A 144179-nucleotide genomic window follows, 5' to 3' on the forward strand; every position below is an offset into this window, starting at 1 on the left:
TCTAGTATAGCATGAACCCTCTGACACACATCTTTGCACCACTACCATGCGACCATTCCCTAGTGTGCCGCTCTTCGACCCTTCCACCTGTACACCTTCATCTCTTCCCTCACATCTTCCTCTCTAGCACCATCTCAACCCCTTGCAACCCAACAACCACAAAGACAGGAAATAGCACTGCCGCTTGCCAAGCAGGCCAAAAAACACATAACTACTCAATTAAAGCCCAAACTCAAACCTATCAAAGCCCCCCTTGCACACACTGAAAGAGCATGTTTTTCATGAACTTTTTAATACATTTGAACTAATTTTGGACATCGTTTACAAGGCCAATCATTGCACAAATTTAAGGCTCATTTTGAAGGAAAAATCATCATGACCTCAACAAAACATATTAGAATTGTTTACACTCTTCACTAAAAGGTTTGGCCATTAAAAGGCAACATTTTTATAGAAATTTTGAATATTATTGGGCAACTTTTTCAAAGTATTACTCAAAAGGGTAACACTTCATTAACAGATGGGCATTGTTTTTTTTTCCCAACAAAGAAAAGGAACTTCTATTAATGTTGGAAAACCCCCCCAGTGCTTTCAGCCTCCATGAGGAACTGAAATAACCAGTAAATACAATAAATAGGGTGTTAAAAGAAAAACCCCAACCTATTCCTAAGGCATCAGTTCACTGCCTAGGTTGCCTTTGGAACATGGGCTAACAACCATAGAGGTGGTCTATACATCCAACGGATATCTCCCACGAAAAATCCCTTTAAAACTCTCCTACAAGGCATAGACCTGACTAGAGTAATAGCATACAATGGAACCTATATGCAATCAGGTTCCAAAAGAATACCCCCAATACATCAATATGTATACCGACAATACCATGGACCAATTGGAGGAATCCCACATGAACTTTGCACCCAACATGATCCACTTGTACACATGCCTATGCTCTCAGGCAGAGGTAATCCTAAAGAACTCATTGCTTTATTTGAGCACAAAAGGTTAGGAGACACCTCAAGGTAGGAGGAAGATTATTTAGATAGATTCTCACAAGCTCTCATAGGAGAACCATTTCATTGGTACCTCAAAGTGGATGTCGAAATACAAAACTCATGGCCCATGCTATGGCAATACTTTATAATACAATTTGCATTAATAAATGGAACAATGATGGATCTCAATTAGAATTTGTCATCCACAAATTTTGGCAATCATGAAAGATCAGACAAAGGAATTCAAAAATTGAAATTACCAAGGGTAGTTCAAAAGAATCGGGATACTATGACAGGTTATTTCAATAGGCTAAAAAGTGCCATCATAGACGAAAATTTGTCACTAAAAGAGCACCCGTTAATTTTGCATGAAAAAATTAGAGAGAAATTTGATCATTATAGGTGTAAAACAATAACAAAGATACATGATGTTGTAATGATGATTGAAGAATCAATTGACAAGGATCAAGAAATGAAGCAAGATCAAAATAACAAACTTACTTTATATCATGTAGAGTAAAACAGGGACATAAAGACTTAAAAGAGGAGCTCATTAAATTCAAACAAATACTAGCAATTGACACTGACCCCTGCCAAAGATCTACAAACTCTGTATTAGGGAATTTTCAAATTTTAAATAGTTTTGGAATCCCAATATGATTGACATGTGGCCACATGTCAAATCTAAGAAACCCGTTACTTGAAAGTGGAATCCATCCTAAACACCATATTAGGGAATCGTCCCAAGTCCCACTTTCAAACAACAGTTCAAGTTTGGGCCACATGGTCAATAGCCCCTTACTTGAAAGTGGGACTTGGGAGATTCCCAAATTCTCTAATACACACACACAATCTCTCTCTCTCTCTCTCTCTCTCACACACACACACACACACACACACACACACAAACTTCTGATGTCTTATACATGCACACTCTTGATGCCCACAAAAATTGCCCCCTCCTAAACTCCTACTCTAACACACACACACACACAGATCCACTTTTTCCAATTTACTAAGTCTTACAAACCCCAACCCCCCCTCCCCTTCTCATATTTCTTTACCTACTAAACCAGTTTTGTAATGTTTAAGTGTTAACCTAAACCCCCCAGTCCCCTTTTATAAATTTATTAAATGACTCTAATTAAGAGAGATATATATGTATAGTAACCTTTTTTATTTTAAAGCCTCTTTTGCCCCCCTTGACTTTCTACCCCCTTACTTCCCCCAAATAATCCCCCCTAACTAATCCCTCTTTAATGTTCCATTTTATAAACCCCCCCTCTTCCTCTCATTTTTCTTTACCTACTAACCTTTTTTTTGCATAAATGTTACCCTAAACCCCCTAGTCCCCATTTATAATTTTATTATTTGACTCTAATTAAGATATAGGTATGTATATTAAACTTTTTTATTTACATTTCAAACCCCCTCTTTTTTATTTTAAATATTTTTTATTATCCAAATGATTGAATTAATTGTATGGTTCATTTATTGATGGGATTATTAAATCTAAACGCACACACTTAATTATATTAGATGTTTATTCTTCTATTTTTTGCTAACATTTAAGGATTTTGCCCTAATTTTCATTTATTTATTCCTTATTAAATTGTCTCAAATCTTTCCTTCTTATTTCCATCTTTCTTCTTTATTTCCTTTAAATTATAATTAATGATTTTTTTGAAAACTCTAATCTATGTATTTGATTGCCTTTTTTAATTTATAAACACTTAATTGCTTGTGGACTACAAGTGGACGTAATGTTTTTTCCTTCTCTTTAGATGGGGATAACAAAGAGATTTTCCACCTTCTACCAAAATTGCTAATCATGGGTGCGGAATACCCCCCAGGGTTCTATTCACTATGGGTGCGGACTACCCCCCATTGTACAATAATTTCAATTCTTTCATTTTTAAGGGTGTGGAATAACCTCCCTTTTATCTTTTTTAAAGAAAAGAATCTAACTATCTCTTGTATGGATGTGGGATCCCCCCTTGTTAATTGTATTCGGATGCCCCATCTTTTCTAATCATTTAAGAATCTTGATAGGTGTCTTGTTCAGTGGTATAAGTGATAACAAGCTGGGGTTTACAGGCATTACCTGTCTTCCCTTACAAAACTCTGATGTTCTAACACATTGTTTTGTATGGATGGTGGTAGGTAAGCGGACCTTGACCTGATGGATTCGACACATTTGTACTATTTCTTTGCTTAAATTTGCAACCTTAATATAAAGAAAAATTCTATTGCCAATCCTGTTACTCAGGTCTAAATTATGTCAATTTTGGTTTTCTTAAACATTTCAATCCATTTATTATATGCAACTTTTTATTATCCAAATGATTGAATTGATTGTATGGTTCATTTATTGATGGAATTATTAAATCTAAACACATGCACTGATCTCCCACCAACTAGCCTTTGGTGGGCTCGTACCATACAATTAATTCATAATCATACGATAATTTTAAGCTTGGCTAAATCTTTTTCTTTGCAAGTATTTTGAGTCCCTTTCCTTTGTGTACTAATTTGTTTTGTGCAGTAACATTGTTACCAAAAACTGGATTATGCATATACTCATGGCATTGTGCTCTTAAAACACTTTTACACTTATAATAGAAATCCATTTTTCTAGCAATTACTATTTGGTTGGGAGTAAATTCCACATGGTGGGCTTACTCCTTACCATGTGGTCTTACCTCTGGGTTGGGGGTGGGCCACACACACACACACACACAGAGAAACTTCCCATGTCTTATACATGCGCACTCTTGAAGCCCACAATAATTGCCCCCTCCTGAACTCCCAACACACACATACACACATCCATTTTTTCCAATTTATTGAGCCTTACAAACCCCAACCCCCCCTCCCCTTCTCATATTTCTTTACCTCTACTAAACTCGTTTTGTAATGTTTAAGTATTAACCTAAACCCCCTAGTCCCCTTTTATAAATCTAATAAATAACTCTAATTAAGATATATGTATATATACATATATGTATGTATAGTAACCTTTTTTATTTTAAAGCCCCTTTTCTTATTTTGTATTTTTCTTTTTGCCCCCTTGATTTTCAAACCCCTTTCTTCCCCCAATTAATCCCCCTAACTAATCCCTCTTTAATGTTTCATTTAAAAAACCCCCCCTCTTCCTCTCATTTTTCTTTACCTACTAACCTTTTTTTTGCGTTAAGTGTTACCCTAAACCCCCTAGTCCCCATTTATAATTTTATTATTTGACTCTAATTAAGATATAGGTATGTATATTAAACTTTTTTATTCACATTTCAAACCCCCTTCTTTTTTATTTTAAATCTTTTTTATTATCCAAATGATTGAATAAATTGTATGGTTCATTTATTGATGGGATTATTAAATCTAAACACACACCCTTAACTATATTAAATGTTCATTCTTTTATTTTTGGCTAACATTTAAGGAGTTTGCCCTAATTTTCATTTATTTATTCCTTATTAAATTGTTTCAAATCTTTCCTTCTTATTTCCTTATTTCTTCTTTATTTCCTTTAAATTATAATTAATGTTTTTTTTGAAAACTCTAATCTATGTACTTAATTGCCTTTTTTAATTCTTAAACACTTAATTGCTTGTGGACTACAAGTGGACATAATGTTTTTTCCGTCTCTTTAGATGGGGATAACAAGGAGATTTTCCACCTTCTACCAAAATTGCTAATCATGGGTGTGGAATACCCCCCAGGGTTCTATTCATTATGGGTGCAGACGACCCCCCATTGTACAATTATTTCAATTCTTTCATTTTTAAGGGTGTGGAATAAACCCCCTTGTATCTTTTTTAAAGAAAAGAACCTAACTATCTCTTGTATGGATGTGGGATCCCCCCTTGTTAATTGTATTCGGATGCCCCATCTTTTGTAATCATTTGAGAATCTTGATAGGTGTCTTGTTCAGTGGTATAAGCGATAACAAGCTGGGGTTTACAGGCATCCTTACAAAACTATGATGTTCTAACACATTATTTTGCATGGATGGTGGCGGGTAAGTGGACTCTGACCTCGGAGCTTGGACTACCTAATGGATTTGACACGTTTGTTCTTGCACAGTTAGTCTTCAAGGTTATGCATGAGGGCTTCAAAGATGCTAGGAAACATTGGAAGGAGCCTATCCCAATGGTGGGCATCTCTATTGAGCTTGATGAAATTATTGATCCAATTTGGGAATTAAAATGTTGTATTTTTTAAATTCCCAGACGAGATGCGTGCTTTAGCAAATGTGGGAAACTCGCTAACATAGACATTTCAGGATTGTTTTGTGCAAAAAGTGCAGAGACTTATCATGGTGGCTGATGAACAACATAAGAAAATGCTTTTGGAACCTTATATATATAGTTATTTATTTATATTTATATTTATATATGTGTTTATATGTATTTTAGGTGTCTTGATGGTGGCTGCCAATCAGTTAGGCAAAATTTATACATAAAAAGAGAATCTCAACATAAAAAGCACAAACATGTAATGGGTGAAGATGACCCTATTCATGCCTCTCATGAAGCACAATTAGTCTTCGAGGTTCATGAGGGCCTCAAAGATACCAGGAAACATTGGAAGGAGCCTATCCACAATGGTGGGCATCTTTGTTGAGCTTGATGAAATTGTTAATCTGGTTAGGGAATTAAAATGTTGTATTATTTTTTTCATAGGCCAGATGCTTGTTCTAGAAAATGTGGGAAACTCACTGCTGATACAGACACTTTGGGGTTATTTTGTGCAAAAGTGCATTATGTAGCCAAGAGAATGTTATCATGGTGGCTGATGAACAACATAAGAAAATGGTTTTGGAACATTATCCTCTTTAATACGGGCAACACATGGTTCATGTCTTGCCTTGGTCTCCCACCAAGACTATCCATAATTGGTTGGGTGTGGGTAGAGGTTGTGGGTTTTCCTCAGTGCTCAAAGCTATTTAAAAAAATCGCATCATCTTTCGATAAGGTGGTTTGCCAACCTGGGAAAAATGGAAGTTCTAATAGATTTTGCATACTGTGGGACACATATGTGCCTATGTTGGCATCCTCTTCCATTTCTGTGAATAATGGTGCAATATAAACTCAAATGGAGTCTTTTTCTAGGTGCTTGCTTTGAATGTAGAAAATTTGGGCACATGGCATCACAATGTCCTTTGGCTTTACACAAGATGCCTCCAAAAGCTATGCCTCCCTAGTGTGGAACAACAAGGATCCTCGTGGGACTTTAGGGTGCCTTCTACATCTCAAGCAAAAGCTAAGGACAAATTTTCAAATGAAGGTTGGCAAACCTCGAAGAAAATTGTATCAGCCAGGAGGGCCCTACCATCTTGTACATGGACCGGTGCATCCTCTAATGGGCATACCCCTACTAAGGGCCTTTACACACCAAGCCCCCAAGTGCCCAAGTTGCTATTTTTCCCTCCATGGTGGGCGAGGATCATTACACACTGCCATGAAGATGTGGCAAGGTATGGGAGGTTCAGGCATTACTGCTATACCAAGATAGTAAAGCCGCAAGCATTCTATCCAGTGATCTTACTCATGAATGGTCTCTTTCTTGTTCAGTATGCCCTCTTAGTGCTTTGCTATATACCATAACTACTCATTTGATGCTTCAATACATGGATCTTTCAGCAGCTGCATGTGCTTTACATGGGTTATCGATACACGGAAGAAGGTCATTGCTTGCAAGCTTATGTTGATGATTCCTTCTTCACTCAGAATACTAAGAGGAATCTTTCATGCCTTATGGGTGCTTATCTTTATATCTTCAAAGATTCTTCAATTGCACGTGAAAGATTGGAATCATATTTTACCTATGCAATTGGTGCGTCATCATGGTTACCCTCTGGGGTGGACAATGGTATGGGTGATCATAAGCTCAAAACAAAATAGGATTATTGGAAGTTGGTGGCTACCTAGCCATTACATGTTAGTTTTCAAATTGTCCAATTAATCTTGGTTGCTTATATATAGTTTTATCTACCCTTGATGATGTTTGTTAAGCAAGATATCTCCAGTTTCATGTTTACCATTATGGAGCTTTTTTAAAGATCACATCATGGTCACATCATGGTCATAAAGCTATCCGGGTACTTTTTTTAAAGATCACCTCATGGTCATAAAAATGTCCGGGTACTTTTAGTTGACCATCTTTGCTCGCTGAAGATGCATGGGAGATTGAATATCTTAAATATTCATGTGCACATTCTAGCACATTAGGGAAAATCGATGCTTCAACTTATGCAAGGTGATCAAACATGGGTGTATATGTTGTGCCAATTGTTTCTACATTTGTCCACGACTACTTTTGGTCAATGGCAGCCTACACATTGGGATTTTTTCTTTGGATATATTGATGGCAGGATCAAGGGATGTCCTTTTGTCTCTCACATGCTTTCTGATTGGAAGGACATACCGTCACATCTTAAATGGAGTGGTAGGAATACTCTTATTGGAGATTCTTTGCGTGCAGAATCCATTGGTCTTACAAGAGCCCCATTGCTCTTATTTCATTCGGTCCAAAGCCATACGCAGTGGTATGGTCTTATATTTCCCTACTACAGTCAAAGAGTTTGGCTTGAGACAGCATGATAGACCTCTCTAGCACATATTGTCCCTAATGCTTCATGATTTTCAGCCAGTATATTGGTAGATGTCACAATTGTAAGCTTGTTTAAGGTTTTGTTGTCTTTGCCTCGAGCTTCTGCTCATGCAAACCACATCTTGTCTCTGACTCGTACTTCTAGGTGGTGGAGCAAAAGATTGCATTAAATTTGGGCTTGCAAACTCCCTCTTCGTCAATAGATTTTCTTTCGGCGAGTTGTACTTCAAGTTCTTCCTTTCGGACAAATCTAGACACGTAGACATTGCCCTAGATATTTGTCGTCGATGCGTGTCTCCGTGTGAGTCAATGCCTCATCTTTGCCCTGAGGCTTGTGATTTCTTATTTTTTCAGCAGCAGTGTCTTCAAGCACCCTTCTTTGGTGCTTGTTTTGACAATCTTTTTTGGTTGATTGGGATTCATCCTATCTAGCAGGGGTATGATATTTTCTTTACTTGGGTACATTATTGGGCACTATGGACTATGGACTCTATGTAAGGATAGAAACCATAGAGTCTTTGGTGACCCACCCCATGCCAAGTATCCCTTCCTCCAAACACTTTTGCGGCAATCGTCGTTTGATGATCTGCATGCTAAAGACCATCCTGGTTATTTGTCATACAATGAGATCTTTTGATGTTGTAGCAACACACCCCTCCTTGGGAATTGCTTTTTGTAATATAAAACCAAATGGATTTCAGCCCCTATAAAAAGTGTGTGCGTGTGTGTGTTTTAGAGAGAGAGAGAGAGAGTGGCAAAAGTAGAGCGAGTAGAATGAGTGTGTAAGTGTGAGCAAAAAATATTTTTTAAAATAAAAAGTGTGATCAAAGTGTGTGTGTGAGTGAATGACAATTTTAATGTGAAAGATTGTGAGTGTGAGCGGAGAAATAGAGGTGATAGGCTAAGAGTGTGAGTGTGAGCAAAGAAGTGAAATGGGTAGGCTCAATGTGAGTGTGAATAGAGAGTGTGACTATGAATGTAAAAGAGTGGGCGAGTGCGCGTAGAAGTGGAATGGGTAGGCTGAGTGTGTGCATGTGAAAAATTGAAATGGGTGGGCTGAGTGTTGAGTGTGAGCAAAGAGTGTATGTGAGAGAGCGGAAAGGCAAAGGGATAATAGCAAAAAGGCCAATACGAGCAAAACTAGAGAAGGCGAAAGCAAAAAGGATAGTAAGAGAAGGCTATAAGCAAAAAGGGCAACATGGGCATAGCACATGTGGTAGAGGCAATAGGGAGAAGTAGGTGACAAGGAGGATCAGTAGCGTTCTTGTAGAGGTTAATCTTATTTGATTTAGGTTACATAATTGTTTAAATTATAATTAAATATAACAATAAATGCCAAAAAAATGTTTATTGCTTTTCATAGCTTTCTTTAGCATTTCTAGCTTACAAGGGACATTTGCTTGTTTCTAGTTCATTCTTGCGTGAAGCTTGCAATTCTCTTTTAATCTTGCAAGTCTCTTTGCTGCTACTAACTATTTGTGCAAAGCTTGCAATTACCTTCTACCCTTTGCTGCTGCTGCTACTGCTACCATTGCAATTTGCACAAGGGGGAGATCTCACCTTCCAGTCACAATTGGATACCTTCTGTTCGCTACATGCAATCGCAAAAGTCCTTGTATGGTCAAGCAGTCTAACATCCCTCAGTTTTCATTTTTCATGTGTAAATATAGAAGTTCTCTTTCTGGTACTTTATGTTGATGATCGTAACTACACCAATAGGTTCAATCAAAGTTTTGGTTGCTCAATCATTTGTATGCCAACATATATTTACCCCCCACTTAACAACAATGCAACAATGCTTAATTACATATAATGATTGTTAAGATGCTACACCTTTTCATGATCCAGCTACCAACCTCTCAAATGACAATTTGAAGGCATACTCTGTTATTACTCATTGCAAATGTTGTCTAAAACAAATATGATCGAAATTGTGAGACTTTGTAACCCTTCAACTAACACTTCTGCATTTCATACCAACACAATATTAAATACAAAATTTGTAATTGATCTCATGTGAGCACAAAAGTTGTTGCCTCTAAAAACATGAATCCGTCTGTCACAAATTTCCTTGACAAAATTCCAAAAATTTGCACCTAGCCACATTTTGCGCAAAATTTGTAGAATGTAGAACCATAAACTAATCCACATGCATTTGCATACTTACATCATGCAAAAGCAAGGTGAAAAGTACTTTATTGCTTGAACAAATTTAAACACTCGTGGTACAAAAGAGAACAGAGCCAGGTAAATGATATACTTAACAGATTAGGCTTAAAAGATTATCTAATAACAGAAAAACATAGCATTACTCAGATACATGGTCAGCTGAAGAGTTCTCTACCATGTATCCGAGTACCTTTGTGACTACCACCATGGGGGTCCCCGACCATGGCATAGAGGGAGCATGGCGTGTTGGGAGAGATCCCAACCGAGAGCAACCCCTAGTCATTCGCTTCAGAGATTCACATGCTCGTCTAGCGACACTCCGACGCCGAGCCTCTCTACGAGAGCATCCTACCCTGTCCATGGACGAGGACTTGACATCACTACAGATTGAGAAGCGACGAGTTCTTCTGCAGCAACGGGATGTTGCCCGCAAGGAGGGGAAATGGGCCGTGGTCCGAGATGGTAGGTTGTTGACCGGCACCCCGTCGGGCTCCCACCCGTACCCCCTAGGGGGACGGGGCCTATGAGACTCAGGTTTTCGAGACCCTAGACTGCACCATTTGGAACTGTAATGGCACCTTATGGTCAGACCCAGGAAACTTCTCGGAGTCTTATACAGGACGAGACATAGTCTTCTACACGGAGACACACCAGAGCCGAGAGCGTCCACTACTGATAGTCAGTGGCTACACATGGGAGTCAACCTTCAGGGATGAGATGAGGGATACAGGAGGAGTCCGAGGATTAGGTGGGGTTGCAATATTGTACAGGTCTTATCTCACTGGAGCCATCTCCATTGAGAGGAAGGACGCACACTCCCGATTCATGTGGATCCGGATCCGACGCACAGACACCCGTGACCTTTTCATAGCAATATGCTACTTCCCGCCAGATACATCCCACTTCGCTAAAGTGGCACGAGAAGAGGGTGAGACATCTCCATATGCACCCTTACATCAGGATATCCCAGACCTTTCAGCCCGCGGGGAAGTTCTCCTTGTTGGGGACTTCAACGCCAGGACGAGTACACGACAGGCACCACTCCTAGACTTCCGAGACGACTCTATCATGCTTCCAGACATGGACCTAGACGGAGCAGGTATGACTAGGACTTCATCGGACCGACACGGGCCTGTTACACCATATGGACACGTGCTCCTTGATTTGGGCAGGATGCATGATCTCATCATCTACAACGGGCTCGACCTATGGCCCTCCTCAGGTGGTTTTACTTGCTTCCCACACGGGGGGGCACTAGTGTAGTAGATTACATCATGGGATCCCCTACCTTCACTTCATGTATCACCGACTTCACCGTGGCACCACTCCCTCCAGGAGCTGATCACACATACCTATTCTTCACTATCGCCACCCCATGCTTAGCCACACCACACACACCACATAGGAAGCACGACACCTACCACGACATACACTTTGATCACAGCTTGTCACCGGCCTACTCTGGACGCCTAAACAGACTCCTAACCTACATCGATCACATACCACTCATAGAGGACCGTGCTGCCCTGATTAGTCGCACACTCCATGAGGCTGCCCTCCAAATCTTTTCCCACACCACACGGTCCACTAGACCATCACCTCTTGGTTCTGTACCCTGCAACAATTGGTACGATGCAGAGTGCAAGGCTTATCGCCGACAGCTCCGACTTGAAACCAGATGTCACCTCCCGAACACACCAGACACGGTATGCAAGTACCGACGTCTCGTACGTCGGAAGAAGCAGGCTTTGCTTCGTCAAAATGAGGAGCTGCTGCACATCTTGTACAGCAACAACTCTAAGGATTTTTTGCGCAGATTCCTTGAGCGTAGGTCCCCATCACCCCTCACCGACACGAGAGTCTAGCACACGTATGCACACCATCTATATGATGTCCCACACCAGCCCACTCCAGACCTCATACACACACCTCGTCCCACCACTTGCATGTTGTTCACCAGAGGGGGAGTCAAGGACGCGACATTGAAACTACACAATGGCCGAGCTAAGGATCACGAGGGGCTATGCACTGAGTTTATCGCATATGGGATCGACATGTTAGCCCCGATCCTGGCAAAGCTATTCAATGACGCTGTTTGCCTTGGCTTCCCCCGCACTTGGACACTCAACACCATCACCCCCATCCACAAGGTAGGGGATCCCATGGACCCGAGTAACTACAGGACTATCATGATTGGACATGTGATGTCCAAGATCTATGTAGCTGTATTGGATGCATCGGTCAGCCTGTTCGCAGATATGAGAGGGCTCAGAGCAGAGAGTTAGGCCAGTTTCAGGCGAGACCATGGGACTGTGGATCACATACTCACACTCAGGAGTGTCATTGAGGAGGCCAGATCACAGAAGGAGAGGGTATACTGTTGCTTTGTGGATTTTCGAAAACTTTTACACAGTACCTCGAGCTCGTCTTATCACACGCCTACAGACACTGGGATTTGATCAAGAGATCATCTGGACAGTCATGGCACTGTATGAGAGAGTCTCAGGCCGAGTTCGTACAGGTGCAGGTTGGACAGATGAGATCCTGAGTACCATAGGGGTCAAACACGGTTGTCCCTTATCACCGACCCTGTTTAGCCTCTACATCGATGAGCTTGAGACTTTCATGGGGACGTTCGGAGGGACCAGTTGCTCACTTGTTGGGATCATCATCAAGATTCTTCTTTATGCAAATGATGTGGCACTCTTGTCGTCCACACCCGAGGGGCTCCAACGACACCTGGATGCACTGCAAGCTTTTTGTTTATCCCATGATTTGGAGGTCAACCTTGGCAAGACCAAGGTCATGATCTTTAACACCTCTCGAGCAAACATGCAATGAAAACAATTTACTTTTACTTTGGGTGGGTCACCAGTTGAGATCGTATCCTCATACACTTACTTGGGGGTCATCTTCTCTGGCCCGATCTTCACGATGAGACTAGCAATGCAGACCAGACTGAGCAAGGGATACGCCTCACTGGCTCGGCTAGATAGATAGTGCTTTCACTCCCACTTCCAGGACCCTCGGACCAAGGCTCTTCTCTTCGACTCCTTGGTTCAACCAGCCGGTATGTATGGCAGCCCTTGTTGGAGCCCTTGTTGGAGGCCTGACATGTCAGAGATAGAGTGGACACCGTTGGAGCGCTTGCAGATCCTCATGCTCTCACGGATGATCCGGGGGAAATCGTCTGTACCACATCACATCATTCAGACCGTGTTTGGTGCCTCTCCACTCCAGCTAGATGCAACCTTTCAGACCATCACATATCTACACCGGGTTAGATCATATGGGAACTGCACATCATGGAGACAGAGGTTGCCATGGTTGGCTCTCGATTCCTCCATGAGGTTGACAGCAGAGGGAGATGAGCGATGCTGGTATGCACTGACTCACAGATGGTTTGTGAGACTAGGGTTCCACATCGATAGGATACCTCATTTTCAGTACAGTTTAGATGCCCCTCCGGTACTCCCACCCACCATTCCGATTGGGCCACATACCAACCAGGTCATTCGAGAGGATCTCCTACAGCTACACACCTTTAGGACCTGGTTGGAGCTGAGGGAGCTTCCAGTGAAGCTGAGTTTCTACAGAGATTACTGTCTTCGCATTTCGGAGGAGGGATTCATCATGCCACCGGGGTACACTAAGCTTCATATGCCTCACTCACTACGGATCTCCATGGGATAGTTTCGAGTATCATCACACTGCCTCCGCATAGAGAGTGGCAGAGCGAAGGGGATTCCTAGGGAGCATCGCTTATGCATATTGTGCGACTATCAGGAGATTGAGTTGGAGGAGCATTTTATTTTCAGGTGCCCAATGTACTACAAGATCCGAGGTCGCTACCACTGCCTCTTCAGAGACAGCTCCGGGCTCCTTTCCAAATTCCTCGCCTACCCAGATCAGAGATGCCTCACGGCCTTCATTCACGAGGAAATCCGACATAGAGAGTACTTACTCAGGCGACGGGGCTTGGCCACATCATTAGACACCTCTCAGAGCAGGATCACAAAGTTCTTCCCATCGAGTGACATTGATCGTCCAATCTCTAGCCACCGACGTGACAGAGACCCCGACCCAACGATTGCAGCACGACACACGAGACATCGAGGGGACACACAGATCACTCTGGGGGACCTCCCATCATTGTTTAGACCCGAGATACGTCCCATGGGGAGTCACGGTGGCTCTGGTCTTGCGTCGAGCCTCGTCCATGAGACCGAAAGGCACGGCACCCCTTGACGAGCACCAACGTCCCATCACCGGCTATGCACCAGCCAGGGGGACATGACATATGGAGGATTCCACTCCGCTCCAGTCCGAAACGCACGGCACCCCTTGATGGGCACCAATGTCCCATCACCGGTTATGCACTAGCCAAGGGGACATGGCATATGGAGGATTCCAGTCCTTTTCTTTTCATTGTTACATCCAAATGTATTTGATTATGTATGATCAGACTTAGGATTCAGCACGGGTGATGATGCTCGTTTCAGTAGCTCCACCCTTACTGTGATTTGTATCGGGTTTTCTTTCAGTCTCATTTTTTTGCCGAAAAAACAGTGCTAATTATATTACTTCGAGAGCAAGATACAAAAGGTCAGCTTGTAGCTGACGGGCTGCGTTCACAAATCGGACACAGCCCTAAGAGGTAACAAAAAATTAATCACTCTCTCACGGAGGGATAAGGCGAGTGTGAATGAACAGCCATCGGGGTGGTGAGTAGCGCCACCGAAGGCCCTGCGAAGTCTGCTCGAAGAAGAGGCCCTGTGAGTCCCAAGCCCGGAGGAAGCGTCTCCACTTCTCCCGACCGGCCCGAGAATCTCCCTGAATCTGGTCCCACTGGCCTCTGAGGGTATGAATAATCTCGCACCAAATATCCGTCATGATCTGGGCAGTCGATAAGGAGGTGCCACCGAGGATCTGCGCGCAACGCGAGGTCCAAATGTGCCACCCTGCGATGCTGCTAATAATCTCCCAGACTGGCTGCCTCTCCTGAACTCCTGTATCAGCCTCTGCTAGGTGCTGCGGGATACCCTCGAGCGGCCCCCACGTCCCCTGTGTGATAAGGAAAGTGGGATCCTGCTGGCATGCCTCGAATAAGTGATGAAGACCAGGTGCGGTGCTGCACCAACAGAATGCGCCCCAAGTGATCAAACCTAGCTCCGATGCTGTGCGAGTAAGAATCCCGAAAGTCCACCTCCATACTTCCTGGGCGCGAGTGCAGCTCCACAGGCAATGTTTTGGTGACTCCTTATCCTCATGGCAGATCTGACAGCATCCGTCCTGGCCTATCTGCCGCAACCAGCTCCCCACTGGAAGACCTTTGTGGGCGAGAAGCCACAGAAGTAGGAGATCTTCCGCGGCCGCCAGCTCTCCCACAAGGCCTTCCAGAAGGCCTGCAAAAAGAACCTGGAAATACCCTGTCCATACCAGCTAGGCCGCTGGGTGGGGGGGCGGCTCTGCATCCTCCCAAGAACTCGCCTGCCCAGAGTCGTGCTGTAGGCAAAGAAGGAGGTCGGCCCCTGTCCTGTCACAATCTCTGGCCAACTCCACTCCCCTGGGTCCCAATCAAGCTCTGACAAGGCCCACCCCTTCCAGAGCCAGAGTCGCCAAAGCTGCATCTGATCCTGCTCAATGCTAGGATCGGTACGCCAGACCTTCTTCAAAAGGCCTACGACCCGAACCCTCTGCCATGGGAGTAGGGGGTCGATGAGCGCATCCTCTCTCCTGAGTCGTCCATCCCCCATAACCGCGAAGAAGGAAATAGAGGAGTCGTCCATACGTCCTGCGACCACCAGTGGGATGCCACGGGGGGTGAACTATCCCAGCCAACGGTCGTCACCAGGCATGAGGATCTGAGGCTCAAGTGGAACCAACCAATCAGCTGGGATCGCGCCGTCGATCTCCGTACGTCTCGCCTGGGCTCCACGTGCACCTCCAGCTGCGTCTACGAGATCAGCCGTCTCCAAATGTCTGTACGTGTCCCTCCAAACTCGAAGGGACCGGGCTGGCCCCCTCATCCAGCCATCCCACCTGATATGTGATCTCTCCCCCAACTGAAGGCCCTCGGCATCTCTGACCTGACCATTCCAGATAAGCGGCTGGCGATCGATCTCCTCCCGACAGCTAGAAGGGGACTGAATGAGACTGAGGCGGAGCCGCCTCCAAATCATGAGGCTACGAACGAGTGGGGAACAGGGCTGAGTGAGCAGAGCGGAGGTAAAGATCCACCTGAGGGACGGTAGCCTCTCCACCTCGACGCGGGACACAAGAACCGACCCCCTGCTGAAGTAGCATCTTCCACGTCTGCCCCCGGGGTCAAACCGCGGATGACTAGCTTGCCTAACAAGGCCTGACTCTGAAGCTCTGGATCGATGACCCCCATGTCACCCTCAGCCTGCGGAAGAATGACTGTCTGCCAAGCAACCCTGGCTCTGGTATCTCTGAGGCCATCCTCCCCGGACCAAAGGAAGTTCCGAACCAGCCTCCTGAGCTGTGCCACGCTGGATCTCGAGAAACACCAACAGGAAGCCACATACCAAGTCGTGGCTAAGAGGACCTGGTTGACTACCAGGGCACGACCTGCAAGGGAAAGCTTAGCAGTGCTCCAGAAAGCCAGCTTCCGTCGGATGGAATCTAGCACCGAGAGAAACTGCTGAGTTGGCGTGATGTCCAGGCCGACCTGAAAACCAAGGTATCTAGCTGGGATCCACCTGAAACCCAAAAACCTCCCCCACTGAGAACACGCCCCAGGGTCTGTGAGAAAACCAACTGATTTGTTCCAGTTGATTTTCGCACCAGCAGCCGAGCAGAAGACCTCCAGGGCCATCCTCACCCTCTCCAGCATCATCTCATCGTCCTGGACATACAGGGCTGTGTCATCCGCGTACTCCGAGTCCAAGAGCTCCGTGTCCTCCCGGAGTGGAAGGCGAACACCCCTGAGCCCTGTAGACCTCGCCCGAAGGTAGTAAGTCATAGCCTTGGCGAAAAAGAGAAATAGGTAAGGGACAAGGGGGCAGCCCTGACGCACTGATCTCTCCAAGCTAAAACGCTCACCCATCCTACCTCCAATGATGACTCTGCTAGAAGCTGTCCTGTACAAAGCTGAAATACCCTGAATCCAACCTACTGGGAAACCTAGCCGATCCAGAGTCCCCTCCAGAAAGGACCAGTCCACTCGATCGTAGGCCTTCTCAAAGTCGAGAAGTAGGATGGCAAGGTGTGATCCGCTGTGCTGAGCCCACTCCGCCGCCTCTGAAAAGGTGAAGACATTATCCAGGATACTTCGATCCTGGACAAAGCCTGTCTGAGTGTCATGGATGAGGTCTGGGAGTAGAGGCCGAACTCTGGCGCTGATCATCTTGGCGAGGATTTTGTAGGCAGTGGTAAGAAGAGTGATCGGGCGCCACTGACGGATCTCCTGTCTATCTCCTCCCTTCGGGATGAGGCAAATCAGTCCCGAGGAGAGGCTCTCTGGCATATAACTGCTGCTGAAAATCCCCTGAAGAGCTGCTAGGAGGGGCTGATGGATCTGGTCCCAGAAGGAGGTGAAGAATGCCCGGGATAGCCCATCCTCACTTGGGCATTTCTGTCCATCGATGGCCATCAAGGCCTCCAGCATCTCATCCGTGGTGAACGGTGCCAACGTCGCCTGCATGCTAGGCTGGACCAGGGATGGAGTGTGCCTCCACACCTCCTCACGGGCATGTCGAGTACGAGGGGCAAGCGGCTCCTGCTGGAAAAGGGTCCTGTAGAAGTCAGTGGCCAACCCCAAGACCTCTCCCGGATCCGTAACGATGTGTCCCTCCGCTGTCCTGAGACTCCGAAGCTGATCACCTGCAGCTCTCTGGCCATGCGTCCTGAAGAACTCCCTGCACATCCGGTCACCCTTCCGGGCCCAAAAGGAGAGAGGCGTGATAGGAAAACTCTGAGCGACGCTGGAGTGTCTCCTCAAGAAGGACTCTGGCTCGAAGGGCCTGGATCCGAAGCTCCTCCGAGCCCGGGAATGCCTGCTGGAGTCGTTGAATGGAGGCGAGGTCCCTCCGAAGAGCTCTCTCTGCCCCACCAATCTTGTCGAACCTGTAGGGCTGCGAGCTGGCAGATCTGGCTGGACTCCTGCAAAGCCTGCGCCACCGAACCAACCAGATCCACGCACTCGCCCCAGTCTCGTTCCAAAGACTGCATATACTGCTGCGCACGTCCTCCCTCGAGAAAATGGAGTCGAAAATCCGACATGAGCGGGGGGAAAGGGCCTGAGCTGCCGAGTCTAATGATAAGAGCACAGGCGCATGGTCAGAAAGTGTCGTCCCTGGAACTATACCCGCCTGACCGCCTCTGCTGATGGCCCAATCACTAACATAAAATCTATCCAGCCTCTCCAGGAGTCTACCTCCTTCCCTGCGGAAGCCCCACGAGAAGTCCAAGCTCCCATGCCAACGCCGGAAGGACGGGTCTCGCCAACTGTCCCTCCTGTCGCAAAGACCCGCATCTACAGGAGTGAGCTGCAGAAAGCTTGTGCTCCTGGAGCAGAAGTACATCCAAACGACCAATCACTGCTGACTGAAGTTCCTGTCTCAAAATGAGCTTCCTAGGACCACGGGTGCCAGAAGAGTGAAACCCGTTCACATTCCAGGATACGAGGTGTAGGCTCATGGTGAGGACTGGGAGGCTGCGAACAACTGTCTGCTCGCGGTCGAAGTCGAAGAAGAAGCTGACATTTCGGAGTGGAGGCGCTGACGCTTATGGAAAGGTTTGGAAGGGGAAGCGGGGTCGTCCTGCCCGTCCTTCAACACCTTCAGCAAAGGCGAGAGACCTTTGGTACCATGAACGAAAGCTTTCTCGAGCCAGCTCGAGATCTCTGAGGTGGACATCCCGTAGAAGGCACGGAGTTTCTGAGGAGTCGAGGCTCTGACATCTTGGGAGAGGGACCAAGACAGGGGAGGCCTGAGGATCACAATCAGTCTGAAGCGTTTGGCGGCGCAACGCCACCGCAGGCACACGTCACCCTCGGACCACTGAGTCTCGAGAAGCTGCCCATCGGACGAGCCTATCCAGGAGCAAACCTGAGCATGTGTCTGCTCCCTGAGAGCCTCCCAGACCGAGTCGTCTGTCCAGGTCTCGGTGCCGTTGCTAAGGAACGTGAAAGCAAAGCTAGGGCCATCCCTAGGGGCCAAGGCGGCTATCTTCCCATCCCCCCCTTTGCGGAGCAGGAAGATACTGATGTCGAGGCAAGCAGGGAAAGTCCCGAGGTCGGCCACATCCAAGTAGTCCCAAGGGCCAGATCTGTAAAAGTCGCGGGGGAGCTCTCTCCTGAAGCTGAGGCCCGTCAGAGTCTCCCACTGAGGGGACAGAGAAGCCTGCTCCGGTGGTGGTGTAGACTCAGGGTGTCTTGCCAGCGAAGGGAGAGGGGGAGGAGGCTGGGGAATAGGCAACTCAGACTCCGCAGGGGGACTAGCGGAGGAGGGGGAGCGGGGGCTGCCCTCGGCTGAGGAACCGTCGGTGCAACTAGCTCTGCGGGAGAGCTAAAAGAGGCGGGGGAGGAGGGATGGGGATGCATCTGAAACTGGGGCTGAGAAGGAAGGGGAGAAGACTGAGGAGGACGAGAGGGCTGAAGCTGCGGGTCGGGAGATATGGGGTGCAGATGGGGGATGGGCTGGGACTGAATGGGAAGAGGCTGGGGAGAGGAGAGGGGGACCTGAGGCTGTGGAGGGCGGGCTACCGTCGAAGAAGATGCTCTCCCAGGTCCCTAGGGCGGCTGCATGTCAGGTCTCCGAGGTGCAGCTGCAGGTTGGGTAACCTCTGCCTCCTTGCCTTAATCAAAAATCTTCTTGTTCTTTCCTCTTTTCCTTCTAACCTCAGTCCAGCTGCCAGCTAACTCTGGTCCGGGCTCCGGCTACCTCTGCTCCTCCTGGCGTGGCTGCCCGGAGGGGGGGGAGGGAGCGGAGAGGGGGAGGGAGGGGGAGGCCGAGAAGAGCTGACGAAGCGTGGACAAACAGCCGCCAGGTGCCCAAAGCCGTGACACCTCAGACACTGTCCTGGCTGTCCGGTGACTACCATGCTCTGGGTGATACTGCCGGCATCTGTCACGATCTCGATCACTGCCGGGAGAGTCGCAGGATCCGCCACAGCCACACGGAGTCCAGGGGCTCCTGCCGTAGTCACCGCATCGGCGAAAGTATCGTGCATAACCCAACCAAAGTGAGAGCCCAGGTCCCTGACAATCGGCCGCAGCTCAGCAACAAGACCTGAAAAAACTAGCGTCACTGGATGGCGAGGTATACGGAACCGAGCATCAAAATCCGTTGCGCTGAATCCACGGTACCACGGGACTATCATAATAATCTTCCCATCCACTGACGTGGGGAGCCAGCAATCAGGTTGCTCGCAGCTTTCGCATTGGAGAGTTTGAGCCAGAAGATGCCCTTTCCCATGAGGGCCACCTCCTCAATATGGCCGTCCTCTAGCATGAGAGTGGACTGGAGCCAGTCCCTGATGGCTGATCTGGAGGGGGAATGTCCAATGACACTGCCATAAACAGAGGTAAGGGCAAAGTCATTGGCAACCTCCTGAACCCGAGATGATTGTTGCTCTGTCAGGATGACGCGGTAGGCATCTGGAGAGGGAGGGTCCGTCTGGGCCTCCGGTTCCGGGCAGGGAGCCGCCATACCGCCAAGACAAACTGCGAGGCTTCCGATGAAGAAGAGGCTGCCACCCCAAAAAGGGGGGGTAGATGCGGGAGGGTGGAGCCTGGGTGTGGCGGGAAGGATGGAGGGCGGAGGACGGAGGAAGCGGGATGGGCGGGCAGGAAGCGGAGGTGGCGCGGGGTGGAGTGGGGTCGGGAAGCGGGTGAGGTGGGGAGGCGGGAACGGAAGCGGGTGCGGGGGAGAGGCGGAGTGGGGCGAGAGGACGGGCGGGGGGCCGGGGGAAGGGGCGGGACGGAGGGGCGGGGTGGAGTGAAGGGGCGGGGGCAGAGGGCGAAAGGGGAAGGCGGGGGTGGAGCGGAGGGGCGGAGAGGCGAGAGGGAGCGGGGGTGGAAGGCGAGGGGTGAGGAGGCGGAACGGGAGGCGGGGGTGAGCGTAGTGGTAGCGGGGTGGGGTGGAGCGGAAGGGCAAGGGGAGAGGGGACGGAGCGGGGAGGGGTGAGCGTAGCGAGGGGGGGCGGAGCGAGGCGGGGGTGAGGCGGGGTGTGAGGGGTGAGCGGAGGGGCTGCGGTGAGGGGGGGGGGTGAGACGGGGTTGCGAGGGGGTGAGCGGAGGTGCGGGGGGGGGGGGGGGTGAGATCGGAGGGCAGGGGAGGCGGAGGTGAGGCGGGAGGGTGGCGAGGGAGGGCGCGGCGGCAGCGGCGGGTGAGGGGAGGTGAGGGCGGAGAGGTAGGGGCGGGAGAGGTCGACGCGAGGAGGAGGGCTAGGGGAGGTAGAGGTACGGAGGGGGAGGGGGAAGCTCGCAGGAGCTCACAGGGTCCCAAATAATGTTTTCTTTCAGTCTCATAGACCCATCGGTCTTCCGAAGACTCTAATAAAATCTCTCTTTCTTTCTTTCTCTCCCATAACCATTCAGAATAGAAGAAATGGAGTTTTGTACAGTCAAAGAGGCACATGACATGAGACACTGCCATGGACAATTAACTTATTTTGAAAGAGACAATTTTGCATCGACCAAAATGGACTCAACAATTTATGACTTCAAATTCAACCCTTGATCTAAGCATCGACCCCTGCAGAGTTCTCAAGCATAGCACTACTCTGATACATGGTGGGCTCAAGAGTCCTCCCTCCCATAACCATTCAGAATAGAAGAAATGGAGTAGTTATGTACAGTCACAGAGGCCCATGACATGAGACTGCTGCCATGGACAATTAACATATTTTAAAAGAGAGAATTTCGCATTGACCAAAATGGACTCCGGACAATTTATGACTTCAAATTCAACTCTTCATCATCCCCTGCAGAGTTCTCAAGCATAGCACTACTCTGATACATGGTCAGCTGAAGAGTCCCCGCTCCCATAACCATTCAGAATATAAGAAATGGAGTTATTTACAGTCACAGAGGCACGTGACATGAGACCACTGCCATGGACAATTGATTTATTTTAAAAGAGAGAATTTCACATTGACCAAAATGGACTTGACAATTTATGACTTCAAATTCAACTCTTGATCGAAGCATCGACCCCCACAGGGTCTGAGATGTATATCTTGATTTGCAAGAGTCACAGAAGTCACAGCATTAGTTAGTCATGTCAAATGGCAAACATCAACCTGTCAAAATGTGAATTGTGAACCTGAGACATTCATCTTCAGGATTGTGCATACCACTCAAACCAATCCTATTCGTAATCTTGGGCAAATTTTGACTAACACAAGTCTCTTCTTTTAATTATTCTCTTTATGACAAAACTGGGCCTGAATGTAGATACTTGAATAAGATATTCATCTCCAGGCTTGTGCTCGTCCCCACCCAAACCCACCCCTCCCACAAAAGAAATAGAAGGGACACAAATTACAATAACATGCTTATCTAGACTCTGTTGTGTGACCTGTAAAAGGCCACTAAATACACCGCAGCATCACTCAAGAGCCCAGTCTTTATGAAACATTGGAGTCCAGAACAAATAAGGAACCATCAATCTCGATGTTACATTTACTTCGGTTAAAGTCCAGAATGCTAAGACTGCAAAGGCTTTCTGTTAAACACAGATCAAGTACCCAGTTTTACTCGTGAGGCTGAGTCGTGAAAAATAGCTTGTGCATACTCGCTTCACCATAGTGGCAGATAATCCCCGAGATTGCATCCCACACAGCGGCCATGACAAGGTCATCATTCTACATTGAAGGTGTTGACTCAACAAGCCGAGCAGATTCTTCAATATTTCCCTTCTTAAAAATTGGATTTTGAATGTAATCAAAAGTCATCCCCACGTGATAAAACTTCCTTACAAGTTGGTCGAAGATAAATAGTGTGCTCAAACTGAGCAACATAGCTTCCCTTCACATCGCATAATGGAGGACATGGCTGCACAATCCATTAAGTATATGTTAATCTCTCTCTCTCTCTCTTGCCCATGCCATACACTACAAAAATATGAATATGTGAGGATTCATGCTTGCTATATACAAAGGCTACATCTGAAATATCTCTTCACTCTTTTGAACCACCTGCTGGGATCACAGGGGTCATGCACTGCAGACGAGCACTCTACCTGATATAAACCCATGAGTAAATAAACTTGTCATGCAGAACTCTCTCTCTCAAACAGACACACAAGCTTAAGGGGTACAAGAATTTGGGTATCTGAAGGTCTCACTCTGACTCAGCTTAAACAAAGACATATTGAACTCACCAAAGTGAAGGAAGCACGTAAAGAAAGCAAATGGGTTGTTTATAGGGATGGACTCGGTCCTAAACTGATGTCATTGAGGCCACTGCATGATAATACTACAATTTAGCAAGCTTAATAATCCGGGGATGAGCTGCTTTATGAGCTCCACCGAATCTCTTGGTTATCCAGATGTAGTAAGTCATTTTTTGGGGGTGTGTACTTTGTCTCATAGGCCCATGACGCCTTTTGCAGACGTACATCTCTCCCTCTCTCTCTCTTTCTCACACAAACACACACACACACAGACACACTATCACGGGGGCGTGAAATTCTAAGTACTTTAATGTACTACAAGACCGTGACAACTTTGGTTTTAAAAGTCCAAGCATGGGCTTAATAATGGGTAATTAAACGCGGCATGGTGCCTAGCACATAAGCGTAATTAATTCCTAGGCCCAAAGGCATTCCAAGGAATTAAAAGAGTGGTTGTTGGGAAATGATGATGTGGCATTTTTAATGGGCCCCCTAGAGGGCCATGTACCTTCAGTGGCCCCCCTAGAGTTCCAGGTGGCTCTAGTGCCTTCTACATGCTCCTTTACCATTCCTGGACCTTCCTGGGCCTTCTAAACTTCACATGTGTGGTTTTCTCTCTCATCTTCTCCCTTTGTTGAGATTTTGGACTGGTTTTTCAGCCTCCTTCAGCTGAATTCCGTTTTTCTTCATAACTCCTCACCCATTTGGATTCCTCGACTTCCGTTTGGCCCAATGGCTTTGCCTCTGCCTCCCCTTCGTAGTGATATGCTTTTCCCTCCGTGCGTTTGGTAGAACGGGCAGAGCTGAGCACTTCTTTTCTTGCTCGAAGTTGCAAAAGTGGCTTTTTCTGGACCTTTTTGCTTCTACCGCCTCCTGGGCCTCTCCTCTTGCAAAGCTACAGCTTTCTGTTGAATTTCGAGTGGTCCCACGCGCTGGTTGACTGGTATTTCTCAGTTTTGGAGGACTTTCCGGCGATGAAACTTCTCCAAAACCTTCTCAATGCATTTCTCTCTGAAGCACGCTTCTTTTGAGCCCAAGAACTCCCATTTCTTCGCGACAGAAGTGCTTCTTTTCGCATTTTTCAGTGGAATTCTTGCTGGTCGGCTCTTGTAAATGCTCTTTCTTCATGCCTTTGCACTCCTCTTTGGCTAAGAATGCAATTGGGCATTGGCTACTATGTCCTCTTGGCGATTGAGGACTTCGTTCAAGTTTTCAGGGCTTGGTGAGTTGTGATTTTGCTGCTGCAATTTCTTTTTGCCATAAGCTATTGGTTGGCCTCGTGTGCCGCCTCTTTCTTGGCTCACAGGTGCCCAGGCAGTGCTACATGATCATTCTTTGGTTGGGTACTTTGCTGATTTTATTTTGGAGCTTTGAAAAGCTTGGTGAATGCCATCTGGAAACCACTCAAAGAGAGTGCAACTGGGGTGCAGTGTGATTGCATCTGGACAGCCAATGGAATTGCACTCGGAAAAGAGAATGCCTTTGGGTTGAGCCTATGGGTTAAGTGCACTTATGTGATGGTGTTCTATGCTTGAAAGCCTTGCGAAGGCTTAGTGAATTGGGGCTGCGTGCTTAGTTGCAGGGAAGGTCTCCCAGATGCAACTTGTAATCATTTCACTATGAAATATAAAGAAATACCGAAAGGGGCGCCACGGTGTTTGGGGCCAATCGGGTGCACTTGTCTATGTTTGTTGAGCAGGGGCATTCTAGCCTCCATCCCTTTTTCAGTGGTTTTGTTTGTGAACAAATGGGTAAATGCCAAATGGTGATCATGCAATGGTTAATGGTTGTGATATATGCTTTGTGAGCTGTAAATAAGTGCTGAAGTGATTAAAGGTTTAGTTCCACTGCCCTCTGAGTGATTAGAGGCCGGTTTCATTGGTTCCATTGCCGGGATACCACACACTCTTTCTCAAGAGGTGGGCCTCGGTAGTTTGGTGGAAGGATATCTTTGCTGCACTTTTTGACAGCTGAATATTACAACCCTAAACATGGTGAGTACCCATAAGCAAGAGAGCTCCACAACTCCTCAAAGGAGAAGGCAAGAAATTCTTAATGATCCAGCTGCAGGGAGCACAACAATAGCCTTTTGAGCAGGCCACACATGAAGCTACAACTGAGCTCAACGGTGATACTAGTTCTAGCAGTGAGTCAGATGATGCTACTATGTTGAATACATAGCTTGCAAGTGCAGTGACTGCTTTAACTCAGCTAACTCAAAATTTGGCTCAGACTGTGCAAACAAATGCCAAGAAGAAGAAGAAATCAAGAAAGCACAAGCACGGAAAGAGTGAGTACACACATGCATCAGCTTCTCATGGTGGACCGCACACTCATGCATCAGTTTCCCATGAGGGACAGCCATCAAAAATGACTCAGAAAGTGACTTCCAAGAGAGAGGAATCACCCAAAAGAGCACTTGAGAAAGAGGTACAAAAAGTACAGCCAGTGCAACAGTAAGAGCAGCCAGCACAAGGCCTTGGTTTGGGTACTTCTACTCCTCAAAATAATAATGTGCAGTCCATAAATGTGGCTCAACCACCTCAGCCATATTTGAGGCAGCAACATTCTATCTTTGATGCTATGTTGATTTCACCGCCAATTGGGCATAGAAAGCAAGCCATGTATGACAATGTGGGAATGCAGCCAGGCATGCAAGCCACAGCACATGCTCCCATGCCTAATGTTCAGCCAAGCATGGCTCTCCCTAGTGAAGGGAATGCTGCAAATATACAGCCATCTTTGGGACAGCCAATAGCAAATGTATATAAAGAATTTAAGGATGGTGGTTCTCATGTCAAGTTTGATACATATAATGGAGTACAGGAGAGGTACAAAGCCCTCACATTCCTTCAACAGTTTGATGCTGCATTTCTTGGGGGTTTGTTTACAGAAGCATCCAAGATGAGGAAGGTTGCCACATTTTTGAACGGCAATGCACTTAAGTGGTACACCAACCTTATGCTTCATGGAGATGCACCTACTACTTGGCTGGAATTTAAGCAAGTATTCTCTTCTACTTGGCTTACTCCAACTTTTGAAGTTGAAGTACTTTCACACTGGCATGACTTGTCATACAAACTTTGCAAGAATCTTGATGATTACACCCAAAGGTTTTGGGATGTTTTGCTGCCATTGAGCTCTTATAGGCATGTTTCTTTGAAAGAGCAAATAGAGAGAAACTGTTGTGGATTGCCTAGTGAGCTACGTGATTATTGCATCAAAACCAAGGTGGATTCTATGACTCAATTAATTGAGAATGCAAGGACAGCATATGCATGGATGCAGGAGAAGAATTTGGGCTTTATGGACAGCAAGAAAGAAGACAACAAACGGGCTGCCAAACACCAGGATAAGGACATCAAATCTAAAAATAAAAATTATGGCAAACGACCGTTTCAAAAGGGAGGAAAAGCCCAATTCAAAGCTAGTCAAAGGCATGGACAGCCTAATAAACAGCCCCGTACCAAGTTATCTGATGAAGAGAAAAAGTCACTCATGGAGCAAAACAAATGTTTTATATGCAAAGGAGAGGGACACCGCTCTTATGATTGCCCATCCAAGAAAAGAGACAGGTCAGATGATGATAAGAATGGTGATAAACAGGCTGATGGGAGGGCAAAAGGCCTAAACCTTCCGCAGGACTTCTTCCACATGTGATTGGGAGTTTGCCACATGCACATGATGAAGAGGAAACGAAAAAGACTGAGATGTGCAGAGCATGGGGAAAAATCAGAAATCAGAATTGTTTGTTTTTCTTTGATTCTGGGGCAAAGGCGAATTTCATAACTCCTGATATGGCAGGAAGGCTTGGCATCAAGCCTGAGGAAATGGGGCCATCCAGCATGTGTGATATGTTAGAATTATAGATATAATTCAGCAGTGACCAATGTAATATAATAAGCTAGTTAGGGGCACTTTTCCCTCTTTAAGAGGTTTTTCCCCCTAACCGCAGTTAGTTCACTAACTATGGTTAGTGACTACTAAGGTTTTGTCACTAGGACAAAACCTGATCTTTTCCTTCAGTGTGTTGTACTCTCACTCTCTTCTATTGCAACTAAGCTTTCAGCTTCCAAGCTTCCAGCTCTCACACTCTCTCTTGCTCTCTCTCACTCACTTTATACTCACATTTGGTATCAGAGCGGGTTCAAGAGCTTCGGGCTCCCTGCTCCCTTCAAGCACCACCCCTTTGCTTCACGTTTCAGCTTGCTCCAACTCGTCCGTACAGTCCGTACGACTGTACGGAATTCGACGTACTGCTGCCGTACATTGTTCGTACTGCCTCCGTACAGCTCCCGTAAAGACTTCCGTACAGGTCCGTTGCAGCGCCGTACATCGTCCGTACATATTCCGTACAGCAACCGTACAGGTCGCCGTACCTGCGCTACAACATCCGTACAATTTGGCCGTACAGTTGGATTCCGTACCTACGCTGACAGTTTCGTACTTGCCGTACAGCCCGTACGTACTGTACCGTACCACCTGTACCCTTCCTAGATTTGCGTACATTTCTGTACTTTCAGATTTGTATTTGCAGATTTACACAGGTTGCCTTCAGCCACAGGTGTTCTTTGGCAGGCACATCTTGCAGAAAACCATAGTTTGGTTCAGTTGTTTGGTAGTACATTTGGGGCATTTGTATATTGCAGACATTGCAATCATTGTGCAGTTTTGGAGCTACATCTGGAGCAAAATTGCAGATTTTGTTTAAAATTTGGGGCTTTTACAGACAGATCTGCAGATCTAGTCTGAAATTTGGGGCTTTTGTTCAAAAATTGCAGATTTGGGGCTTTTAGTAATTTTGCCCCTTTCTGGCTGCAATTTCAAGCCACAAATTGGGGCTTTTGTGTTGAGAGAGCATTTTTTGGAGTATTCAGTACATACTGCCTTTCTTGGAGTGTTTGATGCACTTTTGGCAGATTTTGGAGAGTTTTTTATGCTTGGACAGATTTCTGACAGTGCAAGTACAGAAATCTAAGTTGCATTTACAGCCCGTGCTTGGCTGTGTTTTTTGGAAGTTGTGCATTCCATTCCCAGTAAGGGAATTCAGCTCTGTATCTGCTTCAATCTTTTTCTCAAAAATGGCCCATCAAAATCAGAATGAGTTTCCGTTTGGTGGTCTTTCACAAGAAGACAAGTTGGATGGTACCAACTACTCCCTCTGGAGTTTCATGGTACGTAATATTCTGATTTCTCGAAATCTATGGGATTATGTCAATGGGGATGAGATCCAACCAGCAGATATTGCACCTGCTACCCCTCCTCAGCAAGGAGGTGGAAGAGGTCGTGCACAGGGTGCAGCTGCAGGACAAGTTGTTGGTGCAGCTACAGTCAATACTCCATAGCAGAAGAGATGGGATTCACCGGATGCCTTAGCTTTGTCATGCATCTCTCTTTCAGTGAAAAGATCTATCATTCCGCATATCCGGTCGTGTAAGACCTCCAGGGCAGCGTGGGATATCTTGGAAAGCATGTATGCAGCACGGAATGATGCCAGGGTATCTTTCTTAAAAAGAGAGTTGAGCAATACACATATGGAGGAGGGTGACTCCATGTCAGTCCACCTCACAAAGCTACAGGATCTCAAAGAGCAATTGTTAAACATAGATGAAATTATTCCTGATTCAGAGATGATTACAACCACTCTGAATTCTCTTCCTGAGTCTTATCTCAGCTTTCACACTTCGCTGAACTTATCATTGAGGGGGGGTGCAAATCCCCTCACTTTTCATGAGTTGATAGGACTTCTGCTTCAGGAAGAGCAGACGAGGAAAATTTTGGCTTCACGTGCAGGTGAACAAGCCATGCTCTCAAAATTTAAATAAAAAACAAAAGGACAGGCAAAGACATCAGCAAATCAGCCTTCCAGTGGGTCAGGACAGCCTTCACAAAAGGCTAAAAATGATGCAAGTAAGCCCAAAAAGAAGGGTTTTTGTCACTACTGCAAAAAGCCAGGTCATCACATAGCAGAATGCAGGAAAAGGCTTGCAAAAGAAAAGAAAAACAGCTCAGGTATGGCTGTTTCAGATTCAGCCCCTCATGCATCTGACAGTGGGGATGCTGCAGCCAACTTTGTTGGTCAAGATTATGCCTTTTTATCTTGCATTTCAGATTCTAGATTGGCTGTTCCAGATGCTCGGGATAGTACAGCCTCTTGCAGTGATGATACATATGCATTTTTGACTTGCAGCTTTGACTCTTCTACAGATGCATCTGCTTTCAGTGTTAATGAAACACTGAACACATGGTATTTTGACAGCGGTGCATCCAAGCACATCACTTCTAAGAAGTGTCTTTTTACTTCCTTGCATCCACCTCCTGTTGGTAAGAAAGTCACTTGTGCCAACAACTCCTCATATTCAGTACGTGGCACAGGAGAGGTTGAGCTCACTGCCATTGATGGCTCAATTTTCAGACTTTTAGATGTCTTATATGTGCCTGGCATAACCAACAAAAATCTCCTTTCAGTGTCCACTCTTAACAGAGGGGGATTTCAGGTCATCTTTGAGGATGACAAATGTGCTGTCCGAGACAAGGAAGCTAACTATGCCTTAAGGTTATCTGGTACTCTGCTGCGTGGACTTTTTCAGCTTGATATTTTTGAGAAAAGAGCAGCCCATGCTCTGGCAGTTTCTACCCCTACAGCTGCCATGCAAAATGCAGAATTATGGCATGCCAGATATGGCCACATGCATTACAACAGCTTGATGACACTTCAGAAATTTTCAATGGTTGATGCATTGCCACCTCTTGAGATACCTCCTCCACATGCCTGTGAAGGGTGCATTTTAGGTAAGATGCATAGATTCCCCTTCAAGGATGGTTCAGTTAAAGCTGTTCGCAAATTGCAGCTTATACACAGTGATGTCTGTGGTCCCATGAGGACTCCGTCTTTGGGTGGTCATCTCTACTTTGTTACATTTATTGATGACTACTCCAATTTTACTTGGGTTTATGGGCTGAAAAAGAAATCTGAAGTGTTCACGGTGTTTAAACACTTTTCAGCCATGGTTGAAAATGAAACCGGACTCAAGATACAGACATTACGCACGGATAGAGGTGGAGAATACCTATCTGCAGAATTTGATGCTTTTCTCAAGGGCAAGGGTATTGTGCATCAGCTCACAGTCAGGCTAACCCCTCAGCAAAATGGCAAAGCTGAGAGAAAAATAGAACCCTCATGGAGATGGACAGATGTATGCTGAAAAGCAAACACATGCCTCATAAATTCTGGCTAGAGGGTTTGATGTGTGCCAATTACATTTTGAACAGGGCTCCCACTAAGGCTTTAAAAACAAAAACTCCTTTTGAGGTCTGGAATGACAGGAAGCCTTCAGTGGATCACTTCCGAGTCTTTGGATGCCTTGCTTATGCACATGTGCCAGTTGAATTTAGGCACAAATTGTCAGATAAAGCCATCAAATGCATATTTGTTGGATACAGTGCAGAAAGCAAGGGGTATCGTCTCTACAATCCTGCTACACGCAAAATCATAGTAAGTAGAGATGTGATATTTTCTGAAAATTCAGCTCACACTCAGGCTGAATTTCAAATGCCTTCGTCTTCAGAGGATGTCTTTGAGGGGTTGCTACCCATTGCTTTGGGTTCCCCTGCTGATTTTTCTGATCCAAATCAGAATTTACAGCAACCTCCTGATGCTTCAGTTCCACCACAGGATGTCTTGCCCCCTCCACAGGCAGTGGAACAGGTGGTGCAGCAAGAAATTGCAGACATACATGCAGCAAAAACAGTCCCAAACTGGCTGTTACAGACTCTCAGGGAGAGTAAACTTGATGCTCCGTTACCTGGCAGGACTCGCAGTGCAGCACGGCACATGGAAGGTGCTAATTCAGTGGAATCAGCATATGCAAGTACTCTCCTTGATGAGGAGGAGCCTGCCACATTTGAAGAGGCAAAGGATAATGTGCATTGGATGAATGCCATGCACGATGAGTTGCAGTCCATTGCAAAAAATCAGACTTGGGATGTTGTGGACTTGCCACAGGGTAAACATGCCATTGGCACACGATGGGTATTTAAAGTCAAACGGAAGCCAGATGGCTCCATTGACAGATATAAGGCTAGGCTGGTTGCTAAGGGCTATGCTCAGAAAAAGGGCATAGATTATGAGGAGACATTCGCTCCTACATCCCGGATGACCACCATCTGATCAGTAATTGCAATGGCTGCACATTTTGAGTGGAATGTTCATCAGTTGGACATAAAAACAGCCTTCTTAAATGGGGACTTGCTGGAAGAGGTGTATGTCAAACCACCTCCGGGCTTTGAAATTACAGCAAATGCACTTCAAGTATGCAAGCTCAATAAAGCTTTATATGGGCTGAAACAGGCCCCTCGTGCATGGATGCCAAGATACATGCCTTTTTTACCAGCAAGGGGCTGCACAATAGTCCTACTGAGAGCACCCTCTACATCAAGATGGATGGGGGGGAAATCTTAGTCATCCTTCTTTATGTCGATGACTTACTGCTCACAGGGTCCAATGAAGAAAAAATTGCAGATTTCAAAGCTGATTTGCAGACCAACTGTGACATGTCAGATTTGGGGCTGCTTCACTTTTATTTGGGGATCCAGTTCTCTCATGAGAGACGTGGCACTGTTATGTCTCAGTCCAAGTATGTTCAGAAACTCTTGGACAGATTTAACATGCAAGAGTGCAAGCCCATATCCACTCCTATGGAACCGGGGCTGAAACTCACAAAGCATGATGCAGGAGAATCAGTTGATGCCACACTTTACAGTCAGGCTGTTGGATGCCTCATATATCTCTGCAACACTAGACCTGATATTCAGTTTGCAGTATCTCAGGTGAGCAGGTACATGCACAGCCCAAAAACTATGCATTGGCAGGCAGTTAAGCGCATCTTCCTTTATTTGCAGGGCACAAAGTCTTTTGGCTTACTATTTCCCAGGGGGGGTGACTTGCAGATGCATGCCTACAGTGATTCAGATTGGGCTGGTGATTATGACACTAGGCAGTCCACTAGTGGCAATTGTTTCTTTTTGGGTAGATCTTGTATTTCATGGCTGAGCAAGAAACAATCTACAGTGGCTACCTCATCATGTGAAGCTGAGTACAGGGCAGCTTTCACAGCAACAGTTGAATGTGTCTGGCTGCGACGTCTATTTGCTGATCTTCATCTGTCTTTGGAGGGTCCCTCTCCACAATTCTCACTGATAGTCAGAGTGCCATTGCAGTAGCAAAGAATCCAATGTTTCATGCTCGCACGAAACACATCGAGGGTCACTATCACTACGTCAGAGAGAAGTTGCATGCAGGAGAGATCAGTATGATCTTTGTGTCCACACATGACAACGTTGCAGATATTTTCACCAAAGCACTACCACGTGAAAAGTTTGAGGCATTTCGCAGTGCCCTGAACTTATATCCGTTTGGTGATTGATCAGCCTTGTACATGACATTGGCACTGCAGGGGGGTGTTAGAATTATAGATATAATTCAGCAGTGACTAATGTAATATATAAGCTAGTTAGGGACACTTTTCCCTCTTTAAGAGGTTTTTCCCCCTAACCGCAGTTAATTCACTAACTATGGTTAGTGACTACTAAGGTTTTGTCACTAGGACAAAACCTTATCTTTTCCTTCAGTGTGTTGTACTCTCACTCTCTTCTATTGCAACTAAGCTTTCAGCTTCCAAGCTTCCAGCTCTCACACTCTCTTGCTCTCTCTCACTCACTTTATACTCACATGATATGGCCAACCCTGAACTCAACACACCTGCCACTCCTTTCATTGGCAAGTTGAGGATGCATATCCAGGGATATCAGGATGCAGAGGACATCTACATTATGCCTTTGCCAGAGTGTGATGCTTTGCTTGGGATGCCTTGGATGTACAGGGTGGGGGCTGATGTGCAGATGAGAAACAAGAAGATTTCTTTAACTCATAGAGGCAAAAATCATGTACTTCATATAAAGTTGAAAGGGGAGTCCATCCCTGTAGTTTCAGCTTCTTGTATTTCCAATGTAATAAAGCGTCATATTTCAGTGTACTTGATTTTTGTCAAAGAGGACAGCCAACTAGTTCAGGAAGGCTCTACTCTTTCTGCTTTAGATAGAGAAAGGGCTGCTTTTATTTCAGATTTTCAGGATTGTTTCTCAGATGCACTTCCTCAAGAATTACCTCCCAAGAGGCCCGAGGATCATCAAATTGATATAATTCCAGGAAGCTCACCGCCTAATATGCCTCCCTATCGTGTCAGTAAGGCACAACAGGAAGAGATAATGTCACAAGTGAAGGAACTCTTGGAAAAGGAATTAATACAGCCAAGTAATTCTCCTTACTGTTCCCCTGTGTTGCTTGTGCAAAAGAAGGATGGCAGTTGGAGAATGTGTATTGATTATAGGGCTTTGAATAAAGTCACAATTAAGAACCGTTTTCCAATTCCACGCATTGATGATATATTGGATCGGTTGGAAGGTTCCTCAATGTTCAGTCGTATTGACCTTAAAAGTGGATACCATCAGATAAGGATACGGCCTAAAGATGTCTACAAGACTGCCTTCCGCACTTCATTTGGCTTATATGAGTTCCTTGTAATGCCTTTTGATTTGACTAATGCACCTGCCACTTTCAATAGAATGATGGACAGAATTTTTAGAGCACACAGAAAGTTTGTCGGCACTTTCTTCGATGACATCATTGTGTTCTCTAAAAATGAGTAGGAGCACAGGAAACACCTCACTATTGTGTTTCAAGAGTTGAAAAGACAGAAGCTATTAGTAAACACCAAGAAAAGTGAGTTCTTTATGCATGAGATTCATTTTCTCGGTCATAGAGTGTCAAAGGATGGAGTCAAGATGGATCCTGCAAAAGTTGAGGCCATAAGGAGTTGGCCAATTTTGAAAAATCTGCATGAAGTCAGAAGCTTTCTTGAGTTGTGTTCATACTATCGGAGGTTTATAAAGTACTTTGCAGAAATTGCTTCTCCCTTGCATGCTTTACAAAAGAAAGCTGTACCGTTTCGGTGGGGACCAAAGGAAAATGCAGCTTTAGAAGAGCTGAAGCAAAAGTTGTGTTCTGAACCCGTTATTATCTTGCCAGATCTTGCAAAACCCTTTGCTGTAACTTGTGATGCATGTGGGAACAGCATAGGAGGCACTTTGATGCAAGATGGCAGAGTGGTTGCAGAGTGGTTGCATATGAGAGTAGAGTTCTCAAAGATGCTGAATTGTACTTGCAGACATACGAGAAGGAAATGTTAGCAGTGTTACATGCTTTGACCACATGGAAACATTACCTTCTTGGAGCTGATTTTTATGTGCAAACAGATCATCAGTCACTTAGATATTTTCTCACGCACAGAAAATTATCTGAAAAGCACATGAGATGGGCTAACTTCCTCTCAATGTTTCATTTTCAAATTGTACATGTGCCGGGTAACAAAAATGTCATGGCTGATGCACTTTCCAGGAAACCACAGCCTGAAGCAGTCTCCAAGAAACCCAGTGTTTCAGCAGTGAGCATTGCTTACAACAATGTGTTAGATGTGATTAAAGATCAATATGTTAATGATGCTGATTTTTCAACTATTTATGATCAGCTTTCTGATGGTCAAAGGCATGATCACTATATGTTGAAAGAGGGTTTCATTTTGATGCATGGACGACTCTGTGTCACTGATCAGATGCGACAGAAAGTCATAATGGAAAGTCATGCTCCTCCATATGTAGGACATAGGGGAATTACAGCAACAATTACAGCAGTGGAGCAATACTTTTATTGGCCATCTTTGAGGAAAGATGTGGAAGAATATGTGAGAACATGCATGGTTTGTCAGAAAGTAAAGTTTGACAGGCAGAAGGCACCTGGGTTGTTACACCCTTTGACAATTCCAGATAGACCATGGCAAAGCATAGCTATGGATTTTGTGTTTGATCTTCCACGTACTCCTACTGGACATGATGGATTGTGGACAATAATTTGCAGGTTTAGCAAACAAGCCCACTTCGTGCCAGTAAGAAAGAAAATTACAGCAGATCAAATGGCCAAATTGTTTCTGCAGCATGTCTTCAAGTATCATGGGATGCCTGAATCCATAATCAGTGATAGAGCTCCGAGGATGACCAGCCTCTTTTGGAGAGGGCTGTTTGAAAATATGGGCACTACGCTGAATTTTTCGTCATCTTTTCACCCTCAGTCTGATGGACAATCGGAGCAGGAAAACTCTACCATCTTGGATATGTTTAAATGCTATGTCTCAGACCACAAAAGCAAATGGGAGCATTATTTGCCTTTGCTGGAATATGCTTACAATAATACGGTGCACACATCCACACGTAAAGCACCTTTTGAAATAGTGGAAGGTGCCAGAAAGATGCCTCCCATTTTGCATACAAAAGAGAAAATCTTCAAAGCTGATCGTTTTGTGGGAAGCCTTGAAGAGGCTTACAAGAAGATCAAATATGCCTTGCAAAGAAGTCAGGACAAGCAGAAAAGAGCAGCAGATAAGCACCACAGGGAATTGGTATTCACAAAAGGTGATTGGGTTTTGCTGCGTTTTCAGAAGGCAAGGCTGAAAAATAAGAAAGGCAAGGAAAGCTTGTACACAAAGCTGAACATGCGTTACTATGGTCCTTTCCAGGTTTCTGAAAAGATAAACGAGGTAGCTTACAAGCTGAAGTTGCCTCCGCATTGGAAGATACATAATGCCTTTCATGTGAGCTTATTAAAGCTATATCATTGAGATATTCCCGAGGATTTACCTGATGAGGTGCAGCCTGAAGTGGAAGAACAAGATGAACTTCTGGTCCCAGAGCAGATTCTAGCACACAGAGATAGAAAGCTCAAGGGTAAAGTTATCCGTCGCTACTTGGTAAAATTTCAAAATTACCCATCACTTGATGCGAAATGAATGGAGGAAGGTGAACTGGCAAATTCACCTGGGATATTGCAGCTTTACCTTGATGCTTTCCAGTTAGAGCCGACTGCGGTCCGAGCTCCTATAGGTAGTTCAGCAGAGCGAGCGTCTGGAGCATTACCTGGTGTTTGAGAGGAGGGTAGCACCTCCACTCCCTCAGTACAGACGGGCTCACCATGATTTCATGAGGTCGCTTGATGACACTGTATGTTTCATCCGAGATACTGAGCTGACAGTATTTCTGCTGTGAGACTTCATGATATTGATGCATCTTGACTACTGATCGCCGAGGATCACATAGATTTTGAGCAGTGTATATGGATGGATGCATGCCTCTCCTAGCCATATTTTCACTGTCTCTAAATACTATAGCTGCCGCTTTCTTGTATACTCTATTATGCTATATTTCATGCTCACTCCTGTGTTTTGGGACAGCAAACTATGGTTTGCTGTTTCAAGAGAGGGGTACGTCACGGGGGCGTGAAATTCTAAGTACTTTAATGTACTACAAGACCGTGACAACTTTGGTTTTAAAAGTCCAAGCATGGGCTTAATAATGGGTAATTAAACGCGGCATGGTGCCTAGCACATAAGCGTAATTAATTCCTAGGCCCAAAGGCATTCCAAGGAATTAAAAGAGTGGTTGTTGGGAAATGATGATGTGGCATTTTTAATGGGCCCCTTAGAGGGCCATGTACCTTCAGTGGCCCCCCTAGAGTTCCAGGTGGCTCTAGTGCCTTCTACACGCTCCTTTACCATTCCTGGACCTTCCTGGGCCTTCTAAACTTCACATGTGTGGTTTTCTCTCTCATCTTCTCCCTTTGTTGAGATTTTGGACTGGTTTTTCAGCCTCCTTCAGCTGAATTCCGTTTTTCTTCATAACTCCTCACCCATTTGGATTCCTCGACTTCCGTTTGGCCCAATGGCTTCCCCTCTGCCTCCCCTTCGTAGTGATATGCTTTTCCCTCCGTGCGTTTGGTAGAACGGGCAGAGCTGAGCACTTCTTTTCTTGCTCGAATTTGCAAAAGTGGCTTTTTCTGGACCATTTTGCTTCTACCGCCTCCTGGGCCTCTCCTCTTGCAAAGCTACATCTTTCTGTTGAATTTCGAGTGGTCCCACGCGCTGGTTGACTGGTGTTTCTCAGTTTTGGAGGACTTTCCGGCGATGAAACTTCTCCAAAACCTTCTCAATGCATTTCTCTCTGAAGCACGCTTCTTTTGAGCCCAAGAACTCCCATTTCTTCGCGACAGAAGTGCTTCTTTTCGCATTTTTCAATGGAATTCTTGCTGGTCGGCTCTTGTAAATGCTCTTTCTTCATGCCTTTGCACTCCTCTTTGGCTAAGAATGCAATTGGGCATTGGCTACTATGTCCTCTTGGCGATTGAGGACTTTGTTCGAGTTTTCAGGGCTTGGTGAGTTGTGATTTTGCTGCTGCAATTTCTTTTTGCCATAAGCTATTGGTTGGCCTCGTGTGCCGCCTCTTTCTTGGCTCACAAGTGCCCAGGCAGTGCTACATGATCATTCTTTGGTTGGGTACTTTGCTGATTTTATTTTGGAGCTTTGAAAAGCTTGGTGAATGCCATCTGGAAACCACTCAAAGAGAGTGCAACTGGGGTGCAGTGTGATTGCATCTGGACAGCCAATGGAATTGCACTCGGAAAAGAGAATGCCTTTGGGTTGAGCCTATGGGTTAAGTGCACTTATGTGATGGTGTTCTATGCTTGAAAGCCTTGCGAAGGCTTAGTGAATTGGGACTGCGTGCTCAATTGCAGGGAAGGTCTCCCAGATGCAACTTGTAATCATTTCACTATGAAATATAAAGAAATACCGAAAGGGGCGCCACGGTGTTTGGGACCAATCGGGTGCACTTGTCTATGTTTGTTGAGCAGGGGCATTCTAGCCTCCATCCCTTTTTCAGTGGTTTTGTTTGTGAACAAATGGGTAAATGCCAAATGGTGATCATGCAATGGTTAATGGTTGTGATATATGCTTTGTGAGCTGTAAATAAGTGCTGAAGTGATTAAAGGTTTAGTTCCACTACCCTCTGAGTGATTAGAGGCCGGTTTCACACACACACTCTCTTTTTTTTTGGGTGAAAATTTTGATGGTTTATATTACTAGTTGGCTATCCCAAAAAGGGAGGTATGCCAAATTACGTCAACAGAAAATCTCACTATATGACAAGTATACACATGTTCTATATAATCAGTTTGCAGACAATCAAACAGAGATTGCTGCAAAGAGCGCCTAAAAAAAGAGGAAGTGAAAAATGTAGGATCACCGACTAGATTGCTTGGCCAGCTGCTAAGTATATTGAAAGTAGCTAATAATAGGCCAGTTGATCTAACGGCTTAGAATGTGCCACATGGCTCTATAGAGTCCATAGTGCCCAGTAACGAACCCAAGTGAAAACAAATCACACTCCTGTAGGGGTGGATGAATCCCAAAAAGCCAGAAGAGCTTCCCAAAGGTAGCATAGTTCTCCAACGCTGCCCAAGGAAGCTGAAGAAATCACAAGTATGGGGACAATGCCAAAGAAGATGAGGCACAAACTCCCGCAGAGCCAAACACCTACGGCAAACAGCTAGAGGAATAGTTCTGCGTGCCAAAAGTTGCCCAAATGGAAGAACCTCCAGTAGAACTCGCCACAAAAAAACCTGTTGTCGGGGGGGGATTTTCAAATTCCAAATCTGTCTCAATCTTTTCCACCACCATTTCCAGGACGATTCATTTGCCAAAGCTGATTCGCTTTTTGAGAAACCCATGGCGGAGGCAGAAGTACTTTATATAAAGAAGAGACAGTAATATGTGACAGCCTCAAAGGACAGCAAGATGACCCTGGTGAAGAAAGAGTTCAATCCTGAAGACGGTCCTCAAACTTTAATGGCGGAACAGGTTGAAAAAGCTTGAGCATACCAGTAATAGTTTGCCACATGAAACGGTAATGCATTCCAAGACCAAATTTTGCAGCAGCCAAAGGAAAAGAAAGGATGGTTCCATCGTCATGAATCACACACACACACTCACTCACTCACTCACTCAAATGCAGGATTCAAATCAACACTTCCTCCCTCATCACCAAGAAAAGGTTTTCCAGTTCAACCTGAGAATTTAAAAGCTTATTTAACCTATGCATTGAAACCTGGGTCTAGGGGCAAAATATTTTTTTCGCTCATCAACAAAATAAATGCAAAAAAATCGATTTATGGCATGGGGCTTGAGGGATTACAACTTTGGTCCAACCGGTTGTCCTTCATGGCTATCCAGCATGGGAACCAATGCTAGCTAGGGAGGGTAGAAAGAAAAGTGGATTTCAACCAAGGAACTAGAAGTAAATATTAAATATCCTCGTCAATTATTGTTGGCTGAAATAAGTTTTCGTCAATAAAAAGGAGAAGCTATGTGCCACTACATTTGTTGGGTTTTACCCAAGACTTGAGTGATCTGTTGGATATTATGGACACATGAATGTGCCAGCCATGTTTTGTTGGACCATGGTTGGCCACAACAGGCCAAACAATTCCAGCCCAGCTGGTGGCAGTCAAGCTGCCTAATAGTGTAGTGGCAAAATGGAAGGCTCTTCTTATGGTTTACTGCATCGGTCCATTCCTACTCCTTGGGGTCCCACTAGGCATATTTTATGCAGACACATAAAGCAAAACTATACGATACAGATGGGGATGCCTTGGCCTTTTATGTGCACTTTAGGGACGTGTGGGTAGAAGTTGTGCATTTCCCCAATGCTTGGAGAAACTTTTGCCAAAGATTGCAGCATTGTTGGACAAGATGGTGTGTGTCCACCACTGTAAAATGGGAATTCTAACAGATTTTGCATCTTGTGGGACACGAATGTCCCCACGCTGTAATCTTATTCCGTTACTGTGAATAACGTTGCCATTGGCAATGCTTTTATAAGCTTAAATGGGGTCTTTTTGCTGGTGTTTATTCTGAATGCCAGAAATATGGGCATATGGCCTCATAATGTCCCTTGGCTTTGCACAAGATGCCTTTGAAAGCAATGCTTGCCTCAATGCAAAAAGACGACACCAGCTATTGTTGTCCAGGACATTGGACAAAGGAAAGGCCAAGATTACTCCTGCTAGTAATGATAATGGATCTATGCCTTCTGCAGCTCAAGCAAAAGCTAAGGGAAAAAGGTTGGTAAACTGCGAGAAAAATTGTCTCAGTTAGAAGGCCCTTCCACGTCGTGCATCGACTAGTGCATCCTCTAGTGGACTACCCTGGCTGAGAATTCTGGCCTTGGCATTACAGGGGCTGCAGTGACTGCGAGTCGTACCCTTTTCCCAAACGATGAAGTTGCCATGTTATTACTTGGTCAACAAGATGTGGTGTCACATCGGGATGTCTTGGATCATGAGGTTGACATGCAGCCTTGATTTTGCTCCTTTGTGTGATAGTGTGTGTAACATATCTATAAATATGTCTACACAAATAAAATGTGACTTACAATGTACAAGGGTTAGCAGCCCGATATATTGGCCTTACATGAGCATAATCAGCATGGTTATGCAGGCCGAACAGGGCACACTCTGCAAGATATGATATTTGCCATGCAGATGACAACTCGTTGTCTGGCATGGTAGTTCTTGTAAAACATGTTCTTCAGCCTGTTATGGCCTTGAATGACTGAGAAGTTTGATGGATTGTCATGCAATGTCTTCTGCAACGAGAGAGAATTGAGTTTGCCTCTATTTATGCCCCGCAATCTTTGTACTATAGAGCATTAATCTCGCAAGCTATGTAGCGGTATCCTTAGAGGGATTTCGATAAAGCTCCGCATCCAGGAGATAATACTTCTGGTCATTCGCACATACTAGCCTTGTCACATTGATGTTAAATATGCATGGACTGCCTTTGTTACCAATACGTAATCCGTGAGTATGGCAAGAACTACACTAAAAGCACTTGTCAGGACTTGACTCAAATCAGTCACTTGCAGGAATTATATGATGCTGATTCTACTTGCCTATGTCAAGCTACACAATTTTTAAGGTTGATAAGTGGTAACCCATGGCCAGGCAGAGGGCTCTTACTAATAAGGGCGCTCCTCCAATTTTAAAAAAAGGTTTCCACTATAAGAGGCAAAGTGACAATATTTGCCGAGTTAAAAATGTGGATAGTAGCTAGACCAATTCATGGGCATAGCTGGCTCAGGCCTGTGTTAGCCATTATGTTGAGCAGTGTAGGCATGTTGTTTCACGTACACATGACATAATGTCCACATGACAGGAACTTCTTCAATATGTTAGTTCAATTCTGTCTCCTGGGCTATGGAAATTGAAGCTCCTTTCAAGGATAAAGAATTAAAGATGCCATCAAATCATGTGGCAAATGGAAATCTCCGCATTAGGATGGTCAACATATGCCAACTAGTTGGAAAAAAGGATTGATTAAATTATTCCCTAAAAAGCATTTGTGTGAATCATGCCTGTCACCTACAAGCTACTTGCTAAGATGATATAGTGAGCTGTATCAAAGGTTTCTTGCATGCGGGTTTACACCCTAAAAAGTATGGGTTCATTCCCCGTAGACATATTACAGATAATATTGCCAATGCTTATGTGGGGATTGAAAATGCGAAGTACACTAAGTAGGATGTTCTAATATTGCAGATGGATATTGCTAAAGGTTTTGATACTGTATAATGGGATTTCATCTCATAGACCATGCAATCACTGGGATTTGGGGGAAAATTGCAGCATATTATTTACTGGCTCTATCAATATAGTAAAGCTGTTGGCATTCTAGCTGGTGATTTTACAACTCTATCTTTGTTCAGTAAATCAAGGCTGCCCTCTTAGTGAGCTGTCATATGCAATAGCTACTCATCCGATGCTTCAATACATGGATCACTTGGTAGCTATAAGTGCATTGCATGGGTTACAGATGCAAGGAAGAAGATCGCTGATCGCCCCAGCTTATGCTAATGATTCCTTCTTCACTCCCCAGAAAATAGAGGGATCTTTCATGCCTCATGGGTGCTTTATTTTTATATGGTTTGGCAGCTGGCTTGCAAGTGAATTTTCAAAATTCTAAGCTCCTAGCCTGGGAAAATTGTCTTGCCTTCTCAACTTGTGCGTCATTTGGGTTACCCTTTGTGTTGGACAGTTACTCGCCGCCAGCATATGGACTCGGTGCTCAACCAGCTGAAAAAGAAACTGGAATAATAGAAGTTGGCTACCTGGCCTTCACATGTCCATTTTCGCTAGTCCAATCAATCTTGGTTGCCTACATACAGTTTTATTTGCCCTTGATGATGTTTGCATCGACGTGCTATGACATCCCCACCAATATCATTGATGCCCAATGGTGGGTGTAGACCATAGTATAAAACAAAGGCTCTCACACATACATATCCAGTGTCCACACACCCATGTGCACTTGACCATCCATTTATAAAAGTCTTAATCCTGAATTTTTATCAGCACTCCGGAGGTGAAGAGCAGACTCTGCCCTGACAAAGCCTAGATGGCTAATCAAACTGTAGTCTGCATTCTCTTCATTGAGGCCACAGCTACTTGTCGAGACTACAATATTGTATTTTAATCTCTCAAACAAGCATTTCTATGCATAAAATGCTTAGAAAAGATAGCAATGCACGCTTAGGATATAAAGAATTTATCGCAATATCAGCAGGCCACACATGGACGAATACTTTACAAGGTGAAATTTGCACGTCAGCTAATACAACAGGAACACATCATTGTTTGTAGCTCCAAACACTAACAGTATAGCATCAAACGGTACAACATTATCTATGTAGCAGAGAATGACGTGAATTGCAAAAACAGACCTGAACAATGCCAGCATCACATAGATTCTTCAAAGCCATCAAGTATTTGGTTTCTCCAAGGCGATCTAAGTAGCGACGGCAAAAGGCCAAAGTTGAGAAGTGCTTGTCTATAGTTCCTAGAAGCTGCTTAGCCCGTGGCAATCTCAAGGGTACATGGCCAACATCAAAGTTTTTCATGTAATAGCTGCACTCCAGGTCTTCCCTAACATAGCCTTTTCCTGCTCACATAACAAACCACACGTAAAGTTCAGAATTCAAATGATAAAAGAGTTGAAGGATTCCCAGCTTTTGAGTTAAAAGAGTTGAAACAAACCAGTGGATGCGAAAGTTTCAATGGCAAAGAACTCTCCCTCCTCCATCTTTGTTTGTTCACCACCTTTAACAATAGGCACAGATTTGTCCGCGTGGATTTGATATGGCCCAATACTATGTCCATTTAAATTTCTTACACTTTTAACTGCAAAGTCTCCATACACAGACTGTAAGAAAACATCTTATGGATACCCTATACCAGAGAGTTTCCAGACAGCAACATTAAATTGTCGGCAGCTCAGGAAGGAAACTATTAACCACAAAACCCTACTACCTCACACACCTTGATATGTTTTGCCATTTATCTCCACTTCATATGACTCCATCACCTCCTGAATAGCTGCACCGATATCCCCAAGCCTGACATCTATACCTGCTTCCTGGAATCACAAATCATGTCAACAATTATAAAGAGGGATTTTCCTTGTGACATTGTCCCTTTTGCAGATCTGAGCAGCTTTTATGCTTCTATAACATCGCAAGACCTGCTTGAAGCTATTGCTGCTAAAAATGGGCTTCAAGCAAACGACTTCAACAGACAGGCAAGGGTAGATCTATACTCGAATGCCTGTATTTGTGGCTTCTCTAGAAGCTTCCAAGAGAGGATCAAACATAGGATTGAAAGCTACAGTGAAAGCACAATCAATTATGCGACCTGACCAAAACAATTCATCACCATTAGCAACTCTAAACAAACCATCGAGGGAGACGAAAAAACCTGCAATTTAGAAAACAAATGGAAACTTGTCACAAGGCAGTCAAAGCTGTCCTGATACCTTCAACCTGGGTCCCAAAATCCAATTTCATAACATCATCGTATTGAAGCACAGTTTTGTCACCACCATTGGGTGTCCAGTGTGCAGCTACCCTGACAATATAACACAGACGGCAATCTTCAGCAATCCTCCCTCAAATATGGGTAAAATTCTAGCTACATATTCTATGTTCTGAAGCATGATTATTGAATTACCAATTCAGGGAGCAGCCTGTAGGAAAGGCAATGCCTGCCCGTAAACCATTTTCAGCAATAAGCTTGCGCACCATATTCTCAAGCGTTTCACATAAGTCGATCATAAGCACTCCTGGTTTTGCATACTTTCGCATGAATTTCCTCACCTTGAAGCAATAACACAACGATTAGACATTGATTACTCCTTAAGTCAGCCTACTTGCAACAAAGAGAGACAATTGTTCCTTGAACAACACATCTGAATAGTCTTCTGTTTCCATTACAAATAAGCACTTTTGCATGATCTGTCTCTTTGCACAAAGGAGGCATCCTGGAGTTGTTCCTCCATCTTATGTATGAGCAAGCAACTCATAAGTATCTCAAAGGATGAAGATTGTACCTGTCTATGCACTTCTGCACCCTGCCGTACAGCATTGTACATGGGCTTTTCTAATCTTTCTTGCTCTCTTTTCTCCTCGGACGTTGTTCTCCATACATTGCTGTGCAGATTGCAACAAAATCAGGGAAGTTTTCACAGCAGTCTCAACTAGACTCATTCTCTGAATGGTATAACCTCTTACCACATTCCACATACATGTAATAAACATGTGAAAAGCACACCCAACCTTGTGGGATCTAAGCTTTACAGAAGCAATTTTAGAATTATACTACATCAACTCTAGAAAGAATAGACCAAAGACCCTATTACAAACATTTGTCTTCTTCATGACTACGCATGATACAATAGCAAACTCTTATCACATGTCAAAAAACCTTAAATAAACTATTAAAAATCGCACTCTTAGTAAGAAAAAAGATCACCCCGGCAGCGGTTGAGGAGAAGGGGATCTAGTGCGCCTGATCAGCAGGGCGGGCCTGTGACTATCCCTATTCATCCCCTCCCCTCTCCATAACCACCCCCTCCTTCCCCCCTCGCCACTACTGCTATGGTCATCCTCATCACCCCGCCCCCCTCCCCTTGCCTCCCTCCGTCGAGCCCTCCCCCTCCATAGCAGCTTCTTCAGCCTTCCCCCCTCCTACCCCCCTATCGAACCTGCCTGGACTCCCCTGCCAATAGGCAAGGGCACGACCGCGTCCCCCTCCTCTTCCTCGTCTTAGTGCCCTATCCCTCTCCCTTCTTAGCCCTCCCATTCCGGGTAGGATTCAGAGGTAAGGGACTTGCCCTCCCAGTCAGTAGCTCCCAAACTCCAGCCTAGGCGCCTTCTCCCGAGGGACTTTTGGAGATTGGGGCCCTAGAACTACCTAGAGATCCCAGACTCTTACCCTCTGCCACTGGAGGTGACGCTCAAGATCTTGCAGCCCCAAAAAGGGGGGGTTCGATCAGTGTAGTGGGCTCCCAGACGCATCCAGTTTGGCGATTCCAGTTCGCCTCCACACAATTGGAGAAGTGGACCCCAGTGGTGTTTGATGCTATGATGGGGGATCATATCTCACGCATGATGGACGATTGGATGGGTCCACAGGGACTAGATCTTTGGCACACCCATGGTGCTGAAGTGAATTTCCAGTTGAGCTTCACAAGGGAGAAGCCGATCCAGGATTGATAGTAGGGGATATCAGATTGCCGCCTGAGGCAAGGATTGATCATGCACACTATTGGCCACTCCAAAAGTGTGATGAGATGTTCGGAGTGGACGTCTCCTTCATGTTGTAGTGGGCACGGAAGATTGGCATAGAGCCGGTGTCCACCATGGTACGTAGACGCATGGACATGGACTACTCGCCCTCCAAACCCCCGTCAAAGTCACAAAAGGCAATTTTTTTGGAACACGCACCCACTTACAGGAGAGCCTTGTTTCCTACTTCCTCGTCCTCATGAGTTGGACCATAGTGAGTTAGAATGTGTACGGGCTCCACGACCGTGCACGTAGTCAATCGCAGTACCTAATCCTTTGGCAAGAGTTGCACAGGGCAGTGGTAGGGCGAGCAGTGGACGTCCTTTTGATACAGGAGCACATGTTCTTAGCACCAGACATCCGACGGCACCATCACCTTCTTCTGGGGAGAGGCCCGGAGGTGTGTCTCCTACCGTAGGACGGAGCGGAGAGGTCTACATCTCGGTTTCCCAAGCAGAGTCTACGATTAGGGTGAGCTTATCCCAAAGCGGGTAGTTTGTATGGGAGGAGAGTCTAGGATTGGGATCCTGAATGTGTATGCCCCAGCGTGCAGACAGCACCGTCCGGCCTTTTGAAGGAGGCTGACAGAGTGTTTTCCATATGTTAACTCCTAGATCGTTGGAGGAGACTTCAACAACCTAGAGGTTGGGGAGAACAAGCAGGGGGTGCATCCTTTTCTGAGATGCCAGCAGAGCACAACGGAGCACATGGGAGAAGTTCATCTTCATGATCATTGGTAGAGACCCAAGGAGAGAGCCACAGTTCAGCAAGATCCCTAGCAGCCTTCTCTTCTCATTCGACTAGAGACGACATGATGGATTGCTTCTATGTTGCGGATTGGGCACTCCACAGAGGTGGCTCTACAGGGATTCTAGCAAGCACCACGATGTCAGACCACTCTCCAGTAATATTATACCTCAACATGGTCTTCCCAAAAGGGGGTCCGCATTTCAGAGGACCTACTGCAAGAGGATGAGATTAAGCTGGGTATTGCAGAGATTTGGCAGCAGCCAGAGTCAATCTCCTCTAAGCGCTTGGCTTCATGGGTGGCAGATGCGATTCAAAGGAGCAGTGAGGAGTTGCAATCTCACGCCCTGAGACGGAGGAGGGCTCTTCAAGAGCGTGAGCATGCACTGCGACGAGACCTCACCTCCATATAGAGGCTCAGGGAACAGGACCCAGGATCCCAGTGGCTTAGTGATAGATATGACGGTGCGCACCTTAAGCTCCAGGACACGGAGGTTCGACGGGCTGAGTTTTCCTACCACTCCACCCGGGTCCGCTAGGTTCAATAGGGGGATATGATGACGAAGCAAAATTTTCAGACCACTAAACCTCGATCAACAAGCACACAGCTACAACGATTATGGGATCCGCATGCCCTGCACAGTGATCCATAGGAGATTTTAAAGCTGATGATGGATTTCTACAGCCAGCTCTTTCAGGCGGAGAGGCTGACTCTAGCTTGCCTTGTGGCCCGTGAGTAAGTTTGGGACGATGTTCCGACAGTAGTCTCACGGGAGTTGTGCAGGAGACTGGAGGAGCCTTTCACGGATGAAGTTTGTATAACCTCTTACCACATTCTACATGCATGTAATAAACGTGTTGGAAGCACCCAACCTTGTGGGATCTCAGCTTTACAGAAGCAATTTTAGAATTATACCCCATCAATTCTAGAGGGAATAGACCAAAGACCCCATTTCAAACATTTATCTTCTTCATGATTGCGCATGGTACAATAGCAAACTCTGATCACATGTCAAAAAACCTTAAATAAACTATAAAAAATCGCACTCTTAGTAAGAAAGAAGATCATTGGACTCACAAATGACATGGCTTCTGGCAAAAGATATAATAACACCCTATCATGGTAAGTTTGTTGGTTGAATTTCAACTAAATCCATAGTGTGCAACAGAACTCAATGCATGTTTCTCCCATACTAAAATTTTACTTCCTTTTTTTCAAAATTTCCATTTTCTTTTTCTTTTTTCTTTTCCTTTTTCGGCAGCTGGGTCGCACACTGCAGTTTGCCAACCCTTACCAGTAATAAGATGCAAAGCAGTGCCCTGTCATAGAGCAGCTTTACTTTGCTGAGTCAATTAATGGTGAGAGATGCTACATGTAAGAGGTGCTCCCCATGGTATATAATAAACCCAATACGACACTAGATGTTACCGTGCATCACACACGTAACAGATATATTAGCACTCACTGCAGCATGAGGAAGGAAAAGATATTACGTACTTATCTTTGTATTCTTGAATTTCTCCTTCAGGAAAATCCCCTGACGGGAACAAATCTTTTACAGGTATAGATGGTGGCTCTGTCTGCTCCAAAGGTTCCTTCTTTTTCCTGCGTTGTTCAATACAAGTACCATCTTATTCATCTGACATGTCCATGGCATACAAGATCAATCCATAAAGACAGTAGACACTGAATCAGACAGAAAGAGATGAGTACTTACTTGCTCTTGCTCTTCTTTTTCTTCTTCTTTGCATCTGCATGCATATACACAGTACAAAAAGCATTTAATACCCTTAAAAACTGCTGTTTCATGCAGTTCTACAACATAACATGTTCTGTGAAAATGAATCCAGATTAAAAAAAGAAGCTGGCAATCTTTTTATGCCCTCTTTTTCTCTGTTCAAGATTTTTTTACTTTCCTGTGCATTTTGTCTTCCTTATCTCCACACAACCCCTTCTTGGCCAAGGGATGGCCCATTTCTCCTGTCCAAACCCTCCGGTCTACCCGTGGCCTTTTCCAGGTCTCCCTTCTCAGCTTATTCAGAGCATGCGCCAGGAGATCACTCACCTCCGTCAGGAGGTTGTCTCTCTCACTGCTACAGTCACAGCGGCCCCGCGCACTACACCAGAGGTGGAGGAGCGGATCGCTACCATCCAGACTGCTATTGCGGAGACTACCAGATGGGTGGACGTTGCGAGACAGGCACCCAAAGCAGCAGTCTCAACGGACGCGACTGCTTTCGTGACCTCTAACCTCGGCCTCGCCAAGCATGGGATCGAGCATGCATGGCGCACAGGACGGGACCCCACGCGCCCACAGCCACTCATCATCCGATTCAGGGATACTCGGGCTCGACTTGCAGCACTCAGGCAGCGTGCTACACTACGGGACCACCCTACTATCTTCATGGATGAGGATCTCACACCTATGCAGGTGGAAGAGCGGCGCACCCTGCTTCAGCAGCGAGATGTAGCCCGTCAGGAGGGGAAGTGGGCTGTCGTCCGAGATGGCCGCCTATTAGTTGGCCCCCGCCGCCGAGCCCCACCAGGTACTCCAGACACGGTAGCAGACTCCCCCCCCCCTGGACTTCCACTCAGATCCGGTCCTATTACCTCAGATGGACACAGAGGACTCGGGCTTCCCCCGCTCCTCAGCTGACAGTCGCGCTCCCGTTACTGGGTATGGGCAGGCTCTTTTGGACCTTGGACGTATACATGATCTGGTCATCTACAATGGACTAGACCGGTGGCCTGCCTCCTCTAGTTTCACATGTTTCCCACATGGTGGAGGAGCCAGTGTCGTCGACTACATTCTGGGATCTCCTGCTTTAGCCCCACAGATCACTGACTTCCGCACTGCACCCTTACCCCCAGGAGCCGATCACACTTACCTGTTCTTTCATATCCTTGAGCCCCGAGCCCCTCCCAGCCACACCCCGCACTACACTACCTATCATGATATACACTTCGATCACAACCTCTCACCTGATTACTCAGCCCACCTAGCCTCCCTCCTCAGACACATAGACACCATACCCTCTCTAGATCACCGAGCCACCCTTATCACCCACTCCCTTCACAATGCAGCCCACCACATCTTTCCTTTCACTACTCGGTCCACCCGCCCTCCACCCGCTGGCTCCACCCCTTGCAACAGCTGGTATGATGACGAGTGCAAAGCATTACGCCGCACACTCCGACTCATGACCCAGCGAAACGCTAGGGCCAACCCACATCTCACCAAGGATTATCGTCGACTAGTCCGTCGCAAGAAGCTAGCCTTCCTGCGCCAGAATGAGGATACGCTACTGAACATTCTGTTTAGTAGCAACTCCAAGGATTTCTGGAGGAAATTCCTAGAACGCCGATCCCCCTCCCCCCTCACAGACACTTCCCTCTGGCACACCTACGCACGCACACTCTATGATATCCCTGATCAGCCTCCTCCCGACCTCTCAGCCACCCCCCGCCCCACTTCTTGTATCCTCTTCACAACCCAGGGAGTCACCCACGCAGCGCATAAGCTTCATAACGGTCGAGCTAAGGATCATGAGGGCCTATGCACAGAGTTTGTTGCCTATGGCATCAAAACTCTAGCCCCCATCCTGGCAACGCTGTTCAATGAAGCTGCCTGCCACGGGTTCCCCAGAGCCTGGACCCTGAACACTATCACACCCATCCACAAAGCAGGAGATCCCATGGATCCAGGGAATTACAGGACCATCATGGTTGGACATGTTATGTCCAAGATCTATGCATCAGTGTTAGATGGCGAGGTCAGTGCTCGCGCAGAGGTACAGGGGCTCAGGGCATCCGGACAGGCCGGGCGAATCACTCGACTTACGATCACATTTTTACACTTAGAGGGATCATTGAGGAGGCCAGACACAGGAGACAGAGAGTATATTGTTGCTTTGTGGATTTCCGCAAAGCATTCGACACCGTTCCCCGCGCCCGACTCATCAGACGTCTGCAGGAGTTAGGCTACGACTCGGTGATTATCTGGGCAGTAGTAGCTCTCTATGAGCGGGTGACGGGGCAGGTCAGGATTGGCACCAGCTGGACCCCAGAGATCACAAGCACTATTGGAGTCAAACAAAAATGTCCCTTGTCACTGACTCTATTTGGCCTCTACATCGACGAGCTCGAGACCACCATCAGGACACTCGGAGGTGCAGGTTGCTCTCTTGCGGAGGCTATCATCCAGATTCTCCTATACGCAGACGATGTAGTACTACTATCCTCTTCTGCTACTGGTCTTTAGTGACACCTGGATGGACTTCAGGTCTTCTGTGATACTTATGACTTGAAGGTCAACCTTGGGAAAACCAAGGTGATGATCTTCAACACTTCCAGACCCGCTATGCACCGAGAGCAGTTCCTCTTCGCCGGCGACCCTGTTGAGATAGTTGACTCTTACACATACTTGGGCGTTGTCTTCTCAGACCCGATCTTCACGATGCGCCCGGCCATGCAAGCCAGGATCAGCCGGGGATACGCCGCTCTTGCCAGGCTGGAGCAACAGTGCTACCACTCCCACTTCCAGGACCCGTGGACCAAGTCTCTCCTTTTCGATTCTTTGGTCCGCCCAACAGGCATGTACGGTAGCCCTTGGTGGGGAGTCGACCTTTCAGACACAGAGTGGGCTCGAGTCGAGCGCCTACAGATACTGATGTTTGCTCGGATGATCCGCAGCAAACCATCAGTACCACACCAGATCATTCTAGCAGAGTTCGGCGCCTCACCCCTACAGCTTGATGCAGCTTTTCAGGCTATCACCTATCTCCACAGAGTCAGGGATTTCAGCTCCTCCGCCTACCTTGGCTAGCCCTATCCTCCTCTATGGCCTTATCCATTGATGGGAACCAGCGATGTTGGTATAGTCGTCTTTCCAGTTGGTTCACCCGACTGGGCCTCGACTTAGACCGGTTGCCTCCTTTTCAGTACAGCCTCGACGCTCCACCATCTCCCCTCTCCCCCACTGACCAGGAGGTCAACCGGCTCATTCGAGCGGATCTACTCCAGCTCCACACCTGGCGGACATGGTTTCTTCACTCCGAGCTTCCTGTGAAGCTCGACTTCTACCGCCGACACTGCCTCCAGATCTCACAGGAGGGCTTCATCACACGTCCGGGTTACACACAACTTCATCTACCACATGCGCTTCGGATCTCCCTCGGTCAGTTTAGGGTCTCGTCACACCGATTACGAATCGAGAGCGGACGCGCAGAGGGTATCCCACGAGAGGACCGCCTTTGCCCACTTTGCGACTTGCAGGAGATCGAGTTGGAGGAGCACTTTGCTTTCAGATGTCCTATCTATTATGCCATTCAAGGCCGGTACCACTGCCTCTTCCGCGACGGATTCGGCTCCCTCCCACACATGTTGCAGTTCCCGGATCAGCGATGCCTAGCCGCTTTCTTACATGAGATGACTCGCCACCGAGATACCTCTCTCCGAGCACGGCGACACGAGCAACGCGCACAGCGTGAGGACACCCAGCGGCCTATCACTGACTTCTTCCAGTCACAGGATACCTCTTCTCAGTCTAGCCGACGACGCGGACATGAGCGAGAGCCACGCAGTTGCGCCAGCGCACAGACTCACACATCCAGGTCCATGACATCTTGTCTCTGCTCTCTGCCCGCCCCACCGAGGTTACCATTGCCCTCATCCACATGGCCACCCGCCGCCCTCGACGACCGAGCTCGACTAGGCCGCGTGACGTCAGAGGCCAATCATCTATCGCAGGGTTTTTTCCGACCTCCCATTTGACGGCCCCTCTATGATTGGTCTCTGACGATCACCACCTGCACATGTATATTGTATCTCCCCCCTCTGCCCCATTTTTAGTGCCCCCCCCCTTCTTTTTTGTATCATCTGGAGGTAGACACATATTTTTTATATCAGGACTAGACACACAGTCCTTCATAACCTCTTTTTTGTTGAAACGGTTGGCTGGCCCGTTTTGAGACCGCCACCGTTATGCTCATTGTATCAGTTATCTTTAGTCTCATAGACCTTCACGGTCTCCCGAAGACTTTAATAAACTTTCTTTCTTTCTTTCTCCCTTACCATGGGCTTTTCATCCACTACTACCCTCCCTCCCTTCTCTCTACTGATGGAATGTCTAACTCATGAAAATTACTTTTTTTTAAATTGCTACTAATTTCCTTCGCAAAGGAAACAAGGCAACTTCCCTCCTAATGCTCCTTCAATACTCAACCTCCCGCTTATCTCTCTCACAGTGACACATGCACACACACACGCACGCACAGAAATGAAGTAGAAGTTAGAGAAGAAACACTCAGATTTTATTCATCCACATGCATGGGAGACTGATGACAATGTTAGAAATATTTATATTTCCTAATGCAATGGCCAATGTTATCTTTTTTATCCCTCACCTCAGTTAGAGGTTGAGTTTGTGGGTGAGTTAGTTACCACATATCTTTTGACCTGAGTTAGGGTCCATCCTAGGGTTTGTCTCTATGACTACTTCATTTTGTGTTGCTTCAATTTCATTCCAGCTTGCTTCAGCTCCATTCTCTTGCGTTTGCTCGCTCCCATTTCCAACATTTGGTATTAGAGCAGGTTTCCCCTCGCTCCCACACCACTCCCTCTCCATGGGGTGCTCTAGTGTTATTGAAGCACAAGGACGGAAGTTGAAGAGTGTGTGTGAACTATAACGAGTTGAATAAAGTTACAATCAAGAATCGATATCCCCTTATTAGAGCGGATGACTTGATTGATAACAGTTCCCTTAGAGGGCTATGTAGGACGATAGTCTTTTTCAGTCGGTATTGGCGCAGCGGGTTCAGACAAGGAGCTCCACATAAATAGACAAAGACTTAGGGATCATACCATTTGTTCCAGAGGCAGATGGTTAGTTCTATATTCAGAATGGCTTGCCATTTCGAAATGGAAAGTTTTGTGTTCCTAATGATGCAGAGGCTAGGTGAAAAAAATTATATTGACGCTCCAACCTCCCGAATTCAATGAACCTATGACTTAGTAAAACACATGTTTTATTGGCCTAAGTTGAAGTCCAAGATTATTGACTGTAATTAAATGCCAACAGTGCCAAGTAAATAAGTCAGAACCCCTTAGGACTAGAGGCAATTGCACCTCTTGACATCCCTGGAAGTACATAGGAGAGTCCATGGATTTCATTGCGAACCCAGCAAGGGCATGATGCTATTTAGGTTGTGGTAGATAGATTGACAAATATAGCTAGAGTTTTACCCACAAAGACATAAAGGCTACTAAGCTGACTGATCAGCTTATTGAGCAATTGATTAGGTTGTATGGGTTGCGTTGTGACAAGTCAGTGCCAAATTCGACGTTCTCTTGGTATTTTTAGTAGGAAGTGTTAAGAAATTAGGAACCACTTTTAGTGTGAGTTTTGCTGATCACCTTGAGCGTGATGGGCAAACATAAACAAACGGTGAATGAGGTCTTAGAAGATATGCTTCGAGCATATAGGCTATTTGATTGGCAAAAGTACATCCCAGTGGTGGAATTTGCATATAATAGTCCTAAGCATATTGCAACTGGGTTCAGCCTGTTCATGCTTATGTACAAATATCAACCCGGGTCTCTTGTAACGATTGGATTGAAGGGTATTCAGCGAGATGTAGCTAAGGATTTCTTGTAGGATGTGCAAGTAGTGCTAAGGATAGAGCACTCTTTTATGCTAATAGACTATGTTTGCTGGAGAGTTTTTTGAGGGAATCCAAGTATATTTGCAAGTACCAAAGGATTCAATGATGCTACGGATGGGGTTGGTAGAAAAGCTATCTCCTAGGTCTTGTCGACCCTTCTTAATCTTGAAAAAGATTAATGAGATTGCATATAAATTAGAATTGCCTCCACATGTAAAAGTTTGATTGGTTTTTCATGTCAATAGAAAGAAAGAGGTGCTAGGAGCTAGAGACAGGTCTTGTTTTTACCTATGTTAAACATGAACTTGAAAAAGTTATCGATTTTAGTAAAGGAAACTTAGGTTAATTCGAGAGTTTAAAGTTAAGTGGAAGGATGGGCCTAAGGAGGACTCAATCTGGGAGTCGATTGCTAGTTTGCATAAGAACTTTCCCAATTTTGTTGAAGAGTAAATGCTTAAAAGAGGGGAAGAATGTTATGTACCTAGACACTAATCATCGGATTAGTGGACTTAATCCAGCAAGGTTAGGGGGCCGTGGGATCAAGGGAAGCATGCGAACGTGGACTACATGACTTGAACATTAGCAAAGTGCCAGTTAACCACGACACTTTCCATAAATTGGAAGTGCTCTTCTATATAAGAATGGCCAAGGCTATTGTGTTGGCATTTAGTGTGCACTCACTATTGGATGGTCTAGTTTGGATCTTGAGCCTAGACTACATGGCAGATCATGAGATGTTGTGCCGATGGTTCCTTGAGAACGGGTTCTGGTGTTATGGGCATAGGGTTGTGGGAGGTTGATCTCTAGCTCGCGTGCTCAATGGGGGCTAGGAGTTGAGCTGCTTGTTGATTTCTATTGTGTTTTGCTAATTGTATTTGGACTGTATCTAGGGTTAGATCCGAGGATAACTCAAATGCCCATATGTGTGTCAACACACTATGGGTCTATCATGTCCTACTCTCTAGGTCTGGGCTACATTGTTGCCTCTACCTCTAAGTAGGCGATCTTTGCATCGTTGGGCCTCGTAGGAAAGTCGACATGTGTCTTTGCTCAAGGTGGACCAAGAAAACTGAGAGTGGTTGAAATATGTCCCTGAATAGATAGTGGTGTCATCCTTCGATCTCATAATACACATGGCATCTAAAGGCAAAGTGCTCCTCTGACTCAATCTCTTGCATGTCGCATAATATGCAAATCCATCCCTCACGGGAAATGCCCTACACATCTTGACTCAATACATAGTCGGTGTGAGGATGCCCTAAAACTTCCCAATCGAGACCCTCAAGGATGTGGTAGATGGATCCGGATAAAGCCCAAGGAAATCACGAAACTCTCCTCTAAGATCTGCAAGCAAAAACCTATGTGGAAGTTGAGCCTTACCGAAAGGTAGCAAGGCACTAACCAAGTCCTATATGTCACCAAGTTGTAAATACTCCAAAGTCCTATATGTGGAAGCTAAGTCTTACAAAGCTAGCGAGGCTACGAAGACCCTAGAGCTTTACCCTTTTTGGCATGTAACTAGTTTTAGTTAGTTATTTTGACAAGTGGCATGTTTCCAAATAAATGAGCCTTGAGCTCTTGTAAATTATGCACAATTTGGAATTTTTGTAAGACAGCTCTACACTAAACTTTGTACTCAGATTCTCTCTTCATGAATAAAGACCTTCGGGGGGGGCCAGCCCGACACTTTGTCCTAGGCCCTAGTGTGTTTACTGAGAGAGAGAGGGAGAGAGTTTTGGAGAGAATGTTTGCAGTAAATGTCTGCAAGAGAGAGAGCACATTCATCAGCGTTTTGCGTTGGTATCAGAGCATGGCTTCACAACTTCCTCAAACTGTGACAATCCAAGAAGGCTTGAGGACGTGAAGTCTCTGAGTGATCAAAAGATCATTACACCTGTCGATGTTTCGATTTGGGCGCCTGCAAGATGCACCAGTAGTAGAGGCTAACGGGGTTATGAAGCTAGCAAATTTGAGCAAGGTCTTGTGAAAACGGCTCCGTGAACATCAACCCTGGGCAAGACTCGACAAAGAAAGTAGAAGCGAGGTCATACGATTGATAGTCCCGAAGGCCTTGGTCTTTGCACGCTCTTCTTTCCTGACACGGATGGAGCGTTGTTGTTAGCTGTGGGGAAAAGAAGTGATGCCACCACGCAATGTGAAACGGAGTGACGCCTTCACGCAAGCACTAGTTAAACGTGATGCACAACTTTTATAAAGCAACGCCTCACCCGTGAGCTAATCATGGCATAAAACCTTGCGTAGGTCATGGGTTGGAATGCTCAAGGGAATGCATAGAACAATGCATGGGTGTGGGCCCGACAAGGCCATCTCACGACGCTAGCCAAGCACAGGATCCCGTCAATGCTGCACGTGATGAGTTTGGGATGACTGACTTGGTTATCGACGCTAGTAGACCTTGGTTTGTCTACCAACATTTGGGTCGACAACCAGCTGACGTGGTTGATTCTATAGGCCATCTTCTCCCGGTCGTATTGATGCCCTTTGGGCCCTGGTATGTGCCATGTAGCTTTAGTTATTGACGCTTAGGTCACCTAGTACTTTTAGTGTCTTATGACACCTAGTACTAGTGTACCATTAGGACACTAGGTCCTAGGGTTCTCTTTTATAGTACTTTGTACTCTCATTTTCATTCTACTAGTTGATGTGACAGCTTCCACTTCTTGCTCCACTCTTGTGCATCCTTTTGCTTCCGTGAGCCTACAGTGGTATCTGAGCACTTCCTTTCCGGACTTGCTCCCTACTCCTAGCTTCTTGCTTCCAGCTCCAACTCCCGCACTTCAGCTCCATCGTCAAACTCAGCTACCGGACATCCTGCACAGCTCCGACGTGACCCCGAGACTTGCTGTCCGTACGATTCCGTACAATCGTACGGATTCCCGTACAACGCGTCAACTATCCACCCTCCAAAAAAAAAAATTTGTTTTGTACGATTCCGTTCGGCCGTCCATACAGCGCATCAGAATCTATATCCGTACACTTGTACGGATTTCTGTACAGTTCCGTATATTTTCACACATTGTCAATTTCCGTACAGTTCCATACTTCGGCACCCGTATAGTTCCGTACCGACCGTACCATCCGGAGCAAACATTGCAACAGATCTGCAATTTTTTGGTGACATTTGGGCCTTTTGCATTCGGGCTATGATTTTGCAGGTAGATTGCAGATTTACAGACAATTTTGGGGCTTTCCTGAATTTGCACCATTTTTGGCTCAGTTTTGCTCTAAAAATTGGGGCTTTTGGGTCTATTGCAGGCAAATTGCACAAAACTTTCAAATTTGCAGTGAATTTGGCAAGAAATTGCAAGCCATTTGATCACATTTGCAAATTACAGCTTATTTTGGGGCTTTTTCAGATTTGGACAGCAAGTCCTATTTTTTGCAGTTGCAAGCCTTGAGGCTATCTTTTGGGTCACTTTGTCAGTGCTTTTTAATTTGTCCCATTTGCAATGGCTAGCAACAATCATGATTTATTTGGCATTCTTCGTGAAGATGATAAGTTGGATGGCACCAACTATCCGATGTGGTCTTATCTCATGAAACATATTCTTGTTGCAAGGCATTTTTGAAACATTGTTTCTGGGGTTGATCTGAGGCCAACCAATGCTACAGTGGCTGCCCCTACTGCTGGTCCCTCTGCAAAGGGTACTCCTCTTGATGCTTTATCCTCTAGCACCCCTGTTGCTGCTCCTCCAACTCAGGAACAAACAAGATGGGATGCGAGAGATGCAAATGCACATTCCTGTATTACTTTATCATGCAAGAGAATCATTATTCCACACATCCGGTCATGCAGGACAGCAAAGGATGCTTGGGACAAATTGGCTTCTCTTTATCAGATTCGCAATGAGGCACGTGTTGAATATTTAAGAAGGCAATTGCAAGAAGTCAGCATGAATGAAGGTGACTCTATTGATGCATACTTGACAAAGGTCAAGAACCTCATGGAACAACTTGCCAATATTGATGAGGTGGTGCCAAATTCTCAGCTTGTCACTACCACATTGAATGGGCTGCCAGATACATATCAAGGGTTTGCTACAACCCTTCGACTAGTGGCCATGGGTAATCCAAACCACTACTCCTTTGATCAGTTAGTCACTTTGCTTTTGCAGGAAGAGCAAAGTCATGCTAATAGGCAAGCTACTATTCCTAATCATGCATTTGCTTCACAGCAAACAAGAAAAGGTAAGGCTTCCAAGCCTATGGACAAGCCTAAATATGCGCCTAACGGTGGCAATTCCTCCAATGCATCTCTAAACACAGCAAATAAGTCAAAGAAGAAAAGATGCAACTATTGTCACAAGCCAGGGCATGAAATTTCAGAATGCAGGAAGCGCATTGCTTCGGAGAAATCAGAGAAAAAGAAAGCAGGATTGACAGTCAATGCCTCACATGCAATTCCCAATCAAGACAAATGCCATTGGAGGGTACAAATATTTCATGACTCTAATTGATGACTTCACAAGATATTGCTGGGTATATGCTTTAAAAGACAAATCTGAAGTGTTCTCATGCTTTCAGAGGTGGCTGAATATGGTTGAGAATGAATCAGGATGCAAGCTTGTCACCCTCAACACAGATGGGGGGGGGGAGTATATGTCAAAGGAGTTTGATGCATTTTTGTCTTCACAGGGCATTGTTCACTCATGCACTACTCCTTACACTCCTCAACATAATCATGTTCCTGAAAGGAAGAACAGATCCACTATGGAGATGGCCAGATGCATGCTTAAGGCCGAGTCCTTGCCCAATAAATTTTGGCTTGATGCAGTGATGTTGCCAACTATGTGCTAAATAGATCACCTACAAGGGCATTGAGGACTGTTACACCTTCTAAAGCATGGAAAGGCAGGAAGCCTTCACTTTCACACATGAGAGTTTTTGGGTCTCTTGCATATGTTCATGTACCATCTCAACTGAGACATAAGCCTGATGATAAGGCAATCAAATGCATATTTATTGGTTACAGCCAGGAGAGCAGAGGGTATCGGTTATGCCAACCAAATACTGGGAAGATTATTGTCAGTAGAGATGTAATCTTTGCTGAACATTCGGCTTCTTCTCTTGTGCACTGCAAAGCTAAGCCAGAAGTTGACATGTTTGATGCCTTTGACTCTTGGTTACCTCTGCTTCCCTCAGAGGGGGACTTTGACCAGCAACATGAGCCTCCTACAAGCCCTCCAACAAGCAATGATCAGCCAGCACCCCATGCTGATTTGCAGGTTCCTCTTCCAGCACAAAATGATCCCATTATTCATGATGCAGTGATTGAAGAAAGAGTTGTCAATAGACAGCAAAGGCAAGTTCCCAGATGGCTTCTTGACACATTGAGGGACACCAAACAAGATCAACCTCTTGCTGCCCAGACAAGATCAGGGAATAGACAGATGCATGGTCATTTTCTTGACATGGTCATTTTCTTGAGTTTGCACTCCTTGCTACAGCTTGCAATGAAGATCCTTTGTGCCATAAAGATGCTTTTGACAGCAAAGAGTGGATGGATGCAATGAGAGCTGAACTACAATCTATTGCCAAAAATGACACATGGGAATTAGTAGATCTCCCTCCCGGCAAGCATGCCATTGGTACCCGGTGGGTCTACAAATTAAAAAGGAAATCTGATGGCAGCATAGATCGACACAAGGCCCGTCTTGTTGCAAAAGGGTATGCCCAACAACAAGGCATTGACTTTGAGGAGACCTTTGCTCCCACCTCCAGGATTACTACTATTAGATGTGTCATTGCCATTGCAGCCCATCACCATTGGCAAGTGCACCAACTTGACATCAAGACTACCTTTCTTCATGGAGATCTGCAAGAAGAAGTTTATGTGACACAAAACCTCCTGGCTTTGAGGTTGTTGGCTCTAAAAACAAGGTATGCCGGATGAGAAAAGCCCTTTATGGTTTGAAGCAGGCACCCCGGGCATGGTATGCTAAAATTCATGCACACTGTCTGTCCCTTGGTTTTCAGAATAGCCCCACAGAGCCCACTCTTTATGTCCGTGGGAGTGCATCTGATTTTTTAGTGCTGACTTTATATGTGGATGACATGCTGATCACGAGACCTGATACTCAGCATATTGCAGCTTTCAAGGCTAATTTGCAGCAAGGTTTTAAAATGTCAGACATGGGACAGATGCACTATTATTTGGGCATTCGGTTTGCTCATGTTGAGAGGGATATCGTGATGTCACAGTCCAAGTATATTGGACAGCTCCTCGATCGTTTTCAGTTTGAGGATTGCAAGCCAATCTCTACTCCAGTGGACCCTGGCTTCAAATTTTCAGCTCATGATGGGAGCCCACCATGGGATATCACTCTTTACCAGCACGCTATTGGATGCCTCATTTACTTATGCCACACCAAACCTGACTTACAGTATGCAGTATCCCAACTCAGCAGGTTCATGCACATGCCCAATTCACAGCATTGATAGGCAAAGAAGAGAGTCTTTAGATATCTCAGAGGCACTCAGGATTTAGCCCTCTTCAATGGTGATCAAGGTTCACTTACCATGCATGCTTACACGGATAGCGACTGGCTAGGTTGTTCCGACACCAGAGTGTCACATACCGGCAACTGTTTTTTGCTTGGCAGTTCATGTATCTCTTGGCTCAGCAAGAAGCAACTAACAGTTGCCACATCCAACTGTGAAACTGAGTACAGGGCAGCCTTCATCGCTATAGTAGAGTGTGTCTGGCTTCGACAGTTACTTACAAATCTTGGTATTCGCCAAACATCCTCCACTATAGAGTGCTTTGGCCATTGCGCGTAATCCAGTGTTTCATGCGCGTACCAAGCACATTGAAGTTCACTATCACACTCGGAGAAAAACGGTGTTCAATATGTGATCGACCATGCAAAGAATATGCGATGGACATGATAATCTTCACATGCCTCAATGTAGGTAATATTGACATGTGTGCAAAGTGTCACACCCATTAGATACACTTGTTCGGACACGCCTAGGAGCGTATTTTTGGACAGTTGTGCATAACACTGGGGGGGAAAGCGGTTGTCAGCAGGAGACATAGAGTTGTCCTGCCTTCCCATAGAGGACCACATAGCAGATATGTTTACAAAGGCACTTCCTCGTCCCAAGTTCAAGTCTTTCGACAAGCTTTACACTTGGTTCCCTTTGTTACATGATCTGACATACCTTGTACATTAATAGGTGGCTATATCCTTTTGGATGAACATGTGCCACAATGACCAAAAAATACCAGGTATTCTGAGACGTTTCTAGAATACTTCAGCCCATACCATGGAGGGGGGTTTGTAGGCCATCTTCTCCGAGTCGTATTGATGCCCTCTGGGCCCTGGTATGTGCCATGTAGCTTTAGTTATTGGCACTTAGGTCACCTAGTACTTTTAGTGTCTTATGACACCTAGTACTAGTGGTACCACTAGGACACTAGGTCCTACGGTTCTCTTTTATAGTACTTTGTACTCTCATTTTCATTCTACTAGTTGATGTGATGGCTTCCAGTTCTTGCTCCACTCTTGTGCATCCTTTTGCTTCCATGAGCCTACACATTCGTGGCAAAAGGCATGCAAGCTACAAAGATGATGTGGCGCACTGACACCTGGCAGTCAGCAGGGCAGATGACATGGTCTTGACACATGGCACACACGCAAGCACGCGTGCTGATGTGGCAGGTGTCTGTATTAATGACATGGCGTCCACGTGTGTGATGACATAGCCTTGACACATGGCAACTGATGTGGCGATGATGTGGCAGACACACGTGCATGCTGACTTGGTAGTTAATCAGACCAACTAACCAGACTAGTTAACCAAACAACTCTGGTTAAGAATACAGTTATGCCAACCAGTCTGGTTAGTTTAACTAGTCAGCTGTAGCTAACAAGACCAGACTGGTTCAGTTAACCAGATGTTAGTTTGGTTCAATTACATACCAATTGGCATGTTCACCTAAACAGACCAGAGAAAGCCAGGCTGGTTAGTGTAACCAGTCGGCTACTCATCCAGTTACTTTTTTTAGTTTAAAAAAAGACAGTTGCAGAGACAATTTTTACCATCATTTTTCACTTATCTGCCAGTCATTTTCCTAAGCAAAAAACATCAGAAATCAGAGATTTGCAAAAGAAAAAGAGATGCATGCCTTTGTACTCAGAAAAGGAGAAACAGATGCATTCTGAGTGCTTTCTGCAGCAACCAGAAAAAGGGGTTTATGCCTTTTGGTTTATGCATTAAATTGATAACCTATTACTGACACAAGTTGTGCATGCAATACACCTCTTGTTGAGGTATTTTTCTCCTTGAAAGCAAAGGCTGAGCGCATCAGTTGAATACACTGTGTGTGTGAGTTTGCAAGTCTCAGACAAGTTGTAGTGATGGCTTCACAACAGCATGCCCAATCATCCCATTAGGAAAGGGCAGAGTCTGATCAGGTATCGCAGGCAGAGGGTATGCAGACAGATAAAGAGAATGCTTACAGACTCCAGAGAGCTGATTACTCAGCTAGCAGGGGCAAGAAGCCACCCTTTGTTTCGCAGGATGGTACAACCTCTCTTTGAGGAAGGGCTAGAAAAGCCTCCCTCTAGAGTCTGGACCAAACCAGAAGGAGATGGGCAAAAAGAGGAGAAGAGAAGATTCTCTTCCTAAGAAGCATAAGAAAACCATGAAAGATGTGAAAATGAGTAGAATCACTTTCCAAGATGTGAATCCACTCGCATATGTTGGAAAAGCAATAAAGTCTGCAGTTTCAGCTTACATGGTTTTTGTAAAAGAGAGATGTTGAAATGCATGCTGAAATAAGTGAGGCAGATCGAAATAAATTTCAGTTTCTTGAAAACTTTAAAGATTGTTTTTCTAATGCTTTACCAAGGGAGTTACCCCCTGAGAGACTTGAACATCATGGCATAGAACTCATTCCTAGTAGTGAGCCACCTAATAGACCCCCATACAGAGTTAGTGCCACTCAGCGAGAATAAATTATGGCCCAAGTGCAAGACTTGCTGTCCAAGGGGCTGATTCAGCCCAATTCTTCTCCTTTTTGCTCCCCTATACTGCTTGTACAAAAGAAAAATGGTTCATTCCATATGTGTGTCGATTACTGCACACTAAACAAAATGACCATCATGAACAGATTCCCTATTCCGCACAGTGATGATGTGCTGGATCAATTAAATGCGGCTTTACTTTTCAACGGGGTAGACTTAAAGAGTGGTTATCACCAAGTGAGGATACAGACTCAGGACGCGCATAAGTCAGCGTTCTGCACTACTTTTGGGTTGTATGAGTATCTAGTGATGCCTTTTGGATTGACTCATGTATATACCTAGATGAATTCCCAAACTCATCCTCTAAAAACACAACATAGTGCAGTTTCAATCTCATGATAGTCACTCATAAGATTAAAAACCATAAACTCCATCACGCATAGCAGGGACTAGCTACTATGACATCCCCACTGACATCATCAGCACCCAACAATGGGTGTAGACCATAGTATAAAAGTATGCTCTCACACATACAAATCCACACACCCACACATACATGAGCATCCATTTATACAAAGTCTTCGTACTGAGTTTCTGTCGACACTCCGGAGGTAAAGGGAAAACTCAGCCATGACGAAGGCTAGCACTAAAGGAGAAGGCTACTTTCAATAGAATGATGAATTGTATCTTCCGACCCTACAGATAGCTCATGGATACCTTCTTCGATGACATTATTGTCTTTTTTAAGTCCGAAGAAGAGCACGAGGAACATCTTGCTATAGTTTTCCAAGAGCTGTGAAATCACCAGTTCTATGCAAACAGCAAGAAGAGTGAATTTTCCTGGGGAAGATCTATTACTTCGGGCATATAATATCCAAAGATGGGATACAGATGGTGTTAGAATTATAGATATAATTCAGCAGTGACCAATGTAATTTAATAAGCTAGTTAGGGGCACTTTTCCCTCTTTAAGAGGTTTTTCTCCCTAACCGCAGTTAGTCCACTAACTATGGTTAGTGACTACTAAGGTTTTGTCACTAGGACAAAACCTTATCTCACTCCTTCAGTTGTATCTCTTACACTCTTCGATTGCAACTAAGCTCTCAGCTCACTCTCTTGCTCTCTCTCCACTCACACTAACATTTGGTATCAGAGCAGGTTCAAGAGCTCCGTGCTCCCTGCTCCCTTCAGCTCTTGCTCTCAGCCTCGTTGAGCGCCCACAAGCTCCTGCTCCATCGCCATCGTCGTCCGTACAAATCGTCCGTACAATCTGTACAGACTGATTCCGTACAGCCCCGCACAGTACCTGCGCTGCCTTCCGTACAGCTCGTCGCCGTATAGTTGCCCGTGAACAACTCCTGTACTGCATTCCGTATAGCTCATGCAGCTAGTCCGTACATTCACCGTACATCTGTGATAGCAACGCCGTACACATCATCTGTACCGCACGTGTGTCTCCGTACGACCGTACAGTCCAGTCACAGAAACCGTACCTGCAGATCCGTACCTGCTACCTCGGTCTGTACATTCTGCCGTACTGCAGATCCATACATACTCGCCATCCAGCCTCCTTGGTAGGCATTCTTGCAGTTCTTCTGCAACATTTGTAGATCTGGTGGTATTTGTGCAGACATTTGCAGTCTTTTACAGTCATTTGGGTATTTTCGGGTTCGTAGTTGCTTGTGAAGCAGACATTGCAAGCAGATTCAAAGGTCTAGCCCAGAAATTTGGGGCTTTCAGTTTTGCAGTACAATTTCTTGCAGAAATTTGGGGATTTTGTGATTACACTACAATTTCGCAGTGAAATTTGGGGCTTTTGCAGACAAAGCGCAATTTTTGCAACATTTGGGGCTTTTGATCAATTTGCCCCTTTCTGGTTGCAATTTCAGGCCTATTTTGGGGCTTTTGTGTTGGGAGAGCAATTTTGGAGATTTCAGTTCACACTGCCTTTCTTGAAGTGTTTTGCAGCACTTTTGGCAGATTCTGAAGAGTTTTTGATGCTTGGACAGATTTCTGACAGTGCAAGTGCAGAAATCTGAGTTGCATTTACAGCCAGTGCTTGGCTGTGTTTTTTGGGAGTTGTGCATTTCATTCCCAATAAGGGAATTCAGTTTTGTATCTGCTAAAATCTCTTTCTCAGATATGGCCCAGCAAAATCAGAATGATTTCCAGTTCGGTGGTCTTTCACAGGAAGACAAGTTGGATGGTACCAACTACTCCCTCTGGAGTTTTATGGTACGCAATATTCTGATTTCTCGCAATTTATGGGATTGTGTGAATGGGGGTGAGATCCGACCAGCAGGTATGGCACCTAATACCCCTTCCCAGCAAGGAGGTGGAAGAGGTCGTGCACAGGGTGCAGCTGCAGGACAAGTTGTTGGTGCAGCTATAGTCACTACTCCAAAGCAGAAGAGATGGGATTCACGGGATGCCTTAGCTTTGTCATGCATCTCTCTTTCAATGAAAAGATTTATCATTCCGCATATCCGGTCGTGTAAGACCTCGAAGGCAGCATGGGATATCTCAGAAAGCATGTATGCAGCCCGGAATGATGCAAGGGTATCTTTCTTGAAAAGAGAGTTAAGTAATACACATATGGAAGAGGGTGACTCCATGTCAGTCCACCTCACAAAGCTACAGGATCTCAGAGAGCAATTATTGAACATTGATGAGATTATTCCTGATTCAGAGATGATTACCACCACTCTGAATTCTCTTCCTGAGACTTATCTCAGCTTTCATACCTCGTTGAACTTATCATTGAGGGGGGGGTTCAAAATTTCTAACTTTTCATGAGTTGATAGGACTTCTGCTTCTGGAAGAGCAGACCAGGAAAAACTTGGCTTCACGTGCACGTGAACAAGCTATGCTCTCAAAGTTCAAGTCAAAAACAAAGGGACAAGCAAAGACATCAGTAAATCAACCTTCCAGTGGGTCAGGACAGCCTTCACAAAAGGCTAAGAATGATGCAAGTAAGCCCAAGAAGAAGGGTTTTTGTCATTACTGCAAAAAGCCAGGTCATCACATTGCAGAATGCAGGAAAAGGCTTGCAAAAGAGAAGAAAAACAGCTCCGGTATAGTTAACTCAGCTCCTCATGCATCTGACAGTGGGGATGCTGCAGCCAACTTTGTTGGACAGGATTATGCCTTTTTATCTTGCATTTCAGATTCTAGGCTGGCTGCTCCAGATGCTCAGGATAGTACAGCCACTTGTAATGATGATACATATGCCTTTTTGACTTGAAGTTATGATCCTTCCACGGATGCATCAGCTTTCAATGTCAATGAAACACTGAATACTTGGTATTTTGACAGCGGTGCCTCCAAGCATATCACTTCTAGGAAGTCTCTCTTCACTTCCTTGCATCCACCTCCCGTTGGTAAGAAAGTCACTTGTGCCAACAACTCGTCATATTCATTACGTGGTACAGGAGAAGTTGAGCTTACCGCCATTGATGGCTCAGTTTTCAGACTTTCAGATGTCTTGTATGTGTCTGCTATCACCAAGAATCTCCTTTCAGTATCCACTCTTAACAGGGCTGGATTTCAAGTCATCTTTGAGGATGACAAATGTGATGTCCGAGACAGGGAAGATGATTATGCCTTGAGATTATCTGGTACTCTGCTGCGTGGGCTTTTTCAGCTTGATCTTTTTGAGAAAAGAGCAGCCCATGCTCTTGCAGTTTCTACTCCTACTGCTGCCATGCAGAATGCAGAGTTATGGCATGCCAGATATGGCCACATGCATTACAACAGCTTGATGACACTTCAGAAGCACTCTATGGTTGATGCATTGCCACCTCTTGAGATACCTCCTCCACATGCCTGTGAAGGGTGCATTTTAGGCAAGATGCACAGATTCCCCTTCAAAAATGATAGTTCAGTTAAAGCTGTCCGAAAATTACAGCTTATACACAGTGATGTCTGTGGTCCCATGAGGGCTCCATCATTGGGTGGTCATCTCTACTTTGTTACTTTTATTGATGATTACTCTAATTTCACTTGGGTCTTTGGGCTGAAGCGCAAATCAGAAGTGTTCATGGTGTTTAAACACTTTTCAACCATGGTTGAAAATGAAACTGGACTCAAGATACAAACATTGCGCACAGATAGAGGTGGGGAATACTTGTCTGTAGATTTTGATGCTTTTCTAAAAGGCAAGGGTATTGTGCATCAGCTCACAGTGAGGCTGACCCCTCAGCAAAATGGCAAAGCTGAGAGGAAAAATAGAACTCTTATGGAGATGGACAGATGTATGCTGAAAAGCAAACACATGCCTCACAAATTCTGGCTTGAAGGTCTAATGTGTGCCAACTACATCTTAAATCGGTCTCCCACTAAGGCTTTGAAAACCAAAACTCCCTATGAAGTCTGGAATGGGAGAAAGCCTTCAGTGGATCATTTCCGTGTCTTTGGATGCCTTGCATATGCTCATGTGCCAGTTGAATTTCGGCATAAGTTGTTAGATAAGGCAATTAAGTGCATATTTGTTGGGTACAATGCAGAAAGCAAGGGGTACCGTCTCTACAATCTTGCTACACACAAGATCATTGTCAGTAGAGATGTGATATTTGGAGAAAATTCAGCTCACACTCAGGCTGAATTTCATATGCCTTCTTCTTCAAAGGATGTTTTTGAGGGGTTGCTACCCATTGCCTTGGGTTCCCCTGCTGATATTTATGATGCAAATCAGAATTTACAGCCACCTCCCGATGCTCCAGTTCAGCCACAGGATGTCTTGCCACCTCCACAGGCAGTGGAACAGGTGGTTCAGCAAGAAATTGCAGACATACATGCAGCAAAACAGTCCCAAACTGGCTGTTACAGACTCTCAGGGAGAGTAAGATTGATGCTCCATTACCTGGCAAGACTCGCAGTGCAGTAAGGCACATGGAAGGTGCTAATTCAGTGGAATCAGCATATGCAGGTACTCGTCTCGATGAGGAGGAGCCTGCAACATTCGAAGAAGCGAAGGACAATGTGCATTGGATGAATGCCATGCACGATGAATTGCAGTCCATTCAGAAAAATCAGACTTGGGATGTCGTAGACTTGCCACCAGGTAAACATGCCATTGGTACACGATGGGTTTTCAAGGTGAAACGGAAGCCAGATGGCTCCATTGACAAATACAAGGCAAGGCTATGCTCAGAAAAAGGGCATAGATTGTGAGAAAAGTTTTGCTCCTACATCCCGAATGACCACCATCCGATCTGTTATTGCAATGGCTGCACATTTTGAGTGGAATGTTCATCAGTTGGACATTAAAACAGCCTTCCTAAATGGAGACTTGTTGGAAGAGGTTTATGTCAAACAACATCCAGGCTTTGAAATTTCAGAAAATGCACTTCAGGTATGCAAGCTAAATAAAGCTTTGTATGGGCTGAAACAGGCCCCTCGTGCATGGTATGCAAAGATTCGTGCCTTTTTGACCAGCAAGGGGCTGCACAATAGTCCTACTGAGAGCACCCTCTACATCAAGAAGGATGGGGGGGAAATTTTAGTCATCATTCTTTATGTCGATGACTTACTGCTCACACGGTCCAATGAAGATAATATTGCAGATTTCAAAGCTGATTTGCAGACCAACTTTGAAATGACAGATTTGGGGCCGCTTCACTTTTATTTGAGGATCCAGTTCTCTCAAGAGAGACGTGGCACTGTTATGTCTCAGTCCAAGTATGTGCAGAAACTCTTGGACAGATTTAACATGCATGATTGTAAGCCCATAGCCACTCCCATGGAGCTGGGGCTGAAACTCACAATGCATGATGCAGGAGAATCAGTTGATGCCACATTTTACAGTCAGGCTGTTGGATGCCTCATTTATCTCTGCAACACTAGACCTGATATTCAGTTTGCGGTATCTCAGGTGAGCAAGTATATGCACAGCCCACAAACTATGCATTGGCAGGCAGTTAAGCGCATCTTCCGTTATTTGCAAGGTACGAAGTCTTTTGGCTTGTTATTTCCCAGGGGGGGTGACTTGCAAATGCATGCCTACAGTGATTCAGATTGGGCTGGTGATTATGACACTAGGCAGTCCACTAGTGGCAATTGTTTCTTTTTGGGTAAAGCTTGCATTTCCTGGCTGAGCAAGAAACAATCTACAGTGGCTACCTCATCATGTGAAGCTGAGTACAGGGCAGCTTTCACAGCAACAGTTGAATGTGTCTGGCTGCGTCGTCTATTTGCTGATCTTCATCTGTCATTGGAGGGTCCTTCTCCAATTCTCACTGATAGTCAGAGTGCCATTGCAGTGGCAAAGAATCCAGTGTTTCATGCTCGCAAGCACATTGAGGTTCACTATCACTACGTCAGAGAGAAGTTGCATGCAGGAGAGATCAGTATGATCTTTGTGTCCACACATGACAATGTTGCATATATTTTCACCAAAGCACTTCCACGTGAAAAGTTTGAGGCATTTCACAGTGCCCTGAACTTATATCCGTTTGGTGATTAATCGTCCTTGTACATGACATTGGCACTGCAGGGGGGTGTTAGAATTATAGATATAATTCAGCAGTGACCAATGTAATTTAATAAGCTAGTTAGGGGCACTTTTCCCTCTTTAAGAGGTTTTTTCCCCTAACCGCAGTCAGTCCACTAACTATGGTTATTGACTACTAAGGTTTTGTCACTAGGACAAAACCTTATCTCACTCCTTCAGTTGTATCTCTTACTCTCTTCTATTGCAACTAAGCTCTCAAGCTTTCAAGCTCTCAGCTCACTCTCTTGCTCTCTCTCCACTCACACTAACAGATGGATCCGACAAAGATCCAAGTCATTCAAGAATGGCCAAAGCTGAAGACTGTGCATGAAGTTTAAAGTTTCCTAGGCCTGTGTTCTTACTACAGAAGATTTATCAAGCATTTTGCGGATATAGCCACTCCACTTCACGACCCTACTATGAAAAATATACCTTTGTAAGACTAGAATAAGTCCAATCGTACAAATTTAGATTTTTTGTTGTTCTAAAGATCAAAAATCTACACAAAAAATAAAAGAGAAAATGAAAGAGAAGGTAAACAAAAGAAAGACATACTTAGCAAGCAAAGCAACACTTATGTCGTCATCAGTGCCCAAGCATAAGCAGCTATACTGGGTTTCTAAAGACCCGCGGAGTCTCTTGGGCAAACCCAGTGCTTACTAAAATATGTCAAATAAACAAAAGAGAAAGAAAACAAGAAATAAAGAAGAAAGGAAGCAGGTGACTAAGCAAAAATAAACAAGAAAGTCAAGAAACAAAATCTTCCAAAAAATTGGAATATCGCTCTCTCTCTCTCTCTCTCTCTCTCTCTCTCTCTCTCTCTCTCTCTCACTCTTTTTTAAAATAAAAAAACTAAATGGCCCTTTACACTTATGTATCGTTTCCTACAAAGAGGCAAAAATACATTTCTAACTTAGAAAGCACAAGCATACTCAAACAAACAAGCATACCCTTACTAAGAAAAATGCAGCTTTCAGATGGGAAATTCCACAGAAGAAAGCATTCCACTGAAAGAGAAGCTGACCACAGAGCCAATTTTGATAGTTCCATATTTGTATCACCCATTTGATGTGGATTGTGATGCTTGTGGGGAATGTGTTGGGGCTGCATTGCATCAGAATGGTCATGTAGTGGCCTATGAGAGCAGGACACTTTAAGATATAGAGAGAGATCTCGGAATCTATGAGAAAGAGTTGCTGGCTGTAATTCATGCCACTCATACATAGAAGCATTATCTTTTGGGAGCTGACTTTAAAATTAAAACAGATCACCAAACTCTGAGATACTTTTTGACTCAGACAAAGCTCTCCAAGAAGCACATGAAATGGGTAAACAAGCTGTCAATGTATCATTTTCAGATTGTCCATACTTCGGGAGTTCGGAACAGAGTGGCAGATGCCTTGTCTCAAAGACCCCAGGTCAACAATGTGACTATTGCTTATCATCAGGATCTGGAAGACATGAGGGAGCAATATGCTAATGATGTAGATTTTGGTGAGATTTTTCAGCAAGTGCAAGAAGGGCAGTCCACCAGTCACTATTCCCTGAAAATGGGTATCTAATGAAAGATGATTGCCTATGCATCACCCAAGAGATGAGGATTTTGGAGGAATGCCATGCACCTCCCTGTGCTGGGCATAGAGGAATTACAGCAACAACTCAAGCACTAGAGAGGTATTTCTTTTGGCCAGCGATGCGGAAAGATATACATCAGTTTGTTATAGAATGCCTTACCTGTCAGAAAGTGAAATATGATAAGACGGAAGGCACTTGGTCTATTTATGCCTCTTCCCGTGCCTCAAGCACCGTGGGAAAGTATTGCAATGGACTTCATTTTTATTTGCCAAGATCAAAGTCACGACTTGGACTATCATTGATAGATTCAGCAAGCAAGCTCATTTCATTCCGATTCACAAAACTATGAAGGCAGATCATATGGCTAAGCTTTTCATGGCATAGATCTTTAAGCACCATGGTATGCCTAAGTCCATTGTCAGAGATCAAGATCCCAAAATGACCAATCTATTCTGGAGAGCTTTATTTGATAATATGGGGACGAATCTGAATTTTTATTCTTCCTTCCATCCCCAGACAGATGGTCAAAGTGAGGCAGCAAATTCTACAGTGTTGGATATGCTGAAATGCTACGTGGGTGACTAAGGTTCAGGCTGGAAAAAGTACCTACCATTGGTGCAGTTTGCTTACAATAATACAATTCACAGCTCCACAGGGAAAGCCCCCTTTGAGGTCATCTATGGGAAGGTGATTCTACCACCTATCCTGAGGACCAAAGATGAAATATTTGCAGCTAATCAGTTTGTCGACCTCCAGACAGCTTTCAGCCAAGTCTGGACAGCAATTGAAAGGTCTCAAGAAAAGCATAAAAGAGCTGCAGATAAACATAGGAGACAGTTAGATCTCAAGGAAGGACGTTGGGTGATTTGAAGTTCAAGAAGGCTAGGCCCTTTCAAGGTGAAGACATGTTGTCTGATCATCCACAGCTTTTGGATATTTACAAGGAAGCTTTTCAATTGAGGTTAATTGAATAGAAGCCGAGGGGATGTCACCAAGCTGTAAATACTCCAAAGTCAAAGTTCAAGTTGACCATCTATTGATCATGATTATCATGCTCCACTCAGAGATCTAGAAAAGCTTGTCATTTAGTAGTAGAACCTTTTGGTATTGTAACCTGTCCTACTTTGTGGATGGATGGAAATATAAAGAGTTGCTTCTATATTTGATTCTGAGCATTGTCTATTTACTGGCTTGCACATCTATGCACATAAGTTAAGAAGTTTGTGACTCCACACCCCACACGCACACTGTGTGAGCTCTTGGGCATTACTATCAGTCTTCTGCTGTGCGTATCCTCTGTTGGGTCATTTCTAACATTTATGGTGACTGACATGGCCTCAAACTGATTAAAATTATAAAGGACACTTCAGTGCAATTAATTCCATGGGCCAAGGATCGTTTTTCTTGCTCCTCAATTGTCCACACCCCCACCAACCAAGAGCCTGTGGGGTCCGAGCTTGCAAGAGCGCCCTTCCTAGGAGCTGTTCCATCAAATCGCAATCCACCAAGAGCCTGTTTAGAGTTGTTGGCTGATTCGCAATTCTCCAAAGAGCCCTCCAAGACATGCATTTGCTGATTGCGCCCTTTTTCTAGGGCTGTTGTTGCAGCTTCCAGGATTGGGCGATTCATTGTTCTGCATGCTCCCAGGGCTGGACTAGTTGATTCGCTGTTTGCAGGAGCCTACAAGGGCTGATTTGTGAATTCGCAATTTGCCAGGAGCTCTCTTGGCTAGTCGTTTTTTAGTTTTGCACCCTCGTGGGGTCTTCCAGCAGGCCACCATCAGATTTTCATTTACAAGGGCCATCTAGGGTTTTCCAGACTTGGCGATTTTCTCCAGCAGGCTTCTAGGCTTGCTTTTGTTGTTTTATATTTGCCAGAGTGCTAGAGAACTGGACCAGGGAGATTCGTTTTTCATGCTTGCTGCTGTTCCAGGGTTTCCCGAACCTTCAGATCAGTTGATTGTTTTCCGGAAGCTCTCCTACTACCTCAGAACCTTCAGATCCTATTGCTTTGTTGCAGCTAACCATTCTGTTCGCTAGGAACAGCCATGGTTGTTTGTTTTGTTGGCCTCTGTCTTGCGAGGACTCCCTTGACGGGTATCAAAGCTGCGAGGACAGATTTGGCTGATTTCTCTATTGCTAGGACTCCCTTGATAGGTATTAGAGCTGCTAGGTTAGAACCCTCAGCCAAAATCGGAAGAAGGCTGCCATGGGATATTGCACTGGACTGGGATGCCTTTTCAGTGATTGCATACCAGGACGGAAGTGCCTGTGAACTGATTATTCAGTTAGCTGTTTTTGGGCTGATGCACGACAATGCTTTTCTTGTATTTGGATGCCTTTTGAATAAAAGACATAAATATTGAAAGGGGCGCTACATTTAGGACCAATCTGGTGTTTGGTGCAGGACGAGGGCTATCTAGCTCTTGGGTGTTGTTTTCTAAGTTGTTTGGTTTGCTGTGGAAAGTTCTAAATGGCTGGAAATCAAGTATTTGCTGGTTATCTGGTCACTGCCCTTTGGAGCTTCCGAGGGCCATTTCACACACACTGTGTGTGTGTGTGTGTCAGGCAGCAGTACACATCTCAGGCAGCAACACCCAGAGAGTATTTTGCATTCAACATGGCACCAGTGGAGGCTGCTGCGCACTATACCTACTTGGGAGTCTTCTTCCCAGGCTTGATCTTTACGATGAGACCAACTATGCAAGCTAGACTGAGCAAAGGGGTATGCCACCTTTGGTAGACTTGAGCGTAGTGGTCAGAGTCACACCAAGATCTCAGGACTAAGTCTCTTCTCGTTGATTCTCTTGTTCGTCCAGCTGGTATTTATGGTAGCCCCTAGTGATAGAGGGAGACTAGAGGAATTAGTATGCTTAGATATGCAAATGGTTTGTAGACCTTCAACTCCACATGGACAGATTCTTGCCTTTCCAATACAGCTTGGAGGTCCCATCGGTCCCCCTCACCCATCATGAGGCAAACTAGGTGATTAGGGAGGGCTCCACATATATTGCAAAACGTTGATGAACGTGCTCTCTCTCTTGTAGACATTTACTGCAAGCATTCTCTCTGAAACGCTCCCCCTCTCTCTCTTTGCAAACACACTGGGGCCTAGGACAAATTGTCGGGCTGGACCCCCCCGAAGGTCTTTATTCATGAAGAGAGAATCTGAGTACAAAGTTCAGTGTAGAGCTGTCTTACAAAAATTCCAAATCGTGCATAATTTACAAGAGCTCAAGGCTCATTCATTTGGCAACATGCCACTTGTTAAAATAACTAACTAAAAACTAGTTACGTGCCACAAAGGGCAAAGCTCTAGGGTCTTCGTAGCCCTTGGTCACATGGACACCTTCTGGCTGCGCGTAGAGCTCCATAGCACTTGGGTTTTCAATCCCGCTTGGTACCTGCAATCATTAACTAAAGCGCACAACCATGGCACCTGTTAATGATTAGCACTTTGCATGCAAATATTAATCTGTAGACTAATTCTAGTCACTGCAGGCGTCCCCACCAAACAAACATGTGCACATAACATAGAACAAATTCTTTGGTTGACCGAGGTCAATCCTCTTGGTCGTAAGGGCTTGACCATCAGTCGAAGCGCCTTAGTTATGGCCAAGTCTCTCCAACAGAGGTTGGCGCATCTTGGTTAACCAAAGTTAACCCTCTTGGCGTAAGCCAAGTCTTGTTGACCGAAGTTAGCGCTTTGGTTCTTTGGTAAACCGTGGTTAACCATCTTGGTCGTAACCAAGTCTTCCTAACCGAGGTTAGGCTTACTTAACCGGGGTTAAGTATCTTTGACCTAAGTCAATACTTTGACCAAATAAATATAGCTCTTTGAACAGGTGGGCAGCACCTTGAGCTTAGTCTGCAGCCCTATGTCAGCCTCCTTCTCCTGCTGTGTGTAGGTCCAAGGATAGGCTTGCTGCTGCTGCTGTCTGCTCCCCAACTGCTGCTCCAAGTGATGTGCTATGAGGCCAAATGCCTCACCTTTTATAGGCCCCCAAGGGGGCTGGCAAAAACTGACCAGCCTGCCCCAACCTGGCCGACCAGACTAGCCGACCAGTCTAAGGCTGGTCCAGCCCTATTAGGGCTCACAAACCGGGGCTTCTTGGGCCCACTCTTCTAGGGCCTTGGCCCTCCAACCAAGGCAAGGGCCCATCCTATATAAAGACAAGTCCCTGCCTCATGGCAGCCTCCTTTGCTGCTCCAGCAGGCCTCGTCCAGCCCCGCACAGCATCGTACCCTGCTCCATACAGTTGCGCCACCTGTCCCAGTCTGCACACCCTTGTACCTTGTTCCGTACCCTTGCTGATGTTAGCACCACCTGTGCGCCTCTTTCAAGGCCTGTTCCACCCCGTACAAACAGCCCTTGAAGCGCCTCTGACAGGCTGCTGTGCTGCCCACATGACAGCTCATTTGCTGCCCATGTGGCAGCCCCTTACGGCTGTCCTTTCCCTGTGAGGTGCTGCCCATGTGGCAACCCCCTCCCTTATCTTTTCTGCCTAGGTTCACCCCCCCCCCCCCCCATGCTCTCCTCATATGGGGGCTTACAGATGGGGAGGTGACCATTCCAACAATAAATTCGTAAAAATTAGAAATTCACGTCCCTGTGACACACACACACACACAGAGGGGGGGGGGGACCCTGATCGGACAAACCAAGGCTTAACCATGACATCTAGGATTAAAGTCATATAAACCAAGCTCTAGATTGATTAGGGCAAAGTATAATCAGGGGTTTAAATTGATCTAAGGTTCAGACTGGAGCTACCTTAGATTCTATGGATAGAGTTGACCTAAAAAGGCAAGGCTAATCTAAGCAAAGCAAGCCATTGTGGGAAGCACTTTGCTAAAAGCACTAGGCATCCAAGAGACACTTGTTTCTTAGGAATGGGGATCTATTGGGCAGGGAGTAAAGCCTAGTGGAGGACCTAACCTTTAGCCGACTAGTTGTCACAGTAGTGACTCGTCTACCTCATATTATGAAACAATAAACCTATGGCAAGGGATAGAGCTTGCTAGCTTCACCATTATGTGTAAGGGTAATAAAGCTAGAGGACTCTAACTTGATTACCCAACGGCAGGGCGGGACCTAAAATTTGTATCACAATCAACCTTGCAAATTAGAAAATCATGCTAACATTTTAGCCATAAGCATGTGTTTGCTTGCATGGAAGGCATGGCTCTTTGGATTGTGTGTTGAAGACCAAAAGCATGGAAAGCTTGAAAGGAAAAATAACTGCAAATTTAGTTGGGAACCCTAACGTATGCAGAGTCATGAATAGTTACCACGAAATCCGCAATAAAAGAAAAGGGGAAGGGCAATGCCCTAAAACCTTTTCAACTCCGACATATTGTATGTGAAGCCTGATCTTGTTTTCGGTGCTTTGGACCGAGACATGCTTATAGCCAATCCATGAAGGGGGGGAAAGGGGGGACAACGCCCCCCCTAGGATTGTCACCGGGGGGTTCCTAGAGAGGCCGGTGACATGTATTAGGGGTTCAAGGGCAACGCCCCATAAGCCAAAATAACATGAAAATTGGTTCATGAGTTGTGTGCTCAAAGTTGTAAGATAAGGGTGTGGCTCACATAACAGAAGAGCAGGACATATTGCTTGTATCTTGTATCTTCTCACTTGCAGGATAAGAAAAACACGGGATTGGCTATTTCTCCGTGGATGTAGCCCACACCAGGTGAACCATATATATCGGTATCTCTCTTTCTCATCCATTTTTGTGTGTTTCTTGTATTGTGTTTTTGACGCATTCCGCTTCACGCATTCTTGCTCCATTGTTGGGTTGCTCCTAGCACAACAAGGGTCAAGCACGGCTGGAAATTTTTCCTGAAGCTAGTATCATGAGATCGAGGAATGGATGCATGATACATAGGGTGCCAATGACAAGGCTAGCCGTAGTGGCTATGCCATTGATGATTTGCTAATTTGGATCCCTATGATGAGAAAATATAGGGTGAGAGAGCTTTTTGTGGCATGGCTTTACTAAAGTAAACATGTGAAAGACAAGCTTTTGCTTTGAAAAACATGCATGTCTAAAGTTCAGGAGCAATACTTGCAGGAAGAGCAAGCTAATCCTCAGCCAACTTTAGGTGTTGGGACAGCCTACAAGTTCAGTAATTTTGTTGTTTCACTCACATTTTGACAAGCCCAGCCCGAATTCTACTGAGGGACTGCCCCGAATCACTCTGATTGTCACACTCCTCTGCTGATCGCAATATTTTCTGTTGGTCATCATCCATCTCTTGCTGGCTGCACTCCTCTTCCAGCTGATTGCAAATCTCCTCCAGCTGGCCGTGATTCATATATTGCTGATCGTCACCTCTTCTCTGTTGTATTGATAGCTTCAGTTCGTCCTGTAGCTAGAGGAACTCGTTGATTACGTGCTTTGGGTCTTGAGGTCTCCTCTCTGAGATAACCTCAAACTCTATCTCAACATAGTCCAATTTTGGACTCTTATTGCTATTAGCTACTTCCCTGATCCCTCAGTCAGCAAGTAGTGGATATGATCAAGGGAGCTATGACAAGAGAGAGGAGCTAATTGAGGGAGATACAGCGATCACTAATCCAAGTATGCAGGATGATGAACTGAATAGTCACTGAAAGGCAGCAGACTCACTGAACTGAATTAATCTAGATAGCAAGCAATGGCTATGCCTTCAGGAGGGTTACGAGAATAATGATCCGTCGCACTGGCAGCATGTAAACAGCCACGTTAGCTAGAGAAGAGGTGGCAATCAGCAATAGATAAAGGCGGCCAGCAAACTTACTGAACTAAATCACTCTAGATAGCAAGAAATACTCCGTCAGCAGGGTCACGACCAGCAACAAGAGAATCACGATAGATCGCACATGCAGCATGTCCTCAAAGTGTTTCAAAAGATTTGCCGTCAGACCCGTAGGATGTCTTTGACCACATTCACAATTTAAAGCAGGACAAGCACATCAGGAGCTGCATGGCTGGTCAAACAATGAGACATGCAGGAACAATTCAAATGATGGTTGGAAGAATTTTGCAGCTGATCGTTCTAGTGCACAGGATGATCAGAATTAGATTCTCAGGAGCTAACAAACATCCTAACCCAGGATGGCTAGGTTTGTTGTTGGAACCTTTTTTCATTTTGTGTCTGTGGGTTGTCTATCCTCTTTGAAAAGAGACTTTCTAGTTCTGTCCACTGTGTAAACTCTTTTGTAAGTCCATCATTATCCATGAGGTATTGTGTGCTATGTTAAATTTCTCTATACATAGCACTTATAGTTTCTAAGTACTTGTGAAATAATTAGGTTTTATTTTTTGCATAGTAAATAGTTTTATTGGTCCTGAGATTGTTAAATTTCCCCACCTGTGAGTTCCCAAATGAAGATCGCAACAGGGCTTGACGTAGTCTGACCAGCCAGACTGGAAGGCTCTCTAAGCTAGAAAAGGCCCCATGTCCTTGATTCAGTTTTGCAGCAGTCCTCAGCCAGCCAGTGTACATACCTACAGGCTGTAGGGGAGTGTATGTGAGTGCAGGAGGGAGCAGCATACAGAGCTCACCCTAGAGCAAGCTTCTGAAGCCTGAGAGGAACGTGGTGATCCAAGAGGGCTTCTACTGCAGAAGATTCAGAAAACAGAGCTTGTGTCGGTGCATTCCTCACCGTATGTTTGCTGCAGGTGTAGGTACACTTTTGGACCTTGTTTGTGTGGATTTTTATATCTATAGATGAAGTTTATTTAGCTGTATGTCTGTGTATATACCTAGATGAATCCAGGAACATTCCCAAACTCATCCTCTAAAAACACAACATAGTGCAGTTTCAATCTCATGATAGTCACTCACAAGGTTGAAAACCATAAACTCCATCATGCATAGCAGGGACTAGCTACTATGACATCCCCACTGACATCATGTACGTCTGTGTATTCTCTCTCTATGATCTGAAGTGCTCTCTATATCTTCTTAATGTCCGCACCAGCCTTTGAATTCCAACAAAAATTCCAATGTCTTGCGTTCTTGGTTGGTGATTGTATTAGCACTCAAACGGGAGACATGCAAAAGCATGCACAGCAACTGTGCTTGAAAACAGAGCGTGTCAAGCAGCCAAGGCTTTTTCCCTTACTCTGCTATCATCAAATGCTTTGTCTCTATTTGTGGATGAGGATGAGCTTGCTTGCCATGGCTAGACAGCAAAAATGGACTTTCTTAATTATTTCCTTCATTTCATGTCTGCAATCTTGCTGACATATTGAGACGGTAACTCTGCCCTCCACGCATCATGGCAATGAGCAATATCACGATGAACCTTATATCCTACATGGAAACCCCAAAACAGAACAACCATCAAGCTACAAAAGCAGGTCCAAAAAAGATGGCAATACCCCATCTAGAAATGCTAATTTCTAAATAACACAAAAATTTACCTTTGAGTGACGTTAAAAAAATCGCAACTAAGGAGTAGCAAAATCTCATTCCACCGAAAGTGATTTCCACTACAAAGCAAGAAAAGATGGTGAAAAAACAATATTGTCTGCCATACAATGGATTCCCTCCACAGCACACCTGTTAAAGCATCTGTATCCTCCTGTACATCCTCCTCTTCATCTACAATCAGGGCACTACTTTCAAACACTCCATTTGGTGTGGCTTTTACTTGACCCCCTTCTTCGCTGTTATCGACTTTCTTCTTCTTCTTCTTTTTCTTTTTCGTCTCTGCTGTTTCCTACAAATCAAGAGTCCAGCTAGTAAGTTGCTGCGAAGAATCCATTTAAAACTTGACATCTTTCTGCTGTATACTAATTGAGTTGCTTGACCTCAAAGTAATTGGCATAGCATCAAGCCAGAGCGTGACGGTCGATCGTTTTCGCCTATACAACAGAAAGGACGGGTTTTTTACGCTCGTTTTCCCGGAAGGCGATCGTGAAATTCGATATAGGGACGGGATATTCTGTCTCTTCAAATATCTGATTTGGAGAGAAAGCCTAAACCTTGGCTTAGATTCTATATCATCAGATAGAAGTACGAGCTGAAGCAATTAGCAGCATCCATACAGCCGATGGGTTTTGGTGAACACGGGGTAAAATGACACGAATAGAGAGAGGCAAAAGGGGAAGGAACACGGTTGAGCTTAGCAAGGTAAGGAAGTAATCAGAGAAATGAAAACAAGGAGAGTTTACAGGAATATTGGAGCCATTCTCGTGAGCAGGTTCCTGCAATTTGAGCTCGTCGAAGCTGATCTCCTGCGAAGAATCCTCCAGAGAAGTGCCGTGGGAAGCGTGCTTATCTTCTGCCCCCGCCATCTCAAATGCAAACGATGGATGAATCTATGCAATGGGAATGGGAACGTATGCCTTTTATAGGCTGAGGGTTTACTTAGGAAACTTAGGCTCCACGTTCCACTTCCGTGTAGGACTGGTAAGAAGAGACCTCAGCCTCTCGTCGCTCACGTGCTCAAGATAGAAGAAAGTCCGCTTGTGGTCTACTTTCTGTCTCACTTGCACTGAAGCGACCCACTGATCAGGATTTGAAGCAGACCTGGAACAGGAATCACACATATGGTCCTCCACCACGTACTCCACCAACAAACCCTGCTCCAATATGGCTCCGTGCATCACCTCTCGTCGCTCGCGATTAAGCTTCATTCCGCTCAGCCTCTCCCACACTCCTCCCTACTCCCTCTCCTCTCCCCTCTCCCTCCTCTTCCTCTCTCTCCCTTCTCCCTCTCCCTCCCCTTCCTAAAAATTATGTATATACATCTATATATATATATACATGTATATACATATATATGTATATATGTATGTATATACATCTATATATATATATATATATACATGTATATACATATATATGTATATATGTATGTATTGTATATGCATGTCTAGTTAAGGCCTGAGCAATGACATGTCTTTTAATGATTGTAGTTTACATTGTATACAAATGTTGTATCAATTTGTGCGCCTTTTTCATAGACATCACATGAAGTAACATGAAATAATGCATGTCATTCATGCTATAGAATAAAATGTTGCCATCAAGTACCCAAGTGCCCCCTCCATGACCAAAACTCTCTCTCTCTCCCTAAAAGCAATTCCTCGTGAACGAGTGATCACAAGATGTCTTTTTGACCATCCTTGTAGAGCTAACAACAGAATGCCCATATTAGATGAGCAGTTTGTCATGAGCTACCTTTCTAGGCCTGTTGACGTCGAGCACAGCTTTGACTCTGTGTTCTCCTTTTATGCCTTGTCAACTTTTGAAGTTGCCAATGCAAACAGGCATCGCCTTCCTAAATAAGACTCACCATTCCAACGTGAAGATAAACTCCTTGTGCCAAACATCATTTATGCTTTTCTTCCATCTACTCCGATCCTTGAAAATTCGAAGGCTATTGTGTAACTTCACCAAGATTTCTTTTACGTCCTTCAAGGTCAAAGCACATTTTGCATTAAGAATCCAAACCCATGCACAAGTTAGCCGCACAACAAATCACTTGAAGGAGAATACTTGTCCAAAACTCTCTCTCTCTCTCTCTCTCTCTCTCTCTCTCTCTCTCTCTCTCTCTTTCTCTGTGGCTCCCCACTGTGCCCCCCCCCGCCATGCCCGCCATGCTCTCTCTCTCTCTCTCTCTCTCTCTCTCTCTCTCTCTCTCTCTCACCCCACGTTGCCCTCCCACCCCACCACGTCCTCGCTCCCTCCCTCCCTCTCCCTCTCTCTTTGCCCCCCCCCTCTCTCTCTCTCTCTCCCCCCCCTCGAACCTCGAATTTGAAATTCCAAAGATGTGCAGCAGAATGCGATTTTGGGGTTTGGGTGTTGCCCAACCCCTCGTAGCGTATTCTGTCACACAAGTGCTATTTTGCCTCAATAATTCTGTAGAGAAGGTGAAAATCCATACGGGATAGAGAAAAGAGCGAGAGGGAGGGAGGGAGGCAGGGAGAGATGGAGGCAGAGGGACTTAGATGAGGCCTCCATTCAAATTATTTTCGTCTACAGAGCAGGATTTGTTTTCGCCATGCTTCGATGGCCAAAAATTACAGAACCTTGCTCTCTCTCTCTCTCTCTCTCTCTCTCTCTCTCTCTCTCTTGCACGGAGCTGATCCCTCTCAGAGTTCTATCACGAAGTTTTTCTAGCCAGATCACATGGACACACCTCAACACGACCGTGACTTGGAGCCTATGACCCGATAGCTCAGACAGAGGGTTGACACACATATCACACTTGGGGACATCCCCTCCATGTTTAGAGTCGGCGGGTCTCACCCGACAGGGGTCACAATAGCCCTAGTTAGACACAGAGCTATGACCTAGAGACATGCCAGGGCTGCACCTTTGAGTGACCGATAGCACTCTATCGCCGACTTCATGCCCCCATTGCCACACCCACCCTGATGTCTTGATGGTGATGATGATGATGATGATGACTATGATGATGAGATAGTCGACTACCTACATGACATGACTATGTTGTATCTATGATTTGTACTGACATTCTGAATATTTTGCATTTGCATTGGCGTGGAGGCTCGTTTAGTAGCTCCACCACCACAGCTTGTTTGTACCAGGTTTTTCATAGTCTCATAGACCCATCGGTCTTCCGAAGACTTTAATAAACTTTCTCTCTCTCTCTCTCTCTCTCTCTCTCTCTCTCTCTCAGCTTCCTTTTAAAACTTCACACACCTCTTAGCTTCCTACGGCTTCCAAATTTAGTGACAAAGATCTTCATCATCACTGGGAAAGGGGAGATAAAAAAGAAACTTTCATGCAAAGAGATCACACCACACATTCTTCTCTTTCTTCCCTCTGATGAGAATGAAGATGGTAACATCCCAGTACTAGTGTAGTCTAGCATAGGGAGAAGGAAAGGATCAACTGAGGCCATAATCTCACCAAGTCGGTCTGTACCAAAGAGAAGAGCGATATGTTGTTTTGAAAGAAGATCCTTTGGCTCAATATGACATAAAATGATATGTATCAAGGGGTTTGAAGGGGCTGATTGGGTCGGATGGGTAGGTTCCAGGGAAACATTGCACCTCCATAGATGCCTCTATAGTTAGCTCAAAGCACTCAGCAAACTGTCATTAGACACAGAGGACTATAACTTCTAACAAAGACATGATATGAAATATCAAATCACATATAGATATGCTCCTTGAAATGGGCTTTGTGCTGATATAAGTTTTGTAAGAACTAGAGAAGCGGTTGAAAAGTTATGGACATTTTACTAGAAGGGGGTTAAAACTATCTTTAAAATAAATAGTCACACATAGAGAGTCATAGATTTAATACATAGGATAATGTGCCCTAAATGGAGCCATACTGATATAATTTTCATCAAAATCGTAGCATTGAGCAAAAAATTATGGGCAAAATACTTATAGGGGGTCAAACCATCATGAAAAACACCTACTCCTTTTACTGATGCCAACTTGGGAGAACACTTCCTCCATGCTCAGACTTCATCAATGATCCAAGTCCCATAGGGGTTGCATAGGAGGGAAGGAAGATCTCCCTTCGTGGCTCAGGAAATGGATAAACCATGTATGCGTAATGAGCGGCCGAATAGACAACACTTGTGAAGACTTTGGAAGAGACAGCAGTGGAAAAAAGGGAGAGACACTTAAGAGAGAGAACCTAAAGTAACCTTCAGTACCAATAGAGTGAGACTCCACTCAAATGCAACTCAAGATACTACAAACACAAGGGAGAAGAAGAGGTTTCATACATACAAGAGGGAGTGGGAGCTCCAAGACTACTCATATAAAGAGAATGAACTAGAGAGATATGGACTCAAGAGTCTACATAAGAGGATATCTACAAGAGGGAGAGAGAAGGCTCGTAGAAGAGGCTTGAGGGGACTAGTTTTAAGGGTGAAGATTCAATTACATCCTTTCATCTTATAGATGATTGTAGAAAGGCACTAAGGCATAGGGAACGAGAAGTCATAAATATGATCATTCTTGTAGGACTCTAGTTAAGTTCTTATTTTTTAATGTTGCTAAGGGTACCCAAATATTTATATATCATTCTCAATTACTCCATTGGTTTGTAGTCTAATTAAAAAAATGTTATACGATTCTATTCAAGGACTTGTACATATTGTGGACCCATCAATCTCCTTCAAATTCAAGAATCCTAGAGAACCATTGGAATAGATTGCCAAATGGTTCACCTTTTGTGATTTCAAATTAGTTTTCCTTATGATCATCCCATACCATTTAAAGTAAGTGGTTATTTAATTCATCTATGTGAAGAGATAAAGATTTCTACTAAATCTCCAAATGCTAACCGGTGTGAAAATCATCAAATGTAGTGACCATTGGAGTCTAGTATCACTTCATCTACCAATCGAAGGGTGCTGCTATTCTAACTTTGTCAAGCATATTCAGAGAGAGCTCATCATGTAAGTGGTTCTATATTGCCTAGAAGAAGTCACTTATTTTTCATACACAACAAAGGATTTTGTCTATAAAAGGCTATCCATTGCATTGCTATAACCAATTTATGGGGTTCGCAGTGCTATGAAGAGACTAGCCATTGCATTGGATCAATGTGTAGAAAAAACCAATAAGGTGGGTGTTGTTGAGCCAATGCACATGGAAGTAAGACTGAAAATCTTTTGTCCTATGAATACTATATTTTATATTAATATCTAAGTTTAAACTAAAGATCTTCTACATGATTTACAGACACCACAACAAAATGATGCACATTCTTGCAGTTTCTCATAAATGCTAAATATATTTTTGATAGCTTTTTTAGAGAAGATACATAAGCTGTAAGTACTAGTGAGCTTTCTAATTAGTTATAACTGAAATTAAAATTAAAGCTTAAATTTTGTTGTTGTTTGTGCAGATGATTGAGGGTAGCTATGATACACATTTCATATATAGCTTCAACACTAGGTTGATCTTTGACCTGCTTCAATATGAATCCTCTGAATAGAAAGTGAAAATTGCTGAGGCATAAAGGTCAATGAGAGTACAAGAGTCAAAGACGATGGGAGACGTCATGGTAGAGCACATGGTGGACCTTCAGCCCCAAACCGAGGATACTCATCCCTTGCCTAAGGGCCCTCCACAGACTGAGGACCCTCATGTCCTGCCTAAGGACCCTACACTAGATCCTCCATGTGAAGATGATCAACTTCCACCTCTAATATGATTTCAAATTATATACCCATTGAAAAAATGATTTTAGACACTAATATATGTTAACTTCTTTCAAAACTCACATATGTATAACCAATTTATTTGAAATGGTCCTTTGTTGAGAGAGAGAGAGAGAGAGAGAGAGAGAGAGATAGAGAGAGAGAGAGTTGACTCATGAATATAGGTATATATTTCAAAAGCATGTACAATGCTTAGATTACACAAGACACCAAATTTAGAATTGATTTATATAATAAAAGAGTCATTGTACATGTGCACCTAGGATCATTGCTATCCTTACTCCTCATTAGAGTTTATAAAGAATGATCAATCCACTATGTCTCGCTTCTAAGTCTTGGTAGTGTCTATTAGATAGATGATCGCAAAATAGCTTCTATCCCATGACTCCATTGAATCAATTTTCAGATAAAAGGGCTACTTGAAAAGCACTAGCTTATTAGGATAGAGAAACAAATAACCTATTTACCTTTCAAAATAGTTTAGAAGCATAGTACTTTCCTATCTTTTTAAATTTAAAGAAAAAAAAGTTATGAGTACCTATAATTATCAATTTTGATTTATCTCAATAATCGCGTGATGGATCTCTCTCCATTGAATTCTGCTTTCCTTTCTTCGAAGAAACTATTAACAAAAGGCTTTAACAAATCACTGGGGTTAATTAATAAAAAATATATATTTAACTAAATCAACTCGCCAAATATTACCTTCTTGTTGTTTAGTATGAATGCAAATCCTATTGAGACACTTCCTTCGGTCTCCATATGAATTTCGCGGTGTAACTATGCAAGTGTACATTTTTGTTTAAGCAATATGACACTCACTAAGTTTCCATTCTCATTAACTCATCCAAGAAGTTTAAAATATCCTCTGTGCCATTTAATTTAGCCTTATAATGGAGCATTCTTTTACAAACTTTTATTGGCAAATGAGTAAATAGCTCAACAAAGAATGTGATTGGCATGCAAATATTTATTCAGCATATTCTAATTGCAATTTTTTGTTGTAAGGAACACTATATTTTTGTAAAAAATTTGGCTCTATAGCTCTTCTTCACATTACCATTAGGATGGTGTTCCATGATGGGAGGTCTAGGTTTTACAACAAACCATGTGTGTTGGCCTTGTCTAGTAATTGGTAATAATGATCATAGAAAAATATATCTGATTGGGCAAGTTGCATTCCAGATGGGCCTGCATATAACCATTCCCCTATAGACCCATGAATGACATCCATAATCCTAAAAGGAATTCCGTCGGTTGCCATTGCTCATAAGATGAAGGGTATACATCTAAAGGAAAGGAAAAAATGAGTGAAACAAATAAAAGGAAAAAAATATTAGGTAAAGTTATACAAACTCTCAAAGAAGTCACTTGCAATTTGGTCTATGCTATGGAAAATACTTTGGATTATCCAGCAAGAAAAGCTTTTTATGCATGTACACATGCTGAATCAAGATTTCAAATTTTGATTTTTTCCCCTCCATCGTTCTAAAATCTCTCACTCTACCCTTCTAAGATGTCTCCATTGCCGGACTATCTTTTCCTTCTCCTATCGGGTTGCATTAGCACCCAGGTTCCTTTTGATATACTCAATGTTCGCCAATGACCTTCAACAGCAATTTTGTTGGCAATTTCTATAGAAGAAATAGAGCAAACAAGTCGCCAAGGCAAAGGGCTCACATTTATATTTTCATCCTTGCCTCGACGACCTGTTTGTTCTATGTTTTTTACTCAATGTGAGCCCTTTGCCTCAGCGACCTGTTTGTTCTATTTTTTCTATAGAAATTGAAAGCAATGGTTTTTACAAGTTCGGTAACAAGCCATTGAAAACTTAAAGGAAATTTTCTTGAAACTCCTAAACATTGAAAGCAATATATCAATCATGCAATCTTAGCCCTGACGACGTGAAAGTTCAATGGAACAAACTAACAATACAAAGAGCAAGTTATATCCTAATCATCGGCACTATGATCAACATGTAATTTTAGTTCTCTTCTCATTCATTAAAAGAAAGCCAATGTAAAGTTAGGAGACACCTGGATTTCTATAGTATAGCAAGTTGTTCTTAACAACAAGCTCCTTCTTAGTTTGTCAAAGATAATCCAACCCAAAATTGAAGCATCTTAAAAAGAGAAAGAAGGCAACCTGTCTAGAGCATTTGTAAACTCAATGAAAATGTGTTGAAAACAAACCTTCGTCCTTCATAGCTTGACTAATAGAGAATTTTGTATAAGGATATACAGGTTGTGATTTGGTATGCCACTAGAAAATACCAACTGACAATTTAATAAAGAGTTATAACATCTAAAAACAATAATGGATGAAAGCATAGAAATACAAGCGGAGTGCACATTTTAGAAATCATGACTCAACATTCCAATCAATGCAAAAGCAAGGGATAGAGAGAGAGAGAGAGAGAGAGAGAGAGAGAGAGAGAGAGAGAGAGAGAGGGGGGGGGGGATAGAGTGGGAAGACTAGTTTGGGGGGCAAACCACATTTCGGTCCATAATGTATTTTGAATAATCTGTTGTCAGACTTGGAATCACGTAAAGATCTCAATTCTTTTTTTAAATTTGTAAGCAAAAATTGTTTATGCATAAAATAATATTTCTTGTTTTGACGTTTTCAAAATTTCCTATTTTTTCTAATTTTCTCAACGTAACATTGGCCCTCTCGTCATTGGTTTTGAGAGCTATTTTTTATTTTGGCCAAAAGGCCCTAAAATGTGGATTTCATATTATCTTAGTGGAGATGTTTATAAGGTGTACCCCACCCTCCATTGCTAGCACATAGTTCGAGGTAGTCCTCGTGTCACCCCTTATAGATATGGTTGTCCAAATGTGTAGATGGTCTGACCAATATATGAACTACCTTGTCATAGTAGATTCAGCTAATGAAGTGTTGGTCCAAATATGGCCAATCATTGAGTTGGTTAGTTTGTTAGGGTGGAGATAGACTCATGGACATGTGCTTGTACCACCCTTAAGATGTATGAGTTATGACCATAGATTGTTGTTGGTGTGTTGACGAGTTGTCCAATGTTGTGATGGTCCATGAAGTTCGGTAGTCTGCCCATGTTGGGCGAGTGTTGTCTGGAGTTATTATTGAAGTCTCCCAAAATGTACATCAGAGTCAAGGGTGACAAGAGATCTAGCAAGTTCTCAACTATTGAAGCAATGTTGTTGTTATGCTTGAGGGGGACATGTACAAGTTGATAATTTCTATTTCTCTAATGCTCGGGTACTAAAACACGACTAGGAGACATTAGCAGCATGCAAAAGAAGTGTGCTAATGTTGTAGTAGTCGTATGTCTATGCTGTAGTATGTTGCAACCCCAACACCTTCATGCAGAAGTATTGGTATGAGGCTTGGTAGGGTAATGCGCACTTGCACATGTAGTTCTTGTTTCTTGCAGGCACAATATGGTTGCATTCAACATCTTTTTGGACCTATGCGCTTTTGGTACAAGATGAGCAAGTGAATGTGTGTTTAGGCTTTGCAGGGTGTTGGATTCATCATTGTCTATTACTACACCATTTGTTTCGAATGGCCACTAGAAGCTCTCAATCTGGATATTTCTTCTTGTACCACCGCGTTGACTTTGATGTGCCTTTGTTGTTGTATCTCTAACAAGAGGAACAAGTTGGACGAGTCGCGTACACGTGATAGAGCAGTGTAGACCAAGCTGTGCACTCGAATGTTCCTAGGATCGAACATGAGGGCTTCCATGGTCAACCCTTGCAATCGATGCACAGTTCTTGCTACTGCAGGTTGCAAGGGGAATTGCTTGCATTAGACTATGTTCAAGTGGTTTTTCCCAATCTAGAACTTGCAAATGACTCGGAGTATTGGTGTCCAAGTTTTGGGTGTGTCCACTTTGTAGAGATGTTGGTTCTTTGGATGTGTTTATAGGTCACTGCTGTGTTCCTCGAACCTTACCAATGCGATGCATGGTTTGGAATCCATGACACTCTCCATGAAGATACCATCTTCTCCATTAACCATGCCATCATGTATGTTCAAGTTCCTTGAGCAAATCTCCACAACCATTCCTAGTTTCATATGCAACTTGTTGTGCAAGTTGGCTATCATCCTTGAGTCCCTCGGTGTCCTAATCGATTTGCTACATGACTTGTGCCATACATCTTTCACCCTCAAATGTGGAGAGGTGCTTGCAATTGATTAAACATGCATTCATTGTGCTTGTCCTTAGAAGCATTTGTGTAAAAGAGGTGCGGCACGTTGTGTTTAAGCGGTGGATCTCTAAGGCATAGATTGTTGAGGAAACATAGGTCCTCATCCCAGCTCAATTCTTGTTTAGGAGGGCGAGAAAAGCCATGTTGCTTTGTCGCATTGGGCTTCTGTAGCTCATAATAGAGTAGTTTTGATTTCCAAAATGATCCAACTAGAGCCAAACTAGAAAATCTTTCGAGGAACACCCATGAGTCCTTCATAGGGCTTTCATCAGTTGTGTGATGAGAATAACTCCATGCTAGAGGCGGTTTGGTGCTCTGTGCAAGAGGCTTACCCGTGTACCAGCGAGAGTGTCTACCCATGAGAACACTATAAACGAGTTGCCACAGGACTTACACTAAACGGTCAAAACCAAGATGTGAGAATGTCTATATGCCAAGGATCAAGCCTGTAGTAAAGTGATGACAACTATGTCGGGAGTAGCCAAGAGGTTGTACAAGGCTGATGTGTATGTGTAGGGAACCAGTGCCAAAAATAGTCAATGAAAATGACTGTACATTGGTGGCATATGTGGGTGTAAGAAGTATGAAACAATCTTGAATCCAAGGAGGGATAACTCTACCAAGTGTCACACTAGTGTGGTGAACTATCGAATGCCAAAAGACTGAGCTGGTCAGATGTATGAGTGTGTACACCGATGATAAATTCAATGGGATTGACGCCGGTGGGAACTAATCGGGTAATGTGGCATGGCTGACTTGACTTGGTGGAGTTGGATCTCCTCTATGGCGGTGCTAGTCTACAACTATAGACTACACGTTGAATCGCAAAATGCAGTAAATGAATTTTATCTTGATTCATTTTAAGTGCTGGGTATGATGCAGTGGATCAGGAGATGGTTCCGATGATGAGATTTTGATGATGTTGGACTGTGTAAATATTAGACGTGAAATCTGATGTGCTCAGTGCATAGAGCGCAAGCTGGCGAGTAATTTTGCTTTTTGGATTACCTCCAAATTCCCTTGGATTAGAAGTTATGGCTCCCGGAAGGATGGGCCAACTTTGTCCAAGGAGGGGGTCCAAATGGATGATGTGGCCTGTGGAGGTCACATGCAACCTATGGAGGGGATTGTGCCTACAAAGCACTGATGTTGAGGTGGCACAGTCAGTTCATGTGCTCTTACAAAAAGTTTCTTGTGAGGCACAATAATGTGCTAAGGAGGCACATGATGACATGGCACTGTGCTGCCACATGTCAATGATTAGGTGGTAGTTTGTTGATTGGGTAGTGCTTACATGCTAGGATGATGTGGTTGTGAGATGAGATCGCCACGTGTTAGGTTCGTTAACCAACCCTATTAATAAGGTTGACCCAAGGTTAATGTTACCTAGGTTACCTTCACCCAACCAAGGTGCCACGTGTCAAAATCCTTGCCAACCCTTAGTGATAACATTTTGGATAGAATCTTTCTAGATTCCATCAAAATCTCAATAGATTCTGTTAAGCAAGAGTCGAGCCTGCTGGGCAGAGCTCGGTTAGAGCAGCTCGGTTAGAGCATAGGAGCAGCTTGGGACTCAAAGGAGCATTTGCATGGTTGTTTGAGTGTTGTTGAATGAGGCATTGCTGGAGCGTAGGCATTGGAGAAGAGCCTCACTTGTTGATTGGCTATGGCAAGCTAAAGCACTATTGGCTGTCAGTCGATTGGGCTAAGCAGACGTTAGCTGCAGTCAGCGTCGTTTGATGAAGACGGGTTTGTCAACTCTATGTTTGGCACCTTGTAGGTCCTCTAGTGATCCTCATGCAATCTTTGGAGCTAAAGTGAGCCGCCATGAGAACTCATAGGAGAGATTTTGTCCGTGGCAATGGCTACTAGATTGAGCGAACCCTTCAACTGTGTGATGTGCCGTCCCTGAGTTCGATGCTGCCATTTGGTCGTTGACGAGTGTGACTGAGGAGCTGCTTTGCTAGGATGCCCGATTGCATGAAGGATGGAGTCTGATGCTACAATTGTGTACACTTGAGCATTGGTCGTCCTGGAGGGCTGATGAAGGAGGCATTGGGCTAGAGCCAGGGGCCAGGTCACTGGCCGAGCCTTGAGGAAGAGGTCATTGTTGCTCGTTGTTCAGGCTGGGAGCTCGTTGAGAGCTAGGTTGAGAACACCGCTTGTTTGAGGTTTCATTGCCTCTACTGTGAAGCTTGCTGAAGGAAGGGCTGTTTGAGGTCATTGGAGCGTGGATGTAGTTGGTGAGGCCACGAGGCGCTGTCGGTGGAAGGCTCCATTAAGCAGCACTGGTAGCTTCTTATGTTAGTGACTCGTGCTTGAGTTAGATCTTGTTGGAGGCGGCTATGGATGCCTCAAGCTTCGAAAGGTTGTAGAAGCCTTAAAGCATGCATGGCTTGTTGCTTGGGGCTACTTGACTCAGAGTCGAGGCTTATAGGCATCCAGGCTGTTGTTGTATGTTGTGCCTTAGGATCCAATTTGTGCTTGCTGTTGTTCCTTAGTTTGAGCTGCGTAGGTCGTAGTAGTCTTTGCTAGCTGTAGAGTCCAAGAGGGCCGTATGTTGTATGTGCTTTTGGGTTTGCCCTGGAACCCGTAGAGACCTTAGAGTCTTGAGTCGTTCACGCAAATCTATATAGCAGAGAGCCTACAAAAAACTTAAAATCTCTCTTGAAGTTCCCAACAAAGGAAAGAGATGCAGACACCTTCACAAAATCCTTCAGAGATCAAAAGAAACCCAATGACCTTTAAAACACCATAACTTGAGCTTCGTGAAGCGAAATGGAGTGCTTTTTGAATCGAAACAGAAAGGAAGATGAGCTTTGCAAGAAGAGCTAAGTGAGGACAATGAATGTGCCTCACGAAGAGGGCTTGTGCCTTGATGGAAGCAAGTGCTTACGCCTTGATGAAGCAAGGGCTTTCACTCTCTCTGATGGAAATCTCTCTTAATGGAAGATGCCTCACGGAAGGAGGGCTTGACACTCATGAAAGGAGTGGAAGCACCATCGGCTCTTATACCATGGTAGCGGAAGTGGGAGAGGGAGAGAGAGAGGAGTGCACACGATATAGCTACCTATACACTAAGTGTATTAACAATGAACATGAAGATATACATGTGAACCCTTTAGGGTTAGGGTTAGGGTATGCCCCTATGCCCTATGTGGATAGTACAATTAACACTATCTTTAACACTACCCTTCTATGTAAGTAAATGCTAAAACATCTAATCTTAACTCCTTAAAAACATTTAAATATCTCTAGCTAATAGACGAACTTATTTCACTTCCGGCAACCATTCTCTCTCTCTCTCTCTCTCTCTCTCTCTCTCTCTTTCTTGCGTGCACGTGTGCCTCCATTATCTTTTGACTCTCTCTCTCTCTCTTGTTGAGAGTTGTGGTGCCATGAGCACATGTAGAGCAAAGGTATGGGCAAAGGATAAGCTGCCACATGGCATGGAGGAGATATCCCACATGTGAGCAAGCAAATGGATGTAAGTACCCTCACCTATAAAAGGGAGGTTCATTTGAAGGAATATCAATCAAGCACTTTGCACTATCTCAAGATTCTCTTTATGAGTCCAAGCTAATCTATCTTGGAACCTAATTGACTTGAGATACATGTCATGAGCACTCTCTTCATCATGTTTCCACATAGATTCCATCCACCTTAGAGCGCTCCATAGATCCTTAGGCACGCATGTTTTGTCATGGTATCAGAGCATAGGTTTAGCTCTCCTAGTTTAGCTCATTAGTAGTTCACTAGGATTGCTCCCATTTCTAGATTAGTTGTAGGTATGTCTTAGGAACTCATGAGTTCTCCTAGGTTAGTTTTAGTTTTAGATTGAGAACAAGTTTCAGTCCCTAGAGAGAGAAATTTTCCGTCCATCCATTTTTATGAGAGATTCATTGTGAGCTTAAGTATTCCTTATTCTGTGAGAGCAAGAGAGTCCCTTGAGTATTTTCTTTGTGAGGATTCATGTGAGAGAAATTGAGAGAGGTTTTTTTGTTCCAGAGAGACTAGTAAGAGCAAAATCTGTAGCATCTACCTTGGTCTCTCTCAACTGACAAACATCAAGCCCTATGAAACCTACAACTATGTAACTCTAACGACGCTCAAGCTTCTCTGAGCTCACAAGCAAAGTTGTACCAGCAGCAGCATCTCGTCCTTCAGAGTTAGTGCTCCAAAGGCCAAAGCTCTCTAGGCCATAGATTCGGCTTCTGCTCTAACACGATTGCTCTCCAACAGCATAGCTACACCTACAACGACTAAACGAATGGCCGAAGCTCCACACGCCTGGTAACAAATGCTTCTACGAGCAGCGTGGCCTCTCTAGCTATCTGCCTTCTACACAGTGTTGGTCGACCAACTACCTCCACTGGTGAAACCTCTGGCATCGACCTTCTGTGTCTCTGACGTGCCGACGGCTCCAACTCTCTGCACATGTAAACATCAACAGCCTGCAATAGCGGCGGCTCTCGGATCCCTCAACGCCAACGCCTTCTTCAACGAGCAGGCAGCTCAAGGAACAACAGCTCCCTACAACCAGCTGCCAATGCCTGCCTACAGTTTACTATAGAGCTTTGAATAGCCTCTACGATACCCAAATAACTGTAGAAGGATAGCGTTCCATTCTGAGAAAACTAGAGAAGATGATTGTTTCCATTGTGGTGTACTCATCAGAGCACACCTGCGATTCCCAGCCAACAAGCCTCTCCACACAGATGCGAGACTTCACATTCTGCACAACGACTCCAAGGCAGTTGTCCTGATGAACCAGTGCTCTGGCAAACGGTGACTCCAGCCCCCCACCGGTGCGCCATCTCCAATGAAGAGCAGCGACAACCGCCGAGCCACGCACAAACAGCACTAAGCCAACGGGCTCCCGGATCCAGTCTGCATTGCCTTCACAACAGACTCTCGTGTCCACGTCCGGCTCCTACGATAGCGGCCATCGCCCCCGCCTCTGTTACAGTCCACGGGCATCTTTGTCGATTTCCTCTGCAACAAATTTCCTTCAAAAACCTTCAAATCTCCAAGGTTCCATAAAAACGCCACGTGGCAGATAAGGTTGGGTGTGTTCAACTGTGACTAAGTTTATGGTTAGGTTCAGTTACTTGGACCATGGTTAAGTTTTCTTAGACTTGGGTTAACTCACTCTGGTTAGAAGACTGCCACATGGCATAGTGCCACCCAAGCACAGTCCCTTTGTAAGCACAGTTTGAATTTTGCATGTGAATCCCTGTGCCACATCATCAAAGGCCCTTCTTCTTCACAAAAGCTTCAACAAGCCATAACTTGCAATCCAGGAAGAATTTGCACACGCTCCAAAAAGGAAAAGTGATCGTCTTTTCAAGCTCTACGTGCCTGTCAGATCAGAATCATTGTATGCAATTAGACACTGCCAATATTGAAAGAAATCAATTGGTAAGACCTTTGCAACAATTGGAAAAGCAAAGCATGAATGGAAACATCGATGTAAAAAGCAAGCCGAAAGCACAAGTGCATGAGATGACCATAGCCCGAAACATGGCATCCACACACAAAGCATCAAGGCACATGGAAGAACAAAGCATCATGCAGGTAGCTACACCAAACAAAGAAGCAAAAGAGTCGTCATCAAGCCATGAGCCAAAAGGTGACATCAATGGAATGTATTGAAAAGTAAAAACCTTGCCAACCTTGCCTATGTTTTGTAATCAAGCCTGACCACCTGAGAGTAGCTATGAAAGCACCCAGGGGAGGTATTGACATGTAGAAGCCACACTTGACCACCTTAAGTAGCATGCATGCACTAAGGGGAGGTGATGGAATGTAACTCACATCTGACCACCTTGCAGTAGCCAAAGGATTATGGCACCAAGGGGAGGTGTTGAGAGTTGTGGTGCCATGAGCACATGTAGAGCAAAGGTATGGGCAAAGGATAAGCTGCCACATGGCATGGAGGAGATATCCCACATGTGAGCAAGCAAATGGATGTAAGTACCCTCACCTATAAAAGGGAGGTTCATTTGAAGGAATATCAATCAAGCACTTTGCACTATCTCAAGATTCTTTTTATGAGTCCAAGCTAATCTATCTTGGAACCTAATTGACTTGAGATACATGTCATGAGCACTCTCTTCATCATGTTTCCACATAGATTCCATCCACCTTAGAGCGCTCCATAGATCCTTAGGCACGCATGTTTTGTCATCTCTCTCTCTCTCTCTCTCTCTCTCTCTCTCTCTCTCTCTCTTTCTCTCTCTTGCGCGCGCGCCTCCATTATCTTTTGAAAAATATGGTTCTTAGTTTAGTTTTCCCGTCCCAATAGAGCAGCAGTGTCCACGAATTATAAGATTAGAATGGTTTTGATGATTTAAAAAATGTAGCTTGTCTTCAATGATGCAAACGTAGTCTCAACATATAGATAGATAAATCCATCACTACTCTCTCTGAAAATGAACCACATACCAAAAATCGCCATGGCCCCCATGCTGAGAACACCACTTGAAAATAACATTTAAGTGTTGAATATATTATTAACCTCGATGTCACATCCCTTTTTACATACAAATAGGCTTGGCCCATGCTAAGAAGAGCACACTTGCTAAGAAGAACACAATCGATTCTACCCTTTGAGGAATATCCAAAATAGAATATGCATAAAGAGTGCTCAGGTACTTTTGGAAGGATAGGACAACTCCGTAGGGATTGACTGAACATGAGGAGAGAAAGACTGCCTTCGGGCCTCGAGACACGTAGACTTGCTAGTTGGACTTGGCTGAATCTGCAAATAAGGCTAGTGCAGGGAGATGCATCCACAAAGAGCAAGTAAATGCTAAAACATCTAATCTAAACTTCTTAGAACCATTTAAATCTTCTCTAACTAATAGACTAACTTATTTGACTTCCGACCCCACCAATATCTCTCTCTCTCTCTCTCTCTCTCTCTCTCTCTCTCTCTCTCTCTCCTCCATTATCTTTTTAAAAAATGGTTCTTAGTTCAGTTTTTCCCTTGCAAGCATCTAAGTGTCCAAAGAATAAGAAAGCAATATTCAAAATTAAAAATACTATACTGAGTGAGCAGTGAGAATTCGGATTTTGGCACCGTAAGGAAATTAAAGTAGCATGGGCAAGGGAGAGAGAAATAGTAGGTGTGACTAAGAGATTCTAGGCTAGTGCAGAGGATGCATCCACAAAAAGCATGCACTATTTCTGACGTTTTCCCATGCACCATTCTTAACATGATAGTAATATTTTTCTGCTCTTTCTTCATTGCCATCGCCATTTAGCCTCCCTAGCTCCCTCCTTTCTTGCATTCTACCTCCAATCCACACACATAGACACACACACACACACACTATCTCTCTCTCTCTCTCTCCCTCTCTCTCTTTCTACACACACACACACACATGCACTAATTCTCTCTCTTCTCTCTCTCTCTCTTATTAGTATAATATATATTTTTTATTACACACACACACTAACACATTAATTGTGCTTAGTAATTTATCACACACACACACACACACATTCCTCTCTTAGAACACTATTGTAAACAACCCCCCCTAACAATACACACATAGGAGTGCATTGTCTACATTTTATGTATTTATTTACATAAAATGTAAATAAATACATTTTATTTATTTCTCTCTCTCTCTCTTTCTACACACACACACACACATAAATTTTCTTTGTAAATGTATCTCACACACACAAACACTTATTTCGTTACACACGAACACACACACACACACACGAATACTTCCCTAACTATGAATTATTATTTTATGTATCCCCTTGAGATCTTCCCTTTACATTTTCTTTTTAACCACCCCACATACCAAGCCCACTAATCGTCCCATACCTCCTCTAATCCCTTCTTAACCCGTGCACTCATTTGCTCTTTACTCCACTTGTGACTTAAACTTCACTTGTGGCTAAATTGTTTTTTTCAATTATCTAAGAATCCATATAGTTGTCTATATTCCTAGGTAAAACGATAACAAGCTGGGGAAAACAAGCATTACCACACACACATACACACACACACACACACACACACACACACACACACACACACACACACAAAATTGATTAGATATACATATAGCTAGATAAGCTTGTGTGTGAAGATTATAAACATATATGTATTTACATTTGTGTGTGAATGCGAGAGCCATGCAAGATGTGTGAATGCGAGAGAGAGAGAGAGAGAGAGAGAGAGAGAGAGAGGGGGGGGCAGAGAGTTTTTCAAATGACTCACGCCACTATCTCTTGAAATGCGCATCTCAACACACACACACACACAACACTGTAGCTAGAGAGAGAGAGAGAGAGAGAGAGAGAGAGAGAGAGAGAGAGAGAGAAGGAGGGGCGGGGGCAAATGATTAATGCCATTATCTCTCATAATGTGCATCTCAACACACACACACACTTCCTATTCATTTCCCCCTTTACATTTACTTTACCTTATTTTCCTCCCCCCCCCCCCCTTCCCCCCTTTTTTCTTTGAATACCCTCTCACAACTTTCCCCCTCTCTCTAGCTCATTTTAACCCCCCCCAACTCTTTCTTAAATTTTTTCACTTAATTTTTCCTATTTGAGAGAGAGAGAGAAGGGGGGGCGGGGGCAAGTGATTAATGCCATTATCTCTCATACGGTGCATCTCAACACACACACACACTTCCTATTCATTTCCCCCTTTACATTTACTTTACCTTATTTTCCTCCCCCCCCCCCTCCCCCCTTTTTTCCTTGAATACCCTTTCACAACTTTCCCCCTCTCTCTAGCTCATTATAACCCCCCCCAACTCTTTCTTAAAATTTTTCACTTAATTTTTCCTATTTCTTCTTTTCTTCACTCCCTAGATTATTTACGCTCCCTCTAAAAATCTTTTTCCAATTATTTCTGCCTACCTTTTCTAATTTTTATCCCTAAAATTTCTCATAATTTTTTACTTTCCCTACTTTCCTTTCTTATCCTAATTCTCCTAATTTCTTCCCTAATCCTCTCCCAATCTTTTAATTTTATCTTTTTCTTATTATCAAATCCTTGTTTTCTTATTATCAAAACCCTTTCCCCCCCCTTTTTTTCATTTCCCCACTTATCCCCCCTTTTAAATTACCTTCCTCATTAAAATCCTCATCTAAAATCTCATTTTAAAATCCTCTTTTATCTTCTCTAATTTAACTTTTTTTCTTCCTTTTATTTCTCTTCTTTATTTCCTATCCTAAATTTCTTTTTAGTCTCTCTATTGATTTTCAATTACGTTTTCCCTTCAAACATTTCTTTTTCTTTTCAAATATCTCTTTATTTTTCTTATTTTTCTTCTAACTCTACCAAACTTAACCCTTACCCTCCCCACCCCCACCCCCAACCCCCCTCACAACCCCCCAATTTTGTTCTTCCTAATTCAATTTGTCTTAAAAGCACTCTTCTAAAGCACCCTTATTTTCCCATGTGCGCTGCCTTTGTGGCTCCTCGTTTCATGCTCCCATCTGTGTGACCTATGACTCTGTTGACTTCTATGCTTCTACAACCTCGGGCTCCACAACTCTCCAGAACCTCTCACCTTTTGAATCCTGACTCTCCCATCCCCGACTAAACTAATACTAGCCTATTTAAGACCCTCTCTTTACCCACTACTCACTGCCCTCTACCCACTACTCACACCCTCTGCCCACGTCCTCTCAGGCCTCCTTGTGCTCTGCCCCGTACTCTGAGCATTGTGCTCTTCCCACTTCTCTACGCTGTCTCTGTTCCTTGTGTAGTGCTTAAGTTGTGCTAATCTCTTTCCGCGCCCCCGCTCCCACAACCAGTTCCTCTGCTTTCCGCCTCATCACTCTGGTTGTGTTTGACGACTGCCCCTTCTAGGCTCCCAAAGACTACATCTCGGTCCTTGCATGCCTCCACACTGTCAACAACAACCGTCATGAGTCGAAAGTTGCGACTCATCGTCCTCTAGGACCATGGATTCTCAGGTCCAGTCCTTCCACTTTGCATATTTATTACAAGTCTTTCTCCTCGTCTACTACATGTGGGTTTTTCGAGTTTCCCCCCCCCCCCCCCCCCCCCCTTGTTTTTTAATTACTTGATTAATTCTTAATTTACACCCCCCTCTAACCTTCCCCTCTCCCTACTTACTTTGTTATTTGCCCCTCTCTAATTTTAATTCTTTTCTCTCTTCTTTTACTATAATTTCTCCTCACCCTTTGCCCTCCCCCTCTTTACTCTATTCCCTTCCCCCACTTTTTCCCCTTAATTTCCCCCTCTATTTCTAGGTACTTTTAGCGTGTGTCTTTAGTTTTCTCTTTCCCTCCTTACCCTTAATTTTTGGCAATTTCCCACTCTATTTTTTATAATCCTAACTTATCTTTCTATGTTCTAATTTCCCCCTCTATTTCTTGATATTTTCAACATGTGTCCTTACTCCATTTTCTTTCCCTCCTTACCCTTAATTTTTTGCAACTTCCCCCCTCTAATTTCTTTATAATACCTAAACCTATCTCTCTATTTTCTTCCCAATCTTTCTATCTCCCTCAACCCACCCTCCCCCCACACTATTTCTTTATACCTTAAATCTCTCTCTCCAACTTCTTCCTCCCCCTTTCCTTTTTAAACTCCTTTTGAAATTCCCCCTCTTACTTATTGTCTTTCCCACCCATTACACATTCACCTAACCCCTCCAATTCACTATCCTTCCCCTAAATGTCTTCTAAATGGTCTCTCCTAGCATTTTCTCTCTCCCTACCTTCTATATGCTCATAACTATAATTTTGTTCATTAAACTTAATTTCTCTTTCAGTCTATAGAAATGCTTCACTTCTAGTGATCATACCATTACTCCATACAAACTTTTCACTCATAATTTTTATAACTTGCTTTGTAAGTTAGTTGTTAAGTGTTTATTTTTATTGTGACTCCGATAACAAGGGAGGGGTCTTTATGACACCTGTCTTCCCAACTAAGGTTTAACTGGTTCTCACCACGTTTTTCTTGTTGGATGGTGGCGGGTAGGCAGACTCCCCTCTTCAATAAAAGTGATGTTGCCCAACGACTTATCAAAGCTCTACTGCTCACATTTCCTCTTTCTTAAATAGGAAAAATTGTTCACCCTCTAGTGATGCTACTTCATTTTTAGTGGATGTTTATTTCAAAGTTTATCTATTAAACATTTCTCATTCCTACTCTAAATTGTCTACTCTTCACTATGGAAAGGGTGTTGTAAATGTCTTCTACACACACACACACACAAAAACACACACTCTCTCTTTCTCTCTCTCTCTCTCTCTCTCTCTCTCACACACACACACACACACATAATCTCTCTCTCTCTAAAAAATAATACGTACAAAAATTGCCTTGGCCCATGCTTAAAAAACCTCTTGAGGGATGATCCAATGCAACTTTGCATAAAATTTCAAGAAACAATGCATTGAAGCTATTATTAAAAAATAATAATAAATGTTGAATTTGCATCTAAGGAAGAGTAGGAGAGAGCCTTCAAAGAGAGCCATCAAAAAAGCAAGAGAGAGAGCCTTCAAATGCACTACATGAAGAGTGTTTTCCATTGAAAGAACGCACGCAAGAGAAATATAGAAAGATAGGGCGAAGTAGGGAGAGAGAGAGAGAGAGAGAGAGAGGCGGGCACCTGGCACTGGGCAATGGGTATGCACTTGGAGATGCGCACGGGTTGAGCATGGAGCACTGAGGTGGATCTTGGAGATGCGCACAACACGGAGCACGAAGGCAATTAGCTCAACACGAACAAAGACAAACTCACAGAGAACTAGAGCAACGCGGAGCACGGAGCACGGCGTCATGATCTACAAAGGGTTGAATTCGTCAGAAGGTCAGAGCTCATAAGTTCGCGAACTTCAAAGGTCTGCATGCGCCAGGAGCAAGCATACATACATGAGCTGGAGAGGTTGGAGGGCAATGGAGGCTGGAGCTAGAGGCGAGTCTGGGACAACAGGCTAAGGGAAGAATGGAGCGGCGGGACAGAGCACTGGAGTAGCGCATCTAGTCTAGGAGGAATGCATTGCGTGAGGAGGGAGCATTGGAGCGCAGACTGCAAGGAGGGAGAAGTGAGGGTGTAGGGTGTGCGAGGACTATGAGGAGGGAGCAGTGAGGGTGGAGGGTGCACAACCCAAGAGTTGTAATGGGGTGGTACACTGGCGGCGTTCTAACCCAATGGCTAGAGGCGTGTTGATTGCATTTCATGGCATGGATGCCACAGCATTTTCGAAATTCCCTCCTCCCTCCCCTCGCGGTAGGTGGCATTTTTGCTCTCCCTCCCCTCACGACATGTGGCAAGGTAAGCTCCTCCTCCCCTCGCAATGCGTGGCAAGGTAAGCTCCTCCTCCCTCCTTAAGATATAGTATAGACGTGTAGGAGCTAGAGAGGTTGGAGGGCAATGGAGGCTAGAGTTGGAGGCGAGTCTAGGGGGATAGCAGGCTAAGGGAAAAATGGAGGGGGACAGCGGGCAAAATGGAGTAGGACAGAGCACTAGAGTACCATGTCTAGTCTAGGAGGAATGCATCATGCGAGGAGGAAGCATTGGAGCGTAGACTGCGAAGATTGCGAAGAGGGAGCAGTGAGGGTGTGTGAGGATTGTGAGGAGGGAGCTGTGAGGGTTGAGGGTGTGCAACCCAAGAGCTATAATGGGGTGGCGCACTAGCGTCGTTCTAGCCCAACGACTGGCAACGTATTGATTGCATTTCATGGCGTGCAGACTCCATAGCATTTTTCAAAATTCCCTCCTCCCTCCCCTCGCGACAGGTGGAAGTTTTGCTCTCCCTCCCCTCGCGACACATGGCAAGGTAAGCTCCTCCTCCTCCTTAAGATATAGTATGGATGATAACCTGCAAGCTCAACAATCGTCAATGTACAAACATAGGGGCACGTGCTGTAGGCTAGTGCATGACCACACAATAGTAGATCCCTCAAGATCACTCCTGAGCTACAGGCCAAGCAACCTCTGGCCATAGTCCAGTCCACCATCCCAGGTAATATACCTAGATGAGTCCAGGAACATGCCCAAACTCGTCCTCTAAAAACACAACATAGTGCAGTTTCAATCTCATGATAGTCACTCATAAGGTTGAAAACCATAAACTCCATCATGCATAGCAGGGACTAACTATATCATCACCACTAACATCATTAGTGCCCAATAGTGGGTGTAGATCATAGTATAAACATATGCTCTCACACATACAAATCCACACATCCACACATACGTGAGCATCCATTTATACAAAGTCTTTGAACCAAGTTTCTATAGACACTCTAGAGGTGAAGGGCAAACTCAGCCCCATAACAAATGCTAGCACTAAAGGAGAAGGCTAATCAAAAGTTAGTAAAAAATCTCTTTATTCAAGCTACAACTACTTGTGAAGACTAAACCATTTCATTTTAGTCTCTCCCAGATGAGCATCTAAATCTAACTAATAGGACAACACACCACTTAAGATAGAAAGAATTATCACAAAACCAGCACGCCGCAACATGGACAAAAACTTGCATGTCTACTAATATGGCATAAGCATATACCTAGATGAGTCCAGGAACATGCCCAAACTCATCCCAGGTAAGACTACATGTCCCATATCACACAGCCTCATTTGCATGAGAGAGTTTCGTTCCTAAAGAAGCTGATGAACAAGTTCCTAGACCAAGCCTTGTGTCTAGGTCTCTCCAGGAAGGACACATGTTTGGAACTGAAGCAAGGCGAGCTTCAGACCGGGAACAACAAAGAAGACCTAGCCATGAGGCAGAGGTGGAGCAGGAATGGGACCATGATCAAGGTCAAGATTCAGATAGAGAAGCTAGCCAAGGTACACGACAAAGAGCAATACCAAGGCACAGAGCACTAAGCCCTTCTACCCCATTGCCAAGGTATTGAGTTTCCAGTCATGCACCATCACATACGTGAGGCGAAGCAAAACTAAAACTACAAGGCACAGATCGGGAGGAACGTCGAGCGCCTACGTGGTGGACCAACAAATGTGTACCCGCCTCAAGAGCCACTTGCTCCAGGACACCGTCATGAACACAAGCACATTCGTGTGTGTTGACGTGGCCATCATTTTTATTATGAATAATATCCAATGGAACCCGAACTAGTGGCTGCCAAGCCAAAGATGGCTACTCCAATCAAAGTGAAATTTCAGGATTTCAAAGGAACCGACAATAAAGACTGGTACAGTCATCTATAGAGTTTTCTATAGATTTGCCACATCAATGGTGCCAAGACCAAGGAGGAGTATATGTGTTACTTAACCTGCACTCTAGTAAAAAGTTCTCAAAGATGGTACAATCAATTCCCAATCGGCTATTTCAAAGATTGGCAGCACATGATTGAGGCCTTTTTGAAACACTTCAACCAAGAAATCAACAAGGAGGATGTTTGCAACAAGTTAAGAGATCTTAAACAAAAGGAAGGCAAGCAATTAGGATTTTGTCTTGAGGATGTGAGCTCTCAAATGATGAATCATTGCATGCTTGGCTTTTCTCAGGCTGTCCTCAGGTGGACATACGGTCACCATAAATGGTCAATCCGACTAAAACTCTTGAAGACCTGCTAAACCAAGCAGTAGCTCCGGAAAAGAGTAGTGGAGCCAAGTCTAAGATCAAGAAGCAGGAGAGTACAAGCAATGATGAGATAGCATCACCAAAGTAGGACAAATTGAAGTCCACTCTTAAGAAAGCTATGAAGGGAATGGGTTTCAGGGAGAAACCTAGCGCAAATGAGAAATGGTGCAACAAATCTTCTAAGAAAGGACATACCGAGGATGAATGCCCAACAAAGTACTGCAAAGCATGCACCAAGTATGGTCACAACAAATCCAAGTTCTAGTATGCTAAGAAGCGGACTGCAGATGTGAAGTGTTGACTGATACCAACCCTAAAGATGGAAAGCTGTCGAGGCCCGAGCAAAGTAAAGAACAAGGGGAAGAATAATTAAAACAAAGGTATAAGGGCCAAAAGACGTTTCTTCTGCGACAAAAACCACACCAAGGCCGAGTGCCCATTGTGGCAAGAGCATCTCAAAATGATAAATGACAACATAGAATGACGGGAAGTAGATCTTGGATGCCGATTCATAGCATGCTATAGCTTGATTAGCTACCCAAAAAACAAAAATATACTCCCCCTAGTGTGGGAGGATCAAGATGGAAATCTTCTCTAGCATCCTCTTCATTTCCTTGAGGCTTTGTCCTCCTTGAATTTCCACTAAAAACCATAAAGTCCAAAGCTATATAATGTGCAAGGGGACTAGGAGCTCTCAAATCCATTGAACGTTATCTGGATCAACAAAACCCCCCTCGATAACTTATGACATGCCCTAGTAGCACTCCAATTGTTGGATGACTAATGCATCGGCCCCCTTCTAGGCACTCATGAATTAGATTGTAGCCGCTTCTATTATTTTGTTACATGCTTGTTATTATAATGACATCATCGTTTATTAAAAAAGCAAACATGATCACAGTGAACATGCTAAATAGGTTCTAGAAACCTTGAGTCTACATTAGAACTGTGCTAAGAATAGGTTGAGTTGATGAACAAGTATCTTAAAGGGATCTTGACCAATATATTCATATTTTAAAAGAAAGAAAGAAAGAAATATAGTTAAAATGATAGCTATGCCGATCAAGACTTACAATTGCAAAAGATACTATGTGCCTATTGAATGGCATATAAGGTCACCATTAAAATGACTCCTCTTTGAGTCAAATAGTAGAAGATTTTGAATACTTCCCGCACATTGCAAGTAGGAATGGCATTCAATTCAACCCTTCAAAGGCAAAATATGTGAGGGGGTGGCTATAGCCACACAATCCCACCTAATTGAGAGGATGCTTGGGCCCTTCTTCCTTCTATAGGATTTTCATACATCACTTTGCCAAAAGGGTAGCCCTCATGGATTTTTGAAGAAAGATGCTCTTTGTGATTAACAAAAGTGCGAGCCAATTTTGAAAATCTAAAATTCGCATTAATTTATGTCTTGTGTTGTATGCATTGATTTTTCAAGGCCATTTATTAAAGATGTAGATGCCAGTGGCAAGCATTGAGGGTTGTTTTAAGGCAAGAGCATGGTGTGATAGCTCTTGAAAGCTAAAAGTAAGATTAAAAGAGTTTAATTACATGTAGATGACCAAGAGATGTTTGCAATCCTACATGCCTCCAAAAAGTGGCATCACTACATGTATGGTAGCAAGATCAAAGCCAAGGCTAATCATAAGAGACTTAGAAACTTTCTTATGCAACCCAACATGTCAATTAAGCAAATGAGGTGGTTTGCTTCAAACAATCATATGAATTCGACATTGAAAGGGACACTTTGACATACGGGAATTCTGTTTGAAGGGAGTGCGAGCATGTTAGATGGAGTGATAGCTACATTTGAGGGATCAATCTTGAGAATCTCTCCTACATTCCTCTCACCTCAAATTTCTACGTTACCTCTACCTTGAGGGGAAGAAATAGTTCTGGAACGAACTTTGAGTCACTCGAAGGAAGATCTACGAGGTGACGATTGTCTATAGTACACCTCACAAATGCATGAAATAGTCACATAAAGGCTCACAACAAAGTCTAGATGAGAGCTTGATCAATTCATGTACTAGTCAGCAAGACAAGGAAGGAGAGGAGGACGAATGAAAATTGCAGCTAGCAAAAGGAGCGTCTTTTTAGCACTATGTATCAATGTAGAATTGGAGTCTCTAGCTGATGACATCAATCCATGAATTTTTTTCATGTTCCTAAAATGCAATGTTTGTATTTTACATGTAGATTTATATGGCATCCTTGCAAAATATACAAGGCTATCCCAAGGTCATGAAATGAGATGAGCTCTGAGAGGATGCATTGACAACCTTTTAAAAATGCAATTCCAACCAAAATTATAGTTTTTACTTCTAAAGTACATGAAGTCAGTATGACTTTTCAGACATGGTTTTGATATTAATCTAGTATCTTACAAAAGATGGATCAATTCTTGCAAAAGGCATGAATAGTAGGAATATGATCAATTGAACGCGAAGAGGCATGTTGCTCCATATTCATATACAAATGATAATGTCGGGTTTAGTAAAAATCTATTCAAAATGCCACAAAGGTAATCAAGCAATATATGAGTTGGGCTAAAGAAATGTGTTGAAGAAAATTCAAATGGAGGGACAATAATGTATAGAGGACTAATGAAGGGAAAGCATACACGCATTTTGTGGGTATTATATGAAGGATATAGATAAAGAATGCTTCCATATGTTCTCAAATAATGTCATGAAAGACACACATGGATGTATGGAAATTTATATGCAGCGACACAAAGTAATTTTGTTTATCATACATATGTGTTCTAAAATTATCAAATGAATCATTCATTGGGTGCACTTTTGTAGACTATCATGGGTTATGTCAAATCGTAATTTTATAGCACTGGAAGTTTGCTAGGGGGTGTACGGTAGCAACTATGCCTTACGAGAACCTTTATATCAAAAGTGTGACTTGCTGAAACCTCATCATATCTTGGGAGGCACTTGAGGCATTATTGAGAGTGTCACTGGGTATATCCAATAGTACTTTGGTAGATTAAAGTGAAGAAAATCAGACCTCTATGGCATTAAATTTGCAATCCAATAGGAATCCAACTGTCGTGACTTAAAATGATGTTAGGAACATCTTGTTTGCAAATGAGGTTCGATACATAAAAATCCTCACATCAATAGATACTTCCAAAGGAATTCTAAGAATGAAACAGCTAATGTTGATGATTCCAATGGTAGTTTACAATTTAGCTTTATAATTTTGGAAGATATAGGAGCCACTCGGTCAAGCATTTTGTAAAACTCAAAGAATAATTAAAACATGCATGAAGGTCATCATCCACTTCACAATACCATAGATGGGGGTTAGGAAGGACCTACTATAGCAAGCATTGGATAAAATGAGAATGGTTACTTTTTATAATATAGATGTGTGGCAAAACAATTTGGGCACTCTTTCTTGCAAGACTCATTCTTATGTCATCATAAAACTTTGGCCATATTTGCATTTAATAGTGTGAGGTTTAGATTTCATAGTGGGCCTAAGATTGAAGATGCTTTTAAAGTGTATGTACATTTATTTATCATTTGGACTATGTTTTCAACCTTAAAGTGGGTTTTAACTTTGTTGTGGGCCGATGAATGTACCGTAAATGAGGATCATAAAAGCACCACCTTAAGTACTTTATAAAGTTTTAAGTCTTTTGTGGCTTGAATTACCCTAAGTGAGGGTCATTAAAGCACCACCTTTAAGTACCTTTTGTAGTCCTCTATTCTTTGCATCTCTTTGAAAATTCTATGGCAAGGACTAGGCAAAAACTTAGAGAAACTAAAGGGGAACTCCATGGCAAGGAGTGAGCAAATGATGAGACCTTCAAAATAACTCATACAACCTATACAAAGCCTAGACATAAGAAGAAGAAGAATACACAAGTCAAGAAGAAGACATAAGCTGAAAAGCAACAAAAACTCAAGACATTCTAATGGTTCAAATGATGAGACCTTCTGGACAACTAACACAACCTATAGAGATGGGTCAAATGAAAATAGCAATAGCAGAACCTGCAGTGGGGTACAAACCAAAACATGATGTAGGTTCAAAACCCAAAATAAATGAATGAATATGTTTTCCCCTAGAAATCAATGGATAGATGGAATGATGGAGAAAACATGAGGAAGAATGTAGAAGGGCAAGAGTGGAGATGGATCAACAAACAAAAGTGAGTTAAACGACCTCGATGGATTAACAAAGCCGTTGATTTTTTGAAATTTGCATGCAAGCACAAATAGGTGGCAAATCATTGCACCAAGGATGCTCCAAGTCATAATCAACTAAATCATTACCTATAGGATGCTCAGGGAGAGAAAGCCATAAGGTAAAGAGTCAAAGCCAAAGCCAGAGGCGAAGGTAGAGATAAAGGGAGGTGGAGGTGGAGGTGGAAGGGAGCTACACTTAGAAGATAATATATGAGGCCTATAATGAAGGATTTATAGGAAACATGCAAGTATAATAAACCTATTGAACTTTTCATTCCAAGAGCACTATTTGCTCGTAATGGAAAGGAGGTTATGGAGCAATATAAGGATTATCTTCAGAGTGAACCCCTTGCAATTGTTGCATTTACAAGAGACAACCAAAACTATGATGGTCTCACTCCTAGAATATGCTCTTTTGTGCATGATCCATTTGTGTTGTCAAGTAGCACTTCAACTTAGTCAAATAGAGAGGATGAGCAAGAACCTAAGTTGAAGTAAACAATCTATAGATATGTAAATTAGTACTCAATGTTTTTGAGTTCTTCAAGTGGGGGCTTGTGGGAGTGATTGTGATTAGTAGCAATATTTGATTATCATCACTTTCCAAATTAGACCTACTCATATATATACCTCGTTTGGAGCCAGTACTATAGGATTGGTTCATTGTACCCATGTGCTTGTTAAGTATTGCACTTATGGTATTAATGTACCATTTATGTCTCTAGATGGGTGGGAAGGGCAAGCTTGAATTGGAGTAGAACATTGCCTTAAGCTTAAAATTTACTCCACATACAAAAAGGAAGGGATTGTTTTTTATTAGAATCAATTCTTTTGATTGCCTCCAAATCTAGCTCGGATGGTAATTGCTTCAAAGTATGATAGGAATTGCCTTGATTGGCTCCAAATCTAGCTTACATGCAAGCAGTGTAATTTTGAAGGAAGATAAATAATTTTAAATATTTTCTATTTATGCATGTGCTTAAAATTTCTAATTTTCGGCCTTGATTTTGAACCTTCCTTGACCCAAAAACTACCAAAGAAAGACATCAACGGGAAAATATACAAGCCCATAAAGATGACATCAATGGGAAAATATACAAGCCCATAAAGAAAGACATCAATGGGAAAATATACAAGCCCATAAAGATGACATCAATGTACGCAAGGGCATGCAAAAAAATAAAGCAATTTCTTGTGTAAAGAACCTATTGAACACTTATAAATTTCCAATTGCAAGTATTGAATAGCTATTCTTGGTCAACTTTAACATTATAACCACTCTGATCCCCATTGTCATTATTGCCATGACTATCACCTACGTTGTAACCTTGCTCACCACTATTACTATGGGTCACATCATCCCCCAATTCACTAACCTCATCATTATATGCATTGAGATTGTTTTCTATTTTTTCATACTCATCCATTATGTACCCTTAATTTACCATGTATGTGATTTGCCATTGCTTGGGCATATCTCTATCTTCTCATTCAATCCTAGCTACTTGGAGTTCTTGAACGTCCTAAGTCCCATGCATGTTCCAGCCTTTATTCTTCAAATATGACCATACCAAAAGATGATACTTTCTTGACCATAATATAAGGGGCATCATCTTATAGCTTTTCTTTGACATGGACCAACACCAAAATGCTATAGGTGATAGGAAGTCTAGGGAGAGGGTAATCATTTTTTGAGCTCTGATGCAATGTGCTTCATTTGGAGAAGAGGACAAGAGATGGTTAATATCAAGGGGATGGACAAAAAAGGCAAGCAGAAAAGGTAAGAGGAGGGAAGGGGTGGGCACTCCATTTGGAGAGAAGAGGGAAAGGGATGGGTAAGAGCAAAAGGGGAGGGAAGGACAAGACAAGGGGCCAAGACAAGAGGAGGGAGGGGTGAGACAAGGGGTTGAGGTAAGGGGAGAAGGAAAGGGGAGGTAGGGGAGAGGCAAGGCAAGGAGAGGTCCAATGTAAACATCAAAGTGTATCTAGAGACATCATATAAAATAGACATCATATAAATGACATCATATAAAATAGACTGTGTGATTTGACATTGAAGTCCGTCTAAAGATGAATTACATATAAATAGACAAGAAGCAAGATTTGAGTTGATGACATGAGCTAATAATACATGATTTGAGTTGACAATGACTTGAAAATGGTTTGTGATGTATTTTAACAAGGAGTTCATACTAAAATGTGATGTGTTGAACAAAGAGTTGATTGAGTGCATTGGACCAAAAGTTGATTTGAGTCAAGTCAAGGTAAATTGACATTAAGTATGAGCCGAGTAATAAGTGTGACTACTTGATAGCGAGCGTGACTTGTAAAGATAGTGACTATGACTTGTGAAGATAGTGAGTGTGACTTGTCAAGATAGTGATTATGTCTTGTGTTAAACTGAGTTGAGTTGACAAGAAAAGCACAAGTTCAGTTGAAAATGATAATGAGGTTAGTTGGGTTGATAAAAAGCATGAGTTGACAATAAGAATTTTTTGAGTTGACTATAAGTGAGAGTTGAGCTGAGGATAAAAGCACAAGTTGAGTAGAGTTGACTATAAGTAAGAGTTAAGTGAATTGAGCTGATGGTAAAAGCACAAGTTGAGTTGCATTTGATAATAAGCATGAATTGAGTTCACAACAACCTCAAGTTTAGTTGAGATATGCCTTTCCATAAGGAATAATAGGATGTAAGCTTTGCAAAAAGTTTGGACAACCAACTGGGTGCTACAACTTATCACCAGGGAGCATCAAGGATGAGGGTCCCACACCCTCTTCTCCTAGCCACGTAGCCTCTGGACTACCCAAAAGAGCCAGTTGGGATAGTGTTGAGGTCTCAAACCCTCTTTATATACAAGGCGATACAACTCACATATGTATATGGGATTCCTTCCTCAAATGTCCATGTGTCATCGGCACACCAAGGGGCCTCAATATCCCTCCAGTATCCACATTACCCAATGTGCCATGAGGGGGTTAGGAGCACGACAAGGCCCCATACGCCCATATTTCCAACAAGAATCACTTCCTCATCACCATCATTTGATGATGACCATCTTGATGTCCCTTCATAATACAAAACCAATTTCCTATGCTCTTCTATTATTCTTCCCCTCCAACATGACTCGGAAGTCTCTTTGCAACATGACTTGGACAGTTTTGGGAAGGGCCCTCATGTGTCTCCTTCACTACTTCTTCAAAACTTACTTTGTCTTAACCTTTGATCAACATGACTTGGAAAATTTTGGGAAGGGCCCTCATGTGTCTCGTTCCCTACCTCTTCAAACCTTGCTTTGTTTCTTTTGATCAACCTTTGGAAACCTTCTCCATAGGAGATGTAAGAGGGATAAACAAAAGTCGATGTAAATGTGATATAAGGAGATGGAGCACCTTGGCAGGCACAAAAGGGGCTTTTATGTTGTGCTTCCATATTATTAAAAATGTGCACATTTTTCATATAGTAAATTGGTTCTTAGCTTAGTTCCATCAAATAAGATTTATTTTCACCTTGTAAGAGGGCTTGGGTGTGGGTAGGGATGGGTTTAAGTTGTTTTTTGGACTTTTGACACATTTTTAGATGGAGCTATAGTGGTTGGGAGATTGACATTTGTTGGTCATGGAGATGGAGGTCACTGAGGTGAGGAATAGGAATCAAGGCTCATTACAAAAGGCACATGTTTGTCACATGGTTGTCTTAATTTTTGTGAATAACAATTGTAAAAATTGGTTGTGACATCTAATGCAATGCGAAATTTGTTGGCACCTCAAGTTCAAGAATGGTGGGCCACAGTAAGGCCTCTAATCATGCAGATGAATTGAGAAGAGATGGGGTTCGTAAAGTAGGCCACCATTAAATGAGGGTATGCATGGCAATCTACATTAGCAAGGAGCCATTTGATAGTATGTGCTATCCCAAGCAGATTCATAAACCTTTCTGAAAGTGTTTAGGTCACAAATTTCCAATTCAATAGGTAAAAAATGGCATATTCATCTATAATGATTGTAGTAATCTTTGTAGGAGATAAGTCCTTTAGGTTAGTGTTCCAAAACAAGGCGGTCTTTGTTAGGAAAAATGTAAAGTAGCTCAAACAAATAATGAAATGTCATCTTCCAACAATTAGTAAAAGTGGAGGATGAGAGGGGTAACATGGGATGTGAGTAGAGGGAAAAATAGTAAGTGAAAGTGAATGCACATGGGGAGAGGAAGATGGAAGGTGAATGCCTATGGGGCCACGAAGATGCACGAGAGGAGAGAGGTAAAAGAGAGGGGAACCAATAAATGTAGGGTGCACGGTCCCATTAGTGGAGCCCTTTGTATCATACTTGTAATAACGTTGGGTGTCATACAATTAAGAAAGGCTCACTTAAACCATAAACCATAAACATTAAACCGTAAACTTTTCATTAACATAATAGAGGGGCACCCTTCATCCAACACTACAAATCTAGTCTAATGTATGGCTAAGGCCCAAAACCACCATCATGCCCTACTGCTTGAGACCTCTGGTTTTGCAACTACCTTGCTGAGGGGAACTCCACTTGACTGACTGTCCTTCACCTTCACAAAGGTTCCCTGACCAACAAACGCTCAGAAGAATGGACTAGAACTCCTTCCGAGAGCTATGGCTATGAAGAACTTCGCATAAAGCTTGCCAAAGTGCCGTGTAGAAAAAGTAATGCCTGCTACTTGCTTAGGAAACTCAGGACAAGAGGGGGAATACGCCTATGAGATCAGATTCCAAAAGCCCCCTCTGTGGCTAGTTGAGACTAAATTTAGCAAACCGAAACTAAACTAGCAGAACTGGCAAAATGAACTGGCCTGCCTCCAAACTTAGCGGACTGTCAACAAGAATGGGGAAGGTGCTGACGCGTCGTTTGTATCCTGCAGGTCGGGACGGGACTCGCGGGGCCTGCGCACGGGTGCTCCTACAAGGCTTACCTTGCCACTAGGGTCAAGGCCATTGCACTTGACCCTAATATGCCACCACAAGCTTATATAGCTTCCTGTTCGGTCGCGGGCGCTAACAAAAGGCCTGCACAGAACCGTAGGAGATTCCTTCCACGTACGCGAGGCGCAAACCACCAGGCCAACTCTTGGTTGATGTAACCAAGCGGTACCACTTAGTCATAAGGTGTTCTTTGTGAAGAAGCAAAAGGGGGTCAGCCCCCTCATTGACTCGCGCCCTGCCTCTGCCCCCAGAATCGAACCCCTGACCTCTGCGCACTCACCCGAACTACTTCACGGCCCGACTAACCACCGAGGCCGTGGCCTTGGTTGTGTATAGTTCCTACCCATATGCTTATATAGAAGCATTGGGGTCGTGGAGCTTTGAAGGCCTCCCCGCCACTATGCACATGTCGAAGGGCAGAGCTCTGGCGTCGCACGGCTTCTATGGGTCGGTGGGAACTCGCAGGGAAGAGGGCGCTGGCAATGAACTGCTTAATCGACCGAACGATCCAATGGAAGCTTTACTGTGAGTTTTTGTCGAGCAGTTCCGTCGACCTTTGAGAACTCTGTCGAGCTTGTGTGTCTAATCCACAGCACAGCTAATATCACGGGCCCGGCCTTGTGATCTTGTTGGCGGGGCGACGCTCTGTACCAATGGGCTCGCTGAGTGGAGCTTTAGAGCTCCTATACGAAGCTTCCAAAGCTTGGATGAGTCGGAACTGTAGGTTCCGTCGCTGGACATCTGTCGACGCGGGTTCTTAGAGACTCGGTTCTCCCTCGCCTGGGCTCCGCGGGTCTTGTAACTTGGTAGGTGAGATATTTAGGAGGGTCTCCAGACCCTCACGAGATCTTGGACCCAATGGTTCAGTACATGGGGCGCACGGCTCTCTACATCGGCCAATATACCTTCTGAGACAGCACCTCGACGAACACTGCGCCTCCCTCAAGCTATCAAACGAGTTGCGATTCGAGGGACACCTTCCTTAGTCCAAGAGGGTGCCTTGGATCAAAGGTCAGCCTTTAAGAGTCCCGGAACGTTGAATGGGAAGGGGGAGCGCTGAACGAAAACCATCTACCTCAACACTTAGAGGATCAAACACACAGAGCAGAGAGACAACGAAAGAGCCACTTGTATTTCAAAAGAAAGAGGCCTTGTGGTCAAAACGCCACAGGGTGAAGATTACATTGAAGCATCTCTCAGATGCAAAGATCCTCGCAACACTCTCTCAGGATTCTTAATGGCGCTTACAGCTCTCATTTCATCTCGTCTCCAAGCTACACTCTCCAAGCTACACTCTGGCAGTCGTCCTCTAGATTTCGAATCCTTGTGTTTGTGAAGTGTGTTGATTTTTGGAGGGAGTCTTCCCTTGGTTCAAACGACCAGCCGCCTCTCTTCAAGGCTGCCATTTCTCCTCAGTCCTTTTTCTCCAACAGCCACTTGTCAAGAGCCAATCAATTCAAACTTCCCGTTTGAATTAAGCCCTCTAGAGCCATGGTTGGGGAATCCAATCACACGAGGATTACCAGAATTCGAGCGATTGTGTTCGAGCGAGGAATTTCATAAAATTTGACATTCTAGTGTGATGTTTTATGTTCAAAAAGTAGCATGCATTGCTTACTTTTACGGTTGTTGTCCTACCCATGATATTGTGTGAGTAATCAATTGTCTTATAGACAAACAACAATTTCTGAAAATGTTTGGCAATGTTTTTCAAGGGTCAACGATGGAGGGGTGGAAGAAAGGGGTCAAAGTATGTGTTTTTCTTGTGCAATTTCCATTTTCCAGGCAAAAAAATAATGGGAGGAGGATTCTCCCTAGAGGCCGCGATATCGCGGCCTCTTGGGAGGCTCCTCTTGCCAATTTTATTTGGGCCATAACTTAGTCAATCGGACTCCAAATATGGTCATGTTTGTAGTCAAAACGATCGGAATGATATGAATGAATACATTTATCATGTTAAAGTGTCAAAATTCTAGATATTTAGAAAGTTTATACTTATCTTTGTTTCATGAGAGCTGGACCTTATCAAACTCTATATTTAATTATGACCATGGATTTTTCTCATTTAGAGTTTGGGTCCTTGGTTTCCTCCTTCCATCCTAGAGGTGTATACATGGTCAAGGACATATGAAGGTGATCCATATTTAGTTAGCATCATCATGGTCATAAGGTGATCAATAATTTATTAGTTCCATAGTTTAAACATTTTATTCATGTGATCATTTTGTGTACAAAATGGATCAAATCATGTCGGTAGCATAAAAATCGATGAGCTACAAATAGCTGTTTGTGAGGGATTTTGCTAGGAGGAGCTTCTATATCATCGGTAGGACTATTGTTGCCATGTATGTAACTCCATAAAATAAAGAAACCCCTTCAACTCACATACTACCTTACATAATTCTGAGTGATCACCTCAAGGTGTAGACATTGTAGCATTTCCCCTTTTGTATCTATTGAATGATTGCTAACTTGCATGTATTTATTATGTATCGAATAATAGGTTTTCTCTTTGTATGTTGCCAAGAATTTTCCCTTTGGTATTCATTTAATGATTATCCAATAGTAAGTTTAATCTTTGTAAGTTGCCAAGAATCATACAAAAGATAATTAAAAACAATCTGTAATAGTGTCATGTAGATTCAACCATTTTTAGTAAAAATTTATTGCTCCTACAGGTTTAGACAAAGTTCCTCATAAGCATCGCTCGAACTTTGGGCTCACTCGAACGCAGTCGCTCGATGTTTTGACTTACCTCAATCACACCATGGGCTGCTCCCCTTGGTTGGTTCCTAAGGTTATGTTAAAGGGCTGCTCCTCTTGACCCAAAAGAGGGCAAAGGATTTTCTCCTTGCTGTGGATGTCGAATCCAAAGGTGTTGATGAAAAAGGGGTGGACTGAGACTCAGTCCCTTGTCAACGGGCCACCCGTTACCGGGCGGGGGGGCATTCCCAAGCAAGGAAGAAGAGGCCTGAAGTTACGCGGGCTATAAAGCCATTAGGGCTATAAAGCCATTAAACGCGACAAATTTTTGTGTATTTTGGGTATGGCTGTGAAAGCAGCTTCCCTCCTCTGCCTTCCATGTCTGCTTCCAGCTTCCTCCTCCTTCCCTTTCCCTGCTTCTCGCCCAGCATCCCTTTGCTCCCATCGCTCTTCGCTCACACCATCCATCGCTTCTTCCAATGCTGTTTCTCCATCCACCCCCAAGAAGGTCATTTCTCACCTTCCTGCTTCTCGCTTTTCAACGCTCGCTTGCATGTAACGAGAGGTCGAGGAACATAGTCATGCCTGTTCCCTCCTCCCCTAGTGGCCATCCCCCAGCCGTGCCCATCATCCTTCGTGCAGTAATGTGTTGCAACTTTGACGTAAGTTACTTTTCGATTCTCCATCCTGGAAAAAAAATAATTCCAGCATTGGTGTTTTTGCAGGTGCTCGTGCCTATTGGTTTTGGGACCGAGGAGATTGAGGCAGTTGTAATAGTCGATATCCTGAGGAGAGCCGGGGCTGATGTCTTGGTAGCTTCTATTGAGCAGGATCTTCAGATTGAGGCCTCAAGACGCGTGAAGCTGGTTGCTGACGACCAAATTTCATCCTGTGATGGGGAAGATTTTGATTTGATCGCCTTGCCAGTACGCTAAATGCAGCTTTAACTCAACTTTCGACCTTTTAAACACTGACAAATAGGCGCATTGGATTGCTTTTAGCGGCCTTCAAGAAACACAAGCGCACAAGTAGCTCTCTTTCCTGCAATTTGGAAAGTATTTGATAAAGATACTTGCGGATGATGCCCAGGAAGTGCATAGGATCTTCTGAAGCATCATAGTTGCCTTCAGGGAGGAATGCCAGGTTCAGCTCGGCTGCGAGACTGTGAGATACTGAAAAAAATGACGATTGCCCAGGCGAAACAAGGAAAGCTTGTCGGTGCAATTTCGTCTGCTCCGGCCGTTGCTTTGCAGGAATGGGGTCTTCTGGTGGGTCAGGAGGTGCGTCAGCTGGTTGCATTTGCATGTTTCCACTAATTCACTTGGCCTTCTCATGTATGTGAACTGCTTTCTACTCACTGCAACATAAATAACTCACGGACGTTCCATTGTGATTAAGCCTAAATGTTAGTTTTCTATCATGTTTTTGATATCCACAGGCAACTTGCCATCCGGGTTTTTTAGAGAAGTTGAGTCCTACTTTTGCAGTGAAGTCACGGGTTCAGAGGACCGGTTGCATGACTACCAGTCAGGGACCGGGCACTGCTCTAGAGTTTGCTCTGGCTGTGGTAGAACAACTATACGGGACAGAGAAGTATGAAGAAGTTGTACAACCATTGGTATGCCTGTTAAAGTGATGCTTTGCTAAGCGTCCGTGATTTAGGTTTCCATATTTTTTTAGTTTGTGATTTTTTGCCCAATGATCTCGACCCGCTTTGATTTATTTATTTGGTTCTTGATCATGATGAGAAGTAGAAATTTCTGTGGTCTATTACAACGTGAGTTTTATATCAAGTATTGCAGATTCTTCTGATGGATTTGGTCAAACACGTTTATTGGACGTGCTCTTGAAAATTCAAGTGATCTGGAGATATCGAAATTAAGCAGCTTTATGCAGGTGCTCTTATCCACAAGTGGGGTTCAATCGTCAAAAAAGGAGTTTCATTCCCAAAAATGGACAGCAAACAAAATCCCTCGAGTAATGCTTCTTCTAACTTTTCCAGATAATATGTCCAATCTTTCACAAACAGCTTTTCTTGCTATTTTAGATCCCCTCCCCCCCGGCCCCCCTCCTGTGTGTGTGTGTGTGTGTGTATCCTTCTGTGTGTGTGTTTGTGTGTGCGTGCACTTGCATTGCATTGGCTTTTTGTTATTGTTGGCAGGACTGTACTTTAAATGGAAGATAGATATGCAATGATTTTTTAGACAAGTCGTAAAATGGCTCTATGCTTTCCCCTTGGACTACAGATTAAAAATCACGCTTCCTTATAACCATGACTTTGACAGGTAAGTGCTATAGATGAGGCCATAAGAGAACTGAATAAGCGTATAACAAATGTAAAGAAGAGGTGAATAGACTGCTTGTATACCATCCACATTGGCAAAAGTTTGCTGCTAGCTACCTCTTCATGGATTCCTTTGTGGGACAGACATTGGTTGGAGCAAGACGAGGTACTCACTGCAAGTGTGTGTGAGCCTTCAGCGGAGGAAGAATATTATTGTCAGATGGCCAAGTTTGATTTCCTAAAGTGTTGATGATGTTGCACCAAATGCAACATTAGGCTGTTAATATCCAATTTGTGCCACACCTCTCAACGCCTCCACAAAAGCCCTTGTGATGCCATGTGGTCTTTGCTTTCATCTAATGTGTCTCGTCAGGAGTCTTCCCTTCAGTTGCTTTTGTCTCTTTGCAATTTTGAGTTTTCAAAAGCCATGCATATAAGTTTGGGACATAAATATCCAAGTGATACATTTAGAAGTTCAGACACTAGGGAGGTGAATGTACCTTTTGATCTAAATATTGATTATATTCTTGGCTAGTGGCTCATGGAGGCCTTTGAGGCCCATAGGTCCATGTTTGGAGCAGATGAAGAGAAATGGCACATGCACTATTATAAGCCGGAGACCAAGAGACAATGACCCATAGGTCCATGGTGGGAGCAGATGAAGAGAGATGGTGGAGTCCTTCAAGGCCCGTAGGTCCATGGTTGGAGCAGATGAAGAGATATGGTACATGCCACTAGTAATAAGCCGGGGACCAAGAGACGATGGCCCATTGCTCATGGAGCCGCCCATTCAAGGATGTGGCATTGTTCACTTGAGAAACAGTGGATTCGACGAGTTTTAAGGTGTGGTATGGCAGCCTAGAGGGCAGCATGCCTTTTCCATAGAGATGATCTCCCCACCTTATTTGGTGGACATGGAGACGTTTGCCAGACAGAAGATCTAGAACTCAATGCCGCCTTCTCGACAAGGCTCCAAGTCCTCTCCAAAGGCCGATGTCTAGGAAGCGGTGGTTAGCAAGTTGTATGGGTGTACAGAAGATTTCGAAAAAGCAATACTAAGAGTCAGTGATCTATAAGGTGCTGAGATGCAAAGCTGTCCTGCAGTCTACTTCACCATGTCCTAGCTCACTATCTAGGCTACCCTCGAAGCAGGTGTGAACAACCAATGCTATGACTTTGGCCAATTCATACAACGGGAAAGTACTAGCAGATAGTTTTCTTTGTGGCGATGGTGCTGAGGTCATACACTTTGTGATGTCAATGCCGAGCTCAACATTGGCCTTCTACTAAATGTGTGCATGAGGCAAGTTTTACTGTAATTGAGACGGTGACAATGCTCACAAATTGAACCTCATAAAGCAACAAGAGGGATGAATGGAGCGGTTGTGTGTGGGCTGTTTTTGCTAGACCTTGTCCTTAGTTTTACAAACATGGATCTTTGATGTGTGTTTATGCAAAGCAATACATCATCTCTCTTTTACACTTTTCTTTTCATTTGTTTTCATTAAATGCTTGTGATATCCTCATGATGTATTAATTTTTGTATGAGGACTTGACTATGTGAGCCAAGCCACACACCTCCGGGTGATGTATCTCCTTATCTTGCCCAATAGGTGTGCAATGACTAGTGAGATCTTGTGGGCCTCTCTGCACCCCTAAATGTAGTGTTGAAGGAACTCCAATGTTGTGAAGCACTGCAGGCATTGGGATCCGCACCTAAAAGTTTGCCTCCAATTGTTGATCATGCGTGAAGAGCCAAAAAAACATGGAAATTAGTCTCTTCTAGTAGGATCTCTAGAGTTACCTCCAAAGGTGAGTTTGCATGGGAGTAATGCCAAATGTCTTCTAGTGTGCTTCGAGTCGGTATCCATTGCAGGTTCTGAATTTCACTCGTCTAGCATTCCTCACTAGGTAGTTTAGAACAGAAGTGCCTTATGAGGAGACAATGCATCAATCCATCACCACTCACATATGTAGTCAAAAATAGATTTAAAGTTTGGGTATCATCGGATTGGATTGTGGAAGTACAGATACATAACTGGCCTTGCACCTAGATAATGCACATTGCGAGCTTGTTGTGCTTTTGGGAGTCATAGGTGAGTTATACTCCTACTGTCTAGTAGGGTGCATGTTAGAGTTCCTTCTAGTAAGGTGGCACACCTGGATTGAGTCCACCTATGATGTTGCTCATCTATTTTGTTTGTAGATGGATCTAATTATGGACAAAAAGGCGCAAACGAGTTTTTTCAACTGTCTCCTGCTTTTGTTAAAATGGCTGCACTCTTCAGAAATTTTCTCTCTTTCTGAGTTTTTGAGTGATCATGCTTAGGCGAGAAGTTATGGTTGTAGCTCACATTGTATTGTATGGCCTGCCATATGCTGCATCAACATCAAGTTGTGCATCTGATCTGCATATTATCACTGTTAGAAACAGTTACGCATGTTGCTTGTTGTAGCCAACAATCTTAAGCAGAAGATTGTTTAAACATAGCCGAGAAATCAGACATTGCTCACTCAAATCTCACTCCTTTCTCTATTGTGCGCACAAGTGAATATAGATAGATGCAGACAGTCAATGAACTATGCACATGAGAGTAGTAAATATGTATTGCTCGAAATATGGACAATACCTCGTCCCGTGCATGAGTTGCTTTTCCAATGCCCGATTCCAATGCCTTGTGTTATTGGGACTATATAGGTCTCCTTCCCACCTGTGAGCCCCCCAAGTGAGGAGGACGCTGGGAAGGTAGACCAGCAGCACATAAGGGGACAGACAGATGCTATGTGGGCAGAGAGGAAGGCTGCCACGGGGGCAAATCTGACAGCAGTAGCAGGGCTGCCGCATGGGCAGCGTGCAGGCTGCCATGTGAGCAGGAGAGATGTCTGCGTGGAAGAACAGCTGCATGGTGGTAGCAAGGACAGAAAGTACAGGCCATTTATATAGGCCCTGGTACTGGTTGGCAGAAGCAGAAGCAGCTGCAGAGGACTGGAGAAGAGCAGGTTGGCAGACTGCAGAGAGTGCACATGGACTGCCAGGGCCATATAGGCCCTGGAGGTGGCCCCACAAAAGGGCCACTGGATGGGGGCGGCTCTAAATCTTTTGGTGCCATGGTTATAGGCTGCAGTTCCAGCAGCAGAGAGGTCCAGAGATAGTCTTGTGCCTCACAGCAAACAGTTAGCGAAGCGTGGTTTAGGGCAGAGGCCAATATGGCAACTGTCAACTTCTTAAGGCGGTGGACGCCTTTGAAAGCTCTGGAGGAACGTTTCACACATTCTCTTTACCTTCATATGCAATGGATAGCAAGAATTCAATGCTGTAAGGAATGCTTCTCCTGCAGCTCTGAATTGTACTATTTGAGTGCCTGGTACCAGAGGGCATGTGGTTGGTGAAATTTATGGTTTGAAGCTTTATGAGAGGAGTGTCTTTAAGTCAAACCTCACTTTTCCATGTTCTTAATGCTGGCATAGCCTCGGCAGGTGAGTCGTTCATCAAATAAGCTTATGCTGTGTTCGCAAGGTATTTGTAGTCAGATTCTGATTAAGATGGATGTCAATAAGAAAGCATTTGCTGAAATGTTGTGCTGTAAACAGCCTTTACCCACACGTTGTCCTGATTGTTGTTCTCTGTATTGTACTTCAGGTTTTGGTTCCCATTGCTAATGGATCAGAAGAAATGGAAGCTGTTATTATTATTGACGTGCTTAGAAGATCTGGCATCAGTGTTGTGGTAGCTTCAGTGGAGAATAATTTGCAAGTTGAAGCTTCCAGGAAAGTAAAGATCCTTGCAGATAAGCTGATTCAAGATGTAGAAGGTTCCTTTTTTGATCTTATAGTTTTACCGGTCAGAATCCTATTCCTCCACATTTTCTGCTTGTGCTAGTATATGTCCGATGCTGCTTGATCACATTCTTGTTCATTTTCTATTTCCTTTCATTTTCACACAGGAACCACCTGTTGTAAATTCTACTTGGTGTGCCATCGGACATTGTAACTCAGCCTGTCAAAATGACTGAAGGGTCTGCTGTCTGTCAATTTCAAATTGAATATGTAAGCATGCATTCATGGGTACAGGAAATTGCACCTCAAAATGATTGAGAGAGTGAGCAGAGGTTTCCAACTGATTGCTACTTAGGCTAGCAAAAAAGTACTAGGCCTCTCTCATTGTTTTCATGGTTAAAACTATAACAGAAGCTATCAAATGTACATGAGTTGGAAAAGGAACACGATCTTTTTAGGTGCAAGAAGTTTGTGTTCAGGGCTTCTAGAGAGATTGAACAGAGGTTCCTAACAGATTGCTAGTTAGGCTACCTAGCAAAGGGTGTGGTAACCTCTCTCATTATTTTAGTAGTTAAAATTATTCAACATTTACATGAGGTGAAAGTGCAACACGATGTTTTTAGGTGTGAGAGCTTTCTTTTTTTTTGTGTGTTTAAGGCCTTTTCAATCATTATATTTGGAAGGGACCTACTAGGAAGTGTTTGCCATCTTAAACTTGACAGACTAGTGGTGCTTCGACGCAATTATGACACAAGATTTGCTAAAAACACTGTGTATAGGGTATCTTAGTAAAGCATTAAAACAAAAAAGGATCAGGTTTAAACAATGTATTCCAATCATGTGCGTATAACTTAAACATTTTGGTCCTTAGACAGGTATGGCTAAAGCAAAACTCCCAGAAACAGAATTCTTCCATGGTAGTTTTGTTGGCCCAACTGAGATGGTTGCTTGGTGAGCATCATTGACTAGAAGCCTTGTCTTTTCCTGGTGAAACTTGTTTTGGCTTATCTTCCTGGACTAAGATCTAAAATGGTTCATTTTTGTACTCATGAACTGATTCTCTTGTCAAACTCTCTCTCTCTCTCTCTCTCAATTTACTTTGTAAGAATACATTGTTCTCATAATACGTCCCTTGTCCAAGGGCCAGAAGGGGTCCATGTTTATACTCAGTTGGATCAAAACAAATGGTTTGAATTTTGTTAGGAGCTAGCATGTGCTTGAATACGTTGTGGTGCTTGCAAAATTGTACACCCTATGGGTGGAACATGTCTTGAATGTGTAGAAACCTGCCATTCCATTTGTATGCTACGGAAAGGCTTTGTCATATATCTCTTCTTGAATGTTCTGAATGTTCTCACACGTTATTTTCTTTGTGCATGAAGTCTGACTCATCTCACTGGCACATTTTTGCTTGTACAAAGTCCACATGCTAGAGCTTTTAGCTCTATTTCCCTTGTATTTTCGAGTTCAAATGTCTTATGTTCTATAACTTTTTCAGACTGTATGATGTTTCATTTATAGGGGGGAATGCCTGGAGCTGAAAGATTACGTGACTCTGAGCCATTGACTAGGCTACTAAGAGTGCAAGCGGAAGGGAAGAGACCGCTTGGAGCAATATGTGCAGCTCCAGCAGTAGTGCTTGAAGCCAATGGGTTGTTAAAGGTTTGGTCCCTAAAGTTTTTTGCTATCTGTGGATGCTTAACGAAGACTTGCTATCAATATAATAATGTAGCAGCGGTACAATATCTTGTAGGAGAGGGGGTGGTAGTAGCGGGGCAGTAGTTATATGGGATAAACCAATAAAGGAATGACATACCGGAAGAGCAGGCATGAAACACAGATTCTGTTTCATAATGTCATGAGAGGAGATTTACTTCGCCGCTCGTTTTATTGCTCGTTTGGCAGGGAAAGAAGGCCACTTGTCATCCTGTATTTGTTAGAAAGCTTTCAGATCGGAGTGCAGTGGATTCACGGGTGGTTCTTGATGGCTCCAACATCACTAGTCGAGGCCCTGGAACTGCCATGGAGTTTGCACTCACCATTGTTGAGAAATTTGTTGGGAGGGAGAGAGCTGTAAGTGTTGCAGAGGCTATGGTTTTCAAATATCCCTGATCAAATTTTGTTACAAAAGGTATCAGCGTATGAAGTTTGTACATGTGACGGTGGCTGTTGGCGTGTTATGTGCCTGCCTATTGCTCAGCTCAAGTCCTGTGAATTTGGAAGGTGGCTGAATGGGCGAATGCAGGTCAAGTTTCCCAAATCGCAGTCAAGATGGTTAAATTTGTACTGCATGAGATAGGGTGTTGTGCAATATAGAATTTTCATTGAAAAGTCTAATTCATACATTTCTAATACCTGTTCCTAAAGAGAAGAGGGGAGGATACAGCGGTTTATTGCTGCTGACTTTTGTTCGATGGGGACCATTTTGTATATACCATTTGTAGCAAAAATGTGGCCTAAAAGATGAAATCAACATGCATGGCATCATTAATTTGTATCTAGTCCTTGAAGAACCTCCTCTATGGAAAAGAGTTAGAAGGCTTTTGCAAGTGAAAGTTAAGTCTACTGTGAAAAGACTTTCAGAATGATCAATGGAGAAAACTTTGAAAATCGGGAACTTGGCTAAACCTAAAACTACTATTGAAAGATATGATAGTCAGTTCTAAAGGCCCATAGTGTTAAATGCTGTTTTTGATTCCAATATTGCAAGATCTTAGTAGTTGGAATTTGCATTACCATTGGCCTAGGGGCAATTTTGTGATTTATTGAAATGATTTAGAAACACCCACCCACATGAAAGAGGTCAAATACCCGTAAAAAATCTCATGCACCATGCGTTGGAAGTAGCAGGAGCATTCTTCAGCCCTCCCATTGTATGACATGTTTATTTCTTCCTTATTATTGGAGCCATCTGTATATCCATTGAATCTGTCTGTGTGCGCATTAATATCATCTAGTACAGAATCAGTGTGAAAGGAAAATGACCTGGATTTGTTTTCATTTGGGCATTCAATTTTTGATAATCCATGTAGACCTCCATTCTTCTTAGGTACAATGACAATGGATGACAACTACATGACCTTTTAACAATTGGATAGATGAAGCCCACTTTCAGAAGTTAACCAATTTCTTCCTTAATTTGCAATTTGTAATGGATTAGATGAATTGGATAGGCATTATTATGTTTATCTTTGTTGGCACTAGAATTGCCTCTATAGTTTTTCGATCTAAATTGACGGTTGGGCTTACCATCACCTTTGCATGTGGTTTTTGTACCCACCTCCTTTTGGGTTGGCTTTTCTACAATCACTTGAGCAACTTGGATCAAATTTGCCACCTCCTCCCTCGTAGGCATTTTGTTCTCCTTGATTCAAGGCGCTGCCTTGGTGTTTGCTAGTAGTTAGTGATTGCTTTCTAGAAGCAAGTAATGACTAGTGCTATTGGTTTGGCCCCACCTCTTTTTGACCCGATTTTGTCTACAAAAGGTTCCAAGAGGGTCCCATATTACTCTTAGGTTCCTTGCATGAACCTTGTTGGTATTGACCAAGGACTTGCTCAACCACAAGAGACATTCATCGGGGTGATTCATGACATTTTTGCTGATGAACCATCCATCCCTTTGCTCAAGGGATAGATAGCAAGGCGATGCCCCACCTAGTACAAATTAGGGATACGGGTATGAGAAGTGGCTTGTATTTGAAGAAAGGAGGCTAAAAAATTGAAACAAAAAGAGAAGGCATGAAACTTAAAATATATGTTTTTTATAGATTGCTATACTAGTGATCTTAGAAAATTTCAAACCTTTTAGATTGGGAAGGTCATATTGAAATTCACCAAAACTACTAGCCATGTTGACCAAGAAGTAGATCATAATCCAAAAGGATTCATGCCATCCATGGCGAGTCCAAGATGTAAATTACATGACATCCATCACATACCTTATATATGTAAATTATTTCAAATTGTAATTAACTTGTGAGTACAAGTACTTGTGAGCTTTGCCTTAAGTTTTGCCAGATGCAAACGATTGCCAAGATGAATGGACAATGCAACCGCTTGCAAATGCAAAGAGATTTGCAAAGTCTATCTGTGTGTGTGTGTGTGAGAGAGAGAGAGAGAGAGAGAGAGAGAGAGAGTTCTTAAAAAAAGAAAGTGTGTGTGAGTGAGAGTGTGTGTGTGTGTGTGAGAGAGAACCAAAGCAAAAGGGGGCCACTTGGCAACAAAGCGTGTGGGACACTTTTTAACAAATTTGTTAGTAGAGCATTTCCTGGAAGGCAGTGCTAACAAAACATGATCCCATCCTTTAATTAAAAAACCAAAAGTTGTACACATGGCACAACCCAAAGGTATCTTTGATGTCATCTCCCGCCTCCATAAGATTTGTGTAGTGTTAGTTGAGGAGGTTGATAGCTTGGAAGCCATTAATGTAGCTTTGCTCAATGAAAAAACACAAGTAGACAAAGTATTGGTTGAGATAAAGAAGCCAAGCAGACGGATGCAAGATGAATGTGGAAGGAGAAGAACAAGAGGGATGAGTGGGAGAAGGAGAAAGCATGGGAATTAGAGAAGATCAGCCTTAAAGACCAGATGCAAGCCATGGGGACTGAACTACAATAGTTGAGAGATAAGCAATGGAAGAACTAAAGTGTGAGAATGAAAGACTCAAAAAAGATTTGACATCCTTGCAAGCCAACATGCAAGGTAAGCACACTAAATTTACATAGAAAATCACCAAAGGGGAAGCTGCAATACTAGAATGGAAAGATATGGTAAAAAAGGGCACAACAACCCCTAAGAAGAAGTTCATTTCAAAAGCCTTAGAAGAGGATAAAAGGAGAAACAACATTACCTTAAATGTCTTGGTTCGAGGTCTGACAGTGGGAGACACTCCAATGGCAGATGCCAAGGCTTTGTTTCACCAAGGTGGGTGTATTCTCACATGTGAGACAGCTTGGAGAATGGGCAAGGTTTAGACATTGGCAAGGCCAATAGTGATGAAATTGCAAACAGTGATGGACAGGTCCATCCTGATGAGCATGAGGGCAACTCTGAAAGGAACAAAGATATACTTAGATGATGACCTCACACTCCTACAGTAGGAGCTGTTGGAATGTCACCTCCCCATCCGTGAGCCCCCAAATGAGGAGAGCATGGGGGAGGTAGACCTAGGCATGGACAGTCTGCCACATGGACAGAGAATGGGGTTGGCACATGGGCAACACATGGGATGTCATGTGGGCAGCACAAAGCAAAGGGTAGAGGCTGCCATGTGGGCAACTGTCAAGGCAGGGCCCATGGGCTGGCATAGGAGCAGCATGGTGAGCCAAAAGGCTCCAAAAGATATGTGACAGGACAACACAAGGTACTGGCAGAGGCGCACGGATGGCGGCATGAGCAGGGCCAATAGGCGCCTGCATGGGAGACCTAAAGCAGTAGGTACATGGACAACATCAGGCCCTCAGAAAGGGCATACAGGTGGCTATGAAGGTTGAAGGTGCTACCCATTGCAGCCCCTTCCTTTCCTTGCCATTTGCTGTGCTGTTGCCATGTCGTGCTGTAGGTATTTCACCTGCCCACGGACACCCTCCTTATAGGCGCCTTCACTTCTAGTATCCCTTGCCATGTCTACTGCTTCAAATCTACCTCTGCCCGACTAGATCCAAGCTGAATAACCATAGCCAACTTTCCATCCACGATCTCCATTTGTTGTACCCACCATGACTCCTCTTGTGAGGTGCTGCCCATGTGGTGACCTTTCCAACACCCCTTGTCACCAACACATCTCGGCCCAATGCCAACACGTCGATGACAATGCTCCAGTAACTCCCTGGTCATAGTCCTTTGGAACATTTCGATGTCGAAATCTTTTCCCGGCTTTTCATCCAATGGCTACTGCTCCTCCAGGTCCGGTTCCACTTCTACACACCATCCTGGTACATAGGTCCATCTCTGGTAGCACCTCCTGGGACCATCGTCTTCAGTCACGTTCCTGCCTTCGAACTCGAGCAATCCATACACCACGATCTTCCAGTTGTCCCCCTTATAATGAGTGAACAACCTAGAGTCTTCCAAGCACCATGCTTTTAGGGTCTGTCTCCACCCGTCCTTCCTTTGGCAAGGTCCGTAACAAAATAACCATCTCAAGAAATGAAATCCCAAGAATATCTCTAGATAACTTGGACCACAAACTCTCACTGAGCTCTCAAGCAGGTACTCTTCTTGCTTCAGTACACCTTGTCCATCACCTTCCAATCTGTGTCCAAGATTTGAACAAACACCCACACTTCCCCTTCTACCTTCATGCTATAAAGGCTCAAATGAAGAACATCAAGTACATACCATATCACATACCATATCAGTTAGGGATGGTGAAAGAAAGAAATCTGGGGGAGGAGGAAGGGAGAGAAGGGGTTGAAGAGGCTTTTGAAATCAACATCTCTGCTGTTAACCACATAGCAAAGTTGAACAAACTCAACCTTCCGTAGACCAAAACTCTGTATGCACATGACTGAACTTGGCTCACCCTCCTTGCAAGGGCACTATCCTCCAGTCGTGGAAGTCGATTCCCAAGAGCTTTTGAATCAGGGTCATCCTCCAGCAAGGTCTCTGCCTTCATGCTCCCACACTTGTGAGCCTCCTACTTGGGCTCTGATACCATGTTACAAATGGACCAACAGAGGGTATGCACAATAGGGTATGCACAATGGAAGCCTGATAGTATAGCCTAGGAGATCACATAGTGTGTGTGGGGAGTGGAATCACAAACTTCTTAAACTTATGTGCAGACTCATCAATAGACAATGAACCAGCCAGATATAGAAGCTACCAAAATAATATATTTTCATCTAAATGGACACAACAAAAGAGAGAGAGATCCAAAGCCCCACCACAGCGTGGTACTTTGATCTTATCACAAGGTACTTCTACTATCTGCTGGTTATCTCTAGACTTGAGCTCGCCTGCTCCACCTCGAGCTTATGTGGACTCTTATCCTGAATGATCCTCGCCACCTTATTGCCTGTGTATCAGCCTAGATGGGTAGCACCTTGCCGAGCTAGGTTTGCAGCTCTCCAGCCTCTGTGTCCTCCTAGATGTAGGCTCATAGGTTGTTGGTTTGCTGCTCCTTCTGCTCCCTAAAGAGCTACTCTTGAGAATAATCTATGCCCCTCCAAAGGGCTCTTTATATAGGCCTTTAGGGCCCTCGTAAATACTGACTGGCCTACCTCCTTATGGTTGACTCAGTTTGGCTCATAGCCGACTGGGTCAGGCCCTTAAATTGCCTATAAATGGGGGCATAAAACCTTAGTTTGGCTCATAGTCGACCGGGCCAAGCCCTTAGACTGCCTATAAATGGGGCACAAACCCCCTTTTGATGTGTGTGCTAGCCGACTAGCTGGCCTCTCCATGCCCCCCTTTTGGGTTGTGTGCTTATGCCTGATTAGGCTGGCCAACCAGCCAGCTCCTTCGCCTTATAAAGGGCAGGGTGTTGCCAACTTCAACCCCTCCCTTCCCTTGCCATCTGTTGTGTTGTTGCCACACCCTTCTGTAGGCTTTCACCTGCCCATGGACACCCTCCTTATAGGCGCCTTCACTTGTAGTATCCCTTGCCATTTGCTATGTTGTTGCCACGCGCTTCTGTAGGCTTTCACTTGCCCATGGACACCCTCCTTATAGGCACCTTCACTTGTAGTATCCCTCGCCATGTCTGCTACTCCAAATTTGCCTGTGCCTGGCTAGATCCAAGATGAATAACCATAGCCAACTTTCCGTCCATGAGCTCCATTTGTTGCAACCACCATGACTCCTTCTCTTGTGAGGTATTTGCCCATGTGGGAGCCCCCCTCCTCTCTCTCTCTCTTCTTTGGGCATCTTCTTCCCTAGGTCTCCTTGTTCCATGCTCTCCTCAAATGGGGGCTTATAGATGGGGAGGTGACCTTTTCAACACCCTTTCCATATTTTCTGGGGCTCCTCAGCAATTAGGCCTACCTGGAAGTTTCTTTTTAAGTGGATGTCTCTAGCTAAGATCTCAGTATTGATTCGGTGGAAGCATGCCCTTGTAGGAGACTGAGGAAACCTTAATGACTCCCAGCTACAAGTTTGGTCCCTTTTATGGGCTATTTTTCTATGTAGGCTTTGATTGATCCATAATAACATCATTTTCTGTGAATTCCATCCTTGTTGTTCCCTAAGGCTTACTGAGTTTTGCCAAGAGATATTAGATTTCCTTCAAGTATAATCTAGTAGGCATTCTGATTATGCAATGGCACATTGTGCTCTCAGTTTATCTTAGTTTTGTAACTTTTCTTTTCTTTAATTCAACTTTTGTTTTATTTTCTCCCCCCCCCCCCCCCCCCCCCCAAAAAAAAAAAGTGGTGCCTCTAGAGCTCTAGTCTACGTGGGTGCTCATTGAATATTGGCCATGCATTAGGCTAAGGCAAAACTCTACGAGTTGGGCAATGTATCATGATGAAGTAGAGCTCAGTATAGAAGCTGTACTAAACTAAAAGTGGACCACTCTTGCCTATATCACTATGTTTATTTTTTGGCGCAGGTGTGTCATTTCTGTTATGTTGGTGGTCATGGTCAATACATTGACCAAGTTATCATCCTTGACAAGTTGGTTCATCCTTTTTTTGAATCCCATAAGAATCGAGCTTTTCTCTTCATGATATCAAATAACATTGTTCTAAACCCAATCTTTTATGTCCTTTCTTTGTTATGAGAACTTCATGAGAAACTCATCTGGTTATATTACTTAATGATAGGCTTCCGTCTTGTTGCATTCATTTACTGATTGAATGGGATGTGCTATAGTTTTCTTTTGCACACGATTGCTAATTTGAAACATAATCTAATTTTAGCATTTTAAAAAAGTAGGTAGAGAAAGTAGGAAGATTTTAGAGATGAGATGCAACATCAGGTCCATGGGACCTGATCTTCCCTGTAAATATCAGGGGTAGTACTTTTATTAGTTGTGGTAGACAAAAGATTAGCACTTCTTGAAATTTGAAGCCCAAGTATATGAATAATGGATCGCTTACATGAGCTTCTCTTTTTGATAATATGGAAGTAAAATAGAGGATTAGCTAGGTGAAATCATAATTTTATAGGAATATGTTATAAAAATGGAGCTAGACATATTCAACTCATGAAGAAAGATTCTACCCTTTTAAAAAGTCAAAAATAATAAAAGTTTAAAAATTAAGAAAGCGAGAAAAGTAAGAAAGTTGTAAAATAGGAAAGAAGAAAATCCAGATGTCACACACTCTGGATATTTATAAAATGAGATAGTGTGCCCCTCTCTCGTTAGCTTTTGTTTTTAGTTCTTCTTTTAGCCCAGAGCCACCAAGCTCAACAAAGAGCACAAAAATAGTTCTAAGAGGCACTCTTGGTTGCTAGAAAAATGGTTCGTGGAGTTTCATAACACCATCAATGATAAGATGTACTCGTTATAAACTTAAAGTACTTGCCGTGAGAAGGAGATCTTGATGATGCTTGTTGAGGAGACTTAATGAACCTCCACTTAATGATGTTGGAAGCCTTCAATATGAATCTCCAATTTTGGTAATGCTCATATTTTACTAGACACTTGAATGGCAATGAGAACACATCAAGTACATTTAAAATACAGACAATCCATATATGCCAAAAAAGACACACATACTCCATATATATCTATATACAAAATTACTTGGATGTGTGGGCACGTACATTTATTTGCATAGGCATATGAATATTTGTTGAGGAATCTTGTAGAACAAGACCCATGACAAATTTTGGTACTTTAAAATTACTTTTAATTGACTATGATTCCTTGCAACAATAGAATCGTCAAGGACTAACTTCTAGTTTCTTATTTGCATTACCATAGCCCACCATGAGTTGATGAGAGTTTTTGAGAATAAATTTTTGAACCAAAGGCTAGAATTCTGAGTAACTCTAGTACCAATTGAAAGCTCCACTAAAGGTCTATAGTGTTTTGCACCGGGTAGAGGTCCTTTTGTAAACATGTGGGCAAAATAATTTTGGTGTGCAATATGGGTAGAATTCTAGAGCATCGTTACTCATAACATTTAAAGTATTAAAATGTTGGCCCTTTGGTTAGGCCAACATAGGAGAACTCACCAACAGTAGAGCCAAAGGAATATTATAGTATGTCGAGTCACCGAGTATCCGAGTTACCAGGGTAGCAAGCAACTGCAAGGGGATATACCGGCTGCACAGGTCGAGCTACCTGGAATGAGAGAAGCGGTGTACGTGAGGCAGCCCATTTGTTCGAAACCAGGAAACCTCTTTGGCTAAGTTTCCAGAGCATCGAAGGTATGAAATGAACAATCAAATAATCTAGGCAGTGGGCCAGTCGTGTGTAGTGGCTTGAGCAATAATTGCACTTGCAAAATTAGAAGGCAGTTTAGGAGTAGTGAGTGAAATAGTGGAGAGATGAGATAGCAGAGAGGAGAGTGAGAGAGCTGCCCGGAGTGCTATTAATTAGCGACATGCAATTAACAAAGAGGGCCTAGAAGGAAGGTAACTCAAGAGTAGAGAGGAGGACAAGAAGATGAACGGATGATCTTTCTAGTTAAGTCAGATCATCACGAGAGCAAACCTATCGAGAGCAGAGAGGACGACAAGAAGATGAACAGGTGATCTTCCTAGTTGGGTCAAGCCATCACTAAGGGAAGAGTACATCCTTAGTCGAGTCTGTCCATATGAATGGAATGTCCTTAGTCAAGTCTGTCGAATCAAGAGGGTTCAAGCTGAGGTAGGTTCTTGTAAATGGTTTATGATTAATGGAAGTGGGTCTCTCTTTGTGTGCAACAATAGTATTTTCATGTAAGCCATTCCACTCCATCATCATATAGTTGCCCCAACTTCAATCACCCTAGTTCCCCGTGTTCAATTACTCTATTGTCATCGAGTTTGTTTGTGGTGCAAACCTTGCACAACAACCTAAGGACTGCAATAGAGGGCATCTTTGTGTTAACACCATCCACTTGGGCACCGAGCATTGAGCACTTGCACATTTCTTACTCTCAAAACCCTGGCACCTTGCAAGCAGTATTAGAACCCTTACTGTCGCAAGCAACTCTGAGCAAACTAGAGCATCAACATTTGGTGATCCTATTGGGGAGGGATTTGAAGAAAGTCAATAGTTGAGTGTATTGTGAGTTGTGGGTATTGAGTGGAATGAGCTTAATAATCCTAGGATTGAGTGCACAATCATTGAGAGATTCATGTTGTGAAGTAAGGCAATTACTCGGAATCGCAACATACTATAAGAAGTTTCTCCGAGTGACTAGGGACGACTGGAATAGCTTGCGGACGTGTTTGAGGTCTAGTAAGTGGACAGTTGATAATATTCAGGCAACAATCCAGCTAATTTGTGACTTAGCCAATGTTTGACACATGCTCAGAAAGAAGACATCGGTATGTAGCTAGATGGGAAGAGTATCTGAACCAGTTGCATATCCTACCATGCGAGCTGGAGCGGTTTCAGAACCCAAGAAGGGATTCTAAAAGAGATTGGTAGAGCATTCGACTGCCCAACAAGAGTGACCTACACAAGATGAGAGACTCACCCTCACTACCCCAGGGGTGGGAGTTGACTACTACACAGAGTCAGAAGGAAGAACTGCTAGGAATAGATTGAGATGTTCTAGAACACGAGCTACTGAAGGGCTATCACATCAATTGGACGAGGAGTTCTCATCTACTGAGAGATTGGAATTGGAGCAGATGGAGGAGTGTTCTGCAAGCCAGCTAATGAAAAGGAACTAAAGGAGAGATTATCTCGATTCTCGGTGTTTCCAGATAGGGAAATTGACTCCTTACAATTATTGCGGAGTGCCTAGATGCATCTAGCCAACTTTATTTACAAAGAGAGCACTGTGACCCTGGTCAAAATAGTCAATGATCTCAGAAAGAAATAGTAGTATCAACCTCATATCTCATAGTATACATATTCTTCTATCTTCGCCTCAAAATTCACTTCATGCATAGCACTCAAGTCTTGGAGAATATTGTGGAGCCTCAACTTGTCATCCTGCCTTGATACATAATCAGTGCATAGACTCAAGTCTCAATGATGTCGTGTAGCCTCAACCTCCCATACTACCTTGATCTAGAATTAGTGGATGCTTGCCCATGGATATTCATATTGTCTTATGTGAATCTATGGATACTATGAAGCCTTAGTTTTTCTACTTATACATTTTGGTCTCCGATGTAATATATTTCACAAGATTTCTTTGTTGACCGTATTCAAATTGGAAACATAATGGTGTTATATGCATCCCTCCAAGTGATTCTTCAACATTCCCTACATTTTTGTTATATGCAATATAACACAAGGGTGTTTTACGCATCCCTCTAGGTGATTCTTCAATGTTTCCCTACATGGGTGCTATTTTTGTTGATAGACCCAACCAAACTATGGTAGCCACTGCTAGCGTTGGAAGCAACATGGTTTTGGGCAAAAGTGCTTTACACGCTTCCATGCACATCGTTGTATCCATCATGAAGTTCGAATGAGTGGTCGGGACTTGAAAAGTTCTAACTTCTATGATTCTATCTATGCCAAAGCCAACTAGACTATAGCCCCAACACGTGATTCCTTCGATGGATCAATGAATTGCCTTTAGGGCTTTCCAATGTTTTAACAAAAACATAAAGAGTGGAGTAGCGGCCCAGTCGGCTTGCAAGTCGCTTCCATAATAGCTATGAGCTCAAACTTCTCATCCTGACTAAATTCACCAACCCTTTAACGTTAACTAGATAGATACAAGTAGCTGGCTACTTCTCGACCGAGACCGTCTTAAGCAATGCTAGTGCTTGATCGATTGCTTGCGACACCATTGGGGATTTTTTGACCGCCTCGTGATTCATCTTTCTCGCATCGTTAGCAAATCTATTATGCATAACCATGGTCTAATCAAAGGCACGGCTACTACCATGGCATAAGCATAGAAAAAGTTTGGTAAATCACATTCTTTTATCATGGGAATGGTCCTTGGGATTGCCATGTAAAACTTAGCAATGTTGATTCTTGCTTGTTTGTTGCTCGGATTGGCTCCATTAATCAAGTAGTTTGTTCTTATCCTAAATTTTGCTATCCAGCTTTCAAGCAGGACTGGAACTTCTTTTCTTAATGAACACCACTATTGGCATCTTCATAGGTAACATCATGAATTACTATCCCCAAACATCCATGGAAGTAGCTATTGTCCCAACTTTGCTTGTGCCTACTTTTAGGCTACTCCCAGTAGAGAGCAAATTATGAGCAAGAAAAAGTCCTACTATAAGTAAGAGGCTCCTTGGATATAAATATTGATTTTGATGAACTTGTAAAGGCTACTGACGTCTTGCAGTAGGTGAACAAGCCCTTTCAAAGACCTGCTAAAGTGGTTCTTGACATTTTCTTTGCCTTACTTTCAGTAGGTGCCAAGCATCGATGCGATAAGTGGCTTTGTAGTCCACTATGATCATAGGATCAGTTACGTTACGGTGGACAAAGAAGGCCACATAACAATTCCATTGACCTCTTTATATTGTGTTGCATGGTAACAATTCATCCAAGTCCACGATTTAAGCCCCCATGAAGCTTTGTCAAGTCTTGCGAAGTGTAACAATGCATGAATGCAAGCAATGCTTGTTAATTGATCTGATGCTTTAATAATGCCTACCTAGTGTGGGATAAAGTTTTGCCCAAAGAAAATCGATCACTTAGTTAATGTTACTATTGCACCCCTCCCCATTTAAAATTATTCTCATTTTGTAGCATTTAACCAAAGCTCCCCTTAATTGAGGAACCTTTTACTATCATGATCCTCTTTTTATGTTAGCTTTCTAATCGATCCCTTTGAATGAGCAAGTGCATCAAGACATTGGGAGGAAATCTGGGGCCCAAGATAAGGCCTTTGTGAACGAATTGTCATTTGAATTGTTACCTAGCAATCCAAGGGTTCACAAGTTTGCAAAAAGTGATATATATATGGTCTATTAAGATAGATTTTCTGCCTAAAGCTACTTGAGAAGGCTCAATCTTCCATAAAATAGACTACAAACTTATGCTTCAAAATAAACATTTGCTAAATCTCTAAGATTAGGCTCCAATAATGCTAGGCTAGAAGCATTCTCGATGAGATTTCTTACACATTGATTTTATTTCTATGGGTGATCAAATTGCTTACTTTGATCATGGATTTCGTTTTCAAGGTGCTAGGGTTTCGAGAAAGAAATGCTCAAGTGCTCGATGATCGATGCCCGAGTGGATGGTGTTAACACAAAGATGCCCTCTCGTGCAGTCCTTAGGTTATTGTGCAAGGTCCACAAACAAACTCAATGACAATAGAGTAATTGAACACAGGGAGCTGGGGTGATTGAAGTTGGGGGGACCGTATGATAACGAGGTGGAAAGGCTTACATGAAAACACTACTGTTGCACACAAAGAGAGACCCACTTCTATTAATTATAAAATTTTAACCATTTACAAGAAGCTGCCTTGGCTTGGCTTGAACCCTCTCGATTCAATCGACAGACTTGACTAAGAACATTCCATTCATATAGAGAGACTCGACTAAGGACATACTCTTGGCCTAACCTGACTAGGAAGATCATATGTTCATCTTCCTATCCTGCTGTCTACTCTCGAGGGGTCTACTTACCTTCCTTCTAGGCCCTCTTTGTTAAATGTATGTCCCCAGTTAACATCACTCTGGGGCTCTTTCAGCTCTCTCACTCTCCTCTCTGCTATCTAAACCTCTCCACTATTTCATCACTACTCTTAAACCGCCTTCTAAATTTGCAAGTGTGATGATTGCTCAAGCCACTACACACTACTGGACCATCGCTCGGCTTCACTGATTGTGCTGCATCAAACTCTCGATGCTCTGGAAATTTAGCCAAAGAGGTAAATTCCTGGTTTCAAAGAAATGGGCCATCTCGTGTACACTGCTTCTCTCGTTCCAGGTAGCTCGACTTGTGTAGCTGGTATATCCCCTTGCAGTTGGTTGCTACCCTAGTAACTTGAATACTCGGTGACTCGACATACTATAATATTCCTTTGGCTGCTATTGCTGAGTTCTCCAATGCTGGCCTAACCCTAAGGCCAACATCTTGCATCAACTTTAAAACACCGTGCCCTCACAATTGAGGTTCAAGAGGGCTCCGTATGAGATGCTGCTCGAATGCAGAAGCTCCAGGATTGAAACCATGAGGACTTCGAGACTTATTGGGAGGCTTGGGAGGTCGAGGCTTCCTGTTAACCTTGGAAGGGCCAGGTTCATCCATTGTTGCTGCATTATCAGATGGTAGAGGCTTAGCACTGACCAACAAATGTGTGTGAGCAGAAGGCCACGGATATATATAGGAAATATCAACAGGGGGGCTATGAGGATGGGTACGCCAGTGTAACTCCCTCATTTTAGCAAAATGATTGCGTCCATAATTTGTGATGGGGAGAGTGTTCTGCCACCGTGGTAAAGGGAGCTACATAAAGTTATCGCATAAGGCCTTCTTCTCCGAGATGTGACTGTCGATCAGTTGTTCGAGAAGTCGGAGAAGAGCACCATAATATTGTGGAAGGGTCTCCATAGTCGATCAATCGAGGCCCTTAATCTTCTCAGCAATCACTTTGTGTTTCGCCTGAAACACGCTTTGCTATCATATAGTGCAATCCCTAATGTAAAGCTCAAAATATCTCAAGGCATGATCATATAATTAGATAACAGGAGTGACCCTGGCCCAAGTTTTGCATGTAATGGAGGTTGCGCAAAAGATGTACCCGCTTCCTCAACACTGCTTCAAAATATCGAGTGCCGAATGACGAGGTCATGCTGGAATGGTACTCGATGAATTGCTACAGTAGAATCTTGATCAAGGGGAATAGCATCATACAAAATGGGCTCCACCTCCATTGTATCTGGCTCAACCTAATCAAAATGAGTTGGACTTGTTTGCACACCCTTATTAACTGGCTTGAACCCAATAAAATCAATTAGGGACATTTGAATACCCAAACTGCAACATATTGGCTCAAGGTCCGAGTCTTGATCGTATGTCTCCACTTGTACCTGTCTTGGATTGAGGGTGAGGAGGGTTTGCACCATATCCTCTGCTTTGGTTCCCCTGGTCGTCGCAGTGGTCTTCAAACTTGCTGCTACCTTCTGAACAGAAGGTCGACTTCTGGAGTGCGGAGCGGTAACTTGTGTACCTTTCCCTGCTGCAGAGTCTCCATCACCAGGTTCTCAAGGCTGCGGGGTTGCTTTGAGGGATGCTTGTCTGGAACTTGTAGCCAGTGAAGAAGCTGTTGGAGCTACTCATACTCTTGTATGCACTTTGCTAAATACTCATTTTGAGTGTGGAGATGAGTGAGTTCCTCGAGCTTGCCTCGGAGCTTGTCATTCTTGGCCCAAGGCGCTATTTCAACCATTGTTTGCTCCAATACCTACTCAATGGCTGCTCCTTGAGTTGAGCAATCTTCTTTGTTGCCATTGCCAACTCTGATCTCAGGGCCTGCTCGAACGTGATCAGTCGCAGTCCCTCAACCTCTGTAACCGCTAAGTCTCTCATTGCAAGCCCTGGTGCTCGACTATGAGGTCTGCCTTTTCCTTCTGGAGAGTGACTAACTTCGGTCACAAGATGATTACAAATCATTCTTTCATCATCGAGCACCGTCAAAAGGTCATTTCTTTTAGTAACAATAGTGGAGGAGTGGCTAGCCTTCAAAATGTCCCACTGCTCTCAGAAAAGGTGACCATTTGCTCCTGGTACTGTTTTTGCACAAAGATATTGTGTAAGTACCTATGGAGGGAGCCAATCATTTACCAACCAGTCGAGGACATGGACTACAAGTCGCATGTTCTCCTTGAGGGCCACTGAGTGGCCTCTCTTTCTTGAACCCTGTTTTGAAGAAGTAGGGGGTCGATTGGTAGCTATTCAGTAAGAGGGGGTAGGGAAAGGAATAGTTGTGGGGAATAAGGGAAGACCATGGAGGTAGAGGCCTAATTCATTGCCAAGGAAGAGGCGAGGTGCTCTATCTTTGGCTCCTCTGCTTGAGGTCCTTTAGCTGTAACTATGGATACCGGGTCTACCTGTAATGTCCCTTCCAACTCAACATTTTGACCTTGTGATGGTGTCCCCTATTCATCTTTTGTCTCGTGTGTTGAGGCCCCTAGTGTTGGTCCTTGGTCTCCTGAAACTAAGACCCCTTGTGCTTGTTTCCTTGACTCTTGTCTTCTCCTTAGGAAACACAAATGTCCTCGAGAGCTTTCACCCTATTCTTATCATCGCTTGTGTTTATAGTTCGTGGAGGGGCCTGTGGCGGTTTTCTCCTTAGTGTTAGCATTCTCAGACTTGAAACCGGGGTAAGAGCGATGGTAGATGACACAGAGATGCGGACCCCAACCTGGGTATGACTCTAACGACTAGCCACCACCTTCAATTGTTGTTCCATGGTCTTTGCAAAGGGAGTGAGCCAATCCACTATTTGCTCAAACTCCATTGCAGCTACTATGTGGGCCATGAACTTCCGAGAAACACATCCTGTCATCTCTTCAATCCGATGAACTCAGGGATGAAACAGAGATACTCATGTAGACCCTTATCACTTGCTTTACTAATCAAATAGCCTTGGGTGGTCAAGTAGGCGTCGTCCATGAAGTAGACATCGCACTGTTCGTTAGTGGTGAGGGTTGATTCCGTGTCTGACTTCTGAAGCTTGAACACATTACCCAACAAATCTGCCGTAAGGTATACTTGAACACCTTCTACTGTGATATTATTGCTTGCAGCATCATAGGAAGTCAGGAGTCCTTCCGCCAGATTTGAATTGAATGCCTCCAACCACTTGAATCTTGCAAACTTGTATAACCCATTACAGTGCAAGGTAGTGATCAACTCAGCAGAGCTGAAGTTACTAATCAGATGAGGCATAGCCACGCATGTGCGTCGTCGTCCTTGTTTCGCCATGACGCTGAAGCAGTAGAATTCGAAGGAGAAAACTAAGAGGGAGATGGAAGAGGTAAGGAGTACAGAGATATTGGTGCTCTGTAGAGGCAAAGAGCTTATAGAAGGTGAGAAGCGTAGCGATAGAAGACCAAAAGAAGCCGATAAGGAACTGAAACAACAACATGAGCAATATAGAACTATGTAAGTAGTAGACGATAGGAATTTAGAGTTGGCCGTCTATACTGTAATGATTTGCATTATGCCCCTAAGACCCCTATTCATCCTTATAATTAGCTTCCATTAATGACCTCGAAGTCTGACTCATGCCATGTGGTTGCCTATTTGCACTTGCTTTTGTCTCTGCATCCACTCCCCTCTTCATGCACAGTGCAGTATCAACTGTCACCAATCGACTGCAGGGTGTACATGACAACTTGGAAGATTCTCCTTCTAAGTGTTGATCTATCTTTGTCATGATTGGAATGCATATCACTGGCTGTGTAATAAGGCTTCACTTTCCTGCCATTGTAAAGTTCAAGAAAAACTCGACCTTTCAAATCCTTAATCTAAACAGTTCCATTTGAGAAAACTTCAATCAATCTATAGGGTCCATTCCATCCAAGCTTAAAATTGGTTTTGATAGGCCCTATTTTTGCTGTGTAAAACAACACAAGCATCCATTTCTCCAAATGCTTCAGTTTAATATGACAATCATGCCATGCTTTCCTGTACCGTTGAATGTCTTGCTGTGACCAAGCTACTTGGAGACGTAGTTCATCTGGGCTACTAATGCAATCGCCCCTTGATCCAAAAGGCATCACCCGAGTACCATATGCTCCCCACTCGATGATGAATGCAGTTCGGACTAGTCTTCAAGTGCCATAAGCAATCTGCTTGTACCCACTATAACCTTCTATGAATAAGTCTCTGTGGTTTAATTCATCTCCCTCTTCCTTTATAGAAGGACCAAAGGTTGGAAAAGATGGCAGTGGTTGGTTTAGCTATTGTACCCATTTTGAGAGGGTAGCTTGTTATATCCTTATCAAGGTTATTGGGTCTTCTTCTTTGGATGCTTGCCATGTAGTAGCACCTCAAATCTTCCATTAAATCGCCTTTGCCAATACATGAGCAATGAACACTAGAATTCTTATATCTTGTGATTCATAACTCATATCAACATAGTGGAAAAGGAGAAACGTTCACCTCAACAAGATTAATGTAGGCCCACTAAAATAAAACCAAAATGATAGAGAGGTGGAAATTTTACATGTGTTATCCCATTAATAAGGCTACCCTGATACATTAACAACATAGATTATCGGCTCAAGTGCCACAAAATGAAGCTCAAACTTCATATATAGCATGAAAGTTGCTTGGAAAATGCAATTCCACTCGCGATAAGGTCAAGTGCAAATTTCTCTACATTGGCCCAGCTTGTCCCGAACTTTGGATCCTAAAGCATTGTAGATGTTTTTCTTTGGGTATAGGACAACCTGGATCCCATACTAGCTTGATGAGTGTTGAAATCTAAGAAAAAATAAAATCTAAAATGAGCTCCTGTAGGGTCCCATGGGTATCAAAATCTTGATCCATGCATCTCCATGTCAGTCACACACGCTCATCTCAAGGTTTCAAATGGTCCTTGAACTTGAAAGCAAAGAGGTTGAGAGTTAAAAGTTAGAGATACAACATCTACCTCTGTGCTCATCCCCATCCTACTCCATATGGCATGCATACTTTTCAATAACCATACCATCATAGTTTTGAACCTTCATGAAGAGGGTAATGAATTCCACCTCACTTACAATAAGAGAAAGAAACTCATCCATTATATTCCCTTGATCAATTATGGCACCATTCGTTCGAGCTACCATATGTGATTGGTGATCTCCACGGCCAATTTCCCTTTTCATGAATCATGAATGGTCAAAATTCGACGTCGCTTCGAGCTTTGAATTAATGCCCATTCTCTTACACGCTTTTGGTACAAAGTCGACTGCGAATGCTCACTTATTCGAATTGGGATATGGCATGTATATTCTTCTGAATGATCGTCAAACTCTTTGAATTGGATCAAAGAAACCTTCGGCCCTGGGAAGATGAATCTCATTTCTTGCATTTAGCTTTCAGCATGCCTATGGTTTCTTGCGGCTCAAACAAAGTTGGGTCTCGATTGATCCCTGCGATCAATTAAGCCCTTATTCGAATGGAGTCTTCTCCTCGTCTTACTCACCTGGTCATTCGATTCCGATCATCTAAAATCTTGGTGATCGATTGTCCATGGCGACCTTCGAATAGATGCGGCTAATTGGATCCAGAATCTTTCTATGCTGGCCGTGCAAACAATTGCTGATCTTTCATTATCACCAATCGACAAAACCTGCCTGCTTTGCATTTCTGTACTGTGCTAAACGTTATCATGAGCAGCTTCGATCGGGTGTCTTGTGCATTCAGCTCCTCAGCAAGCCTACTTCCAACATGCGAGCGTGGACTTTGTGAAGTGCTCTTGAGGGACTTTAGATTTGTATTGTTACCGTCTACTCGTCAATTGAATTGATCATCTCCAAGAACAAGACACACACACATATTAGATAGATACACAATCTCTCTCTCTCTCTCACGCGCGCGCGCCCACACACACAAGCATATATGGATGTAGATAAATAAATAAAGCAGCCAGGCACCCATGCAGACATATGAAGGCACACGTGTTTGCGTGCACACATATATACATTGTTCATGTACACACACACATGCATGCGTACAAGCTTACGACCTATTTCCATGCAAGGCTAACTGTCCGCATTCAAGTGAGGGGATGGACATCAGTGGAGTTCCCACGTGAAGTTGCCGTTTGAGCATTCGATTATTCATTTGGATCCAACGAAATTTGCTGGGCTCCTTCTGCCATTCAGTGTTGGTTTCAGCACCGCACCTTATACATGCATGTATGCATGTGCATCTACACATATGCATGCTCATGCACATCCACACATATACTTTTTTTTTTTGGGTGAGAACGTCCACACACACACACACACACACACACACACACACACACACACACTTATCAATGGTCATTATGACACATTGTGTATTTCTAAGTTAAGCATTCATTGCCCTAGATTGGAATGCCAAAACATGCCATATTGATATTATTTCATAACACTCGATAACTCCTATTTATTAATAGCTACTCTCTTTTTAAATTAGCATAACATTTGGTCCCCATGGTCCTATGCCTTTATGTCGACTTCAAAATACGAAGCAACTATCGTGAGCATTATTGGCTTGTGTGTATTAAATACTACTTCTACAACCTGGCCAAACATCTCATTCATTAGTCCTTCCTTTGATGAACAAGTTATAATGATAAGCTTGCTCCCACTAAATGATGTGACTTTTGAGTCCTATCATCATGATGAAGGAGTCTCATCAAGGGTCGACCAATCCGATGTGACAAATAATGATGAACTCTCTCTCTCTCTCTCTCTCTCTCTCAACCCCCTCGCTGTTGCGAGCCGCTTGCATGGTTAGGTAGTTTTGGTAAACAATACAAGTGTACTGAATTTTCACATTGTTACGCCTGATTACAATGCTCTATTGCTAGGGGTGTATGCATGAATGTATTGTGTGTTTACATGGTGTGTACATATGTCCCACATATGTGAGCATGCATGCATGGTGTGTAGGTACAGGTGCGTGCATGTGTGGTGTCATGTGTGCATGTGTGTCATGAACGCCATATTTATTTCTAGCTCTTAGGAACCCACAATTTGGATGTTGTACATTCAGATTGATAATCTATCCATGATCTTTATTGTTCATAATGCACATGTATTCGTGCATGCGTGTGCACACACCCTTCATAGGTGGGATGTGGGGTGCACACACACACACACACACAAGTGGGGGGTGTTGTAGGATGGTTAGGAAAAATAGAGATGACACAAAAGGCCATTCACTTTCTTTGATTTTTTATCAAACTTTGAAGATGTACAATGAATGCAAAAATAATGTCTAAAAAGTAGATTGAGTCACCCTCATAGCCATTTCACCAAATTAATGGTTCAAGTGTGCTGCATTTTAAAATTGCAAGTTTGTGTTTCACTCCTTTTCAAGTAGTCTCTTGCAGAATTTGTGTCC

General features: G+C 43.8%; 2 protein-coding genes across 2 annotated transcripts; one reads left to right on the top strand and one right to left on the bottom strand.

The window, feature by feature from the left end:
• Positions 1-22263: 22263 nt before the first annotated feature.
• LOC147902707 (methionine aminopeptidase 2B-like) lies at positions 22264-80647 on the bottom strand. The gene is made up of 12 exons (XM_087373710.1): positions 80392-80647; positions 79778-79937; positions 48220-48253; positions 48000-48107; positions 44518-44617; positions 44139-44284; positions 43945-44036; positions 43729-43823; positions 43452-43548; positions 43170-43313; positions 42857-43074; positions 22264-22800 (listed from the first exon to the last, which is right to left on the bottom strand). Exons 1-12 carry the CDS (start codon positions 80512-80514, stop codon positions 22690-22692), a joined length of 1428 nt encoding a protein of 475 aa, XP_087229836.1. The 5' UTR covers positions 80515-80647; the 3' UTR covers positions 22264-22689.
• Positions 80648-116359: 35712 nt separating this feature from the next.
• On the top strand, positions 116360-124653 carry LOC147902708 (protein DJ-1 homolog A-like). The gene is made up of 8 exons (XM_087373237.1): positions 116360-116533; positions 116751-116951; positions 117156-117305; positions 117464-117643; positions 117922-118002; positions 121950-122150; positions 123608-123748; positions 123992-124653. The coding sequence occupies exons 1-8, from the start codon at positions 116369-116371 to the stop codon at positions 124196-124198; spliced, it is 1326 nt and encodes a 441-aa protein (XP_087229363.1). The 5' UTR covers positions 116360-116368; the 3' UTR covers positions 124199-124653.
• The last annotated feature ends 19526 nt before the right edge of the window (positions 124654-144179 follow it).

This window comes from Dipteris shenzhenensis, chromosome 4 (assembly GCF_047967505.1).
Source record: "Dipteris shenzhenensis isolate YYH24624 ecotype China chromosome 4, Dip_SZ_1.0, whole genome shotgun sequence".
Lineage (NCBI taxonomy): Eukaryota > Viridiplantae > Streptophyta > Polypodiopsida > Gleicheniales > Dipteridaceae > Dipteris > Dipteris shenzhenensis.

Coding starts and splice junctions, on each gene's coding strand:
- LOC147902707 (XM_087373710.1), bottom strand. CDS start 80,514: ATGGCGGGGGCAGAAGATAAGCACGCTTCCCACGGCACTTCTCTGGAG. Junction 43,549..43,728: donor CCACAAATACAGGCATTCGA/GTATAGATCTAC, acceptor TTGTGATTCCAG/GAAGCAGGTATAGATGTCAG. Junction 43,314..43,451: donor AAATGGCAAAACATATCAAG/GTGTGTGAGGTA, acceptor GAGACTTTGCAG/TTAAAAGTGTAAGAAATTTA.
- LOC147902708 (XM_087373237.1), top strand. CDS start 116,369: ATGGCTGTGAAAGCAGCTTCCCTCCTCTGCCTTCCATGTCTGCTTCCA. Junction 122,151..123,607: donor TTGATCTTATAGTTTTACCG/GTCAGAATCCTA, acceptor TTTCATTTATAG/GGGGGAATGCCTGGAGCTGA. Junction 123,749..123,991: donor AAGCCAATGGGTTGTTAAAG/GTTTGGTCCCTA, acceptor CTCGTTTGGCAG/GGAAAGAAGGCCACTTGTCA.